This window comes from Hyla sarda, chromosome 4 (assembly GCF_029499605.1).
Source record: "Hyla sarda isolate aHylSar1 chromosome 4, aHylSar1.hap1, whole genome shotgun sequence".
NCBI classification, from domain to species: Eukaryota; Metazoa; Chordata; class Amphibia; order Anura; family Hylidae; genus Hyla; species Hyla sarda.
The window spans coordinates 13,163,950-13,308,128 of NC_079192.1; the positions used below are offsets into that span (position 1 = coordinate 13,163,950).

Consider the following 144,179-nt stretch of genomic DNA (forward strand, 5'->3'; position numbering starts at 1 on the left):
CGTCATATTCATCTCAAAGTAATCTCTGAGTTGAGAAGATAGCTTTGACACGTGATCAGCAGAATCAAGAAGCGTTTCACTTAGGCGCAAGGTCATGACTCTTAGGCAGGTTGGGGAACTCAACGGTAGCATCAATAGGTGAGTGGTCTGATAAGGTAATCGTACCTATGTTAGCTGAGTGGAGACAGGATAGTAGGATAGTGTGTATGAAAATGTAATTGTTACGCCGAGCGCTCCGGGTCCCCGCTCCTCCCCGGAGCGCTCGCTACACTTCCCTCACTGCAGCGCCCCGGTCGGTTCCACGGACCCGGGGCGCTGCGTTACCACCTCCGGCCGGGATGCGATTCGCGATGCGGGTAGCGCCCGCTCGCGATGCGCATCCCGGCTCCCGTACCTTACTCGCTCCCCGTCAGTTCTGTCCCGGCGCGCGCGGCCCCGCTCCCTAGGGCGCGCGCGCGCCGGGTCTTTGCGATTTAAAGGGCCACTGCACCGCTGATTGGTGCAGTGGTTCCAATTAGTGTTTACACCTGTGCACTTCCCTATATCACCTCACTTCCCCTTCACTCCCTCGCCGGATCTTGTTGCCCTAGTGCCAGTGAAAGCGTTCCTTGTGTGTTCCTTGCCTGTGATTCCAGACCTTCTGCCGTTGCCCCTGACTACGATCCTTGCTGCCTGCCCCGACCTTCTGCTACGTCCGACCTTGCTTCTGTCTACTCCCTTGTACCGCGCCTATCTTCAGCAGCCAGAGAGGTTGAGCCGTTGCTAGGGGATACGACCTGGTCACTACCGCCGCAGCAAGACCATCCCGCTTTGCGGCGGGCTCTGGTGAAAACCAGTAGTGACTTAGAACCGATCCTCTAGCACGGTCCACGCCAATCCCTCTCTGGCACAGAGGATCCACTACCTGCCAGCCGGCATCGTGACAGTAGATCCGGCCATGGATCCCGCTGAAGTTCCTCTGCCAGTTGTCGCTGACCTCACCACGGTGGTCGCCCAGCAGTCACAACAGATTGCGCAACAAGGCCAACAGCTGTCTCAACTGACTGTTATGCTACAACAGTTACTACCACAGCTCCAGCAATCATCTCCTCCGCCAGCTCCTGTACCTCCTCCGCAGCGAGTGGCCGCTTCTGGAATACGACTATCCTTGCCGGATAAATTTGATGGGGACTCTAAGTTTTGCCGTGGCTTTCTTTCCCAATGTTCATTACACTTGGAGATGATGTCGGACCAGTTCCCCACTGAAAGGTCTAAGGTGGCTTTCGTAGTCAGCCTGCTGTCTGGAAAAGCCCTGGCTTGGGCCACACCGCTCTGGGACCGCAATGACCCCGTCACTGCCTCTGTACACTCCTTCTTCTCGGAAATTCGAAGTGTCTTTGAGGAACCTGCCCGAGCCTCTTCTGCTGAGACTGCCCTGTTGAACCTGGTCCAGGGTAATTCTTCCGTTGGCGAGTATGCCGTACAGTTCCGTACCCTTGCTTCAGAATTATCCTGGAATAATGAGGCACTCTGCGCGACCTTTAAAAAAGGCCTATCCAGCAACATTAAAGATGTTCTGGCCGCACGAGAAATCCCTGCTAACCTACATGAACTCATCCATCTTGCCACTCGCATTGACATGCGTTTTTCCGAACGGCGTCAGGAGCTCCGCCAGGATATGGACTCTGTTCGCACGAGGCGTTTCTTCTCCCCGGCTCCTCTCTCCTCTGGTCCCCTGCAATCTGTTCCTGTGCCTCCCGCCGTGGAGGCTATGCAGGTCGACCGGTCTCGCCTGACACCCCAAGAGAGGACACGACGCCGCATGGAGAATCTCTGCCTGTACTGTGCTAGTACCGAACACTTCCTGAAGGATTGTCCTATCCGTCCTCCCCGCCTGGAAAGACGTCCGCTGACTCCGCACAAAGGTGAGACAGTCCTTGATGTCTACTCTGCTTCTCCACGTCTTACTGTGCCTGTGCGGATGTCTGCCTCTGCCTTCTCCTTCTCTGCTGTGGCCTTCTTGGACTCTGGATCTGCAGGAAATTTCATCTTAGCCTCTCTCGTCAACAGGTTCAACATCCCGGTGACCAGTCTCGCCAGACCCCTCTACATCAATTGTGTAAACAATGAAAGATTGGACTGTACTATACGTTTCCGCACGGAGCCCCTTCTAATGTGCATCGGATCTCATCACGAGAGGATTGAACTGTTGGTCCTCCCCAATTGCACTTCTGAAATCCTTCTTGGACTTCCCTGGCTTCAACTCCATTCCCCAATCCTGGATTGGTCCACTGGGGAGATCAAGAGTTGGGGGCCCTCTTGTTCCAAGGACTGCTTAAAACCGGTTCCCAGTAAACCTTGCCGTGTCCCCGTGCTTCCTCATGTAACCGGTCTCCCTAAGGCCTATATGGACTTTGCGGACGTTTTTTGCAAAAAACAAGCTGAGACTCTACCTCCTCACAGGCCTTATGATTGTCCCATTGACCTCCTCCCGGGCACTACTCCACCCCGGGGCAGAATCTATCCTCTGTCCGTCCCAGAGACTCTTGCCATGTCTGAATACGTCCAAGAAAATTTAAAAAAGGGCTTTATCCGTAAATCCTCCTCTCCTGCCGGAGCCGGATTTTTCTTTGTGTCCAAAAAAGATGGCTCTCTACGTCCTTGCATTGACTACCGCGGTCTTAATAAAATCACGGTTAAGAACCGCTACCCCCTACCCCTCATCTCTGAACTCTTTGATCGTCTCCAAGGTGCCCATATTTTTACCAAACTGGACTTAAGAGGTGCTTATAATCTCATCCGCATCAGAGAGGGGGATGAATGGAAAACGGCATTTAACACCAGAGATGGACACTTTGAGTATCTGGTCATGCCCTTTGGTCTATGCAACGCCCCTGCCGTCTTCCAAGACTTTGTTAATGAAATTTTTCGTGATCTACTATACTCCTGTGTTGTTGTATATCTGGACGATATCCTGATTTTTTCTGCCAATCTTGAAGAACACCGCCAGCATGTCCGTATGGTTCTTCAGAGACTTCGTGATAATCAACTCTATGCCAAAATAGAGAAATGTCTGTTTGAATGCCAATCTCTTCCTTTTCTAGGATACTTGGTCTCTGGCCAGGGACTACAAATGGACCCAGATAAACTCTCTGCCGTCTTAGATTGGCCACGCCCCTCCGGACTCCGTGCCATCCAACGTTTTTTGGGGTTCGCCAATTATTACAGGCAATTTATTCCACATTTTTCTACCATTGTGGCTCCTATTGTGGCTTTAACAAAAAAAAATGCCGATCCCAAGTCTTGGCCTCCTCAAGCGGAAGACGCCTTTAAACGACTCAAGTCTGCCTTTTCTTCGGCTCCCGTGCTCTCCAGACCTGACCCATCTAAACCCTTCCTATTGGAGGTTGATGCCTCCTCAGTGGGAGCTGGAGCTGTCCTTCTACAAAAAAACTCTTCCGGGCATGCTGTTACTTGTGGTTTTTTTTCCAGGACCTTCTCTCCGGCGGAGAGGAACTACTCCATCGGGGATCGAGAGCTTCTAGCCATTAAATTAGCACTTGAGGAATGGAGGCATCTGCTGGAGGGATCAAGATTTCCAGTTATTATTTACACCGATCACAAGAACCTCTCCTACCTCCAGTCTGCCCAACGGCTGAATCCTCGTCAGGCCAGGTGGTCTCTGTTCTTTGCCCGATTTAATTTTGAAATTCACTTTCGGCCTGCTGATAAAAACATTAGGGCCGATGCTCTCTCTCGTTCCTCAGATGCCTCTGAAATTGAACTCTCTCCTCAACACATCATTCCTCCTGACTGCCTGATTTCCACTTCTCCAGCCTCCATCAGGCAAACTCCTCCAGGAAAGACCTTTGTTTCTCCACGCCAACGCCTTGGGATCCTCAAATGGGGTCACTCCTCCCATCTCGCAGGTCATGCGGGCATCAAGAAATCTGTGCAACTCATCTCTCGCTTCTATTGGTGGCCGACTCTAGAGACTGATGTGGTGGACTTTGTGCGAGCCTGCACTATCTGTGCCCGGGATAAGACTCCTCGCCAGAAGCCCGCTGGTTTTCTTCATCCTCTACCTGTCCCCGAACAACCTTGGTCTCTGATTGGTATGGATTTTATTACTGACTTACCCCCATCCCATGGCAACACTGTTATTTGGGTGGTCGTTGATCGATTCTCCAAAATGGCACATTTCATTCCTCTTCCTGGTCTTCCTTCAGCGCCTCAGTTGGCTAAACAATTTTTTGTACACATTTTTCGTCTTCACGGGTTGCCTACACAGATCGTCTCGGATAGAGGCGTCCAATTTGTGTCTAAATTCTGGAGGGCTCTCTGTAAACAACTCAAGATTAAATTAAATTTTTCTTCTGCATACCATCCTCAATCCAATGGACAAGTAGAGAGAATTAACCAGATCTTGGGTGACTATTTACGACATTTTGTTTCCTCCCGCCAGGATGACTGGGCAGATCTTCTACCTTGGGCCGAATTCTCGTATAATTTCAGAATCTCTGAATCTTCCTCCAAATCTCCGTTTTTCGTGGTGTACGGCCGTCACCCTCTTCCCCCCCTCCCTACCCCCTTGCCCTCTGGTCTGCCCGCTGTGGATGAAATTTCTCGTGATCTTTCCACCATATGGAAAGAGACCCAAAATTCTCTCTTACAGGCTTCTTCTCGCATGAAGAGATTCGCAGATAAGAAAAGAAGAGCTCCTCCCATTTTTTCCCCTGGAGACAAGGTATGGCTCTCCGCTAAATATGTCCGTTTCCGTGTCCCGAGCTATAAGTTGGGACCACGCTATCTTGGTCCTTTTAAAGTTTTGTGTCAAATTAATCCTGTCTCTTACAAACTTCTTCTTCCTCCTTCTCTTCGTATCCCTAATGCCTTTCACGTCTCTCTTCTTAAACCTCTCATCCTCAACCGTTTTTCTCCTAAATCTGTTCCTCCCACTCCTGTTTCCGGCTCCTCGGACATCTTCTCTGTCAAAGAGATTTTGGCCTCTAAAAAGGTCAGGGGAAGAACTTTTTTTTTAGTGGATTGGGAGGGTTGTGGTCCAGAAGAGAGGTCCTGGGAACCTGAGGACAATATCCTGGACAAAAGTCTGATCCTCAGGTTCTCAGGCCCCAAGAAGAGGGGGAGACCCAAGGGGGGGGGTACTGTTACGCCGAGCGCTCCGGGTCCCCGCTCCTCCCCGGAGCGCTCGCTACACTTCCCTCACTGCAGCGCCCCGGTCGGTTCCACGGACCCGGGGCGCTGCGTTACCACCTCCGGCCGGGATGCGATTCGCGATGCGGGTAGCGCCCGCTCGCGATGCGCATCCCGGCTCCCGTACCTTACTCGCTCCCCGTCAGTTCTGTCCCGGCGCGCGCGGCCCCGCTCCCTAGGGCGCGCGCGCGCCGGGTCTTTGCGATTTAAAGGGCCACTGCACCGCTGATTGGTGCAGTGGTTCCAATTAGTGTTTACACCTGTGCACTTCCCTATATCACCTCACTTCCCCTTCACTCCCTCGCCGGATCTTGTTGCCCTAGTGCCAGTGAAAGCGTTCCTTGTGTGTTCCTTGCCTGTGATTCCAGACCTTCTGCCGTTGCCCCTGACTACGATCCTTGCTGCCTGCCCCGACCTTCTGCTACGTCCGACCTTGCTTCTGTCTACTCCCTTGTACCGCGCCTATCTTCAGCAGCCAGAGAGGTTGAGCCGTTGCTAGGGGATACGACCTGGTCACTACCGCCGCAGCAAGACCATCCCGCTTTGCGGCGGGCTCTGGTGAAAACCAGTAGTGACTTAGAACCGATCCTCTAGCACGGTCCACGCCAATCCCTCTCTGGCACAGAGGATCCACTACCTGCCAGCCGGCATCGTGACAGTAATCCAATCTCTGATGCCATCTATGCGGGGCAGAGAAGAATGCGTAATCACAATGAGGGACATTTATCAATGTTTGCTTATGTATTCTTTTTTTTAGTAATTTTTTCCTTACTTTTTTTTGCTTATGTGCGACGTATTTATCAACTGGTTTCAGCCTGTTGCTAATTTTCTTTCACGTAAGCAATTTTTCCTTTTTTACTTTGGTAGTAGCTTTTTCTGCTCCATGTTTGAGCTGGAGTAAATTTAGTCAATTTTTAACGCTGTTGCGACTTTTTTTTGCGCAGTTGCGACTGTCGCAGTTGATAAATACCTGACTACCCGTAGTCCATTTTAAAATTATTACTACATAGTAAATTTTAGGAAAACTTGCTTTTCTCGCTTTCCAGTCAAAATGTCGCACGAAAAATCGTGTAGTCGCAGTTGCGACAATTTTGCGACAATTATAGTAAAGAAAACCTGACTAAACCCGTTGATAAATGTCCATAAATATGAGGGATGTAACAGTCTCCAGGGGTCTAACAGGTCCAGTTCCTGCAGTTTATGCCTCAAGCGGCTTAGTGCTGCAAATGAATGTATAGAGCTGTGTGTCTGGAGGAGTCCCTGAGAGGAACTAAGGTTAGATTTAAATCGCCTCCTATAACAATAGGTTCTCCAAAGTATTTAAGAGCCAGAAAATTTGGCCTTTGTTCGGGGCGTAGAAGTTAGCATAGGTGTAGGCAGTATTGCCAAGTTTACCATTGAGGAAGAGAGCCCTACCATCACTGGAATCATACTTGCCTGAGAGGACAAATGGTACGTCCTTGTGTATGGCGATCGACACTCCACAGGAAGCAGAAGATGGACTCGAGCTATGGAACCAAAGGGAGAAAACATTAGTAGGCAGTTTAGGGATTCTACCTTCTTTAAAATGTGTTTCCTGCAAAAAGAGTATGGACACTTGATCTTTCCTAAGCAATGAAACGATATGTCGTCTCTTATCAGGGGAGTTAAACCCACTTTACATTGTAAGAGCATCGTTTCAAGGAAGCCATCGGGTATTATGTGGGAGATAGGAAACCTATGGAGGAATGCACGTGAGGGCATAAGCAACTGCAACATAAGGAGGTGGGTGGGGTGAGTGTAATGGTGTAGGTGAGGCCCGGCCAGGTCCAAGGTAAGATATAGAAACCCCAATAGGTAGAAGGGGTATAAACAACAAGTTGAATTAGGAGGTGGTCCTAATCAACCAAGACCGTGTGGAGTGTCTGAAGTACATACATAAAGGGAAGGGGAGAAGGGAAGGGGGGATTGGAAGGATGGTATCAGAAGGATGGAGAAAAGCAGGTGGGAGGGGGGGCAGGGGGGGTGAGAACAAGAAATAAGAGGAGGTTGAAAGCTAAAAAAGAGAGGAAGGCAAGGACAGAGAGGGAGGGGGGCGGCAATTGGGACGTGTGAGTATGTGAGAGACCTGGGACATAATCTCAGAGGAGTGGCTCAGCAATGTACTGGGAAAGATAACCAATGCCTATTTCTTAAAAAGGTACTTCTCTGAATAGGCCAATTAACCAGACAACAGGTAGGTACATTACAGTAATATGATGGGACATACATTGTAGACATATTATGGCAACATGGTGCCAAGACTCACAACCTAAAGAGAAGAGAACGTTGAGAGGTAGAATGTGGTGTAGGGAGGGATATAGTATGGTGTGTAGCAGGCCAACATGGTGCTGTAATTGTTAGTGTAGTAGCCAGTAGTAAGAGGAATATCACAATGTCCAGATATTGTAGTGAAGTTCGTTCTTCATGAGCCTAAGATCTAAGTCTAATGTGTGGGTCTAACTCAATCCACATCCATAGAGAACAAACTAACAGGCTAGGCAGTGAATAATGGAACATATCAGGGTGTCCCCACAGTGTGGCTCGAAAACCCAGAAAAAAAATCTATAACATATGTTGTACTATGTGTGTAGACTAAATAGTAACTCCCCTTAGAGGTGGGCCATTGGGCACATCTGAGGGTTTAAAGGGGTACTCCGGTGCTAAGACATCTTATCCCTGACCGCGGGGGTCCCGCCACTGGGGATCCCCGTGATCTTCCACGCCGCACCCCATTAGAATCAGCCCCCGGAGCGTGCTGATTACTATCGATCACAGGGACGGAGCATATTGATGTCACGGCTCCGCCCCCATGTGATGTCACACTCCGCCCCTCAATGCAAGCCTATGGAGGGGGCGTGACAGCTGTAGGCTTGCATTGAGGGGGCGGAGCCGTGATGTCCCACGGGGCGGAGCCGTGATGTCACTATGCTCCGTCCCTGCTATCGCTAGTAATCAGACCCGGAGCGAGCACGCTCCGGGGGCTGATTCTAATGGGGTGCGGCGTGGAAGATCACAGGGGGTCCCCAGCAACGGGACCCCCGCAGTCAGGCATCTTATCCCCTATCCTTTGGATAGGGGATAAGATGTCTTAGCGCCGGAGTACCCCTTTAACTAACTAAGCCATAATTGAGAGCAATAACATCATATCAAATAGTAAGATAATACATCACAGTAGTGTGGCAGTGCCGAAAGGTTCCACACATAGACATGGTAGGTCAGCAACAGTCAGTTCTCCAGATCTCCGCCATGGAAATGAGAACCGTCATGGACTTTCAGCAATCATTCGAAGTTCACCTAAGGGAACAAACAAATGGAGAACATATGCAAAGCGACACATTGATCATCTGTGTCCTAGACAGAATCCATATCTGTGCGCTTGAGAGTCTTCTTATGGGATTTCTTTTTCCTCTGAGGTTTTGGGGCGCCCGCTTCTTCCCATGGAGTGGGTGGGGTGATACTAGGGAGATCAGTCAGATCTGTAACTGCAGACCAGTCCGGAATGTCCATGTCGCTTTGCCCAAGAGCTTCTAGAGCAGGAGTCAGGTCCTGTCCAACTCTGATGGTAAATCTCTTGCCTTCAACTTGGAAGGAGATGCCGAAGGGGAAAAACCATCTGTAGAGGATGTTTTTGGAACATAGATAAGTTGTTAAAGGGCGTAACTTGTTCCGTTTTGACAGTGTGAACCGAGCAAGGTCTTGAAAAATTGCCAGGGGGGCATCGTCACTCCTGAGGAAGCCGCCATAGCAGGCGGCAGAACGCGTGGAGCAAGCTGTCCCCTAATCCCACGGTGGAAACTGTCCTATGTCTGTGCACCTTTATATTCCTCCCATGGGCCCAAGTCCTTGAGTATATTTTTTCATCTTTTCTGCTTAGTATTGCTGTTACATTCTTGTACTGGTTAAATTTCATTTGACACCGGTATAGTCACCATTGGAGAGAAATAAATTACTCGCATTACTTCAATTTAAGTAAACAAAAATAACATTTATTATTAGGCTAATAGACAAATATGGCAGATAGAACAAACTAGTAAATCTTATGTAAATAACAGTTCTTGCTTAAGTATTACAATAATAACATTAGGAAGTGCAGACATGTTCTCAGAACCATCTCACCAACAGGTTTGTGTGGGCTGGATCCATCATTGAAAGTTCATCTAAGATGGCTTCCTCCTTCATCAGACTGGATTGGCTCCGCCTCCTTCCTCTTAGCTTGGCTTGGCTTACTTCAATGGTCTTGCTTCATGATGCCCTCCTCGTCCTCCATGAATGAGTGAGGTCTCCTTAATGATGCTTTCTTAACCCGTTAAGGACTCAGGGTTTTTCCGTTTTTGCACTTTCGTTTTTTCCTCCTTACCTTTTAAAAATCATAACCCTTTCAATTTTCCACCTAAAAATCCATATTATGGCTTATTTTTTGCGTCGCCAATTCTACTTTGCTGTGACATTAGTCATTTTACCCAAAAATGCACGGCGAAATGGAAAAATAAATCATTGTGCGACAAAATCGAAGAAAAAAACGCCATTTTGTAACTTTTGGGGGCTCCCGTTTCTACGCAGTGCATATTTCGGTAAAAATTACACTTTATCATTATTCTGTAGGTCCATACGGTTAAAATGATTCCCTACTTATATAGGTTTGATTTTGTCGGACTTCTGGAAAAAATCATAACTACATGCAGGAAAATGTATACGTTTAAAAATGTCATCTTCTGACCCCTATAACTTTTTTATTTGTCCACTTACAGGGCGGTATGAGGGCTCATTTTTTGCGCCGTGATCTGAAGTTTTTATCGGTATGATTTTTGTTTTGATCAGACTTTTTGATCACTTTTTATTCATTTTTTAATAGTATAAAAAGTGACCAAAATACGCTTTTTTGGAATTTTTTTGCGCGTACGCCATTGAACGTGCGGTTTAATTAATGATATATTTTTATAGTTCGGACATTTACGCACGCGGCGATACCACATATGTTTATTATTTTATTTTTTTTACACTGTTTTATTTTTTTTATGGGAAAAGGGGGGTGATTCAAACTTTTATTAGGGAAGGGGTTAAATGACCTTTATTAACACTTTTTTTTAACTTTTTTTTTGCAGTGTTATAGGTCCTATAGGGACCTATAACACTGCACACACTGATCTCTTATACTGATCATTATTATCCCATAGGGACCTATAACACTGCACACACTGATCTCTTATACTGATCATTGTTATCCCATAGGGACCTATAATACTGCACACACTGATCTCTTATACTGATCATTGTTATCCCATAGGGACCTATAACACTGCACACACTGATCTCTTATACTGATCATTGTTATCCCATAGGGACCTATAACACTGCACACACTGATCTCTTATACTGATCATTATTATCCCATAGGGACCTATAACACTGCACACACTGATCTCTTATACTGATCATTATTATCCCATAGGGACCTATAACACTGCACACACTGATCTCTTATACTGATCATTATTATCCCATAGGGACCTATAACACTGCACACACTGATCTTCTATGCTGATCACTGGCGTGTATTAACACGCCTGTGATCAGTGTTATCGGCGCTTGACTGCTCCTGCCTGGATCTCAGGCACGGAGCAGTCATTCGTCGATCGGACACCGAGGAGGCAGGCAAGGGCCCTCCCGGTGTCCGGTCAGCTGTTCGGGATGCCGCGATTTCACCGCGGCGGTCCCGAACAGCCCTGTCTGGTCACTTTCACTTTCGCTTTAGAAGCGGCGGTCAGCTTTGACCGCCGCTTCTAAAGGGTTAATACCGCACATCGCCGTGATCGGCGATGTGTGGTATTAGCCATGGGTGCCGGCCGTTGATGTGCGCCGGGACCGACGCGATATGATGCGGGATCGCGGCGCGATCCCGCTTCATATCGAGGGAGCCGGCACAGGACGTAAATATACGTCCTGCGTCGTTAAGGGGTTAATGATGCTCCCTTAATGATGCTCTCCTCGTCCTCCATGAATGAGGCTTCCTTTATACCATACTTATGGGTGTGTTCTTTACATATGTGGGCGTGGTTATACTACGTCTTTTATCCATAAATATACTTGTCTCTATATATCTCCTCCTAGTGGGTTGGATTGAGTATATCTTTCACTAATGGGTGTATACCTTATGTCATGCGTAACTTACATACTGATTGGACATTACTACCCTTCACATATATGGTAGGCCTGTAGTTTCAACCGTGAAGGGGAGATGCAGTAATGAAGAATAGCCACTAGGTGGCAGTAGATGACAGCCAAAAGGGAGGCTGGTTCCTTATGTCCAGTGTAGAGAAAAGAACCATTAACTCTTGCAAGTGAAGTTAGGCAATGCCAGTCAGGGGTAAGGCAATCTGTTCTGTTATGGATGTAGGTTCTATAGGTTCGGAAAGACAGAGAGTCCCCTGATGGACACACAAGTTCAGAACCTGTAAGTAGCGTAGTCTCAATGAGAGCTGGGGACTGCGTGTGGTTGAAAAATATGGTGTCCTTACACCGCCTCAGACAGGGCTGTTTCGAGATGTGCCTGCTGGGGGCCTGGTGACTGTGTGGCCCCTCTGTTTATCGAGCTCCTTCCTCCTTACACCACCGGGCTCCGGAGAGCGGCGCATTGCAGGGCTAGTGCACAGGCAGCTTCTACTAGGGAGCTCCCGAGGATAGCGTAACCACTACGCGCCACTGAGAACAATGAAGATGGCGCTCCCCGCTCTGATCTGGGGGAGGAGACGCCACTTGGAAAACCAGCGCACAGTCTCCTGTGCTAGAACCCCAAGTGTGAGGGGGGGGGGGGGGGAGAGTCCCTGGTGGCCTGTAGGTGACAGGGGCAAAACCCACAGACCGCCAACAGTTCAGGGGACAGCGGGGCAGCGTACAGAGCGCTCGGGGGTAATCAAAGGCATGTACGCACCTGTAAGCCGTCTATGCACCCTGCCTGGTCCTCGGTGAATGGCCGTCTTGGTCACTTTACGTTCCGGGCTCTCCACAGCCGCCCGCCGTCAGTAGCAGGAGGATTAGGGTTGAGCCTGCAGTGTTGTTGCCTGCAGGTAGATAGCGCTGCGGGAGAGCTGACGAGCCTATAGGGCAGGAAGATGGCGCCCCTCCATCAGGCTCCGCACATGAAGCGCACAGCCCCCCGCTCCAGCGAGTCTCCTCAGGGAGTACCAGGTCGGGAGAGGACTTAAAATGATCTGGGCAGTCTCTCCTTTCAGGTTCCCGGTATTTCAAGTGTCCCACGTATGAATTAACCCCTCAAAAATCGCCTGGGGTGTGAGTCCTATGCAGAGCCGAGTTGAGGCATGTCTTCTCGCTCTGATGGCTAGCTTTGCTCCTTCTGCACAGGTTTTGATAAATCTCCCCCATACGGTAACAGCAGCAGCGAACCCCATTAATTTCTATGGCCAAATGCAGTCACCTATTCACTCTGTTCGGGAACTTTGCACAATTGTAGAAGTACAGCAGCCCATGCTGGACCCATCACCCGACCTGCACTCTGGACCCATCACCCGACCTGCACTCTGGACCCATCACCCGACCTGCACTCTGGGCCCATCACCCGACCTGCACTCTGGACCCATCACCCGACCTGCACTCTGGACCCATCACCTGACCTGCACTCTGGACCAATTACCCGACCTGCACTCTGGACCCATCACCCGACCTGCACTCTGGACCCATCACCCGATCTGTACTCTGGACCCAACACATGACCTGCACTCTGGACCTATCACCAGACCTGCACTCGGGACCCATCGCCCGGCCTGCACTCTGGACCCATTTCCCGACCTGCACTCTGGACCCATCACCAGACCTGCACTCTGGACCCATCGCCAGACCTGCACTCTGGACCCATCACCCGACCTGCACTCTGGACCCATCACCCGACCTGCAATCTGGACCCATCACCAGACCTGCACTCTGGACCCATCACCCAACCTGCACTCTGGACCCATCACCCGACCTGCAATCTGGACCCATCACCAGACCTGCACTCTGGACCCATCACCCAACCTGCACTCTGGACCCATCGCCAGACCTGCACTCTGGACCCATCACCTGACCTGCACTCTGGACCCATCACCCGACCTGCACTCTGGACCCATCACCCGACCTACACTCTGTACCCATCACCCGACCAGCACTCTGGACCCATCACCCGACCTGCACTCTGGACCCATCACCCGACCTGCACTCTGGACCCATCACCCGACCTGCACTCTGGACCCATCACCTGACCTGCACTCTGTACCCATCACCCGACCAGCACTCTGGACCCATCACCAGACCTGCACTCTGGAACCATCCCCCGACCTGCACTCTGGACCCATCACCCGACCTGCACTCTGGACCCATCACCCGACCTGCACTCTGTACCCATCACCCGACCTGCAATCTGGACCCATCACCCGACCTGCAATCTGGACCCATCACCAGACCTGCACTCTGTACCCATCACCCGACCTGCAATCTGGACCCATCACCCGACCTGCACTCTGTACCCATCACCCGACCTGCACTCTGGACCCATCACCCGACCTGCAATCTGGACCCATCACCAGACCTGCACTCTGAACCCATCACCAGACCTGCACTCTGGACCCATCACCCGACCTGCACTCTGGACCCATCACCCGACCTGCACTCTGGACCCATCACCCGACCTGCACTCTGTACCCATCACCCGACCAGCACTCTGGACCCATCACCCGACCTGCACTCTGAACCCATCACCAGACCTGCACTCTGGACCCATCACCCGACCTGCACTCTGGACCCATCACCCGACCTGCACTCTGGACCCATCACCCGACCTGCACTCTGTACCCATCACCCGACCAGCACTCTGGACCCATCACCCGACCTGCACTCTGGAACCATCCCCCGACCTGCACTCTGTACCCATTACCCGACCTGAACTCTGGACCCATCACCCGACCTGCACTCTGGACCCATCACCCGACCTGCACTCTGGACCCATCACCCGACTTGCACTCTGGACCCATTGCCTGACCTACACTCTGGACTCATTGCCCGACCTGCACCCTGGATAGGGGATAAGATGTCTAGAGGCAGAGTACCCCTTTAGGGTACGTTCACACATACGCAGATTTGATGTGCAGGATTTTATGCACAGGATTTTCTACTGCAGATTTCAATGTAAACTATAAGTAAGCCCTGGAATGGAGAGCATCAGAAGTTGTCAAACCAATCTAATTTGCTTTTATGAAGATGTGAGTAGAAGCCTTGACAGAGGAATGGCTGTGTATATAGAGGGGGCTGTGTATACAGAGGAATGGCTGTGGATATAGAGGGGGGCTCTGTATACAGAGGAATGGCTGTGTATATAGTGTTTCTGGATTTTGCCAAAGCATTTGATACTGTCCCTCATAGACGTCTGATAGGTAAGTTAAGGTCTTTGGGCTTGGAAACTTTAGTTTGTAACTGGATTGAACACTGGCTCATGGATCGTACCCAGAGAGTGGTGGTCAATGATTCGTACTCTGATTGGTCCCCGGTTATTAGTGGTGTACCCCAAGGTTCAGTACTGGGCCCGCTGTTGTATAATTTATTTATCAATGATATAGAGGATGGTAATAACAGCTCTGTTTCTATCTTTGCAGATGACACCAAGCTTTGTAGCACGGTACAGTCTATAGAGGATGTGTATAGGTTACAAGATGACTTGGATAGACTAAGTGTCTGGGCATCCACTTGGCAAATGAGGTTCAATGTGGATAAATGTAAAGTTATGCATCTGGGTACTAATAACCTGCATGCGTCGTATGTCTTAGGGGGGATTAAACTGGCAGAGTCACTGGTAGAGAAGGATCTGGGTGTACTTGTAGATCACAGACTACAGAATAACAAGCAATGTCAGGCTGCTGCTTCCAAAGCCGGCAAGATATTGTCATGTATAAAAAGAGGCATGGACTCAAGGGACAGGGACATATTACTCCCCCTTTATAAAGCATTGGTACGGCCTCACCTGGAATATGCTGTTCAGTTTTGGTCGCCTGTCCATAAAAGGGACACTGCAGAGTTGGAAAGGGTGCAGAGACGCGCGACTAAACTAATATGGGGCATGGAACATCTTAGCTATGAGGAGCGATTAAAGGAGTTACAATTGTTTAGTCTTGAGAAGAGACGTTTAAGGGGGATATGATAAACGTATATAAGTAAATAAATGGCCCATACAAAAAATATGGAGAAAAACTGTTCCAGGTTAAACCCCCCCCAAAGGACGAGGGGGCACTCCCTCCGTCTGGAGAAGAAAAGGTTTAGTCTAAAGGGGCGACACGCCTTCTTTACCGTGAGGACTGTGAATTTATGGAACGGTCTACCTCAGGAACTGGTCCCAGCAGGAACAATTAACAGCTTTAAAACAGGGTTAGATACATTCCTGGAACAAAATAACATTAATGCTTATGCAGAATTATAAAACTACATCCCTTCCCCTTATCCCCTTACACCCTTCACTTCAATTCCCTGGTTGGACTTGATGGACGTATGTCTTTTTTCAACCATACTAACTATGTAACTATGACAGGGGTACGCTGTGCTGGACACAGAGGGGTTAAGTCTGGGCAGTGGGAAACTAAGGGGGGGCTGAGGGAGGAGTTTTGAAGGGTATATAGGTTGGGGCTAAAAGGGGGTGGGCCAGACCGCACATGGAGAAGAAAGAAGAAATTGAAGACGTTGCTGTGCTCCTACCTAATGGATCCTCTAGAAGACATGCTGAGGCAGGCGCGGGAGGCTGCTCTCTTTAGGGGCCCTGGGTGGCTTGCAGAGCGGTTCCCTGGCTTGACGGTCCCTGGAGGAATGCCGGTGTCTGGGCCTCGCATGAGCGGTCGCCGCTCCAGGGCATCAGACCGCCTCAGCCCTGAACTCCCCCCACGCTCTCACCGCCACTACATTAGCCCCAGTAGGGACCCTCCAGCCTCTCCTGCCAGACGCTTCGGTCATTCAGGTGGGGGTGGCTCTGGGGGCGCAGAGGCGGCGTGATGCAGTGGAGCCGCGGGCCCCTCCGGGGAGGCACCGGCCCGTGGTTGTCCGGAGGAGCCTTTTAGTACGGCCCGCTCCAGCGCTACTACCCGGGATGCGGGGCGGGCTCGGCGGTGATCCAGCTCCTGTGTGCTTCCGACTCCGGCTGTGTCTGCTGGAGGCTTTGCGGAAATAGCGTCATCGAGTGGCTCCTGGGCCTCCACTTCCCGTTAGCTGGGGGTCCGAAGCTTGAGAGGGACAACGAGCCTGATGATGATGGTGCTGCCTTCCCTTGCTCTGGATTTCAGTGACGAGGATGAAGACTAGTCGATGGCTGGGGGCCCGGGGTCCCTGGGTCATGGATTGGATTGGCGCTGGTGTTGCGAGGCAGGGTTTGTCCTTCCTTGTCGCCCGCCCTTCTTCAGCTGTTCCTGCGACTGCTGCTGCGGATATGGCCCCCAGTGGCCCTCGTCCATCTGGTGCTTCCTCAGGATCGGATGTCCGGAATCCTGGCTCCGCGGCAGAGACGGCCGCTGGTGCCAGCTGGGTCGGGTGAGTGCACCACCATCTCCTTTCCTTTTGGGGGGGATCCGGGTAGTGGGTTAGCAGGTTTGCAGTCGTTGATGTGTGGGCTTCAGGCCATTTTGCGGGCAGGGGGGCTTGGGTCCGGGAACTCCCCGGTTCCTGTATGGGGTTCCTTGGGGGCAGTCGGGCCCTCTTCAGTCGTTGGGGGGTCGGCACTGTTGACTGTGGTGGCTGGTGTGGGTCAGAGTGTAGTCGAGGCTTCTCAGGTGGGTCCCAGTGCTGTGGTGGCTCCCCGGGTGTTCGCTCCCCAGGTGGCAGCTCCGCAGGTGTCTGCTCCTCAAATGTCAGCTCCCCTGGTGTCTGCTCCTCAGGTGAGTGTGGCATTTGGGTGACGCGGTGCGTGGTGAGGTCTATGTTTGTTTTGAGGGCCCCCTGGGTGTGCATCTGATGGCAGAGGTGCGGGAAAAAATCTGAAAGGGAAAGTATGTGGAAATATTTTTGCTTCTGCAAAATCGCTTTAAGCTTGAGGACAGCAAGAAGAAGGAGGAAGAGGGTAGGCAGTATCGGTTGATCCCAAGGACCTTCTCTAATTGGTTGCAGGCATTTGCAATCCTGGCGTATGTTATTGGGGAGAATGCGCCGGAACATTGTTCTGGCCTCTTCTGTTACATGGACACAGTGGAGGAGGCGTATCAGGTGTACGGGTGTAATGCTTTGCTCCACTACGACGAGCAGTTTCGCCAGTGGATGGCGGTGCACCCTTCCCTTCGTTGGGAACATAAGGATATTGGCCTGTGGATGAGGCTCATGGCGGCTCCTAGGGGTGTCAACAGCCCCTTCGTGAGGGGGCCTGCGGATTCAGGTCTGGTGCGGGGTGGTCGGCAGCAACTGGGAAGGGTCACTGCTGGCAATTTAATGATGGGACATGCAAGTTTGGAGCGGAGTGCCGCTTCCGCCATGAGTGCTCGGGGTGTGGGGGGCGAACGGTTTGTCACGTTGTTTTAAGAGAGGGAGGGGGTCTGGTGGAGCTGCTGACCAGAAGAGGGGTGATGCCGGTGATGGTGGCAAGGATGGCCCCATTCCTCGCTCGCTACCCAAATAGGGAGGTGGCTACTCTGTTGTGGGAGGTTTTTTCAGTGGGTTTCCATATTCCTAATGTTGCTGCGGGATTGATAGGTGGGGTGGTGCGGAACCTGGTGTCTGCTATGGCTAGGCCGGAGCTTGTTCTTGACAACCTTTTGAAGGAGGTGGCTTTTGGCCATTTGGCGGGTCCCTTTACGGCTCCTCCTTTGCCTGATTTACGCATTTCACCTCTGGTTCCTAAGAAGGAGCCTAATAAGTATTGCCTCATTCATCACCTCTCGCATCCGGCAGGGGCGTCGTTGAAAGAAGGGATTGATCCAGAGGTTTGTGCGGTGTCCTAAACCTCGTTTGATTCGGCCTTGGTTTGGGTACGGCGGTATGGTCGTGGGGCGCTATTAGCAAAGACGAACATTGAGGCCGCCTTCCGTCTGTTGCCGGTTCACCCTGAGAGTTTTTTTTGTTGGGGTGTTGTTGTGAGGGTCAGTTTTTTGTCGATCTATGTTTGCTGATGGGCTGCTCTATTTCCTGCGCTTATTTTGAACGTTTTAGTACATTCTTGGAATGGGTTGTTCGTCAGGAGTCGCAAGTTGCTTCTGTTTTGCACCACTTGGACGACTTTCTATTCGTGGGTTCCGCGGGCTCTAGGGTTTGTGCTGTTTTGTTGAAGGTGATGGAGTGGGTTTCAGTGTGGTTTGGGGTTCCGATGCTACCTAAAAAGACTTAAGGGCCGGCCACATCGGTCAAGTTTTTTTTTGTATCATGATCAATACCGTGGCAATGGAGCACCGTCTGCCAGAGGACAAGCTGGAGGAGTTGAGGCAGTTGGTGGCTTTGCCCTGTGGGGTGCAGAAGCTGTGGTTACGGGAGATCCAGTCTTTATTGGGTTGTCTCAATTTATTGGGGCGGGTTTTTTGCCGTCGCCTGGTGGCGCGTGTGCAATGGCCGCATCATTTTGTGCACTTGTCAGCTGACTTGCGTGCAGATCTTGGTGTGTGGCATCGTTTTCTGGGCCAGTACAACAGCTGATCTTTGGTTTTGGCCTGTTTCTAGCTGGGATCTGGAGCTGTTTATGGACGCGGTGGGGGCGGTTGGATTTGGGGCATTTTTGCAGGGACAATGGTGCTCGGGGGCCTGGCCGGAGTGGTGGAGGGAAGGGGGTCTGGTGCGTAACTTGGCCTTGTTGGAATTGTTCCCCATTGTTGATTCCGTGGTGGTCTGGGGTGATTTTCTTAGCAATAGGCATATTTGTTTTCATTGCGACTACATGGGGTGGTACAGGCTATCAATTCCCAAACGGTAAATTCTCCTCCTGTGGTGCGGTTGCTTCGGCAGCTGGTTTTTCGGGGGTTGGAATCGTATGCCCAATTTGTGGCTTTGCATGTCCCTGGTGTTGAAAACTCTATTGCTGACGCCCTTTCTTGGTTTCAGTGGGACAGTTTCCGGGAGCGGGCACCAGAGGCAAATGAGCAAGGGATCCCGTGTCTGGAGTGCCTCTGGAATCTGGTATAGCTGTTGCTTTGGGTTTAGTCCAGCAGTCATTGTGTGCATCTAAGTGGGAGGCTTATCGGAGTTTCTGGTTGGATTGGGAATGGTTGTTGGGGCGTTTGACAATGATACAGAGTGTGGCTGATTGGGTGACCGCGGTCCACTTTTATGTTGGTCAAGCTTTTGGGGAAGGTGTGTCTCCATCTGGTATCAGCCGCCGGCTGGCGGCGTTAGCCTCTTGTTTCCAATATAAAGGTTTGCTGGATGCTACGAAGGATTTTTTGGTTAAACAGGTAGTTCGGGATTTCCAGAGGGGTGTGGTTAGTAGGGGTACTAGGAAGCAGGTGTCCTTCTCTTTGCTGCTTCGTTTATTTTATTTGTTGGATGGGGTTTGTTACTCTAGTTTTGAAGTTTCTTTGTTGAGGCTGGCTTTTTCCCTTGCTTTCTTAGGGGTGTTTTGTATTTCGGAACTGGCGGGCGGTTGCAGGGTTGTTGTTTAAGGATGTTAGGTTGGTGGAAGGTTAGAATGTTTGCTTAGGAGATCTAAGACATATCAATTGGGCTGGGGAGTGGTGGTCAAATTAGCTGAGTTATCTGATTCTGTTGCATGCCCTGTGGCGTGTTTGAGTTTGAGGGCGTTTTTGGAGGTAAGCCCGGTGGGAGGTGGGCCATTGTTGATGCATGTTGATGGAGGTTTCTTGTCTGGATTTCAATTTACTCTGGTTTTAGGAAATGTTTGGGGTTAGTGGGTTGTGAGCCTGTGGAATTTAGTTCATATTCTTTCCAGATAGGGGCGGCTATGAAGACTGCTAGGTGGGGCCTGGGCTCAGGTGTGATAAAACGTATTGGGAGGTGGGAGTCTGAACGTTTCCGTACTTATATCAGGCCTCATTGTTCATTGTTGTGAAGTGTTTCTGTGTTGTTGGTTCTTTGTATTTCCCTATGTTTTCTTTTTCAGGTGCTGCTTCCTGCCTTATCTGGATTGTTGGCCATTCGTATGTTACGAGAGGGGGATGCCGAGCGGGTGTTCGGCCCAATGGCTGTCAGTTGGGTTTCTCTAGGTCCAAGGCACATGTGCGCTGGTTGGGAAAAGGGGGTTTGCTGTGGGCTGGGCTGTTGCCCATGATCCCTTTTTATGTCAGGATGGATCGGGCCCCTGATGTGTTGCACACCGCGGAAACGATCTGGGCGTGCTCCGTTCCCGGAACATTATGCTGGACATTAAGCTGGATCTCTTACGGTTGTAGTTGTTACGCCGAGCGCTCCGGGTCCCCGCTCCTCCCCGGAGCGCTCACAGCTTTCTCCCATTCGCAGCGCCCCGGTCAGACCTGCTGATCGGGTGCGCTGCGATAATGTTCCCAGCCGGGATGCGATTCGCAATGCAGGACGCGCCCGCTCGCGATGCGCATCCCGACCTGCTTACCAGACCCGTTCCTGTCTGTGCTGTCCTGGCGCGTGTGCCGGGTCTTTGCGATTTAAAGGGCCGCTGCGCCACTAATTGGCGCATGTGTTTTAATCAGTACCTTCACCTGTGCACTTCCCTATTTATACCTCACTTCCCCTGCACTCCCTTGCCGGATCTTGTTGCCATTGTGCCAGTGAAAGCGTTTCCTTGTGTGTTCCTAGCCTGTGTTACAGACCTCCTGCCGTTGCCCCTGACTACGATCCTTGCTGCCTGCCCTGACCTTCTGCTACGTCCGACCTTGCTTTTGTCTACTCCCTTGTACCGCGCTTATCTCAGCAGTCAGAGAGGTTGAGCCGTTGCCGGTGGATACGACCTGGTTGCTACCGCCGCTGCAAGACCATCCCGCTTTGCGGCGGGCTCTGGTGAAAACCAGTAGCAACTTAGAACCGGTCCACCGACACGGTCCACGCCAATCCCTCTCTGGCACAGAGGATCCACCTCCAGCCAGCCGAATTGTGACAGTAGTCTTCATTTCCGGGCATTATTCTAGTTTGGTCGGACATAGTGGCCAGAAGCAAGTGGCGGGATGCTAGGTCAGTCTCCCGTTTGAATAGGGCCAGGGCTAAAATCAATAAAGCTGTCAGCAAATTTGTGTCCCGGAGTGGAGGGGTTGGTGGTGTGCCACCAGGAGTTGGAAGCTGGGTCTTATAAGTTTTTGGCCTGGGAGGTTTGAACTTGAACCTGATAGGCATGGATCTACGGACTCTGGGCCTCAGGGAGGTGGCTGAACTTCCTGTGATGTTGTGGCGGAATGTGAGGTGTCCCACTCGCCGTTGTGGCGGTAGGGGGGGGGCGGAATTTGGAGGCATGCTAGAAAAAATTGGTAGTGTGGGCTGGAGATGGTATCCAGCTTGGTGGAGATTTTCCCTGGGACATGGGGCCCCGAGGAGAGGTGTGGCTCTCCGAAATTGGTGCCTCTGTGTCTGGTGCCTCACGGCTAGAGGATCATACAGAGATCTAATTATTGGAACGGATTTTGATGCCTCCATTTTCTTCTCCTACTTGAGATTTCAAATGTTTACATTATAAGTTGTATGATGTTCAAACGTGGTTTATATTTAATATGTTAACTGGTTATTTTGTTATACGGAATAAACATGGGTCTGCTGTGGCCTTTAAACTCCAATAAGTTTGTGGTGTATTATTTGGATAAAGGTAATAAGTTAGTTGGGTTTATTAGGCCAAAGCAACTAGACTATCCCCCCTAGTCATGACTGAGCACAGCTTCTAATCTGCAGTTACAAATCCTGTGCATCAAATCTGCACAGGATCCTTTACCCATAAGCTGTGAAAAAAAAATGATTATTATGAAAAAAATGGATGAAATGAATGGGGCCTCTGCCCTCCGTTACTGTGTATGTGAGCAGCATGTTTTTGGTGGATGCAGACTCACAATTGTTCTCACAATGCAGTTGGATTATGTTTCCTGTTTGCCTACAATGTAGATGAGCTCCAGTATCATCAATGATTAGACTGGTCTGACTAATCATCTCAGCAGGGACACCTGTCTAATCATTGACAATACTGAAGCTCATCTAGATTGTATGCACAAAGTATCCCCAAATATCTGTGTCCCATACACAAGTGTCATTATCCTGTACCCAAGCCATTGTTATGTCCGCTTCCTGTATATATCACTGTTGAAGACATGACAAGTGCTAAAGGTTTCTCCGTTGCGGACGCCTTCGTCACCTTTATAGCTGATCTATGACTAGTGCTGCCTGTGTTCCCGTGTAAACTGATAGGAGAGGAGAAGGTTCATCTCTTATCAGTCTCTAGAGGATTGTGAAACAGCGACCTTACTGCAGCAGAACCAGGACACTCCGGCCACCGCAGCATGGACAGTCCACCCCTCCGGAGATAACATGGCGTGTGCAGCCCTCGTGGGCATGAGCTGCCCCAAGGTCCTTCGTCTGCTCGTCCCATTGTCCATGATTTTCCTCTTTCTATACCTGAGCTCCCTGAAGCTACGTAAGTAGGCAAACTTCCATAAGGCTGGGTTCACACCACGTTTTGCAATACGGTTCCCGTATCAGTTTTTTTGTTGTAAAAAAACGTATCTCTAAACCTGACAGAACTGTATACAACCTTGTACAACCGTATACACCTCTGTACGGTTTTAAACCGTATTCGGTTTGAAAACGGATGTCCATCTGCATACGGTTTAATACGTTTTTTTGGGAAAAAACGGATACGGTTTTATGTTTGTCCTTAATTAAATAAAGTTCTTGTTCTATTTGTGGGAATAACTTTCGGCGTGCATGTGCAAACTGCAAGACCGTATTGTGCAAACCGGATGGAACCGTACGCACATGCGGTTCAGTATGGTTCCCATAGACCACCATTTTAAAAAAAAACATATACGGGTTGTATCCAGTTTTTCACCCGGACATAAAACCGTAGTAGACTACGGTTTTGTGTACGGGAAAAAAATGGATATAACCGTAAATGATGCAAAACATACCCAACTGGATGCTACGGTTGGCATACGGTTTTCTATGAAATGTCTATACATACGGTTTGCAATACGGTTCCATACGGTTTTTCACTGAAACCGGATACGGGAACCGTATTGCAAAAACAAGATGTGAATGCAGCCTAAGGCCGGGTTCACACCACGCTTTTGCAATACAGTTCCCGTAACGGTATTGAAAACCGTATGAAAAACGATGCATCCGGTTGCATCCGTTTTGCATCTTGTACGGTTTTGTCCGTTTTTTTTTTCCCGGTCCGGGTGAAAAACCATATTAAACCGTATACGTTTTTTTTTTAACATGGGAGTCAATGGGAACCGTATAGAACCGTATGTGCGTACGGTTCCATCCGGTTTGCACCATATGGTTTTTGACTTTGCACAGTTTTTTTTTCTTGGAATTTCAATCAAACAAGTGAAACTTTATTGGAGTGAAAAGTATAAACTGTATACACTTTTTTTCTTAAAAAAACGGATGCGACCGGACATCATTTTTCAAACCGTATATGGGTTAAAATTTGTACACACGTTTTGATACAGTTTTGTCCGGTTTTGAGGAATCCATTTTTCATCAAAAACCTGATACGGGAACTGTATTGCAAAAATGAGGTGTGAACCCAGCCTAAGATATATGGTGGTCATGGCTTGGGTAGAGCCACAGTGTAGGGTAACAGTGTCTTTGACCATTAGATAGCGGCCATTTTCACAGCTATAGAAACCAAGGAACCTCCGAACGTAAGTGGAATACTTCGGGCGCTGAGAGACCACGGATACCAGGTAAATGTAAACGACAAGTTTATTCCCAACATGCAACGCGCGCGTTGCATGTTGGGAATAAACTTGTCGTTTACATTTGCCTAGTACCCGTGGTCTCTCCGCGCCCGGAGTATTTCACTTTCGTTCGGAGGTTCCTTGGTTTCTATCTTGGTCTACATCATGGAAAGGCGGTGTATCCATGCTCTGTTCCTAAGTGCTGGGACTTGTACAACTTTATCCGGTAAGCGCCCATTCATATGAAGCGATTAACATGGCAAACGCAGTAGTACACTATGGAGCGCTGTATCTCTTTGTTTTAGTATTTTTTTAGGGGTTCTTCATGTAAGGTCGTGTGTGTTGGATCCATCAGTGAACCCAACCTGAAAGGCCAGCCAGGGTCCCTCTTAATAAAATGTCTGGTGAGCCATGGGGTGTCAAGGTGAGTTGTATGGGACAGATGTTGTAGCCCAGGGGCAGATGGTATTTAACCCCCTAAATGTTCGTGACGCCAGGTCGTGGTTTTCCTAAGTAACCACCCGAAGGTAGCTCCGCTAGTTAGGCAGGGCAAATAAGAGTCCAAGGCCAGGTCAGGGTTAACGGTAGCTTTACTGAGGTAGACAGATGGAAATAGTCTTTACAGCGAGGCCAGGATCCCAGAGAGGTGACCAGTAACACAGCGGACCGCTCAGCTTGCTGGGACTTGCAGTGACTTTGACAGACTTTAGGACAGCCACGCTGACTATAATAGACTTGACTTGACTGAAGGTAGTGACAGCAGACAGAGACGACTTGACTTACTGACTTTTGGCTGTAGATTAGGCTTGAGGCCTCCAGATGTGCTGGACACTGGCTCTGAGATGTCTGGACTGAACTTGACCTCAGCAGAGAATGTGGTAGAAGAGAAAGATTGTAATACCTCCCCCTCTAATAAAGGGGGGAGGAGCAAGGAGCCCATAGGTCAAGCTGCAGGTCACCTGGTTAGCTGGTGCTCTCTACGTAACAAAACATATCAAGTGAACATGTGACCACATTATCATGTGACTAACTCAAAGGTCCTCAAAGGTCCTTTATACATAATACATATAACATTGTGGGGGAGACACTGCAGGAGGGCCACTAGGGCACAAAGGGACTCAACCTGACAGGGCCCAGGTACTGTACGGGACTATATCCCGTAGTGGGACATCACAAATGTTTCTTTGTGGGGTCATTTTATTCTTGACCACTTTCTCAAACACTCCCAAGTCTCGTGAGGTGAAGCTAAACAGTTCAGGCAGGATGGCCAATCACAACTGTGAGGTAAAAGGCTCTTTTAGGGATAATCTCTTGGCACTGTCTACAATGATCTCTTGGCATTGTCCATTGGTATTGTCCATGATAAGCTCTAGGCATTGTAGGTGGGTGCTCTACCATAGAAACCATGATCCTTGACGCTCCAGTCATAGCTGATGTTCCTTCAGGAGATTGGTTGAGTGTTGTTGCTACTGGACATTTAGGGCCAGATATACCTGTGCAGGTTATGGGATAATCGGCCTGGACATAAACATCAATAATATTTCATAAGTTGGCGTCCTATGGGGTCTTTACTGTGACCCCTTCTATATACATATGCTGACCCACCAATGTCCATCATTACATGGGAGGGTCCTTGATATTGGTGTTTTCTGAAATGCCATGAAGAAGTTGTTTTATGACCAGTGCCTCGTGCTTAGTAGACAAACAATTAGAAAGCTAAGGGCCCACATCCTATGTCCGGTCCCCTATGCAAGACTTCATACAAATAGTAGCAATAGGAATGGCCGAACTAGCAAAGGTGTACATACTTTCCGGTTACTTGTATATATACACAGAGAGTGGATATTCGTAATGTATACCTATGTAATATTGGATATGGAGGATACAGCTTAAATCTTTTTACCCATCATTTACAGCAGATCCTTCCCTCCATGAGTGCGTGAAAGACGGAAAACCCTGCGCCCAGGAGGAGAACGAGGTCATCCCAAAACATGATATTAAAGTAAGTGAGTAACCCCATACAGATACTACACAACTGTATAACTGTATATATAAGAGTATATCATATATATGTACAGCTGCTATAAGTCATATATCTCCTGTATATAGTGATATGGACCATGCTGGTATAACCTGGTATATACTGTATATAATATATATGTACAGCTGGTATAAGTTATATATCTCCTGTATATAGTGATATGGACCATGCTGGTATAACCTGGGTATATACTGTATATAATATATATGTACAGCTGGTATAAGTTATATATCTCCTGTATATATAGTGATATGGACCATGCTGATATAACCTGGTATATACTGTATATAATATATATGTACAGCTGGTATAAGTTATATATCTCCTGTATATAGTGATATGGACCATGCTGGTATAACCTGGTATATACTGTATATAATTATATATGTACAGATGGTATAAGTTATATATCTCCTGTATATAGTGATATGGACCATGCTGGTATAACCTGGGTATATACTGTATATAATATATATGTACAGCTGGTATAAGTTATATATCTCCTGTATGTAGTGATATGGACCATGCTGGTATAACCTGGTATATACTGTATATAATATATATGTACAGCTGCTATAAGTCATATATCTCCTGTATATAGTGATATGGACCATGCTGGTATAACCTGGTATATACTGTATATAATATATATGTACAGCTGGTATAAGTTATATATCTCCTGTATATAGTGATATGGACCATGCTGGTATAACCTGGGTATATACTATATATAATATATATGTACAGCTGGTATAAGTTATATATCTCCTGTATATAGTGATATGGACCATGCTGGTATAACCTGGGTATATACTGTATATCATATATATGTACAGCTGGTATAAGTCATATATCTCCTGTATATAGTGATATGGACCATGCTGGTATAACCTGGTATATACTGTATATAATTATATATGTACAGCTGGTATAAGTTATATATCTCCTGTATATAGTGATATGGACCATGCTGGTATAACCTGGTATATGCTGTATATAATATATATATGTACAGCTGGTATAAGTTATATATCTCCTGTATATAGTGATATGGACCATGCTGGTATAACCTGGGTATATACTGTATATAATTATATATGTACAGCTGGTATAAGTTATATATATCTCCTGTATATAGTGATATGGACCATGCTGGTATAACCTGGGTATATACTGTATATAATTATATATGTACAGCTGGTATAAGTTCTGTATCTCCTGTATATAGTGATATGGACCATGCTGATATAACCTGGTATATACTGTATATAATTATATATGTACAGCTGGTATAAGTTGTGTATCGCCTGTATATAGTGATATGGACCATGCTGGTATAACCTGGTATATACTGTATATAATTATATATGTACAGCTGGTATAAGTTATATATACTGTATATAGTGATATGGACCATGCTGGTGTAACCTGGCTATATACTATATATGTACAGCTGGTATAAGTCATATATCTCCTGTATATAGTGATGTGGACCATGCTGGTATAACCTGGTATATACTGTATATAATTATATATGTACAGCTGGTATAAGTTATCTATCTCCTGTATATAGTGATATGGACCATGCTGGTATAACCTGGTATATACTGTATATAATTATATATGTACAGCTGGTATAAGTTATATATACTGTATATAGTGATATGGACCATGCTGGTGTAACCTGGGTATATACTGTATATAATTATATATGTACAGCTGGTATAAGTTATATATCTCCTGTATATAGTGATATGGACCATGCTGGTATAACCTGGGTATATACTGTATATAATATATTTGTACAGCTGGTATAAGTTATATATCTCCTGTATATAGTGATATGGACCATGCTGGTATAACATGGTATATACTGTATATAATTATATATGTACAGCTGGTATAAGTTATATATCTCCTGTATATAGTGATATGGATCATGCTGGCATAACCTGGTATATACTGTATATATATATATATATATATATATATATATATATATATATATATATATATAAATGTGTGAACAGCTGGTATAAGTTATTTCCTGGTCGTCCTTAAGGCGGCACGAATGGGTTAAGCCCTTCTGCTTACCCGGAAGGAAGAAACAAAACTAGCAGTAAAACAGTGAGACAAGTTAATTAGTCAATTACCCATAACGAGCACACCTGCCCGGAATCCATAAACCTATCCCAAGAACCACAGACACTTGTATTTATTTTTTTCTTCTCACCTGGAAGAAGACGTGAGGCAAGTGGCTCATACCCGGGGCTTCTGGGTTCCTGAGCTCAGGGGCGGCCGTATACCGGGTGCTATCCCCAGTCCCTCAGCCTGCACCCCAGACATTCCCTGGCCCGGCAGTTCAGGACTTCTTCCTAAGGCCGCCATATGTCCTCGCGCGGCGATAGTGACGAATGGATGCCGGGGATGTCAGCGCTCCGCAGCGCCGGAAGTCGCCGGGAGGACTGCGCAGGCGCATGACGCACTTCCGGAAGTTCCGGCTTTCGCGTCGGGGACCTGTAAGTGAAGGACCCACGAACGGTAAGTGCCGGAAAGGCATTTGTTTCCTTGTTTGTGGGTTTGGATGCCGGGGGAAGGACTTTTAGGCTGCTCCCTTCCGCTCCTTACTCTTTGTATAGATAGAAGGGGACTCTAATATGGCAGCCTGGTGTTACGCCGAGCGCTCCGGGTCCCCGCTCCTCCCCGGAGCGCTCGCTACATCCTCGCTACTGCAGCGCCCCGGTCAGATCCACTGACCGGGTGCGCTGCGATACCGCCTCCAGCCGGGATGCGATTCGCGATGCGGGTGGCGCCCGCTCGCGATGCGCACCCCGGCTCCCGTACCTGACTCGCTCTCCGTCGGTCCTGTCCCGGCGCGCGGCCCCGCTCCCTAGGGCGCGCGCGCGCCGGGTCTCTGCGATTTAAAGGGCCACTGCGCCACTGATTGGCGCAGTGGTTCTAATTAGTGTGTTCACCTGTGCACTCCCTATGTATACCTCACTTCCCCTGCACTCCCTTGCCGGATCTTGTTGCCATCGTGCCAGTGAAAGCGTTTCCTTGTGTGTTCCTAGCCTGTGTTCCAGACCTCCTGCCGTTGCCCCTGACTACGATCCTTGCTGCCTGCCCCGACCTTCTGCTACGTCCGACCTTGCTTTTGTCTACTCCCTTGTACCGCGCCTATCTTCAGCAGTCAGAGAGGTTGAGCCGTTGCTAGTGGATACGACCTGGTTACTACCGCCGCAGCAAGACCATCCCGCTTTGCGGCGGGCTCTGGTGAATACCAGTAGTGACTTAGAACCGGTCCACTAGCACGGTCCACGCCAATCCCTCTCTGGCACAGAGGATCCACCTCCTGAGAGCCGGCATCGTGACAGTAGATCCGGCCATGGATCCCGCTGAAGTTCCTCTGCCAGTTGTCGCCGACCTCACCACGGTGGTCGCCCAGCAGTCGCAACAGATAGCGCAACAAGGCCACCAGCTGTCTCAACTGACCGTGATGCTACAGCAGCTACTACCACAGCTTCAGCAATCATCTCCTCCGCCAGCTCCTGCACCTCCTCCGCAGCGAGTGGTCGCTTCCAGCCTACGACTATCCTTGCCGGATAAATTTGATGGGGACTCTAAGTTTTGCCGTGGCTTTCTTTCACAATGTTCCCTGCACTTGGAGATGATGTCGGACCAGTTTCCTACTGAAAGGTCTAAGGTGGCTTTCGTAGTCAGCCTTCTGTCTGGGAAAGCTCTGTCATGGGCCACACCGCTCTGGGACCGCAATGACCCCGTCACTGCCTCTGTACACTCCTTCTTCTCGGAAATTCGAAGTGTCTTTGAGGAACCTGCCCGAGCCTCTTCTGCTGAGACTGTCCTGCTGAACCTGGTCCAGGGTAATTCTTCCGTTGGCGAGTACGCCATACAATTCCGTACTCTTGCTTCCGAACTATCCTGGAATAATGAGGCCCTCTGCGCGACCTTTAAAAAAGGCCTATCCAGCAACATTAAAGATGTTCTGGCCGCACGAGAAATTCCTGCTAACCTGCATGATCTCATTCATCTAGCCACTCGCATTGACATGCGTTTTTCCGAAAGGCGTCAGGAGCTCCGCCAGGATATGGACTTTGTTCACACTAGGCGTTTTTTCTCCCCGGCTCCTCTCTCCTCTGGTCCTCTGCAATCCGTTCCTGTGCCTCCCGCCGTGGAGGCTATGCAAGTTGACCGGTCTCGCTTGACACCTCAAGAGAGGACACGACGCCGCATGGAGAATCTTTGCCTGTACTGTGCCGGTACCGAACACTTCCTGAAGGATTGTCCTATCCGTCCTCCCCGCCTGGAAAGACGTACGCAGACTCCGCACAAAGGTGAGACAGTCCTTGATGTCAACTCTGCTTCTCCACGTCTTACTGTGCCTGTGCGGATATCTGCCTCTACCTTCTCCTTCTCTACTATGGCCTTCTTGGATTCCGGATCTGCAGGAAATTTTGTTTTGGCCTCTCTCATCAACAGGTTCAACATCCCGGTGACCAGTCTCGCCAGACCCCTCTACATCAATTGTGTTAACAATGAAAGATTGGACTGTACCATACGTTACCGCACGGAGCCCCTTCTAATGTGCATCGGACCTCATCACGAAAAAATTGAGTTTTTGGTCCTCCCCAATTGCACTTCCGAAATTCTCCTTGGACTACCATGGCTTCAACGCCATTCCCCAACCCTTGATTGGTCCACAGGGGAGATCAAGAGCTGGGGTACCTCTTGTTTCAAAGACTGCCTTAAACTGGTCCCCAGTACTCCCTGTCGTGACCCTGTGGTTCCCCCTGTAACCGGTCTGCTGACGTATTTTGCAAAAAACAAGCTGAGACTTTACCTCCTCACAGGCCTTATGACTGTCCTATTGACCTCCTCCCGGGCACTACTCCACCCCGGGGCAGAATTTATCCCCTGTCCGCCCCAGAGACTCTTGCTATGTCCGAATACATCCAGGAAAATTTAAAAAAGGGGTTTATCCGCAAATCCTCCTCTCCTGCCGGAGCTGGATTTTTCTTTGTGTCCAAGAAAGATGGCTCCCTACGTCCTTGCATTGACTACCGCGGACTTAATAAAATCACGGTAAAGAACCGCTACCCCCTACCTCTTATCTCTGAACTCTTTGATCGCCTCCAAGGTGCCCACATCTTTACCAAACTGGACTTAAGAGGTGCTTATAATCTCATCCGCATCAGGGAGGGGGACGAATGGAAAACTGCATTTAACACTAGAGATGGACACTTTGAGTATCTGGTCATGCCCTTTGGCCTGTGCAACGCCCCTGCCGTCTTCCAAGACTTTGTTAATGAAATTTTTCGTGATCTCTTATATTCCTGTGTTGTTGTGTATCTGGACGATATTCTGATTTTTTCTGCCAACTTAGAAGAACACCGCCAGCATGTCCGCATGGTTCTTCAGAGACTTCGAGACAATCAACTTTATGCCAAAATGGAGAAATGTCTGTTTGAATGTCAATCTCTTCCTTTCCTAGGATACTTGGTCTCTGGCCAGGGACTACAAATGGATCCAGATAAACTCTCTGCCGTTTTAGATTGGCCACGCCCCTCCGGACTCCGTGCTATCCAACGTTTTTTGGGGTTCGCCAATTATTACAGACAATTTATTCCACATTTTTCCACCATTGTGGCTCCTATCGTGGCTTTAACCAAGAAGAATGCCAATCCTAAGTCCTGGCCTCCTCAAGCGGAAGACGCTTTTAAACGGCTCAAGTCTGCCTTTTCTTCTGCTCCCGTGCTCTCCAGACCTGACCCATCTAAACCCTTCCTATTGGAGGTTGATGCCTCCTCAGTGGGAGCTGGAGCGGTTCTTCTACAAAAAAACTCTTCCGGGCATGCTGTTACTTGTGGTTTTTTTTCTAGGACCTTCTCTCCGGCGGAGAGGAACTACTCCATCAGGGTTCGAGAGCTACTGGCCATTAAATTAGCACTTGAGGAATGGAGGCATCTGCTGGAGGGATCAAAATTTCCAGTTATCATTTACACCGATCACAAGAATCTCTCCTATCTCCAGTCTGCCCAACGGCTGAATCCTCGCCAGGCCAGGTGGTCTCTGTTCTTTGCCCGTTTTAATTTTGAAATTCACTTTCGTCCTGCCGACAAGAACATTAGGGCCGATGCTCTCTCTCGTTCCTCGGATGCCTCAGAAGTAGAGCTCTCTCCGCAACACATCATTCCTCCTGACTGCCTGATCTCCACTTCTCCAGCCTCCATCAGGCAAACTCCTCCAGGGAAGACCTTCGTTTCTCCACGTCAACGCCTCGGAATCCTCAAATGGGGTCACTCCTCCCACCTCGCAGGCCATGCGGGCATCAAAAAATCCTTGCAACTCATCTCTCGTTTCTATTGGTGGCCGACTCTGGAGACGGATGTTGTTGATTTTGTGCGGGCCTGCACTGTCTGTGCCCGGGATAAGACTCCTCGCCAGAAGCCTGCTGGTCTACTTCATCCTCTACCTGTCCCCGAACAGCCTTGGTCTCTGATTGGTATGGACTTTATTACAGACTTACCCCCATCCCGTGGCAACACTGTTGTTTGGGTGGTCGTTGATCGATTTTCCAAGATGGCACATTTTATTCCTCTTCCTGGTCTTCCTTCAGCGCCTCAGTTGGCAAAACAATTTTTTGTACACATTTTTCGTCTTCACGGGTTGCCCACGCAGATCGTCTCGGATAGAGGCGTCCAATTCGTGTCAAAATTTTGGAGGGCTCTCTGTAAACAACTCAAGATTAAATTAAACTTCTCTTCTGCTTATCATCCTCAATCCAATGGGCAAGTAGAAAGAATTAACCAGGTCCTGGGTGACTATTTACGACATTTTGTTTCCTCCCGCCAGGATGACTGGGCAGATCTTCTACCATGGGCCGAATTCTCGTACAACTTCAGAGTCTCTGAATCCTCTTCCAAATCCCCATTTTTCATGGTGTACGGCCGTCACTCTCTTCCCCCCCTCCCTACTCCCTTGCCCTCTGGTTTGCCCGCTGTGGATGAAATAACTCGTGATCTTTCCACCATATGGAAAGAGACCCAAAATTCTCTCTTACAGGCTTCATCTTGCATGAAAAAGTTTGCCGATAAGAAAAGAAGAGCTCCCCCCACTTTTTCTCCCGGAGACAAGGTATGGCTCTCCGCTAAATATGTCCGCTTCCGTGTCCCCAGCTACAAATTGGGACCACGCTATCTTGGTCCTTTCAAAATTTTGTGCCAGATTAATCCTGTCTCTTACAAACTTCTTCTTCCTCCTTCTCTTCGTATTCCTAATGCCTTTCATGTCTCTCTTCTTAAACCACTCATCATCAACCGTTTCTCTCCCAAACTTGTTTCTCCCACTCCTGTTTCCGGCTCTTCGGACATCTTCTCCGTAAAGGAGATACTGGCCTCCAAGAAGGTCAGAGGGAAAACCTTTTTTTTGGTCGATTGGGAGGGCTGTGGCCCTGAAGAGAGATCCTGGGAACCTGAGGACAATATCCTAGACAAAAGCCTGGTCCTCAGGTTCTCAGGCTCCAAGAAGAGGGGGAGACCCAAGGGGGGGGGGTACTGTTACGCCGAGCGCTCCGGGTCCCCGCTCCTCCCCGGAGCGCTCGCTACATCCTCGCTACTGCAGCGCCCCGGTCAGATCCACTGACCGGGTGCGCTGCGATACCGCCTCCAGCCGGGATGCGATTCGCGATGCGGGTGGCGCCCGCTCGCGATGCGCACCCCGGCTCCCGTACCTGACTCGCTCTCCGTCGGTCCTGTCCCGGTGCGCGCGGCCCCGCTCCCTGCGATTTAAAGGGCCACTGCGCCACTGATTGGCGCAGTGGTTCTAATTAGTGTGTTCACCTGTGCACTCCCTATGTATACCTCACTTCCCCTGCACTCCCTCGCCGGATCTTGTTGCCATCGTGCCAGTGAAAGCGTTTCCTTGTGTGTTCCTAGCCTGTGTTCCAGACCTCCTGCCGTTGCCCCTGACTACGATCCTTGCTGCCTGCCCCGACCTTCTGCTACGTCCGACCTTGCTTTTGTCTACTCCCTTGTACCGCGCCTATCTTCAGCAGTCAGAGAGGTTGAGCCGTTGCTAGTGGATACGACCTGGTTACTACCGCCGCAGCAAGACCATCCCGCTTTGCGGCGGGCTCTGGTGAATACCAGTAGTGACTTAGAACCGGTCCACTAGCACGGTCCACGCCAATCCCTCTCTGGCACAGAGGATCCACCTCCTGCCAGCCGGCATCGTGACACCTGGGCTGATGACTGGGAGTCCCAGTGCCTTGCCCCACTTCCGCTGTGTCACTTCCGGTTCCGATCTCCAGGTATTTCTGACCGGCGGGATCTGCAAATGGCTGCACTCAGCCTAGGCAGCAGATCCCTTGGCCGGTCAGAGGTAGGAAAGATGTTGGTTCCTTTTTTCTCCATGACATTAAGTGCATGTATTTCATAAGTGGGGGCTCTTCTGTTTTCTCTTGTTTTCCCAGATGGCTCCTTCTGGAAAGGCAAAGAGAAAATCTAGATACAACGTGTGCAATAAGTGTGATCAGCCCCTACCAGAATCCTATGCTCGGGATACTTGTGAATCCTGTCTGAATCCATCTGATAACATGCAGACCAGTTCTTTCCTATCATGGTTCAAGGAGGAAATGTGTAACACCTTTAAAGAGATTAAAGAGTCCTTGGTGCCCAAGAAAAGGAAGAGAGTTGATAGGGACGTTTCCCCAGCTGCATCCGATTCCTCATCTGGGGAATGCAGTACCTCCTCATCCAGTCCGGAGATAGTGTTTGACGATTTGGATGACGACCTGTACTTGTTGCCCAAGGATAAATTTCCCAAGTTATTGTCTGCAGTAAAGGACACTATAGAGTCTTCTAAAGATGTCTCTGCTAAACCTAAAAAGGATCAGTTGTATTACTTTCCACAGATTCCAGATATGAGACTTCCTTCTCACCCCATTCTGAATGACTGGTTCAAGAAAGATTGGGCCAACCCTGATAGGAAATCTGATGCAGGGGCCCGTTTTAAAACCACTTATCGGTTGGACCCCAAGAATTCCGGAGAATGGGAAAATCCACCTAAACTTGATTTGGCGGCTGCCAGAATGGTCAAGAAGTCTCTATTCCCTTCTGACGAATCCTCCAGATTGTCCGACCCATTGGAGCGCAAGGCAGATAGCTTAGCTAAAAAGAATTACCTAGCTGCAGCTTCTACCTCCAAGATTGCAGCATCCTCTGTTCCTGTAGCTAGGGCTCTAAGGATCTGGCTGAGTCAATTATCTCAGCATATAGAGGAGGGGGTGTGCAGAGACTGTCTATTAAAAGGGGTCGATATGATGAAGGCCGCTGCAGAATATTTGTGTGATGCTCCTGTGGATGTACTGAAATTTTCATCCAGGTCCCTGGCTTTATCTAATGCGACCAGGAGGGCGCTTTGGATAAAGCAATGGTCGGGTGACATGTCATCTAAGTTCAGCTTTGTTAACATGCCTTTCCACCCTTCATCGATGTTTGGTCCTCATCTAAAGGATATACTGAAGTCTTACAATGAGGAGAAAGACGCGGCCTTCCCATTAGAGAGAAAGAAGTCCAGCAGGCCATTCTATGGGAGGTCCAGATACTCCCCAAAGAGGAGCTATTCCTTTCGGACCAGAAAGTCCAACTATAAGAAAAGGCAAGATTCAGCAGCAACCAAGAAAAAAGCTTTTAACAAGCCTAAAGAATTATGACGCCATCGGCTCTTCTCCTCCGGTGGGTGGCAAGCTGAGGTTTTTTTCGCAGGTCTGGCAAAAGACGTCGTCGGACTCCTGGGTGACAGACATCATCACAAGAGGGTATTCTCTAGAGCTGAGTTCGTTCCCACCACAGAAGTTCATGCTCAACAAGCCCTCCAACCCAGTGGTTCTAGAGTTGGTGGAAGAGTTTATAAGAAAGCACGCTCTAGAAAGAGTTCCAGATCACGAAAGATTCCAAGGTCTCTACTCCCCGATATTTCCAGTGTCCAAAGCCTCAGGGGGATGGAGGCTTGTAATAGACTTATCCTATTTAAATCAGTTTTTTGTGAAGCGCAAGTTCCGGATGGAGTCAATCCGGTCTGCCATAATAAACGTAGAAGAAGGAGACTTCCTAGCGTCAATCGACCTTCAAGACGCATACCTGCACATTCCCATTCTCAGAGCACACAGGAAATATCTACGGATTGCTCTCCTGTTCAATCACCAGATACTCCATCTCCAGTTCACATGCCTACCATTCGGCATTACCTCGGCACCTCGCGTTTTTACCAAGGTGGTGGTGGTCCTGACTGCAGCTCTGCGGCTCCAAGGGATATGCGTGACGCCCTATCTGGACGACTGGCTAGTCAGAGCCCCCTCACAGGCCGTGTTGAAACAACATCTTCACAAGACCCTACAGATGTTGGATGCCCACAGATTCATAGTGAACGTAAAGAAGTCTTCTCTGAACCCTTCTACAGTCATGTCTTATCTCGGATTTACAATAGACACTCTTCGAATGAAGTTGTTCCTTTCAGATCAGAGGGCCACCAATCTGCAAGAAGCGGTACAAAATCTCCTTCAAGTAGATCAGTGCTCAGTAAGGAAAGCGATGAGGGTGCTAGGAATGATGACATCATCTCTGGAAGCCGTTCCGTGGTCCAGGGCTCATTTCAGGATGTTGCAGACTTGCATTTTGAGCCAGTGGGACAAAAGCAGAGACTCCCTGGAGAGGACTATCAGGATTCCTCTTGGGGTGAAGAAAGATCTCCTTTGGTGGGTGCACCCACAACGTTTCCTACAGGGCAGAGCTCTCAAGAGTCCGATTCAGACGGTCCTCACCTCGGATGCCTCAGGCTCAGCCTGGGGTGCCCATGTAGGGGACCATTGGGTGCAAGAAGCTTGGTCACAGAAGGAGCAACGAATGTCCTCGAACTTGAAAGAGCTCACAGCGATCAGGAAAGCGCTCATTCACTTCAAACCCAGGATTCTCCACAGAGCTGTTCAAGTGCAGTCAGATAACCTAGAGGCAGTGTTCTACCTGAACAAGCAGGGGGGAACACGAAGCCCCTCCATGCAGAAAGAGTGTGCCCGCATCATGCTCTGGGCAGAAGAGAATCTCTTTTCCCTTTCGGCCATCCACATCAGGGGAGTGGACAAAGTGAGAGCAGATTGGCTCAGCAGAAACTCGATTTGCCCAGGAGAGTGGGAGTTCAACCCTTTGGTCTTCAAGAAGATCACGTCCATGTGGGGTCTGCCAGAGTTGGATGTTATGGCCAACTCTCAGAACAAGAAGCTTCCCCAGTTCTGCTCCCTGTCCAGAGTGGGGAATACGTTAGCGATAGACGCTTTGTCAATGAGCTGGGAGAAGTTTTTCGTCTATGTCTTACCCCCGATTCCATTGATCTCGAGAGTGCTGCAGAAAATTCGGGACGAGAAGGTGAGAGCAGTTGCGATCCTGCCATTTTGGCCCAGGAGGGCATGGTTCCCGCTAGCACTGAATCTGGCGAAGAATCAGGTTTGGAAGATACCCATCCAGAAGGACTTACTTCTCCAATCAGAGATGCTTCATACAGACATCAAGAGACTCCAGCTTGCGGCATGGAACATGAACTCAGAACCTTAACGGATCAAGGCCTGTCTCAGGAGGTCATTGCTACCCTTCTAGCTTCTAGAAAGCTGGCTACCCTCAAAGTCTACAGTAGAGTGTGGTCCCTTTACTCGGCTTGGTGCACCAGAAAGTCATCCTCCCCAGAGAAAGTGGCATCTCTGTTGCAGTTCTTACAAGAAGGCTTCCAAAAGGGTCTGAAGCCGAATACACTCAAGGTGCAGTTGACCGCCATTAACTCCTACCTTAATGGAATCTTTGCAGGAACACCTCTCATCAGCAGATTTTTTAGAGCCATTAACAAGCTGCGCCCATCCTTCCATAACCCGTTACCAGCTTGGGACCTGCCTTTAGTTCTAAGGAGACTGACATCACCACCTTTTCAACCTCTGGAGAATTCCTCTTTGAAGTTCCTGACTTTCAAGTGTATCTTCCTAGTGGCAATTACATCTGCCAGAAGAATCAGTGAGCTTCAAGCTCTGTCTTCCAAAGAACCCTATCTCAGGTTACTATCGGATGCAGTTGTGTTAAGAACTATGCCGGGTTTCCTTCCCAAAGTCTCCACGGCTGCTAATATTAATAAGGAAATCATACTGCCTGTGTTTGAAGAGGAGTCAGAAGACGAGTTGCATCTCTTGGATGTGAAAAGGACCATCTCCATGTACCTACAAAGAACCTCAGAGTTCAGACAGTCCGAAGCCTTGTTCCTTCAGTTTCAAGGGCCCAACAAGGGGAAAAGAGCGAGCAAATCATCGCTAGCAAGATGGATAAGAGACACCATCAAGCATTGTTATTTTTTGGAAGATAAAGAGTCCCCTCTTCTCTTAAGAGCTCACTCCACAAGATCTACAGCTGCGTCCTGGGCTGAGAAGTATCATGTTCCAATGGACCAGATCTGTAAAGCGGCTACGTGGGCTTCACCGAACACGTTCATAAGACACTACAGGATCGATGTAGCATCGTCTGAGGGATCAGCCTTTGGCTCGAGAGTGCTTCAAGGTGCCGTAAACCATTGATGTCCCTCCCGTTCGTTCTTGCACTGCTTTGCATGTCCCATTCGTGCCGCCTTAAGGACGACCAGGAAGTAGAAAATTTATTCTTACCTGAAATTTTCTTTTCCTGTAGTCCGTAGGCGGCACAAGTATACCCTCCCATTAAATAAGAAAATTGCTGCATAAGATACAAGTGTCTGTGGTTCTTGGGATAGGTTTATGGATTCCGGGCAGGTGTGCTCGTTATGGGTAATTGACTAATTAACTTGTCTCACTGTTTTATTGCTAGTTTTGTTTCTTCCTTCCGGGTAAGCAGAAGGGCTTAACCCATTCGTGCCGCCTACGGACTACAGGAAAAGAAAATTTCAGGTAAGAATACATTTTCTACATATCTCCTGTATATAGTGATATGGACCATGCTGGTATAACCTGGTATATACTGTATACAATTATATATGTACAGCTGGTATAAGTTATATATCTCCTGTATATATAGTGATATGGACCATGCTGGTATAACCTGGGTATATACTGTATATAATATATATATGTACAGCTGGTATAAGTTATATAAATCCTGTATATAGAGATATGGACCATGCTGGTATAACCTGGGTATATACTGTATATAGTTATATATGCACAGCTGGTATAAGTTATATATCTCTTTTATATACAGTATAAGTTATATATCTCCTGTATATAGTGATATGGATCCTTATATGATTGTATGTTCTCTTGCAGCAGACAGAGGGTCCTGACCCTCTTAGGGGCGATGCCTCGTACCTCCAGGTGGTTGAGAGTTCTCTAAAAAACTGCAAAGGGAAGATTTTTCAGATAGGAAAAATGCTGCAGTCCTTTCACTCCTGTGTGACCACAGACCAAGAGGTCTTACTGGAACACTACCTAGAAGCATGGCGGGAGCTGATAAAGTGAGTATACAGCGCCCTCTTGCTTTTTGAGACATAAAAGAGAAGGACAATTGTCCATCCTTCCCATATGAGGTCTAATGTGCCGTCTAGGGTGGCCACCTTGCCGGTATTTTGGCCACCCTTCCGGTATTTTTATATTAAAACTATCGACAATGCAATGGCCGGTATTTATCCAACCAATCCCCTAACTCCCGTAATGTTGCGCCATATGCTATACCAATTGTTCCCAACCAGGGGTGCCTCCAGCTGTTTCTAAACTACAACTCCTAGCATGCCCGGACAGCCGTTGGCTGTCCGGGCATGCTGGGAGTTGTAGTTTTGCAACAGCTGGAGGCACCCTGGTTGGAAAACCCTGACCAATACTATATACCAGTGTTTCTCAACCTTTTTCGTGACTCTACCTCCAAAGGGTGAAAGTTTGAGAGGAACTTACGCGTGAGGGGTACCCGTGGACAAAATAAGTCATAAAATGACTTATTTTTTGGTGTGTGCTTACCTTTATACTAATGCAATACTTAATCCCCTTGTGCCATTGTTCTCCCCTTCCTCTGATCCCCTTTTGCCATTATCCACTCCCTCCCCCCTCCCCCTCCATTTTAAAGGGGTATTCTAGGGGGGGGGGGGGGGGAATGTGTTTTTTTTTTTTCTTATATCAACTGGCTCCAGAAAGTTAAACAGATTTGTAAATTACTTCTATTAAAAAATATTAATACTTCCAATAATTATCAGCTGCTGAAGTTGAGTTGTTCTTTTCTGTCTGGCAGTTGTGCTCTCTGCTGACGTGTCTGTCTGTCTCAGGAACTGCACAGAGTAGAAGAGGTTTGCTACGGGGATTTGCTTCTACTCTGCGCAGTTCCCGAGACACGTGTCATCAGAGAGCACTTAGACAGAAAAGAACAACTCAACTTCAGCAGCTCATAACTACTGAAAGGATTAAGATTTTTTAATAGAAGTAATTTACAAATCTGTTTAACTTTCTGGAGCCAGTTGATATATAAAAACAAGTTTATTTATCTGGATCTTTAATGCCAATTTCACCCCCCCCCCCCCCCCCCCTCCTTCTTAATCCCCTTGTGCCATTGTTATCCGATATGGCAAAAGGTGATCAGAGGAGGGGGGGGGGGGAAATAATGGCACAAGTGGATTAAGATGGAGGGGGGGGGGGGAATAATGGCACAAGGGGGATGGAGGGGGTCTGGGGTAATCATCCCCCCCCCCCCCCATCTTAATGCCCTTGTGCCATTATTCCCCCCTCTCTCTGATCCCCTTTTTCCATTATCAGATTATGGCAAAAGGGGATCAGTGGGAGGGGGGAATAATGGCACAGGGTGATTAAGATGGGGGGGGGGGATAATGACACAGGGGGATTAAGATGGAGGGGGGGATAATGACACAGGGGGATTAAGATGGAGGGGGGGGGTGATGATTACCCCAGACCCCCTCCATCCCCCTTGTGCCATTATCCCCCCCCCCCTCCATCTTAATCCACTTGTGCCATTATTTATCATTACCTCATTACCCCCCCATCCATCTTAATCCCCTTTTACCAATATTCCCCCCTCCCTCTGATCCCCTTTTGCCATTATCCCTCCCCCCCCCATCTTAATGCCCTTGTGCCATTATTCCCCCTTCCCTTTGATCCCCTTTTGCCATTACCCCCCCCCCCCCCACTCCATCATAATGCCCTTGTACCATTATTTCTCCCCCCCCCCCCACATCCCCCCAGGCTAATGTATACATACATTAAATACATACAATAACACCCCCCCCCCCCCCCCCTATAGTTAGTTTTTATTTTTTAACATTACCCGGCCTGTTCGGGTAAGCAGTGCGTCCCGTTCCCGGAGTCCCTTTTGGTGGGCCGCACTAATGAGTGACGTCCTCCTGCGCTGTGCTGCACCTCCTCCCAACATCAGGGGACGTCAAACGTCTGCCTGGCAACCACGCAGCTCCCGTAAAGTACCCGCGGCCATTCCCCACTCTGCGCTGACAAATACTGGTCAATGCATGGCCGGTATTTGTCAGCGCATCAGCGTACCCTCACACAACCGGTGGCGTACCACTGGTTGAGAACCCCTTCTATATACTACTATGTAGTCATGCTGAGCCACAGGCTGTAGCAGGGCATGCTGGGAGTTGTAGTTAGTAACTAACGGCAACTGCTGAATTTAATTTAAAAAAAAGCGATCAAAAAGTCACATCAAAACAGCATGGTCCTGTTAAAGAGGTACTCCGGTGAAAACCTTTTTTCTTTTAAATCAACTGGTGGCAGAAAGTTAAACATATTTGTAAATTACTTCTATTAAAAAATCTTAATCCTTCCTGTACTTATTAGCTGCTGAATACTACAGAGGAAATTCTTTTCTTTTTGGAATGCTCTCTGATGACATCATGACCACAGTTCTCTCTGCTGACGTTATTATAATAATAATAACTGTTATGATTCGGCTAGCTGGATGTGGATCCACTGTGTCAGCGAGGGATTGGCGTGGACCGTGTCGGTGGACCGATTCTAGGGTTGCTACTGGTTTTCACCAGAGCCCGCCGCAAAGCGGGATGGTCTTGCTGCGGCGGTAGCAACCAGGTCGTATCCACTAGCAACGGCTCAACCTCGCTGACTGCTGAGAAGACGTGGGACAGAAGGACTAGGCAGAGGCAAGGTCAGACGTAGCAGAAGGTCAGGGCAGGCGGCAAGGTTCATAGTCAATAGCAGAAGATCTGGAACACAGGCTTTGGGCAACACTAACGCTTTCTCTGGCACAAGGCAACAAGAGGCGGCAAGGAAGTGCAGGGGAAGTGAGGTAATATACACAGGGAGCAGGTGGAAGCTAATTAGACTGATTGGGCCAGGCACCAATCACTGGTGCACTGGCCCTTTAAATCTTAGAGCGCTGGCGCGCGCACGCCCTGGTGAGCGGAGCCGCGCGCGCCAGAACATGACAGCCGGGGACCGGGACGGGTAAGTGGCTTGGGATGCGATTCGCAAGCGGTCCCGCCCTGCGAATCGCATCCCCATCGCGAACATCAGTTCAGCGCTCCCGGTCAGCGGGTCTGACCGGGGCGCTGCAGAAGGGAGAATGCCGCGAGCGCTCCGGGGAGGAGCAGGGACCCGGAGCGCTCGGCGTAACAATAACACTTTATTTATTGTTGTCCTTAGTGGGATTTGAACCGTAGTCCCTAGCACTGCAAGGCAGCAGTGCTAACCACTGAGCCACCATGCTGCCCTTAGCATACATCTGCTATGCACGGTTGCTAAAATGGACAGAGATATCAGCAGAGGGCACTGTGCTCGTGATTTCATCAGTGTTCCAAAAAGAAAGGAATTTCCTCTGTAGCTTTCAGTAGCTAATAAGTACTGGAAGGATTAAGATTTTTTAATAGAAGTAATTTACAAATATGTTTAACTTTCTGCCACCAGTTGATTTAAAAGAAAAAAGGTTTTCACTGGAGTACCCCTTTAAAAACTACAGATCAGGGCGCCAAAAGTGAGCCCTCATACAGGCCGTATAAGGAGTAATAAAAAAGTTATGGGGTCAGGATAGGACAAAATTTTCCCCGCATATGTCACAAATATATAATTAATTATGCAAATTAGCATGGCTGGTATTTTTTATTTTTTTTGCAAGAAAGGTGGCGACCCTATTCCCATATGAGGTCTAATGTGCCATCTCTTTCTCTGTCATTCAGGTTCATGGATTCTATGGGGACCGTCTTCACCTTCATATCCCACGAAACCGTAACCAAAATCAACATCCTACAAAACTACCTAAACGGGAAGAACGGGAGAAGCTACCGGACTGTCAGGTCCATGATAAAGTTCGAGCTGGAGAATGGTGTGGTGAACTTCAAAGAACTTCCTTCCAACAAGGTTCCTTCCGGGTGTCGGACGTTGTTACGTATGCACCGAGCCCTGAAGTGGCTGGAGGTTTTCCTCTACAATGTTGGCACCAATCCTGGTCAGGACAAGACCTCTGAACTGTGTGCGGAGGCCTACCACAAGACCCTGGCTCACCATCACAGCTGGTTTATTCGACAAGTAGCCGAGGTGGCCTTCCTGGCTCTGCCTCCTCTGGAGGAGATGTACAAGGTGGTGTGTGTGAGGGACCATGATGAAGCTAGAGTCGTCCTTCTGACCACCGTGGACTCAATTGTGAAGGTCTATAACCTAACTCAAGAACTGTATACGCAAAACCATATGCTGGATCTACCATGAGAATTAAGATACGGTCAATAGTCTGAGTGAAGGGAATGATGGAACACGTTCAGGCCATGGACATGGCATATGTCGTTGTGAAGAGGTGTTATAGGGGTACTCCGCCCCTAGATATCTTCTCCCCTATCCAAAGGACTCCCTGGGGACTATCGCAATCTTGCTGCTTCACTCAGAGTTCATTTAGAGAGTCGGGTGCAGTGCCGGAACGTCGTAGGCTCGTGACATCACGGCCGGTCCCCACTCGTGATGTCACGACCACGCCTCCTCAATGCAAGTCTATGGGAGGGGGCGTGACCGTTCAAGCGGGGCGTGGCCGTGATGTCACAAGCCTCCGTCCCCCATCGTCAGTCATCTGAAGTTCGCTTCGTGCACCGGATGTCCCTTTGGATAGGTGATAAGATGTCTAGGGCCGGAGTCTGAGTTAAGGGAATGATGGAGCACGTTCAGGCCATTGACATGGCGCTATGACGTTGTGAAGAGGTGTTAAAGGGGTACTCAGCCCGTAGAAATCTATCCCCTATCCAAAGGACTCCCTGGGGACCCTCTCGATCTCCCTGCTGCATCGGCGTTCATTTAGAGAGTCGGGTGCAGCTCCGGAACGCCGTAGGCTCGTGACGTCACCCGCCGTGCCCCGCTTGTGATGTCACGGCCTCGCCCTATCAATGCAAGTCTATGGGAGGGGGCGTGACTGCCATCACGCCCCCTCCCATAGACTTGTATTGAGGAGGCGTGACCATGACGCCACAAGCCTCCGCCCCGCATTGACAGTCATCTGAAGTTCACACCGTGCACTGGATGTCTGGGGTGCCGCACCAAGATCGAGGGGGTCCCCACTTGATCAGACATCTTATCCCCTATGCTTTGGAGCAGAGTACCCCTTTAAAGAACTTCAAGACATGATAAGGCCATCCAACATGAAGCTGCTTATCATACAGTGTATAGTAAGAAGGTGGATGGTTCCCCTTATGGACATTTTCGGCATATTGACTACTGATCAATGATGGGGGTTCTGTAGGCAAGGTGTGTGCACACTCTTTTCATGATATTGAATACACCTTCACATCTGCGCTTTTAGCGTTGGACCAGAGGACCAGACCCCCCTGTCTTCAGGACTGGTGGTGCCTAACCACAGAGACCTCATTCCTTTCATATCCACTGAATGTCTATAGAGGGAGACTCCATGTACATCATAGTTCCAATGGGGGTTGTTTACTTGACTCTTGAGATCTCTTATACTTGAGTTCATTAGATGTTGATGGTGCCCGTCCTTACATCCATATGACAGACACTTCCTTTATAGTGAGATGTGGTGCTCAATAAATGTTATGAATGGAGTGGCCCTCAGGAGCATGGTGTAGGGTCATGACTCGAAAGAACTACACATTTTCCTGTGGAGCATACAGCAGATGATAAGTACTGGAAGGGTTAAGATTTTTATTTAGTAGTAATTTACAAATCTGTATAACGCTCTGGCACCAGTTGATTTCAAAATATTTTTTTCTCCCAAGTATCCCTTTAAGAATATCTCCGCACTTTGCTTCATTCACCTTTCACTCAACTATGACCAGTCTCCCTGTCCCCCAGACATGATGCTGCCCCCACCATGATCACTGTAGGGATGGTATTGGGCAGGTGATGGGCAGTGCCTGGTTTCCCCCAGACATGATGCTGCCCCCACCATGATCACTGTAGGGATGGTATTGGGCAGGTGATGGGCAGTGCCTGGTTTCCTCCAGACATGATGCTGCCCCCACCATGATCACTGTAGGGATGGTATTGGGCAGGTGATGGGCAGTGCCTGGTTTCCTCCAGACATGATGCTGTCCCCACCATGATCACTGTAGGGATGGTATTGGGCAGGTGATGGGCAGTGCCAGGTTTCCTCCAGACATGATGCTGCCCCCACCATGATCACTGTAGGGATGGTATTGGGAAGATGATGGGCAGTGCCTGGTTTCCTCCAGACATGATGCTGCCCCCACCATGATCACTGTAGGGATGGTATTGGGCAGATGATGGGCAGTGCCTGGTTTCCCTCAGACATGATGCTGTCCCCACCATGATCACTGTAGGGATGGTATTGGGCAGGTGATGGGCAGTGCCTGGTTTCCTCCAGACATGATGCTGCCCCCACCATGATCACTGTAGGGATGGTATTGGGCAGGTGATGGGCAGTGCCTGGTTTCCTCCAGACATGATGCTGCCCCCACCATGATCACTGTAGGGATGGTATTGGGCAGGTGATGGGCAGTGCCTGGTTTCCCCCAGACATGATGCTGCCCCCACCATGATCACTGTAGGGATGGTATTGGTCAGGTGATGGGCAGTGCCTGATTACCTCCAGACATGATGCTGCCCCCACCATGATCACTGTAGGGATGGTATTGGGCAGGTGATGGGCAGTGCCTGGTTTCCTCCAGACATGATGCTGTCCCCACCATGATCACTGTAAGGATGGTATTGGGCAGGTGATGGGCAGTGCCAGGTTTCCTCCAGACATGATGCTGCCCCCACCATGATCACTGTAGGGAAGGTATTGGGCAGATGATGGGCAGTGTCTGGTTTCCTCCAGACATGATGCTGCCCCCACCATGATCACTGTAGGGATGGTATTGGGCAGGTGATGGGCAGTGCCTGGTCTCCTCCAGACATGATGCTGCCCCCACCATGATCACTGTAGGGAAGGTATTGGGCAGGTGATGGGCAGTGCCTGGTTTCCCCCAGACATGATGCTGCCCCCACCATGATCACTGTAGGATGTTATTGGGCAGATGATGAGCAGTGCCTGGTTTTCCCCAGACATGATGCTGCCCCGACCATGATCACTGTAGGGATGGTATTGGGCAGGTGATGGGCAGTGCCTGGTTTCCCCCAGACATGATGCTGTCCCCACCATGATCACTGTAGGGATGGTATTGGGCAGGTGATGGGCAGTGCCTGGTTTCCTCCAGACATGATGCTGCCCCCACCATGATCACTGTAGAGATGGTATTGGGCAGGTAATGGGCAGTGCCTGGTTTCCTCCAGACATGATGCTGCCCCCACCATGATGATCACTGTAGGGATGGTATTGGGCAGGTGATAGGCAGTGCCTGGTTTCCTCCAGACATGATGCTGCCCCCACCATGATCACTGTAGGGATGGTATTGGGCAGGTGATGGGCAGTGCCTGGTCTCCTCCAGACATGATGCTGCCCCCACCATGATCACTGTAGGGAAGGTATTGGGCAGGTGATGGGCAGTGCCTGGTTTCCCCCAGACATGATGCTGCCCCCACCATGATCACTGTAGGATGTTATTGGGCAGATGATGAGCAGTGCCTGGTTTTCCCCAGACATGATGCTGCCCCGACCATGATCACTGTAGGGATGGTATTGGGCAGGTGATGGGCAGTGCCTGGTTTCCCCCAGACATGATGCTGTCCCCACCATGATCACTGTAGGGATGGTATTGGGCAGGTGATGGGCAGTGCCTGGTTTCCTCCAGACATGATGCTGCCCCCACCATGATCACTGTAGAGATGGTATTGGGCAGGTAATGGGCAGTGCCTGGTTTCCTCCAGACATGATGCTGCCCCCACCATGATGATCACTGTAGGGATGGTATTGGGCAGGTGATAGGCAGTGCCTGGTTTCCTCCAGACATGATGCTGCCCCCACCATGATCACTGTAGGCATGGTATTGGGCAGGTGATGGGCAGTACCTGGTTTTCCCCAGACATGATGCTGTCCCCACCATGATCACTGTAGGGATGGTATTGGGCAGGTGATGGGTAGTGCCTGGTTTCCCGCAGACATTATGCTGCCCCCACCATGATCACTGTAGGGTTGGTATTGGGCAGGTGATGGGCAGTACCTGGTTTCCTCCAGACATGATGCTGCCCCCACCATGATCACTGTAGGGATGGTATTGGGCAGGTGATGGGCAGTGCCTGGTTTCCTCCAGACATGATGCTGCCCCCACCATGATCACTGTAGGGATGGTATTGGGCAGGTGATGGGCAGTGCCTGGTTTCCTCCAGACATGATGCTGCCCCCACCATGATCACTGTAGGGATGGTATTGGGCAGGTGATGGGCAGTGCCTGGTTTCCCCCAGACATGATGCTGCCCCCACCATGATCACTGTAGGGATGGTATTGGGCAGGTGATGGGCAGTGCCTGATGACCTCCAGACATGATGCTGCCCCCACCATGATCACTGTAGGGATGGTATTGGGCAGGTGATGGGCAGTGCCTGGTTTCCTCCAGACATGATGCTGCCCCCACCATGATCACTGTAGGGATGGTATTGGGCAGGTGATGGGCAGTGCCTGGTTTCCCCCAGACATGATGCTGCCCCCACCATGATCACTGTAGGGATGGTATTGGGCAGGTGATGGGCAGTGCCTGATTACCTCCAGACATGATGCTGCCCCCACCATGATCACTGTAGGGATGGTATTGGGCAGGTGATGGGCAGTGCCTGGTTTCCTCCAGACATGATGCTGTCCCCACCATGATCACTGTAAGGATGGTATTGGGCAGGTGATGGGCAGTGCCAGGTTTCCTCCAGACATGATGCTGCCCCCACCACGATCACTGTAGGGATGGTATTGGGCAGATGATGGGCAGTGCCTGGTTTCCTCCAGACATGATGCTGCCCCCACCATGATCACTGTAGGGATGGTATTGGGCAGGTGATGGGCAGTGCCTGGTTTCCTCCAGACATGATGCTGCCCCCACCATGATCACTGTAGGGATGGTATTGAGCAGGTGATGGGCAGTACCTGGTTTTCCCCAGACATGATGCTGCCCCCACCATGATCACTGTAGGGATGGTATTGGGCAGGTGATGGGCAGTGCCTGGTTTCCTCCAGATATGATGCTGCCCCCACCATGATCACTGTAGGGATGGTATTGGGCAGGTGATGGGCAGTACCTGGTTTCCTCCAGAAATGATGTTGCCCCCACCATGATCACTGTAGGGATGGTATTGGGCAGGTGATGGGCAGTGCCTGGTTTCCTCCAGACAGGATGCTGCCCCCACAATGATCACTGTAGGGATGGTATTGGGCAGGTGATGGGCAGTGCCTGGTTTCCTCTATACATGATGCTGCCCCCACCATGATCACTGTAGGGATGGTATTGGGCAGGTGATGGGCAGTGCCGGGTTTCCTTCACACATAATGCTGCCCCCACCATGCCTCCACACAATGCTGCCTCTGAGCTCTACAGGCAGTTTTCTCCACCTCATGGCTAGGTTTTAGCTGTTACACATTGTCAGCTGTGATACCTTATACATACAGGGCTGTGTCTTGTCCAATCAGATGAATTTACCCCAGGTGACTCCAATCAAGGTGGAGAAACATCTCAGAGATGATCCGGAAAAATGGGAGGGGCCAGAGAAAAATATCATGTGTCATAACAAGGGGTCTGAAAACTTATGTCCATGAGAAATTTTTGGTTTTTCTTTTTAATTACTTTGCAAATATTTCTAAAATTTTGTGAGCTCTTTGTCATTACGGGGTATTGGGTGCCTCAGCACTGGCTATAGATGAGATATAGTAACCTGGGCTGGCCTTTGGCTGTCCGGGCATGCTGGGAGTTGTAGTTTTTTAACACTTAAAGGTTAACAGTTTGGAGAGCATTGCTCTATGTAATGGCTCCAACAGCAGCACAGAGCATCTAAAGGGGTACTCCGGTGGAAAACATTTGTTTTTCAAAACTGGTGCCAAAAAGTTAAACAGATTTGTAAATGACTTCTATTAAAAAATCATAATCCTTCCAGTACTTATCAGCTGCTGAATACTACAGAGGAAATTCTTTTATTTTTGGATTTCTTTTCTGTCTGACCACAGTGCTCTCTGCTGACACCTCTGTCCATGTTAGGAACTGTCCAGAGCAGCATATGTTTGCTATGGGGATTTTCTCCTGCTCTGGACAGTTCCTGACATGGACAGAGGTGTCAGCAGAGAACACTGTGGTCAGACAGAAAAGAAATCCAAAAATAAAAGAATTTCTCTGTAGTATTCAGCAGCTGACAAGTACTGGAAGGATTAAGATTTTTTATCAGAAGTCATTTACAAATCTGTTTAACTTTCTGGCACCAGTTGATTTAAAAAAAAAAAAAAGTTTTCCACCAGAGTACCCCTTTAACCTGTTGGGGACGAAGGGCGTATGCATACGCCCTTGCGCCCTGGTACTTAAGGACGAAGGGCGTATCCATACGCCCGTGGGAATTTCGGTCCCCGCCGCGCGCCGGCCGGGGTGACTGCGATCGGCGCAAATCGCAAGTGAATTCACACTTGCGATTTGCGCCGATTCCGGGTCATTACGGGTCTATGGTGACCCGGTGACCCGGAATAGAAGGGGGATCGCGGGTGTCTAAGACACCCACGATCCCCCTAAAGCGATAGGAGTGAGGTGGCAGAGTTGCCACCCCTCCTATCTCTGCTATTGGTGGTCTAGACGCGACCACCAATAGCAGATCTGGGGCGGGGGGGGGGGAGGTTTACTTTCGTTTTCCCCACCATGCCCTCCCACAATAGGCGGGGCAGAACGGGGAAAATGAAGAGGAGCGGCGCCGGAGTCCACTTACCCCTCCGGAGGCAGCGGAGCGACGGGTATCGGCGGTCGGCGACGGAGATCGGCGGCGGCGTGCGGCAGAAGAGGACGGCTCCCGGATGCGACGGAAGCCGGTGAGTAGTTGCATAGCAACATCTAGAGGGCTACAGTCTGAGACCACTATAGTGGTCTCTAGACTGTAGCCCTCCAGATGTTGCAAAACTACAACTCCCAGCATGCCCAGACAGCTGTTTGCTGTGTGGGCATGCTGGAATTTGTAGTTTTGCAACAGCTGGAGGTCTGCAGTTTAGAGACCACTGAATAGTGATCTCTATACTGCCCTCTAGATCTTGCAAAACTACAACTCCTAGCATGCCCACACAGCTGTTTGCTGTCTGGGCATGCTGGGAGTTGTAGTTTTGCAACATCTGGAGGTCCACAGTTTGTTTGGAGATCACTGTTCAGTGGTCTCTAAATTGTAGCACTCCAGATGTTGCAAAACTACAAATTCCAGCATGCCCACACAGAAAACAGCTGTCTCGGCATGCTGGGAGTTGTAGTTGCGTACCTCCAGCTGTTGCATAACTACATCTCCCAGCATGCCCTTCTGTGATCAGTCATGCTGGGAATTGTAGTTTTGGCACACTGGTTGGAAAATACTGAGTTAGGTAACAGAACCTAACTGAAGGTTTTCCAACCAGTGTGCCTCCAGCTGTTGGAAAACTACAACTCCCAGCATGTACTGACAGACAGTGCATGCTGGGAGTTGTAGTTTTGAAACAGATGGAGGTTTGCCCCCCCCCCCCCCCCATGTGAACGTACAGGGTACATTCACACGGGCGGGTTTACAGCAAGTTTCCTGCTTCAAGTATGAGCTGCGGCAAATTTTTCGCCGCAGCGCAAATTCCTAGCGGGAAACTCACCGTAACCCGCCAGTGTGAATGTACACTAAAAACACTACACTAACACATAATAAAGGGTAAAACACTACATATACACCCCCTTACACTGCCCCCCCCCCCCCCAATAAAAATGAAAAACGTATTGTACAGCAGTGTTTCCAAAACGGAGCCTCCAGCTGTTGCAAAACAACAACTCCCTGCATTTCTGGACAGCCACTGACTGTCCAGGCATGCTGGGAGTTTAGCAACAGCTGGAGGCACCCTGTTTGGGAATCACTGGCGTAGAATACCCCTATGTCCACCCCTATGCAATCCCTAATTTAATCCTCAAATGCGCATGGGGCTCTCTCACTTTGGAGCCCTGTCGTATTTCAAGGAAACACTTTAGGGACACATATGGGGTATCTCCGTACTCGGGAGAAATTGCACTACATATTTTGGGGGCTTTTTCTCCTTTTACCCCTTATGAAAAGGAAAAGTTGGGGTCTACACCAGCCTGTTAGTGTAAAAAAAAAAAAAATTACACTAATATGCTGGTGTTGCCCTTTACTTTTTATTTTCACAAGAGGTAAAAGGAAAAAAAGACCCCCAAAATTTGTAACGTAATTTCTGCTGAGTACGGAAATACCCCATATGTGGGCGTAAAATGCTCTGCGGACGCACAACAAGGCTCAGGAGTGAGAGCACACTATGTACATTTGAGGCCTAAATTGGTGATTTGCACAGGGGTGGCTGATTTTACAGCGGTTCTGACATAAACCCCAAAAAATAAATACCCACATGTGACCCCGTTTTGGAAACTACACCCCTCAAGGAATGTAATAAGGGGTATAGTGAGCATTTACGCCCCACAGGGGTCTGACAGATTTTTGGAACAGTGGTCCGTAAAAATGAAAAATTAAATTTTTCTTTTGCACAGCCCACTGTTCCAAAGATCTGTCAAACGCCAGTGGGGTGTAAATACTCACTGCACCCCTTATTACATTCCGTGAGGGGTGTAGTTTCCAAAATGGGGTCACATGTGGGGGGGTCCACTGTTCTGGCACCACGGGGGGCTTTGTAAATGCACATGGCCCCCGACTTCCATTCCAAACAAATTATCTCTCTAAAAGCTCAATGGCGCTCCTCCTCATCTGAGCGTTGTAGTTCGCTCGCAGTGCACTTGACGTCCACACATGGGGTATTTCCATACTCAGAAGAAATGTGGTTACAAATTTTGGGGGGCATTTTCTCCTATTACCCTTTGTAAAAAAAAGTAAAATTTGGGGAAAAACCAGCATTTTAGTGGAAAAATATTTTTTTTCATTTACACATCGGACTTTAACAAAAAGTTGTCAAACACCTGTGGGGTGTTAAGGCTCACTGTACCCCTTGTTACGTGCCTTGAGGGGTGTCGTTTCCATAATAGTGTGCGATGTGGGTTTTTTTGCTGTCCTGGCACCATAGGGGCTTCCTAAATGGGACATGCCCCCCAAAAACCATTTCAAAAAAATTCACTCTCCAAAATCCCATTGTCGCTCCTTCCCTTCTGAGCCCTCTAGTGCACCCGCCGAACACTTGACATAGACATATGAGGTATGTGCTTACTCCAGAGAAATTGGGTTACAAATTTTGAGAGGATTTTTTTCCTTTTAACCCTTGTAAAAATTCAAAAACTGGGTCTACAAGAACATGCCAGTGTAAAAAATGAAGATTTTGAATTTTCTCCTTCACTTTGCTGCTATTCCTGTGAAACACCTAAAGGGTTAACACACTTACTGAATGTCATTTTGAATACTTTGGGGGGTGCAGTTTTTATAATGGGGTATTTCTAACCAGAAGACCCTTCAAATCCACTTCAAACCTGAACTGGTCCCTGAAAAATTCCGATTTTGAAAATTTTGCGAAAAATTGGAAAATTGCTGCTGAACTTTGAAGCCCTCTGGTGTCTTCCAAAAGTAAAAACTCATCAATTTTATGATGCAAATATAAAGTAGACGTATTGTATATGTGAATCAATATATAATTAATTTGGAATATCCATATTCCTTATAAGCAGAGAGCTTCAAAGTTAGAAAAATGCAAAATTTTCAAATTTTTCATGACATTTTTGAATTTTTCACCAAGAAAGGATGCAAGTATCGCCGAAAATTTACCACTTACATAAAGTAGAATATGTCACGAAAAAACAATCTCGGAATCAAATTTATAAGTAAAAGCATTCCAGAGTTATTAATGCTTAAAGTGACAGTGGTCAGATTTGCAAAAAATGCTCCCGTCCTTAGGGTCATAATGGGCTCCGTCCCCAAGGGGTTAAGCACCACTAACTTTCCTATGTATAGGCCATTTGATTTCTTCCATATTCTGGAGTAAGTTTAGCGCCACCTTCTGTCCATAAGAAGCTACTGAAAAAAAATCGCTGCTGCCCCCAAATGGTTGCAGAGGTCATGTGTCTGAATTTCTCTGGTTGATGTAGTCCTGCTGACACAGCTGCGGTTTTGTTACAATGTATCAGCGCAGGTAAAAAACGTATCATGCTGTGGGTTAACGTTGGAGACTTATGGAAACCTGTGCAAAGGAAAAGCAGTTGCCCATAGCAACCAATCAGATTGTTTCTTTCATTTTTAAAAGGGCCTTTTAAAAATGAAAGCAGCATTCTGATTGGTTGCTATGGGCAACAGGTCAACTTTTCCTCAGCACATGTTTTGATAAATCTCCCTCTATATGTGGGAGACTTATCAAAACCTGTCCAGAGGAAAAGTTTCCCATAGCAACCAATCAGATCGCTTCTTTCATTATTGAAAAGGCCTCTGCAAAATGAAAGTAGTGATCTGATTGGTTGCTATGGGCAACTGGGCAACTTTTCCTCTGGACAGGTTTTGATAAATCTCCCCTTATATGTGTGGTAATGGGGTGTGATGAGGGCAGATGTTGTTACCCTATGGGCAGATGGCATTAACCCCTTGTATTCGTGACGCCAGGGCGTGGTTTAGCCTATAACCACCTGAAGGTATACTGCTGTATCCTGGGCTGGGCACGTGGGCAATAAAGACTCCGACGCCAAGTTACAGATAACAGTAGCTTTACTGAGGGTAGATAGATGGTAAAGTCTATACAGTTCAGCCAAGGCCCACGGAGGTGACCAGTGACCCAGAGACCTTAAAGGAAAACTGTCCGCTTTCTCCTCCCCCGCACTAGCCAGCGGTACTGGCTGGTAGTGCGGGGGACGCTGATCAATTTGATGCCTACCGTGCCCGGATTTGCCTCGCCGTTCGAGGCAGGCGGCATTGACTTCAGAGTGCCAGTTAGCACGGCCGGTGCCAGTTAGCACCTCATTAGCATATACCAAAAATAGAAGATTAGGGCCCAACGGCGTGGCGGATCTGGACACGGTAAGGATTAAACCGATCAGCGTCCCCCGCACTACCAGACAGTACAGCTGGTTAGTGTGGGGGGAGAAATTGACAGTTTTCCTTTAAGGGCTTGCTGGGACTTGTAGTAGGACTGGACAATTGAATGCAGACCACGCTGACTTGACAGATGACAGGGACTGACTTGACTCATAAAGCTGTGACTTTATCTTACATGACTTGATGCAGGACTGGACTTTGAGGTCTCCAACACTCTGGACACACACACTAGACAAGACTGCACTGGACCTCAGTAGAAGAGAGAGAAGCTCCACCCAGGGATTATATGGGGGAGACCAGCAGGGAGCCCATAGGTCACCCCTGGGATCACCTGGTCACTGGTACCTCCTGGGTAACAATCACATGACATATCTCTTAAAGATACAACACATTGTATAAAACAACACACTGCAGAACATATCTACAGGGGGGAACAAGGGCCCTGGGGACACTGAAGGGGGCTGCCTGACAGGACAGTAAGAGTACGGGGCTACATCTCCCGTACTGGGCCACCACATATATTTATATATATTTTTTCTACATGAGCAGGCAGTGTACCCCTCCCTGGGTACATCATTTACCCCCCCCCCCCCCCCCCGCCTCATGGCAGCCATATTGAATGCAGCCACCCCCCCCCCCCTCCCCAACTCTCTATACATTGCATATTGTGAATGCCCTGGAGATCACCTGACACATCAGAACCGCAGCGTTCAGCACCGGGCCGCAGTCACATCATGTTCCGTGCTCGCCCTGTTTACTCTCTATTTATAACCAGGGCTTACCCAGGCAGCATTATCTGAGGCTGCGGCCGCCAGGACGTCCCAGGAAGCACTGAGTGTGTGAAACCGGATCATCTGGAGAAGTTCAGGCAGCTGACAATCAGCTGAGATAACATTAGGCTGGTTCTGGTTCTACTAAGACACCCAAAACCAATAATGTTGTCTGCCATACATGTATTTATGGGCTTCCCAGGGCTTGCACCCCCAAATTGGGTTAGGTGTCAACAACAAACCCCTCATCATCAACCCAGGGTCCTTGGTCCAAAGAGACTTCTCACGTGTGCAAACCATTCAAACTGGACTTTTCACTCGGAGTGGTACAGTCGCCATGGTGGTTGAAATTTGAAATTGAGCCACGGCAGCTTAGTGATTACATACCCTCTGGTTGACATTGTTTCTTAAGGGGGTACTCCACTGCTAGACATCTCACCCCCTATCCAAAGGATCGGGGATAAGATGTCTGATCGCGGGGGTCCTGCTGCTGGGGTCCCCATGATCTCCTACATCACGTCACTCCCCCTCCATTCATGTCTATGAGAGGGGGCGTGTCAGCAGACACGCCCCCTCCCATAGACATGAATGGAGGGGGTGTGATGTGATGTCAAAAGGGGGCGTGGACAGGACGTTCTAAACAAAATGTTCAGAACGCTTTAGTACCGGAGTACCCCTTTAAACGTTATAGACAATACAGGGCCAACAGGCCCTACCCCATAACCACTGGGACAGCTCTCAATAATGGCCACAAAATGCCCAGGTACACCAAAACCCTGCCCTCTCACTGGTCTTCCCCTTTTTCCCATTTATCAGACACTGACATTGGGATCACCGATGATACCGACATAGGGGGAGATTTATCAAAACCTGTGCAGAGGAAAACTTGCCCAGTTGCCCATAGCAACCAATCAGATCGCTTCTTTCATTTCTCACAGGCCTTCATAAAAATGAAAGAAGCAAGCTGATTGGTTGCTATGGGCAACTGGGCAAGTTTTCCTCTGCACAGGTTTTGATAAATCTCCCCCATAGTTTCCTCACCAACTTCCAGGGCAGATCTGGGCCCCACTTTACCATCCCTTCCACCGTCTACCAGGACCAGCACACTACAGACTTGGCTTTCCAGGCCACTTTACTTTAGTGGGGTCTGTATTGGACTTTTTCTTTTGCCATACTCTGGGAGCCTACAGGAAATTCTCCATTGTGGTCATCAGGTTTCCTTGGAGTAACCACATTATGGGGTCACTGCTAGTTGCTAACCAAGCACCTTCTGATGGGTGTGCACTGTTTGACTCCCGAGACCCGTTATGTGACGTCTGTTTTCACTTGATCACTACCCCACCCCCATTCTTCTAATCTTATCTGAGGTTCCCCTCTGTGCCCCTCTAGCTGTCATTCCTGTTCATCATTGGTCCCGTAACCACTGGGACACACAACATTGAGCGGGGTGCTTCAAAATGTGATCATTTGTAGAGGGTAGGCTCGGTTCTATGACTCTCACATGTATCCATTGGCATCTCACTGGGAACAGGATGCCAACATATTTAATGGAGCAGAACAGCAGACGCCATTCATTTCAATGGGCTGAACACAGTTGGCCGTATATACTATTTTAACCAGACTCAATTTGGCCAGTGTCTAGCCTCAGTGACAACCTGCCACTTCCTCAGTTTGCATAACCTTACAGCTTGTCCTTCTTGATGATACAATGTCAATGTTGAGGAGTGTATATAGACACCACGGCAGTGACTATTACTAGGGATTGACTGGCCCTCCTATCCAAACCTTGTGGGAAAGGAAAAGAAACTCATATCCAGATTTCATTTCACGTCCTTAAAGTAGGAAGACAATGTAATAGAGCAGCAGGAAACGCTAGCAGAATGCTTAGATGTATAGGGAGAGGTATAAGCAGTAGAAAGAGAGAAGTGCTCATGGATGTATAGGGAGAGGTATTAGCAGTAGAAAAGAGAGAAGTGCTCATGGGTGTATAGGGAGAGGTATTAGCAGTAGAAAAGAGAGAAGTGCTCATGGGTGTATCGGGAGAGGTATTAGCAGTAGAAAAGAGAGAAGTGCTCATGGATGTATAGGGAGAGGTATTAGCAGTAGAAAAGAGAGAAGTGCTCATGGGTGTATAGGGATAGGTATTAGCAGTAGAAAAGAGAGAAGTGCTCATGGATGTATAGGGAGAGGTATTAGCAGTAGAAAAGAGAGAAGTGCTCATGGGTGTATAGGGAGAGGTATAAGCAGTAGAAAGAGAAGTGCTCATGGGTGTATAAGGAGAGGTATTAGCAGTACAAAAGAGAGAAGTGCTCATGGATGTATAGGGAGAGGTATTAGCAGTAGAAAGAGAGACGTGCTCATGGGTGTATAGAGAGAGGTATTAGCAGTAGAAAAGAGAGAAGTGCTCATGGGTGTATAGGGAGAGGTATTAGCAGTAGAAAAGAGAGAAGTGCTCATGGATGTATAGGGAGAGGTATTAACAGTAGAAAGAGAGACGTGCTCATGGGTGTATAGGGAGAGGTATAAGCAGTAGAAAGAAGTGATCATGCCGCTGTACAGAACACTGGTGAGACCTCACTTGGAGTATTGTGCGCAGTACTGGAGGCCGTATCTCAGAGAAGATACTAAACTAGTACATGGATTGCAGAATAAAACTTACCAGGAAAGGTTAAAGGACCTTAACATGTTTAGAAGAAAGAAGAGACAGAGGGGATATGATAGAGACTTTTATATACATAAAGGGAACCAACACGGTAAAGGAGGAGAGGAGATTTAACCCCTTAAGGACCCATGACGTTCCAGTACATCATGAGTCCTTTCCCTTTCTATAACGCGGGGCCAATACGGGGCCCCGCGTCATAACGGGTCGGGCCCAGCCGTTGTCTAACAACGGCCAGGACACGTGGCTAAAAGCGCGTGGCAGTGATTGCGGTGCCGCGCACTATTAACCCTTTAGACACGGCGTTCAAAGTTGAATGCTGCGTTTAAGGTGAAAGTGAAACCATGCCGGTTAGTTCAGGGAGCTGTTCGGGAATGAGATATGAGTATTCATATCTCATCCTTATATCCTGACCCCATGTTCTGTCCTCATATCCCATCCTCATATCCAGACCTCCTGTCCCATCCTCATATCACCACCACACATTTTATCCTCATATCCCATCTTCATGTCCTGTCCTGATATCCCGACTTTATATCCCAACCTCATATCTCATCCTCATATCCCCACCACATATTCCATTCTAATCTCCTGACCTCATTTTCCATTCTCATATCCCCACCTTATATCTCATCCTCATATCATGACCTAATTTCTCATCCTCATATCCCCTCCTCATATCCTGATCTCATATCTTATTCTCCTATCCCAACATCATATCTTATCCTCACATGACATCCTCATATCCCGTCCTCATATCCCGACCTCATATCTCCTCCTCATATCCTGTCCTCATATCCCGACCTCATATCTCCTCCTCATATCCAGTCCTTATATCCCAACCTCATATCTCATCCTCATATCCTGTCCTCATATCTCCTCCTCATATCCCATCCTTATATCCCGACCTAATATCTCATCCTCATATCTCGACATCATATCCCATCCTCATATCCTGTCCTCATATCCTGTCCTCATATCCCGTCCTCATATCCCGTCCTCATATCCTGTCCTCATATCCTGTCCTCATATCCTGTCCTCATATCTCCTCCTCATATCCCGTCCTTATATCCCGACCTCATATCTCATCCTCATATCCCGACATCATATCCCATCCTCATATCCTGTCCTCATATCTCATCCTCATAACTCATCCTCATATCTCATCCTCATATCTCATCCTCATATCTCATCCTCATATCCGACCTCATATCTCATCCTCCTATCCCGACCTCATATCTCATCCTCATATCCCGATCTCATATCTCATCCTCATATCCCGACCTCATATCTCATCCTCATAGCCTGTCCTCATATCTCATCCCCATATCCCCTTCTCATATCCTGACATCATATCTCATCCTCATATCCTGACCTCATATCTCATCCTCATATCCCCTTCTCATATCCTGACCTCATATCTCACCCTCATATTCTGTCCTCATATGTCATCCTCAGATCCCAATGTGGTGAGCCACGGGGTGTATGGTGCAGGTGTAGGGAAGGATGGAATTAACCCCAGGGGCAAGATGGTATTAACCCATAAATGTTCGTGATGCCAGGGCGTGGTTTTTGGGGATCGATAACCACCTGAACGATCTCACTGCTATCCCGAGGTTAGGCAGGTCAATAATAGTCCAAGACCAGGTTAGGGTTAACGGTAGCTTTACTGAGGTCATCATTTGCGCTCATGGAGGGCCTGCTCCGGGCCCGTGCCCGCAGGGGGCCCCCGTCACACTCGGGACATCCCTGTGTCCCGAAAAATCTTTTCAGGACACAAGGATGTCCCGGCGGTTACCTCTCTGCGGCAGCCCCTGCATTAACTTCAAAAACGCAGGGGCCGCCGGGAGTTTGTGCACGCAGGGACGTCACTGACGTCCCGTGCATGCGCCCATAGAAGAAATGCAGAGCGGAGTGGAGCAGCGAGGAGATGGACGCGCACGCATATAAGTTACCAGCGGCACGTCATCTTCAGTGTTCCGACCTCCGCTCCCGGGACCTACTGCGGTGGAGTGGTGGTCGGAACACTGAAGTGGGGCAGTAAACAGGCATACAGCCTCCAGCCATACACTGTATATGGCTGAAGGCTGTATGTCTGTGGGGGAACTGTACTGCACCTAATGTGGGGAACTATACTGCCAACCTAATGTGGGGGAACTATACTGCACCTAATGTGAGGAACTGTACTGCACCTAATGTGGGGAACTATACTGCACCTAATGTGGGGAACTATACTGCACCTAATGTGGGGAACTATACTGCCAACCTAATGTGGGGAACTATACTGCAAACCTAATGTGGGGAAACTATACTGCACCTAATGTGGAGAACTATACTGCCAACCTAATGTGGGGGAACTATACTTCACCTAATGTGGGGGAACTGTATTGCCCCTAATGTGGGGGAACTATACTGCACCTAATGTGGGGAAACTATACTGCCAACCTAATGTGCGGGAACTGTACTGCACCTAATGTGGGGAACTATACTGCACCTAATGTGAGGGAACTATACTGCCAACCTAATGTGCGGGAACTGTACTGCACCTAATGTGGGAGCTATACTGCACCTAATGTGGAGAACTATACTGCACCTAATGTGGGGGAACTGTACTGCACCTAATGTGGAGAACTATACTGCACCTAATGTGGGGGAACTATACTGCACCTAATGTGGGGGAACTATACTGCACCTAATGTGGGGGAACTGTACTGCACCTAATGTGGGGGAACTGTACTGCATCGAATGTGGGGGAACTGTACTGCACCTCATGTGGGGGAACTGTACTGCACCTCATGTGGAGGAACTTTACTGCATCTAATGTGGGGAACTATACTGCACCTAATGTGGGGGAACTGTACTGCACCTAATGTGGGGGAACTGTACTGCATCGAATGTGGGGGAACTGTACTGCACCTCATGTGGGGGAACTGTACTGCACCTCATGTGGAGGAACTTTACTGCATCTAATGTGGGGGAACTGTACTGCACCTAATGTGGGGAACTATACTGCACCTAATGTGAGGGAACTATACTGCACCTAATGTGGGGAGCTATACTGCACCTAATGTGGAGAACTATACTGCACCTAATGTGGGGAAACTGTACTGCACCTAATGTGGGGGAATTGTACTGCACCTAATGTGGGGGAACTGTACTGCACCTAATGTGGGGAACTATACTGCACCTAATGTGAGGGAACTATACTGCACCTAATGTGGAGAACTATACTGCACCTAATGTGGGGGAACTATACTGCACCTAATGTGGGGGAAACATACTGCACTTAATGTGGAGAACTATACTGCACCTAATGTGGGGGAACTATACTGCACCTAATGTGGGGGAAACATACTGCACCTAATGTGGGGGAACTGTACTGCACCTAATGTGGAGAACTATACTGCACCTAATGTGGGGGAACTATATTGCACCTAACGTGGGGAACTATACTGCACCTAATGTGGGGGAACTGTACTGCACCTAATGTGGGGGAACTATACTGCACCTAATGTGGGGAACTATACTGCCAACCTAATGTGGGGGAACTATACTTCATCTAATCTGGGGAGCTATACTGCACCTACTGTGGGGAACTATACTGCACCTAATGTGGGGAGCTATACTGCACCTAATGTGGGGGAACTATACTGCACCTAATGTGGGGGAACTGTACTGCACCTAATGTGGGGAACTATACTGCACCTAATGTGAGGGAACTATACTGCACCTAATGTGGAGAACTATACTGCACCTAATATGGGGGAACTATACTGCACCTAATGTGGGGGAAACATACTGCACCTAATGTGGGGGAACTATACTGCACCTAATGTGGGGAGAACTATACTGCACCTAATGTGGGGAACTATACTCCACCTAATGTGGGGAGAACTATATTGCACCTAATGTGGGGAGAACTATACTGCACCTAATGTGGGGAGCTCTACTGCACCTAATGTGGGGAGAACTATACTGCACCTAATGTGGGGAACTATACTGCACCTAATGTGGGGAACTATACTGCACCTAATGTGGGGAGAACTATATTGCACCTAATGTGGGGGAACTATATTGCACCTAATGTGGGGGAACTATACTCCACCTAATGTGGGGAGAACTATATTGCACCTAATGTGGGGAGCTCTACTGCAACTAATGTGGGGAGAACTATACTGCACCTAATGTGGGGAACTATACTGCACCTAATGTGGGGAACTATACTGCACCTAATGTGGGGAGAACTATATTGCACCTAATGTGGGGGAACTATATTGCACCTAATGTGGGGGAACTATACTCCACCTAATGTGGGGAGAACTATATTGCACCTAATGTGGGGAGCTCTACTGCAACTAATGTGGGGAGAACTATACTGCACCTACTGTGGGGAACTATACTGCACCTAATGTGGGGGAACTATACGGCACCTAATGTGGGGGAACTATACTCCACCTAATGTGGGGAGAACTATACTGCACCTAATGTGGGGAGCTATACTGCACCTACTGTGGGGAACTATACTGCACCTAATGTGGGGGAACTATATTGCACCTAATGTGGGGAGCTCTACTGCAACTAATGTGGGAGAACTATACTGCACCTAATGTGGGGGAACTATACTGCACCTAATGTGGGGAGCTATACTGCACCTAATGTGGGGAGAACTATACTGCACCTACTGTGGGGAACTATACTGCACCTAATGTGGGGGGGAACTATACGGCACCTAATGTGGGGGAACTATATTGCACCTAATGTGGGGAGCTATACTGCACCTAATGTGGGGAGAACTATACTGCACCTACTGTGGGGAACTATACTGCACCTAATGTGGGGGAACTATACGGCACCTAATGTGGGGGAACTATACTGCACCTAATGTGGGGAACTATACTGCACCTAATGTGGGGAGAACTATACTGCACCTAATGTGGGAGGACTGTCGGGGGGGGGCAACATAATGAAGTGCTCTGTCTTCCAAGCAGCCTTAATCTGGCCCTACTCATATCTCATCCTCATACAGTATCTCGTCCTCCTATCGTGTCCTTATATCCCAACCACACATATATATATATATATATATATATATATATATATATATTTCAGGCGCACATACATGCCTCAGTACACGTCCCCCATTACGGCCGGCAGTATTACTATATACAGGCATCACCGCAGCTTCTATCATTTCTATTATATGGCTGAATCCTTATATATACGTTTTGGCAGACGCTACGGTATAGACCAGTGTTCCCCAACCAGGGTGCCTCCAGCTGTTGCAAAACTACAACTCCTAGCATGCCCGGACAGCCAACGGCTGTCCGGGCATGCTAGGAGTTGTAGTTTTGCAACAGCTGGAGACACCCTGGTTGGGAAACACTGGTATAGACATTATAGCAGCACTATTATATGTATGTTGGTACTAGGATTATTATTATTACTATATATATATATATATATATATATATAATTTTTTAAATTATTTTTATTTTATTTTTATTTTTTATAAAGATTTTAAAAGATCTTTCTGTCCGTATTGCTGCAGGAGGTTCGGAGTCCAAATCAATGTATAATCCTAAGGCTGCTGTAGGAACTACATTTCCCATCATCCCATGGGCTGGGGAGGAAGCAGCGGATCAGCTGCTGCTGTCTGTAGTGCTGTCTTTTTATAGGACTGGAGGGGGATGGGGGCGTGAAAGGAGGCCAGCGACATATTATTCCTCGCTCCCGGCCTGGGGCTAATTCATCCATACAGGAGGGGTTGGGGGGATCCGGGGATTAGTGTCATCTCTGCCGCCGCTTCGTTCAGGTGATGAGAACCATACAAGAGCCTTCCGGATGCTGCCATAATCGCCGGCCCGCTGGAAGCTCGCGACACCCCGACATCTGCAATATTGTAATTATTCCACGATCCGGCCTGGGATTCCCAGCCGAGAAAAAACACGGAAAAAGAATCCGCCCTGCACAGGACGCTACAATAATCCCGGAGACGAATCCATATTCACGAGCAGCTGCTGGCACCTCCGATCCCCACCATACGTCTCAATGACAGGCTGCGAAGAAACCGTAACACCTCCTCCGCCCGCACCCGAGACCGTTCGCCCGCGCCGACAGCGTGCCGCCATGTCACTAGGAAACACCTTAGTTAATTTGGGAAAAAAATATATAATTTTATTTTATTAATTTTAATTTTAATTTTTTTATTTTATTTTTTTATTTTATTTTTATTAATTTATTTTTGATTATTTTTTTTTATATATATAAATTTGAATAAAAAAAACAAATCCATTAATTTTTTTCTTTACTGGAAAAATGTAAGACTTTTTCTCAACTATTTATTTATTCGAATTCGTCCAAGGAAGACAAAAGATACGGTGACGGGAAATCCTGGAGATTTGTTTAAAAAAAAAACTTCTTATTCAGACTTTTTTTTTCCTTATCATTTAAGTCATTTATTTTTATTCTTCATTTTATTCTTCCTTTTAATATGAAGTGATCATTCTGAATCGGAGAACGACTTCTTACCAATTTTCATAGGATTTATTTATTTATTTATTTATTGTTTCTTCTGTTATGGAAATACAAAAACAGTCCTCCGAAGGAAAAAATTGTGAAAATTTTTGAATTTCTTTTTTTATTTATTTATTTATTAACTTTTTCATAACGCAAAGATTTTTTTTTTTTAATTATTATTTAACAAAAAAAAATTTTGGATTGATAATCGGGGACGTCGCCGGTGGAAATTTTTGAATTTTTTTTTTTACTTATAATATAAAGATTTTTTTTTTTTTTTTTGATTGAGAATCGTGGACGTCGCCGGTGGAGATGGAGCGACAAAGAGCTGAGATGCTCATAAAGATCGCCAGGGTGCGACTCCAGTGCGGGAGGATGGGGGACGCTCTGAACTACCTGTATCAAGCCCAAAGCCTCTACCCTACCCGCACGGCTGCGGGCCTCATACAGGCCATACGCGATGGTTACTTCGAAGCCGAAGGAGCCCAATGTGGCCCAACGTTTGGTCTTTATGAGCAACGGGACTTCTGGGCCCAACAGAACCACCATGCGGGTTGTGGGAACTGTGGGAGACCAGCATGGCAGGAGGCAGAGGAAGATGATGAGGAAGACGATGAGGAGGATGAGGAAGAAGAAGAAGAGGAGGAGGAGGAAGGGGTGATACAAGGCTTTGACGACCAGGAGGATTATTACCGGGTCCTTGGGGTCCGGAGAGACGCTGACACCGAGGTCATACGGAAGGCTTATCGGAAACTGGCGCTGAGATACCACCCGGACAAGAATGGCTCCCCGGGAGCTACAGAGGCCTTCAAGGTGAGCGGGGATGGGAGCCAGTAGGGTCGCCACCTTTCTTGCCGAAAAATACCGGCCATGCTAATTTGCATAATTAATTATATATGCGTGACATCACAGCATACACATCTGCGGGGGAAATTTTCTCCTATTCTGACCCCTATTACTATTTTATTTCTCCGTATTCGTCCTGTATGAGGGTCATTTTTTTGCGCCCCGATCTGTAGTTTTTAACAGAACCATTTTTGTTTTAATGGGACTTTTTGATCGCTTTTTTTTTTAAATTAAATTCCAGAGTTGCAGTTAGTTACTAACTACAACTCCCAGCATGCCCTGATACGGCCTGAGGCTCAACAGCTGCCCCAAATGAAAACTACAACTCCCACCATGTTGGACTATATAGTAGTATATAGTATAAGTCAGTGTTTCCCAATCAGGGGTGCCTCCAGCTGTTGCAAAACTACAATACCCAGCATGTTGGACTATATAGTAGTATGTAGTATAGGTCAGTGTTTCCCAACAAGGGGTGCCTCCAGCTGTTGCAAAACTACAACTCCTAGCATGTTGGACTATATTGTTGTATATAGTATAGGTCAGGGTTTCCCAACCAGGGGTGCCTCCAGCTGTTGGAAAACTACAACTCCCAGCATGTTGGACTATATTGTTGTATATAGTATAGGTCAGGGTTTCCCAACCAGGGGTGCCTCCAGCTGTTGCAATACTACAGCATGTTGGCCTATATAGTATAGTATAGGTCAGTGTTTTCCAACCAGGGGTGCCTCCAACTGTTGTAAAACTACAACTCCTAGCATGTTGGACTATATAGTAGTATATAGTATAGGTCAGTGTTTTCCAAACAGGGGTGCCTCCAGCTGTTTCAAAACTAGAATTCCCAGCATGCTGGACTATATAGTAGTATGTAGTATAGATCAGTGTTTCCCAACCAGGGGTGCCTCCAGCTGTTGCAAAACTACAACTCCTAGCATGTGGGACTATATAGTAGTATAGAGTATAGGTTAGTGTTTTCCAACCAGGGGGGCCTCCAGCTGTTGCAAAACTACAACTCCCAGCGTGTTGGACTATACAATAGTATATAGTATAGGTCAGTGTTTTCCAACCAGGGGTGCCTCCAGCTGTTGCATAACTACAAATCCCAGCATGTTGGACTATATAGTAGTATATAGTATAGGTCAGTGTTTTCCAACCAGGGGTGCCTCCAGCTGTTGCAAAACTACAACTCCCAGCGTGTTGGACTATATAGTAGTATATAGTATAGGTCAGTGTTTTCCAACCAGGGGTGCCTCCAGCTGTTGCAAAACTACAACTCCCAACATGTTAGACTATTAATTAGTATTAAGTATCGGTCAGCGTTTCCCAACCAGGGGTGCCTCCAGCTGTTGCAAAACTACAACTTCCAGCATGTTGGACTATATAGTAGTATATAGTATAGGTCAGTGTTTTCCAACCAGTGATGCCTCCAGCTGTTTCAAAACTACAACTCCCAGCATGTTGGACTATATAGTAGTATATAGTATAGGTCAGTGTTTTCCAACCAGGGGTGCCTCCAGCTGTTGCAAAACTACAACTCCCAGCATGTTAGACTATTAATTAGTATTAAGTATCGGTCAGTGTTTCCCAACCAGGGGTGCCTCCAGCTGTTGCAAAACTACAACTCCCAGCGTGTCAGACTATTTATTAGTATTAAGTATAGGTCAGTGATTCCCAACCAGGGGTGCCTCCAGCTGTTGCAAAATTACAATTCCCAGCATGCCCGGACAGCCAACGGCTGTCCGGGCATGCTGAGAGTTGTAGTTTTGCAACAGCTGGAGGCGCTCTGGTTGGGAAACACTGGTATAGTATATGGTATAACATTCCAGGAGTTAGAGGATTAGTTGGATAAATAACGACCATTGTATTGCCAGTATTTTTAATATAATTTTTATATTAAAAATACTGGCAGGGTGACCAAAATGGTAAAATAACGACCATATGGCAACCCTAGAGTGAATGTGAAGGGTGGTGGGTGCTCTATATATATATATATATATATATATATAGTTTGAATTTCCAAATTAGGTATCTAGGAAAGCATGGTGCCAACCAATATAGATTCCCATAGAGGTCCCATAAGGGTCATCATCCATCTGTCTTAGACTATGAAGGGTGGTGGGTGCTATATATATATATATATATATATATATATATATAGTATAGGGTATATATATACAGTTTGAATTTCTAGATTAGGTACCAGTATCTAGGAAAGCATGGTGCCAGCCAATATAGATTCCCATAGAGGTCCCATAAGGGTCGTCATCCATCTGTCCTAGACGATGAAGGGTGGTGGGTGCTATATATATATATGTATATATATAGTATAGAGTATATATATATATATATATATATATATATATATATATACACAGTTTGAATTTCTAGATTAGGTACCAGTATCTAGGAAAGCATGGTGCCAGCCAATATAGATTCCCATAGAGGTCCCATAAGGGTCGTCATCCATCTGTCCTAGACTATGAAGGGTGGTGGGTGCTATATATATATATATATATGTATATATATAGTATAGGGTATATATATATATATATATATATATATATATATATACAGTTTGAATTTCTAGATTAGGTACCAGTATCTAGGAAAGCATGGTGCCAGCCAATATAGATTCCCATAGAGGTCCCATAAGGGTCGTCATCCATCTGTCCTAGACTCCTCAAGGTTAACTCTTCTCTGTATGGACATCTTTATAGCTGAAGCACTAAGCAGATTTATTGTTCGGGAATGCGAAGAAAACGAAAATCAGCTTGTGAAGAGAGCAGTGATGGCAGCCCTATTGGTTGTCATCCAGGACTAACACATCACTGGGCTCTAGAGTTGCCCCCTAGCCTATTTTACCAGTACAGACGGTATTTTGGTGTTTTATATTAAAAACATCGGCAATGCAGTGGTCGGTATTTATCCAACTAATCCTCCTGGAATGTTATACCATATACTATACCAGTGTTTCCCAACCAAAGTGCTTCCAGCTGTTGCAAAGCCACAACTCCCAGCATGCCCGGACAGCCAAATGCTGGGAGTTGTAGTTTTGCAACAGCTGGAGGCACCCTGGTTGGAAAACACTGGCCTATACTATATAATACTATATAGTCCAACATGCTGGGAGTTGTAGTTTTGCAACAGCTGGAGGCACCCTGGTTGGAAAACACTGGCCTATACTATATAATACTATATAGTCCAACATGCTGGGAGTTGTAGTTTTGCAACAGCTGGAGGCAACCCTGGTTGGCAAACACTGACCTATACTATATACTACTATATAGTCCAACATGCTGGGAGTTGTAGTTTTAATTTGGGGCAACTGCTGAGCCACAGTTTGTATCAGGGCATGCTGGGAGTTGAAGTTTTGCAACAGCTGGAGGCACATCTGGTTGAGAAACACTGACCTATACTATATACTACTATATAGTTCAACATGCTGGGAGTTGTAGTTTTGCAACAGCTGGAGGCCCCCCTGGTTGGGAAACACTGACCTATACTATATACTACTATATAGTCCCACATGGGAGTTGTAGTTTTTGTTTGGGGCAGCTGCTGAGCCACAGTTTGTATCAGGGCATGCTGGGAGTTGTAGTTAGTAACTAACTGCAACTCTGGAAATGGTTCTGTTAAAAACTACAGATCGGGGGGCAAAAAATGATCCATCATACAGTCCGAATAAGGAGAAATAAAATAGTTATAGGGGTCAGAATAGGACAAAATTTCCCCCGCACATGTGTATCCTGTGATGTCACGCATATATAATTAATTATGCAAATTCGCATGGCCGGTATTTCTTTGCAAGAAAGGTGGCGACCCTACTGGGCTCATGGTGGGTGATCATATGTTGGGACACAAGGTGGGAAGGAGGTCTGACTACAACCTTCTGGGGGGGGGGCACTACCTTCACTGATGGGTAACAAGCGGGTCAGACTCGTGAATATGGCTTCACACCGAGACCCTTTATTCTGTAATATCTCTGGAGGGAAGAGAAGAGCTTAATACCAACATCTCTAGTGGTCCACAGTAGTTAAGGGGTTAATTTTAATATCCCTGGAGGTCTACGAAGTGGAGTGGTCAATGTCAATATCCAGGGTGGTCTGGGGGGGGGGGGTAGAGACAGGGTTAATGTCGCCTTTCCTGGAAGACTGGGGCAGTAAAAGGATCAATAATCTCGCTGCTCTTAGTCTAGGACAGTAAAGGGGCTAACATTTATCGTTGTTGGCCTAGGGCAGTGGGATGGTTAATGTAAGCATCACTTATGGGACACAGCAATGAAAGGGTTCCTATAGGCATCCCTGGTGGCCTAGAGCAGTGAAGGGGTTAATGCATTCAAGTTGGTTAATGGTAGGATCCCTGGTGGCCTAATGCAGTCAAGGGGTTAATGCATGCAAGTTGGTTAATGGTAAGATCCCTGGTGGCCTAATACAGTCAAGGGGTTAATGCATGCAAGTTGGTTAATGGTAGGATCCCTGGTGGCCTAGTGCAGTCAAGGGTTTAATGCATTCAAGTTGGTTAATGGTAGGATCCCTGGTGGCCTAGTGCAGTCAAGGGGTTAATGCATGCAAGTTGGTTAATGGTAAGATCCCTGGTGGCCTAATACAGTCAAGGGGTTAATGCATGCAAGTTGGTTAATGGTAGGATCCCTGGTGGCCTAATACAGTCAAGGGGTTAATGCATGCAAGTTGGTTAATGGTAGGATCCCTGGTGGCCTAATGCAGTCAAGGGGTTAATGCATGCAAGTTGGTTAATGGTAGGATCCCTGGTGGCCTAGTGCAGTCAAGGGGTTAATGCATGCAAGTAGGTTAATGGTAGGATCCCTGGTGGCCTAGTGCAGTCAAGAGGTTAACTGAAGTATTCCTGGTGGCCTAGTTAGGGTTAATGCATGCACGTTGGTTAATGGAAGTATTCCCGGTGGCCTAGTGTAGTCTAGGGTTAATGCATGCACGTTGGTTAATGGTAGGATCCCTGGTGGCCTAGTGTAGTCTAGGGTTAATGCATGCATGTTGGTTAATGGTAGGATCCCTGGTGGCCTAGTGTAGTCTAGGGTTAATGCATGCACGTTGGTTAATGGTAGGATCCCTGGTGGCCTAGTGTAGTCTAGGGTTAATGCATACACGTTGGTTAATGGTAGGATCCCTGGTGGCCTAGTGTAGTCTAGGGTTAATGCATGCACGTTGGTTAATGGTAGGATCCCTGGTGGCCTAGTGTAGTCTAGGGTTAATGCATGCACGTTGGTTAATGGTAGGATCCCTGGTGGCCTAGTGTAGTCTAGGGTTAATGCATACACGTTGGTTAATGGTAGGATCCCTGGTGGCCTAGTGTAGTCTAGGGTTAATGCATGCACGTTGGTTAATGGTAGGATCCCTGGTGGCCTAGTGTAGTCTAGGGTTAATGCATACACGTTGGTTAATGGTAGGATCCCTGGTGGCCTAGTGTAGTCTAGGGTTAATGCATGCACGTTGGTTAATGGTAGGATCCCTGGTGGCCTAGTGTAGTCTAGGGTTAATGCATGCACGTTGGTTAATGGTAGGATCCCTGGTGGCCTAGTGTAGTCTAGGGTTAATGCATGCACGTTGGTTAATGGTAGGATCCCTGGTGGCCTAGTGTAGTCTAGGGTTAATGCATACACGTTGGTTAATGGTAGGATCCCTGGTGGCCTAGTGTAGTCTAGGGTTAATGCATGCACGTTGGTTAATGGTAGGATCCCTGGTGGCCTAGTGTAGTCTAGGGTTAATGCATGCACGTTGGTTAATGGTGGGATCATTCACCCCCTCCCGAACCATAATAATTAGCCTCGTACAGTTTGCGCTGCCCTCCTCCTCTCTGCACACAGGAGCGATCACCCAGCTCAGGTTTATCCAGCATCCTGACAGCAGGAGGGGAGGGGGGTTGTTACAGTGTGTCACCCTAGTAGGAAGGTGGGGCGTGTCACAATGGAGCCCTGAGTCCTACACAAAACCCGGGGACTGGAGAGGAGCAAAGATATTCGGAGATATTGTGACTGGTATCAGTCCCCGGGCAGAGGTGCCAGACACCAAGAAGGTCAACACCGACCGGCAAATAGTGTATACAGCAGTGATGTCCATCCCATAAGTGTATACAGCAGTGCTGTCCATCCCATAAGTATATACAGCAGTGATGTCCATCCCATAAGTGTATACAGCAGTGATGTCCATCCCATAAGTGTATACAGCAGTGATGTCCATCCCATAAGTGTATACAGCAGTGATGTCCATCCCATAAGTGTATACAGCGGTGATGTCCATCCCATAAGTGTATACAGCGGTGATGTCCATCCCATAAGTGTATACAGCAGTGATGTCCATCCCATAAGTGTATACAGCAGTGATGTCCATCCCATAAGTGTATACAGCAGTGATGTCCATCCCATAAGTATATACAGCAGTGATGTCCATCCCATAAGTGTATACAGCAGTGATGTCCATCCCATAAGTGTATACAGCAGTGATGTCCATCCCATAAGTATATACAGCAGTGATGTCCATCCCATAAGTGTATACAGCAGTGATGTCCATCCCATAAGTGTATACAGCAGTGATGTCCATCCCATAAGTATATACAGCAGTGATGTCCATCCCATAAGTGTATACAGCAGTGATGTCCATCCCATAAGTATATACAGCAGTGATGTCCATCCCATAAGTGTATACAGCAGTGATGTCCATCCCATAAGTTTATACAGCAGTGATGTCCATCCCATAAGTATATACAGCAGTGATGTCCATCCCATAAGTATATACAGCAGTGATGTCCATCCCATAAGTTTATACAGCAGTGATGTCCATCCCATAAGTATATACAGCAGTGATGTCCATCCCATAAGTGTATACAGCGGTGATGTCCATCCCATAAGTGTATACAGCAGTGATGTCCATCCCATAAGTGTATACAGCAGTGATGTCCATCCCATAAGTGTATACAGCAGTGATGTCCATCCCATAAGTGTATACAGTAGTGATGTCCATCCCATAAGTGTATACAGTAGTGATGTCCATCCCATAAGTGTATACAGCGGTGATGTCCATCCCATAAGTGTATACAGTAGTGATGTCCATCCCATAAGTGTATACAGCGGTGATGTCCATCCCATAAGTGTATACAGCGGTGATGTCCATCCCATAAGTGTATACAGTAGTGATGTCCATCCCATAAGTGTATACAGTAGTGATGTCCATCCCATAAGTATATACAGTAGTGATGTCCATCCCATAAGTGTATACAGCAGTGATGTCCATCCCATAAGTGTATACAGCAGTGATGTCCATCTCATAAGTGTATACAGCAGTGATGTCCATCCCATAAGTGTATACAGTGGTAATGTCCATCCTATAAGTGTATACAGCAGTGATGTCCATCCCATAGGTGTATACAGTAGTGATGTCCATCCCATAAGTATATACAGTAGTGATGTCCATCCAATAAGTATATACAGCAGTGATGTCCATCCCATAAGTGTATACAGCAGTGACGTCCATCCCATAAGTGTATACAGTGGTAATGTCCATCCTATAAGTGTATACAGCAGTGATGTCCATCCCATAGGTGTATACAGTAGTGATGTCCATCCCATAAGTATATACAGTAGTGATGTCCATCCAGTAAGTATATACAGTGGTGATGTCCATCCCATAAGTGTATACAGTGGTGATGTCCATCCCATAAGTGTATACAGCGGTGATGTCCATCCCATAAGTGTATACAGTAGTGATGTCCATCCCATAAGTATATACAGCAGTGATGTCCATCCCATAAGTATATACAGCAGTGATGTCCATCCCATAAGTGTATACAGTAGTGATGTCCATCCCATAAGTATATACAGTAGTGATGTCCATCCCATAAGTGTATACAGTAGTGATGTCCATCCCATAGGTGTATACAGTAGTGATGTCCATCCCATAAGTGTATACAGCGGTGATGTCCATCCCATAGGTGTATACAGTAGTGATGTCCATCCCATAAGTGTATACAGTAGTGATGTCCATCCCATAAGTATATACAGTAGTGATGCCCATCCCATAAGTGTTGTAGGGGTTTCCCTCTTGGATCGTCCTTTGCCGTAGCCAAAGGACACGTTTTTTCACTATAAACCGGCAAACAGCAAGTCCTTTCTGCAATTCTGGCTCCTCGCCAGGTTTATTAAACAGGTTGCAGGATAAACAAAAATAAACAAAAACACAAAAAATAACACCTAGGCCATCTAGCCACTTCACTACACGTGTAGCATGTCCTGACTATTAACTGGGGGGCTTTTCTCTGCCAGTTTACACACAATAAATCCTGCAGCCTTATAAGATACAGTTCCCATTTGAACATAAAGTCCCATTCATACAGCCGCCTGCTGTATGTTACCTGAGCCGCTACTCTCTCTCCGGGAGTCCACGCTTGTGTCCTCTGCCGCCCTCGCTGTGCCCCACATGATGTCTCCCCCTCTAACAGACACTTCTTTCTAAGGGAGAGCCCAGAATATTCTGTTTTTCTGCTTTATTAAACAGACTTCCCCTCTCTGCTGCCTCATTGGTTAGGCCCCAGGTGGAGGTTTCTCCAGGATCAGGTAGGGAAATACACCCTTTCCTTGCCTCCCTGTCACATATCATCCCCCCCATCCCCCCCTCTGCTCAGACCACCGGGGATGAGCACTTGCCTTCATAAGTGTTACGCCTAGCGCTCCGGGTCCCCGCTCCTCCCCGGAGCGTTCACGGCGTCTTTCTCCCTGCAGCTCCCCGGTCAGTCCCGCTGACCGGGAGCGCTGCACTGTCATGGCCGTCGGGGATGCGATTCGCACAGCGGGACGCGCCCGCTCGCGAATCGCATCCCAGGTCACTTACCCGTCCCGGTCCCCTGCTGTCATGTGCTGGCGCTCGCGGCTCCGCTCTTTAGGGCGCGCGCGCGCCAGCTCTCTGAGACTTAAAGGGCCAGTGCACCAATGATTGGTGCCTGGCCCAATTAGCTTAATTGGCTTCCATCTGCTCCCTGGCTATATCTGATCTCCTCCCTTGCACTCCTTTGCCGGATCTTGTTGCCTTGTGCCAGTGAAAGCGTTTAGTGTGTCCAAAGCCTGTGTACCTGAACTTCTGCTATCCATCCTGACTATGAACCTTGCCGCCTGCCCCCGACCTTCTGCTACGTCTGACCTTGCCTCTGCCTTGTCCTTCTGTCCCACGCCTTCTCAGCAGTCAGTGAGGTTGAGCCGTTGCTAGTGGATACGACCTGGTTGCTACTGCCGCAGCAAGACCATCCCGCTTTGCGGCGGGCTCTGGCGAAAACCAGTAGCCTCTTAGAACCGGTCCACTAGCACGGTCCACGCCCATCCCTCGCTGACACAGCGGATCCACAACCCGTAAGCCGAATCGTGACAGTAGATCCGGCCATGGATCCCGCTGAGGTGCCGCTGCCAAGTCTCGCTGATCTTCCCACGGTGGTCGCTCAGCAATCGCAGCAGATTGCCCAACAAGGACAGCAGCTGTCGCAGTTGACCGCCATGTTACAGCAACTTCTGCCTCTGCTACAGCAGCAACCATCTCCTCCGCCAGCTCCTGCACCTCCTCCGCAGCGAGTGGCCGCTCCTAACCTCCGCTTGTCCCTGCCGGACAAATTTGATGGGGACTCTAAACTCTGCCGTGGATTTTTGTCTCAGTGTTCCCTGCATATGGAGATGTTGTCGGACTTGTTTCCTTCAGAACGGTCTAAGGTGGCGTTCGTAGTAAGCCTTCTTTCAGGAAAGGCCTTGTCTTGGGCCACACCGCTCTGGGACCGCAATGATCCTGCCACAGCCACAGTCCAGGCCTTCTTCGCTGAACTCCGGAGTGTCTTCGAGGAGCCAGCCCGAGCTTCTTCTGCCGAGACTGCCCTGCTGAACCTGGTCCAGGGTAATTCTTCAGTGGGCGAGTACGCCATCCAATTTCGTACTCTTGCTTCCGAGTTATCATGGAATAACGAGGCTCTCTGCGTGACCTTTAAAAAAGGCCTATCCAGTCGCATCAAGGATGTGCTGGCCGCACGAGAGATTCCTGCCAACCTCCAAGAACTCATCCATTTGGCTACCCGCATTGACATGCGTTTTTCTGAGCGACACCAAGAGCTCCGCCAGGAAAAAGACTTAGATCTCTGGGCACCTCTCCCACAGCATCCTTTGCAGTCTACGCCTGGGCCTCCCGCCGAGGAGGCCATGCAAGTGGATCGGTCTCGCCTGACCCAGGAAGAAAGGAATCGCCGTAGAGAAGAAAATCTCTGTCTGTACTGTGTCAGTACCGAGCATTTCTTGGTGGATTGCCCTATCCGTCCTCCACGCCTGGGAAACGCACGCACGCACCCAGCTCACGTGGGTGTGGCGTCTCTTGGCTCTAAGTCTGCTTCTCCACGTCTCACGGTGCCCGTGCGGATCTCTTCTTCAGCCAACTCCTCCCTCTCAGCCGTGGCCTGCTTGGACTCTGGTGCCTCTGGAAATTTTATATTGGAGTCCTTTGTGAATAAATTCAGCATCCCGGTGACCCGTCTCGTCAAGCCGCTCTACATTTCCGCGGTCAACGGAGCCAGATTGGACTGCACCGTGCGTTACCGCACAGAACCCCTCCTCATGTCTATTGGACCCCACCTCGAGAGGATTGAGCTCTTCGTTCTCCCCGGCTGTACCTCTGAGGTCCTCCTCGGTCTGCCATGGCTCCGGCTTCATTCGCCCACCCTTGATTGGACCACCGGGGAGATCAAGTACTGGGACTCTGCCTGCCACAGGAAGTGCCTCTCCCCCCCTCCCAGTCCCGTCAGGCAAGCCTCTGTGCCTCCTCATGGCTCCCGTCCTTGTGTCTCCCTGCCCCGTGCCAAGCTTCACCCTCTGCCCTCCCTCCCCATTCCTACTCCTGCTGTACTGCCTGCCATTGAGGAAACCATCCATTCTTTCCCGGTGTCCTCATCCCAGGGGAGGCAGTCACCGGACAAAAAAAAGGGGAGACCTAAGGGGGGGGGGGGTACTGTTACGCCTAGCGCTCCGGGTCCCCGCTCCTCCCCGGAGCGCTCACGGCGTCTTTCTCCCTGCAGCTCCCCGGTCAGTCCCGCTGACCGGGAGCGCTGCACTGTCATGGCCGTCGGGGATGCGATTCGCACAGCGGGACGCGCCCGCTCGCGAATCGCATCCCAGGTCACTTACCCGTCCCGGTCCCCTGCTGTCATGTGCTGGCGCGCGCGGCTCCGCTCTCTAGGGCGCGCGCGCGCCAGCTCTCTGAGACTTAAAGGGCCAGTGTACCAATGATTGGTGCCTGGCCCAATTAGCTTAATTGGCTTCCATCTGCTCCCTGGATATATCTGATCTCCTCCCTTGCACTCCCTTGCCGGATCTTGTTGCCTTGTGCCAGTGAAAGCGTTTAGTGTGTCCAAAGCCTGTGTACCTGAACTTCTGCTATCCATCCTGACTACGAACCTTGCCGCCTGCCCCCGACCTTCTGCTACGTCTGACCTTGCCTTTGCCTTGTCCTTCTGTCCCACGCCTTCTCAGCAGTCAGTGAGGTTGAGCCGTTGCTAGTGGATACGACCTGGTTGCTACTGCCGCAGCAAGACCATCCCGCTTTGCGGCGGGCTCTGGCGAAAACCAGTAGCCTCTTAGAACCGGTCCACTAGCACGGTCCACGCCAATCCCTCGCTGACACAGCCGATCCACAACCCGTAAGCCGAATCGTGACAATAAGACACACATGACCATGCATCTGTCGTCCTCTTCGGTCGACCCAGCTGAAGTTTGGTCACTTTCTTCAGTCCAGTAGAATCGTTGCCTTAGTGGCACTTTCCTTTGTGCCCTGGAATACAAAGGGCACTACTCCCTTGTCTTGGGAACTCTTCACTCACAACTTTACCTCTAATAACCGCTGACTGGTCGACAATCTTGACACTGTGAAGACGACAAGAGGTTACCTGGAGTTTGCTGAGGAAGTAATCTGGGTTCCTCGAAACTTGGTGGGAAAAGTCATTGGGAAGAAAGGAAGACACACTAAAGGGGTACTCCGGCCCTAAGACATCTTATCTGTCAGTCACCTTATGTCCATCAGTATCCAGATTCCATGTGTGACTGGATGGGTTTAGTAATCGGCACAAATATACAACGAGAAAGGAGGATCCTGGGGTGACGGCTGTGTGATAAAGATATGTGTACATGTCGTGTATGGTGATAACCAAGACGCTGTGAAGAAGGCAAGATGTTACCTGGAGTTTGCTGAGGAGGTAATCTGGGTTCCCCGAAACTTGGAGGGAAAAGTCATTGGGAAGACACTCCCTTTCTTCCCAATTACTTTTCCCACCAGGTTTCGGGGAACCCAGATTACCTCCTCAGCAAGCTCCAGGTAACATCTTGCCTTCTTCACAGCGTCTTGGTTATCACCATACATTAAAGGGGTACTCCGCCCCTAAGACATCTTATCCCCTATCCAAAGGATAGGGGACAGGATGTCTGATTGCAGGGGTCCCGCCGCTGGGGACCCCCGCAATCTAGCATGCAGCACCCATCTGTGAGCATTGCAGGAATCGCTGGAGGCTCCAAGTCTTCTGCCTCCCGATCACGGGGACATAGTATCGGGGGCAGAGTTGTGATGTCACGCCCCGCCCCCTCAATGCAAGTCTATGGGAGGGGGCGTGACGGACGTCACGCCCCCTCCCATAGACTTGCATTGAGGGAGCGGGGCGTGATGTCACACGGGGGAGGGACATCATGATACACCGTCCCCGTGGTCGGGAGGCAGAATACTTGGAGCTTCCAGCCATTCCTGCAGTGCTCACAGGTGGGTGCTGCATGCTAGATTGCGGGATCCCCCACAATCAGACATCTTATCCCCTACCCTTTGGATAGGGGATAAGATGTCTTAGGGCCGGAGTACCCCTTTAATGTGTCTTCCTTTCTTCCCAATGACTTACAAGTTTCGGGGAACCCAGACTACTTCCTCAGCAAACTCCAGGTAACCTCTTTCCTTCTTCACAGCATCTTGGTTTTCACCATACACAAGACATGTACATGTATCTTTATCAAGAACAACAGCCATCACCCCGGGATCCTCCTTTCTCGTTGTATATTTGTGCCGATTACTAAACCCATCCAGTCTTCTCGTTCTGGCTTCTTTGATTCTCAATATTACAGACAATTTTGTCCGAAGACTTCGGAAATGTATTTTACTCAACGTGTCCACCCTCTTAATGGTAACTTCATTGTCAGACAAGATGGCCAACTGGGCATTCTCCGAGTCATAATCCATCAAACAGGCCCCCACTGCCTTTGTAAAGTCTTTAGGAGTATAGGAGTAGATTCCTTTGCGCACATCTGCCGTAAGTGTTCAGGAACTTTCAGCTTTACTGTGGTGACGCCAAAGTTGTGGTGTGACCACGGGGTGTGAAGGGAGTAGGTGGATGGGGAAGATGGTTTAGCCCAGCGGCAAGGTGTTATTAACCCCAAATGTTCGTGATGCCAGAGTGGTTTTTCCAGTAACTACCTGAACTGTAGCACCGCTATCCCAATGTTAGGCAGGGCAATAATAGTCTAAGACCAGGTAAGGGTTAATGGTAGCTTTACTGAGGTCAGACAGTTGTTATAGTCTCTACAGCTCGGCGAGAATCCCAGAGAGTCGACCAGTAACACAAAAAGGGCCTTGCAGCTTGATGGGACCCACAGTACTTTTGGGTCAGACTTCAATACAGCCACTCTGACTATAATTGACTTGACTTTGGTAGAGACAGCAGACATAGATGAGATGACTTACTGACAATGTGGCTGGTGTGCAGGCTTTATGGCCTCCAGGTACTGGACACAGGATCTGTCATGTCTGTGCTTTGCTGTTCCTCAGCAGAAAAAGAGAGATTGTAGTGGCCGCCCCCTCTTATAAAAGGGGTTGAGCCAGAACCCCATAGGTCAAGCTGCAGGTCAGGTGGTCAACTGGTGCTCTCTGGGTAACATAACACATCATGTGAACATAACAAGTGATACCTCCAAAGGTCCTTATAAGGTCCTTTATACGTTCTATACCTATACATAACATTATGCACTACATTTACAACACTATACATTACATTAGACTGACTACTATTGGGGAGACACTGCATGAGAGCCCCTAGGACAATGATTGACTCAACCTGACAGGGCCTAAGTACTGTACATGGGTATATCCTGTACTGGGACATTACATTACTTTATAGAGAGGATTCCTCGCAACTTGTGTTCCAAAAACTTCCTTGGAGCCTCTCACGTTCTCCCTGTTGCTCGGGGCAACGCCCTGGACCCTGGCTGCCAACAAGATGGTCCTTCCAGGCCTCGGCTTTCTCTCACCAATGGCTGGGCCGTAGTGTGAGCTTTGCTGGGCCCGACTTTTCTTTTCCTGATCACGGACTCTGCATCCAGACCCCCGAGCTTCTTGTGAGCTGCGCCTCAGCTGTCCTGTTTCTTCAGTCCATTGTTCAGATTCTGCCACTTTTAGAGTAAGCATCTCCGTTTCCATCAGTTTTTCTTCAACATGAACTGTTGCTTTTGCCTCAGTTTCCATCTGAGACATTTTCAACTTCTCTTTAGCCAGTTGCTGGCAAACCTCACTGTCATCCTTCACCCGTTCAAGGCGCACTTGCACCTGACTGGACGTGTTGGCGCAGTTTTTCCACGTGCTCCCTCCCTAAGCGAGTTTCTTTATCTCTTCCTCTCGTTGTAGGATAGTGACAGAGGATGTGTCCAGCTTCTGCTACAGACTCTCAGAGCACATAGAAAAAAAATGACCTGGGGGCTTCCCTGCAAGGCCTCCCCCTGTTGTTCCATAATGTTGTGTATATCACTATAATGCCTAGACAGTCTCCTACTGTAATGTATAGATAGAGCAGAGGACCTGTGGGAGATCTCAAGGACCTGCGAAATTGTCACATGCTATGTTATGCAGTCACATGATTTGTTGTCACATGTTCTTCCAGAGAGCACCAGCTTAACCTATGACCCGCAGCTTGACCATTGAGCCCCTGACTATATAAAGGGGCAGTCATTACAATTCTCTCTCTTATGATTTACCATCTGCTACTGAGCACAGCAACTACCAGAGATCTCAGTGCACGTGATCAGCATCTGGAAGACCCCTAAAGCTACAGTCATTCCAGTAAGTCTCAAGTCTATGTCTGCTGTCACTGAAAGTAGTCAATTCCTGCATATAGTCAAGTCAAGTCCAATCTCAAGTCAAGTTAATTACAAGTATATTGGTCCAGTAAGCTGCGATGTCCTTCTGGGTCCTGGCCACCTCTCTGGGAAATCTGGCCTTAGCTCTGAAGATAATTCCATCTGTCTTATACTCAGTAAAGCCTCTGTTTGACCATAACTGGTTGTGGACTCTCATTTCACTACTAGCAACTGGGATAGCGGAGAAGCCGGGCGTGTTGTGTTCCGGGACCCTAAAACCACACTGGCGTCACGAACACTAGGAGTTAACAACACCTTGCCCCAGGGTTAATACCATCTGATCCCACCACTCACACCGCTACACCCGTGGTCCCGCCAAACACCCATGGGTCACCACAATAGATTGGAGGTGCTCTTATCCAAAAAGACTTGTAACAGGACATGTGACAAAACCAATATGCAGAGATGCGGAAATGGACAACGCACTCACCAGAAAATCAGCAACAGTATTCAGGCTTTATTGGGTTTGCAGCATGACAAACACACAGGGAGCTCGTGATGGAACAGGCAGGGGGCGTGAAGAGGGCAGCAACTAGTTTCACGCACAGAGGCGCTTCTTCTGGCCCGTGCGGGCCAGAAGAAGCATCTCTGTGCGTGAAACTAGTTGCTGCCCCCTGCCTGTTCCATCACAAGCTCCCTGTGTGTTTGTCATGCTGCAAACCCAATAAAGCCTGAATACTGTTGCTGATTTTCTGGTGAGTGCGTTGTCCGTTTCCGCATCTCTGCATATTGGTTTTGTCACAGACTCTCTGGCCCTCACTTACTATTCTAAACCCGACTTGTTTTGTCGGGTTTTTTAGTCGCATCTTTGTCTGCGACATGTCGCAGACATCATGCGCCAGTCTGCGACACGATGCAAAATTTTTTCCCGACTGACCTGATGTGGATTCTCCCAAACCCGAAAAAGGGGCGTAACCCGACATTTCTGAGCTTTCCCACGTATTTATAAAGGTTTCCAACCCGAATTTGTTCAATTGTTGTGGATTGAGGAGTTGGAAACCAAGCCAACCAAGCCAAAAAGACGCACATGCGACAAACAGGATGCAACATAATAATAAATACCAGGGGAAAAAAGCAATCGGGTAAGAAAGCAAGATAGACTTACAACCTGATTTTCTAAGTAAAGAGGGCCTCTGTCTTCGCTCGGAGTTCTTCGAACAATTGAGCAATCCGCACTTCAAGCCTCCCAACTGCAGATTTCTCTTTGTCCAGTTCTACTATAGCTTCTCTGCTTTCTTTTAGGACCTTCATGTCCCCTTCCAGCTTTAACCCCTTAACGACGCAGGACGTAAATGTACATCCTGGTGAGGTGGTACTTAATGCACCAGGACGTACATTTACGTCCTGAGCATAACCGCGAGCATCGGAGCGATGCCCGGATCATGCGCGGCAGGTCCCGGTTGCTGATCGCAGCCAGGGACCCGTCCGTAATGGTGGACACCCGCGATCCCGTGGATGTCCGCCATTAACCCCTCAGATGGCGTGATCAATACAGATCGCGGCATCTGCAGCATCGCGGTCATTAAAATGGATTATCGCATCACGCGCAGCACTGCCGCGGCGATCCGATCATCCTGCGCGGCAGACGGAGGTCCCCTCACCTGCTTCCACTGCCTTCCCGGCATCTTCTGCTCTGATCTGCCTTCCCGCCGACCAGAGCAGAAGATCATCAATATCACTGATCAGTGCTGTGTCCTATACATATCACTGAACAGGAATAGCAATCGAATGATTGCTATAAATAGTCCCCTATGGGGACTATTAAAGTGTAAAAATAATAGTAAAAAAAGTTAAAAAATAAAGTTAAAAAAATTTGAAAAACCCCTCCCCCAATAAAAACGTAAATTGTCCAATTTTCCCTATTTCACCCCCAAAAAGTGTTACAAAAATATTTTATGTACATATTTGGTATCGCCGTGTGCGTAAATATATGAACTATTACAATAAAATGTGAACGTAAAAAAAAAAGTCCAAAATAGCTGCTTTTTTATAACATTTTATTCCAAATAAAATTAATAAAATTTTATATAAGCAAATATGGTATCAATAAAAAGTACAGATCACGGCGCAAAAAATGAGCCCTCATACCACCGCTTATACGGAAAAATGAAGAGTTATAGGTCTTCAAATTAGGGGGATTTTAAACATACTAATTTGGTTGAAAAGTTTGCGATTTTTTTTTAAGCGCAGCAGTAATAGAAAAGTATCTAGCCATGGGTATCATTTTAATCGTATTGACCCAAAGAATAAGGAACACATGTCATTTTTACCGTAAATTGTACGGCGTGAAAACGAAACTTTCCAAAATTAAGGCCTTAAGGCCCAAATGGGCTGAGTCCATAAGGGGTTAAAGGGGTACTCTGATGGAAATTTATTTTTATTTTTTTATTTTTTTTATGAACTGGTGCCAGAAAGTTAAACAGATTTGTAAATTACTTCTATTAAAAAATCTTAATCCTTCCAGGACTTATTAGCTGCTGAATACTACAGCGGAAATTATTTTCTTCTTGGAACACAGGGCTCTCTGCTGACATCATGACCACAGTGCTCTTTGCTGACATCACCAGCACAGTGCTCTCTGATGACATCTCTGTCTATTTTAGGAACTGTCCAGAGCAGCATATGTTTGCAATGGGGATTTTCTCCTACTCCCGACAGTTCCTAAAATAGACAGAAACTTCAGCAGAGAGCTCTGTGCTCGTGATGTCAGCAGAGAGCACTGTGGTAATGATGTCAGCAGAGAGCACGGTATTCAGCAGCTAATAAGTACTGGAAGGATTAATATTTTTTAATAGAAGTAATTTACAAATTACAACTTTCTTTCACCAGTTGATTTAAAAAAATAAAATAAAATAAAGTATTCCACCGGAGTACCCCTTTAAATTTTTCTGCTGCTCACTCTTGAGCTTAAAGGGGTTATCCCTTCTTCTATTAAAAAAATCTTAATCCTTTCAGTACTTATGAGCTTCTGAAGTTGAGTTGTTCTTTTCTGTCTAAGTGCTCTCTGATGACACGAGTCTCGGGAACCGCCCAGTTTAGACGAATATCTCCATAGCAAACCTCTTCTAAACTGGGCAGTTCCCGAGACGCGTGTCATCAGAGAGCGCTTAGACAGAAATGAACAACTCAACTTCAGAAGCTCATAAGTACTGAAAGGATTATGATTTTTTTTTTTTATAGAAGTAATTTACAAATCTGTTTAACTTTCTGGAGCCAGTTGATATATAAAAAAAAAAAAAAAAAGTTTTTTTTTTCCTGGATCACCCCTTTAACAGAGTCCACCTTTTCTCTTTCCAGCAGTACTCTCCAGTATTTGACAGTACCCTCCAGGGACAGCAGTTGTCCTCTCCTCTGCTCATTGTCTTCACTCAGCTGCTCCATCTTGGACATTTTCTGCTCATAGGGGGAGATTGATCAAAACCTGTGCAGAGGAAGAGTGGTGCAGTTGCCCGTAGCAACCAATCAGATCGCTTCTTTCATTTTCCACAGGCCTCTAAAGAGGCCTGTGGAAAATGAAAGAAGCGATCTGATTGGTTGCTATGGGCAACTGCACCACTCTTCCTCTGCACAGGTTTTGATCAATCTCCCCCATTGACTTTTAGCTGAGCCTCTTATTCGGAGAGCTGCATTCTCAGTGAATCCAAGGCAGCTGCGTGAGACTTGATGTGCGTCTTGTTCTGCGCCTCCAGGCTCTGCACCTTATGGGCCATTACCATTTTCTTCTTCTCGACCTCTTCTATGGCTACCAACCTAGCCTGGTGATCACTTAGTAGAGCCTGATATGCCTCACGCAAAACATTCACTTCTTCCTCCTTGAATGAGATCTGCTTGACCAGACTTTCCAAGACGTAGCGACCTACCTCTCCTTTCCCAACCTCCGCTCGTAGCCCCCCCACCATTCATAAAAAAAAACCTTTCAGAAATAACTACACCGACACTAGTAACCTTTGATGGACATGGGGGTCGGCCGCAGCTTTATTTATTAATGTAGTTTAAACCTTGAACTGTTCAACCTCCCATGAGGTAGCCAACCATGGGAAGGACACAGCCAACCGCCGGCAGCAGCCTTCCACCTCCGATTCTCCATAGATTCCTCTCCTGTACCGCCAGCTGTGACATAAAAACAAAAACACAAAACAAACAAACCATCCACCAAAAACAGCCCAAAGAGGGAAGAAATTTAAAACAAAATATCTCCATGAATAAATACCGTTGGGACGCCTCATCATTTTTGTATGGTTTATTTTATTATTATTATTTTTTATTTTTTTTTAAATAAACCTTCATTTATGTCGTTTTTATTTTATTAATTTTTTATATATACAGGGGGTTACAAAAGACAAGACAACAAAAGGGGAAAAAATACAGAATAAAAACAAAAGGGGTGGGAGGCCGGGGAGCTGTCTCCGCTGGCAGCTTCCTAGGTAAGTAGAAAGAGGACCTGGGAGGGGGCATCCACAACTTATAACGGAGAGGGGCCGACCTGCCCCTTATGTGACCACCTATGCTCACTTACAAGAGTAGAGGGGGGGGGGGGGCTCGCTGTAACCCCTTCCTGACCGCCTGCTCCCCATACCCACAGTCAGTGGCCTCTATCCCTAATCGGCCCGGTGCCTCCCATTCACTCTCCTTGCTGGCCACAAGATCCTGGGAGTGGGACAGTTCATCCTGCAGAGCCACAAACTCACTTTTGTAGAGCTCCATAACTTTCTGTAGCTGAAGTTTCATTTCTTGCTCTTTCTTCAAGACAACTCAATCCGGCTCTTCTCCTTTAGGGGTTGTTCACCCCTTTTCCATGGTCTTGGCCCATTGGGCTTCAGGATAGTTCCTGGACAGTCTCTCAGTGTCTCTCTGCTCACTCAAAGACTTCTCTTTCATGTCAACACTATCTCTCTGTTGCCCAGCAGAGACATCTAGGGGTCTGCAGAGACATCGGGGTCTGAAACAACATCTGGTCCAGTGGTTCGACCTTCCTGGTCACAATCCATTTCTGGTCTAGACGTCACATCTCCTTCGCTCATGACTCTGTCAGTGACAGTAAGCGCAGCGTCCGGCCCCACATGTACTCTCTTCAGTACTTCTGCATTACCCACAGCCATCACTGTAGCTTCTTTTTCAGTCAACATCACCTCTTCCAGATGACCATGCAATTTAACCCTCCCCCCCCCCCCCCCCTTGAGCTCCTCTTTAACTGGCGGATGGAGCCCATATTCTGGCACCTGCTCCGTTTCTGGTTTTACTGATGACTCTTTCAGTCAGAGGCACACTTGTCACTTGATCCTCTTGGACTTGACTCGTGGTCTGTTTTTCAGCTCCCCCAGCAGTCTGGCAGACCCCTATCTGACATATGACTGCAGACACCCCCGTCCTCAGCCTCTGCCGAGTAACTCTCCACTAGTGTGTGGTGTAAGTCAGGTATTGTGGGCCTATCAGGTGTACCCGCTCTAGTCAAAATGGAAAATACGTCCCCAGTACTACATCAAACTCCAAGGAGGGCTCTATTGCCACCTTGTGACTCACGGTACCATAGGGAGTATAAAAACAGACATTAAAAGGGGAATTCCGGGCAAAAACATTTTATTTTATAAGATGTCAGATCACCGAGGGCCCGCTGCTGAGACCCCTGCGATCTCCCTGCAGCACCCGCATTCTATGCGGGTGCTGAATCTCCAGTTTCGGAAACCTCCAGGTTTCTGGGACTGGTGACGTGATGTAATACCACGCCCCCTCCATTCATATATATGGGAGGGGGCATGACATCATGCCACGCCCCCTCCATTCATGTATATGGGTGGGGGCATGATGTCACACCATGCCCCCTCCAGTCATGTCTATGGGACGGGGCATGATGTCACACCATGCCCCCTCCATTCAAGTCTATGGGAGGGGGCATGACATCACACCATGCTCCCTTTATTCATGTCTTTGGGAGGGGGTGTGATGTCATGCCACGCCCCTTCCATTCATGTCTATGGGAGGGGGCGTGACGTCACACCATGCCCCCTCCATTCATGTCTTTGGGAGGGGGCGTGACATCATGCCATGCCCCCCTCCATTCATGTCTATAGGAGGGGCCTGATGTCATGCCATGCCCCCTCCATTCATGTCTTTGGGAGGGGGCGTGATGTCATGCCATGCCCCCCTCCATTCATGTTAATGGGAGGGGGCGTGACATCATGCCACACACCCCTCCATTCATGTCTTTGGGAGGGGGCGTGATGTCATGCCATGCCCCCTCCATTCATGTCTACTGGAGGGGGCATGACGGCCGTCACGCCCTCTCCCATAGACATGAATGGAGGGGGCTTGGCGTGACGTCAAGTCCCCAGTCCCGGAAACCAATACAATGCGGGTGCTGCAGGGAGATCGCGGGCGGTCCCCCCGCGATCAGACATCTTATACCCTATCCTTTGGATAGGGGATAAAAAGTTTTTGCCCGGAATACCCCTTTAACAGTTTTATAACCCCAAATATCTGCCTGATAGAAGCCATGACAGGGTCCGGCTTTCTGCTACTGGTCTTTACCAGACTTAATAGGACCCTGGGCTCTAGCAAAGCCATCATCTTTTTACCACCTACTATCAGCTCACGGTTTTCTTTCGTCCCATCTGAGTTGGCAGCAGTTCACATTACTTCAGTAAACATAGACATGAATTTTTCACACAAAACCGTATCACATTGCACATGATCAGAATTTACAGGACCGTTCATAGCACTAGGACCTAATTCATGCAAAGTGCCTTTTGTCAAATTTTCTCCCAGTCCTGCATGCAACATATATGTTCACCAGACTTTTTTAGTCCAACCTGCAGAGTGTGAACAGTCCCATCAGTCTTCATGAGGGGTCCCGCAACCTCACATGATTTCACAATTAGACATTGGTTGGAGTCGCCTTGGACAGAGTTCACACAGTCACCACCCGCCATTACCTCAGGAACCTTTGTGTGCGATTTCTCTGGCAAACTCTCCCCATTCCACAACTGCCAAAAATATAAGAAGTCTCTGCCCAGTATAATCTCAAGCTCGGCACAAACACAGTCCCATAACAGGTTTTAAAGTCAATCAGAAGAGTCTTACCAGGCTCTGGTCGGGTCTTTAAAAAGGGTATTATGTCCGGCATGATACAGCCTTGTGACAGTCCAAATCCACGAACAGTGGGATTCCACCCACCAGTAACTCATGGTCCTCACTAGAGATGAGCGAATTTACAGTAATTCGATTCGTCATGAACTTCTCGGCACGGTGGTCGCTACAGCAAAGTCCTCACCTCTATACAAACCCCCTATATGTATTACACTGCCCCCTATAGTAGTCCCTTCTGTGCCCTGTAGAGTATTAGGCCCCAACATTGTTCTTATACATTACTATGCCCCCATACATCACAGTGCCCCCATACATTATAATGCCCCCATACAGTGCCCCATACATAATATTGCCCCACTACATTGCCCCCATATATTTTAATGCCCCCTTACATTGCATCCATACATTATAATGTCCCCTCACATAATAATGCCCCCACACATGGCCTCCATATACAATAATGACCCCTCACTTTGCCCCCATACCTAATAAAGCCTCTCCCCTTTCCACACAGCTCCATGGAAAAAACATCACTCACCTCTGCCTCGTTCCCTCGCAGCTTGGCTTCTCTTTAGGCCTCCTGTGTGAACAGCCTCTGCAGAGTCACTGCCGCACAGGAAGCCCGAGCTGGAGTGACAGGACAGAGCCGCAGCCGCACAGGAAGCCCGAGCTGGAGTGACAGGACAGAGCCACAGCCGCACAGGAAGCCCGAGCTGGAGTGACAGGACAGAGCCGCAGCCGCACAGGAAGCCCGAGCTGGAGTGACAGGATAGAGCCGCAGCAGCACAGGAAGCCCGAGCTGGAGTGACAGGACAGAGCCGCTGCCGCACAGGAAGCCCGAGCTGGAGTGACAGGACAGAGCCGCTGCCGCACAGGAAGCCCGAGCTGGAGTGACAGGACAGAGCCGCTGCCGCACAGGAAGCCCGAGCTGGAGTGACAGGACAGATCCGCTGGCTCCTTCCTGTCATGTCAGCTGCCGCAGCCAAGAGCGTGTCCAACACTGTGTGCGTCTTAAAGGCGCACTCAGTGTTGAATGCTATGGCTTGGAAATTCGGGTATCAGCCCGTGGCAGCCAGCATGTGGCAGCCCTAGGGCCCCGGATCCCCCTGGGTGCCCTGACCCCTTACTGGTGTACCGACTGTACCCTTCTGATGGCGGTCCTGCTGTCCATATCGGTTGCTCCTAGCAACAGCCTTGCGACGTCGACTAATCTTTGCAAATAAAAGATAAAAATCTTGCACGGCTCACCGCTGCTTTGACACACTGGTCAGACACTCCTGCTGTACCGACAGCCACTTGTCAGCAGGATTGTTGCCTCTAGCAACAACTTCAACGTGATGCTGGCATTCCTCCAACAATTGTAGGGGTTTCACTCTACGATCGTCCTTTGCCATAGCCAAAAGACACATTTTTTCACAATAAACCGGCAAACAGCAAGTCCTTTCTGCAATTCTGGCTCCTCTCCAGGTTTATTAAACAGGTTACAGAATAAACAAAAATAAAGAAAACACAAAATAACACCTAGGCCGTCTAGCCACTTCACTACACATGACACCAAAAAGAGAACCATACCACACATTAAACAGAAAAGTAATAGAATGTACAAAATCAACTTTATTAATACAATTTAGTAATAAAAGATAGATATTAAAATTAAAACAAAAAATGAATAGGCACTAGTGGACATACAAAGATATAGGACAATGGTAGGACACAAATACATCAAAATATGCAAGTATAGGGAGTAAATGCCACAGTAGCTGGTAGGATACAAGGGTAATACCTGCCAAAAGTATACAATAAAGGGTGCCAAACCATACCTACACCTGAACCCCAACGATCGTTTCGCTGTTATGCCGCTTCTTCAGGGGGCGTGCTGAACCCCCTGAAGAAGCGGCATAACAGCGAAACGATCGTTGGGGTTCAGGTGTAGGTATGGTTTGGCACCCTTTATTGTATACTTTTGGCAGGTATTACCCTTGTATCCTACCAGCTACTGTGGCATTTACTCCCTATACTTGCATATTTTGATGTATTTGTGTCCTACCATTGTCCTATATCTTTGTATGTCCACTAGTGCCTATTCATTTTTTGTTTTAATTTTAATATCTATCTTTTATTACTAAATTGTATTAATAAAGTTGATTTTGTACATTCTATTACTTTTCTGTTTAATGTGTGGTATGGTTCTCTTTTTGGTGTCGTAATTACAAATACATACCTTTACCTACTATATATGTAGGGTTATATATACCTTTGGTGACACTTCACTACACATGTAGCATGTCCTGACTATTAACTGGGGGCTTTTCTGTGCCAGTTTAAACACAAAGGGGGAGATTTATCAAACCTGTGCTGAGGAAAAGTTGCTGAGTTGCCCATAGCAACCAATCAGATCGCTTCTGTCATCGTTAACAAGGCCTCTATAACATGAAAGAAGCAATCTGATTGGTTGCTATGGGCAACTGGGCAACTTCCCAGCTGCCCATAGCTGTACAAATGGGACTTTATGTTCAAATTTGAACTGTATCTTATAAGGCTGCAGGACTTATTGGAGGAGTATTTGTCCTCATTGTCTTCTGTGCTTGTTCTCAGGTTATTGGCAAAGCCTTCGCAGTCCTCAGTGACACGGCTAAGAGAAAATCTTATGACGACTCCCAGGGCAGAGCTCAAGCTGTGTCCGACCCGGACCTGACCACAGATGAGATCTTCGATCTATTCTTCCGGGGTCACTTTTCTGCCCGAGCTGCTCATGTCTTCGATGGTCGTCCAAGAGAGCCACCGAGATCAACCAGAAGAGATGAAACCAACCTGAGACGGCAGAGGTGGCCAACAGAGGACGACACGCAAGACAGACCAAGATGGCAGCAGAGAGAAGGGATGAGACAAAACAACGACCAAGAAAGGAAAAGGAGAGAGGATGAAGTGAGGAAACAATGGCAGGAACAGAAACAGGAGAGCGCCCAACCAAAGTGGCAAAAAGAAGGCAAACGAGAGCCAGGAAGACCCAAGACCCAACAGGAGAGGAAACAAGATGCTGGACAGACAAGTCCAAAGTGGTGGGAGAAGAGGGCTCAAGAACCCAAGAAGTCAAGATGGCGTGAAGAAATGGATAAACATAACATAAAACGGCCTAGAAGGCAGGATGAAGAAGAAGAAGGTGGTCCTCATAAATCGGCCTATTCTGCCTTCATCCAGGTCCTGCCAGTCCTGATCCTGGTGGTGGTATCAGTGGTGGCACAGATGACGGCTACCGCTCCGTCCTACAGTCTCCACTCCAAACCTTCCTACGGTCTAACGATTCCCAGGGAAACCAGCAGCCGCGGGGTCCCGTACTTCGTCGGCCATAACTTCCAGAACCGTTATCGAGGGCATGCGCTGGTGGAGCTGGAGAGGGCGGTGGAGAAGGAATATGCCGAACAGGTCCAAGCCGGATGTTGGAAAGAAAAACAGCAGAGGTCCGACTTGGCCAATCTTGCCCGTCTGTACGGAGACCAGAGATTAAGGGAGAAGGCGGACACCTTCAAGATGGAGAACTGTAGGAAGTTGTCAGACCTCATAGGTATAAGGAGAGGAGGCTGAGACAATAGGGACAACTGGTGCGGTCCTCACGGGACTTTTATAAGGGAGTGGGAAGGAGGGCCCACCAAGATCATATTGTGCCATTTAAAGGGGTACTCCACTAGAAAACATTTATATATATATATATATATATATATATATATATATATATATATATATACAAATCAACTGGTGCCAGAAAGTTAAACAGATTTGTAATTTACTTCTATTTAAAAATCTTAATCCTTCCAGTACTTATCAGCTGCTGTATGTTCCAGAGGAAGTTCTTTTCTTTTTAAAATTCCTTCCTGTCTGACCACATTGCTCTCTGCTGACACCTCTGTCCATTTTAGGAACTGTCCAGAGTAGGAGAAAATCTCCATAGTAAATCTATCCCGCTCCGGACAGTTCCTTAAATGGACAGAGGTGTCAGCAGAGAGCACTGTGGTCAGACAGAAAGGAAATTCAAAAAGAAAAGAACTTCCTGTAGAGCATACAGCAGCTGATAAGTACTGGAAGGGTTAAGATTTTTTAATAGAAGTACTTTAAAAATCTGTTTAAGATTCTGGAGCCAGTTGATATGGGAAAAAAAATGGAATACCCCTTTAATACTACCGCTACTAGGAATCTTACACATACTGGAGCTAGGGTTGCCACCTGGCCGGTATTTTACCGGAACAGCCGGTGTTTTGGCCACCCTGAAGGTATTTTTATATAAAAAATTCCGGCAATGCAATGGCCAATATATATCCAATCAATCCTCCAACTCCCAGAATGTTGGACTATATAGTAGTATATAGTACATGTCAAGGTTTCCCAACCAGGGGTGCCTCCAGCTGTTGCAAAACTACAACTCCCAGCATGTTGGACTATATAGTAGTATATAGTACATGTCAAGGTTTCCCAACCAGGGGTGCCTCCAGCTGTTGCAAAACTACAACTCCCAGCATGTTGGACTATATAGTAGTATATAGTACATGTCAAGGTTTCCCAACCAGGGGTGCCTCCAGCTGTTGCAAAACTACAACTCCCAGCATGTTGGACTATATAGTAGTATATAGTATATGTCAAGGTTTCCCAACCAGGGTGCCTCCAGCTGTTGCAAAACTACAACTCACAGCATGTTGGACTATATAGCAGTATATAGTATAGGTCAGTGTTTTCCAACCAGGGGGGCCTCCAGCTGTTGCAAAACTACAACTCCCAGCATGTTGGACTATATAGTAGTATATAGTATATGTCAAGGTTTCCCAACCAGGGTGACTCCAGCTGTTGCAAAACTACAACTCCCAGCATGTTGGACTATATAGCAGTATATAGTATAGGTCAGTGTTTTCCAACCAGGGGGGCCTCCAGCTGTTGCAAAACTACAACTCCCAGCATGTTGGACTATATAGTAGTATATAGTATAGTTCAGTATTTCCCAACTACATAGCCTCCAGCTGTTGCAAAACTATAACTCCCAGCATGCTGGGAGTTGTAGTTTTGCAACAGCTGGAGGCACATCTGGTTGGAAATCACTGACCTCTACTATATACTACTACATAGTCCAACATGCTGGGAGTTGTAGTTTTGCAACAGCTGGAGGCACATCTGGTTGGAAAACTGACCTATACTATATACTACTATATAGTCCAACATGCTGGGAGTTGTAGTTTTGCAACAGCTGGAGGCACCCTTGGTTGGAAAACACTGACCTATACTATATACTACTATATAGTCAAACATGCTGGGAGTTGTAGATTTGCAACAGCTGGAGGCACCCCTGGTTGGAAAACACTGACCTATACTATATACTGCTATATAGTCCAACATGCTGGGAGTTGTAGTTTTGCAACAGCTGAAGTCACCCCTGGTAGGAAAACACTGACCTATACTTTATACTACTATATAGTACAACATGCTGGGAGTTGTAGTTTTGCAACAGCTGGAGGCACCGCTGGTTGGGAAACACTGACCTATACTATATACTACTATATATTCCAACTGGGAGTTGTAGTTTTTGTTTAGGACAGCTGCTGAGCCACAGGCTGTATCAGAGCATGCTGGGAGTTGTAGTTAGTAACTAACTGCAACTCCCAAATTTGGTAGAAAAAAAAAAAAAAAAGGAAAGCGATAAAAAAACTCCCATCACAAACAAATAAAATAGTCCTGTTAAAAACTACAGATCAGGGCGCAAAAAATGATTCCTCATACAGGCCGTATAAGGAGGAAATTTTTTTTTTATAGGAGTCAGAATGGGACAAAATTTCTCCAGCATATGTGTATCCAGTGATGTCACGCATATATAATTAATTATGCAAATTAGCATGGCCGGTATTTTTTTGCAAGAAAGGTGGCAACCCTAACTGAAGCCTGGAACCTTTCGGCCTGGGCTACACTGTGACTTCAATGTGGTGGCGACATTGGGTCTTGTGTCGATCGAACCCCAAGAGAGGGAAATCCTAAATGTTCTGCCACCACAAAAAACCAACAAATCACACTGAACTTCCTTCGTACTACCCAAGATTGAAAACATCCCAGGAATCACAGCATGGCCTGGGCCCTTCGTTCGTCGTAGGCCGAACCTTCTCAGACATTTCTAGAGACATTTTTAGAGACTTACTATGTACACGTTCCTTATACTGTGAAAATAGACAAAGAACGTGCCAAAACTGAGCCACAGAACATCCCTTAATCCAGAAGAACGTCATCGATAGTGCGCTTCCAATTACTCTTCACCTCACCCAAAAGGTGCCCCCTGTGAGGATGGGCAGATGGCTGTGGTTTATAAGTTGGCTTTGAGGAATGAAAGCTGCGAGCCTATTATTGTTACAAACAATTTCTTGAAGGACGTCTCCAGGAAGGACTGTAGCGCCCCCTTAAGTTGTCAGTGTGACGCTTTGATCACTAGGTACTTGCATTTTTTTTCATTTTACACTGCCTGTAAGTTAATAAAATCCATACTTGTGGTGTCGGGTGCAGGTAATTTGTGTAATTAACCTTTTCGTGATGCCAGGGCGTGGTTGACCAAACACCACCTGAGGTAGACCAGCTTCTCCTGTGCCAGGCACGAGGCAAATAATCACTCCGATGCAAGGTTACGGATAACTGGTTTTACTGGGGTTGGAAAGATGGTACAATCCGTTACAGCTCAGATTAGAATGAAGGAGATGCAGGATGAACTTAGGGAAGCTTATCGGCTTGCTGGGACTTATAGTAGATTGTGCTGTATATGACTGACTTGACTTGTATGCAGCCCACGCTAGACTTTAGTGACTTGGACTTGACTTGAACTAATCCCCGGACTGTAGTGCTTACGGCAAGGCTTTGACTTTCACCTGGGTACTGCGATTAACTGGTAGTTGATGTGTGGTTGCTGGACTAGGCCTCAGGCCTCTTTCAAAATCACCTCACAGACAGACTTCATACTGCACCAAGCTGTACCACAGCAAGAGAGAGAGAGAGAGCTGAACCCTCACTATATATGGGAGCAATTTAGAGAGATCCCATTGGCCGGATAAGTCACCTGGTTCACCTTTGCATACTCCCCTAACAACAAGGTTCTTAACGACAGGATTTTTACAGTAACAAGTGCATAGAAAATACTAATACATTAACCCTTATATAACATTGCATTATATAGTGCATTATAGAGAGGAGAGTGGGCCCAACACGGACATTAAAGGAGTACTCCGGCGCGCACTTTTTTCCTTTTATCCCGTCCGGGCTGCAAAATAAAAGAAAACACACTTTCTCTTACCTGCCAACGAGCCCCCGGAGCTCCAGTACACTCCGGTAGAGGTGTTCGGTCCCCGGGCTGTATTCTTCTTACTTCCTGTTAGCCCGGCACGTCACACGGAGCTTCAGCCTATCACCGGCCGCAGCGATGTCCCGCCTCAGCCAGTGATAGGCTGAAGCTCCGTGTGACGTGCCGGGCTAACAGGAAGTAAGAAGAATACAGCCCGGGGACCGAACAACTGTACCGGAGTGTACCGGAGCTCCGGGGGCTCGTTGGCAGGTAAGAGAAAGTGTGTTTACTTTTATTTTGCAGCCCGGACGGGATAAAAGGAAAAAAGTGCGCGCCGGAGTACTCCTTTAAAGCAGCATCTTCCACACAGGATAGGCAGGAGTACAGAAGAACACGTGATTCTTTACTGGGTCACCACACACTTTTATCTCACCCTCCAGCATTACCTTAGTAGGTGGTTCTGGCTTCATCTGACGTCATCTGTCATATAACTACTACTGAGATCACATGACAATTCAGTGGGAGTGGTCTGATATACCATGGTGCTGGTGGTCATCGCTGTTGTAGTTGACAATGGAGAGGGGCAGCCCCTGGGTGAGGGTAAAGATCTGACATGATGAAGGTCACCTAATGGATATAGTTCCTCCTCCTACTCCCTGTTAGGGCATGTCCACCTCTGGGAATCACCCTTAAAGGGGTACTCCGGCCCTAAGACATCTTAAACCCATACAAAGGATAGGGGATAAGGTGTCTGACCGCGGGGGTCCTGCCGCTGAGGACCCCCGCGATCTTGCATTCGGCACCCACCTCTTTGAGCTGCACGCCGCGCTGCCAGCTCACAAACTGACGGGTGCCGACCACGGGACCAGAGTATCGGGACATCACGACTCCGCCCCCGTGTGAAGTCATCCTTTGCCCCCGCTATGCAAGTCTATGGGAGGGGGCGTGACGGCCGTCACGCCCCCTCCCATAGACTTGCATGGCGGGGGTGGGTGCTGAATGCAAGATTGCGGGGGTCCCCAGCGGCGGGACCCTGCTGTCAGACATCTTATCCCCTATCCTTTGGATAGGGGATAAGATATCTTCGGGCTAGAGCACCCCTTTAAAAAAGTAGGAAAAAATTAGAGGGTTGGTCCTCTTGACAACAACCCAAAAGTGTTCCAGCCATCGCTCCTCAGACCCCCAGTCTACATCTATGGTATCAGGCTTTCCTAGAGTCTATACTGCAGATACTCCTGACATCTTCAGAAAACACCTAATGGGGGGGTGACTGTAAAGCAAAACTTTGGGGGCTGTTGAGGGTCCTATCCTGCAACAAAAGCTGAATTTACATTTAGGGGGGATTCACACAAACACAAATACAAACCCCTTTTTGCATCCTCATAATGGCCGCAAGTCTCAGCCCCACCGCGGACCTAGTGGCTCATCAGACCTTTGGTCAGGCTGGGATGTGTAGCCATAATATGGACATAAAAATGCGTTCTTCTGTAACTAGTGTTGACCCAGCCTTAGTGTTCTGAATTGGTTATTTTAGGTCAGTTGTATCCAAACTGTGACCAACCCTTATCTCAAGACTAAGCAAGCCCCGCCATCAGTAGTATTGGTGGTGTAGAAGGGTTCACTCTCACTGAGGTGTGACTAACCTCCCTATGAACTTTTCTCCATTGGTGACAATGCCAATCATGATGGTCGTGATGGTTGTCACCCAGCTGTGGGTGGGGATTTGGTCAGTCTCCAACCACTTATATTACTGGGATGACCTATGGCTCAGATCGGTGGAGACCCTTCTCCATGATAAAGGATATTAAGGAAATAGATCTAGTAGTATGGCGACACAATGGGTGAAAGGAAGGTGAAATTAATTTTTTGTGACGCCAGGGCACCGTTAACCTACACGGTCCGAGGTTGAGATAGCTTCTCCTGGGCCCAGCGCGGGCACAATGAATACACCGAGGCAAGGTTACGGATAGCTATTTTAATGGTTGCAGAAATTAGTAAATATGTGACAATACAGACTTTGGTGCAGAGGGAAGTGCAGAGTGATCTAGGATAGCCTGTCGCCTTGCTGGGATTTGTAGTTGCTGAAGCTTGAGATTAAATGGCAGCCCAAGCTGACTTGAAGACTTTAGTCTGACTGACTGAAGAGAATGTTTTCCCCCGAAATGTTATGCTCACCGCTAGGCTTTGACTTTGACCTCAGCGAGGGGGGGTCCTGAGATTGGTGGGGCTGAAGATTTTGGATTTCTTCTCCTTAGGCCTTCTCCGACTTCTTCACATACTGACTGTACTTCAATCCACACTGATCTCTGCAGTCAGACTTAGGATGAATTTTTTTTACAACAAGAAGGACCTATGGATGGAGGGTAAAATTACAATTTCTATTTACAATTGATCACTAAGGGGGAGATTTATCTAAACCTGTCCAGAGGCAAAGTTGCCCAGTTGCCCATAGCAACCAATCAGCTCGCTTCTTTCATTTTTAACAAGACCTATGCAAAATGAAAGAAGCAATTTGATTGGTTACTATGGGCAACTGGACAACTTTTCCTTTGCACAGGTTTTGATACCCTAAATTTACCATCCATTAATGCTTACAAACACAAAATATAACTTTTATTTTGCTAAAAAGAAGTTAAAAACCACAGCAGGTAGGTCACAAATCCGATATCTTAATATTATTTCAGTGAATGTGCATGCCTCTTGACCATATAGCTTTTGGTATTGCTGCAGCTGCAGTCTGCAATAACTAGATAGGATATCACTTGGACCCTGCTGCCCCGACGTTTCGCCACAAACAAGTGGCTTTATCAAAGACTATGGGGCAAATGGTGTGTGTTTGAGCCGTGCTAGGGTTTATATAACCTCCTATGTATGATGTCATCCACAGGAAATGACCTCAGTCATATTGTTTATACTCCTATTGGTAAAATGATAGATGGACAGATACATTGCCCAATCAGTAATCAGCTTCCAACACCACGTATAATTCCCACAATGCCTGATCATGATGTCAGTATGTCGGACACATGTCAGACCAATAAGATACATACCTGCCCACAGAATTGATTCAGATTGGTTATCCACCATACCTACGTAGATGCGCAACAACACCTGCGCCGGGAGATAGTCGCCACTGCGAACGCGATCTCCTCTGATTTGCGCACTCCTAGGATACACTTCCGTTCACCCCTTCATTCTGCGCACGCGCACTCATTGTTTGCATTGGTAATCATTGGTCCGTTACCCCACTGACGTGGCAGTGTCCTATTGGTCCTCGCACTGTCATGCGCAGTGTCATAGATGCGCAATATATCCTGCGCTAACTGATAGAAGTTCTTGCAATAATATAACTATATGAACAGCCCCTGAATGGGACTTATATTAATAGGTGGTTGCATAAAATAGGCTAGAACTTACAGGTAAGTATTAAAGGGGTACTCCACTGCTCAGCATTTGAAATAAACTGTTCCGAACGCTGGAGCCGGTGCCGGGAGCTCGTGACATCATAGCCCTGTCCCCTCATGACTGTCACGCCTCCTCCCATAAACTTGCATTGAGGGGGCAGGGCGTGACATCATGAGGGGGCGGGGCTATGACATCACAAGCTCCCGGTGCCGGCTCCAACTGTATGCATCCAACTGGGAAGGGTGAGCTGACTCCACTTTTTTTCTATTCTTCACAAGTTTTTCCTGAATATTACGTCCTCTACGGTAGGTAATAGATGGAATTACAGTAATTTCTTCCTTAAATCAGTGTCAGATGTCAATAATGTATAGGCCAAAATCTTCTCAGGATACTGATAAGGATGACCATTATGATTTTGATTACTGATCAATATATATATATATATATATATATATATATATATATATATATATATTAAAAATATATATATATGCTAACATGCTGCAGAAAAACATATTTGCTATTTACTTGTAACTAAGATGACCTTGGGATGAGGCCAAAAGATGCAACATAAGAAGAGGTTGGAAATTGGGAGATAAAATATTTGAAGAAATATAGACTGTGCAGAAGGACAGATATATCCGGAATTTTCTGGTAGAATAGGGGGATGGCAACATAAGTGAACTATGGCCAAGAAAGAAATGAATGATTAATATGCTAATATATACAGACGCAATACTCAAATAACCAATCAAAATATAACATGATGATTTTGATGTGATAAATAACCAACCCTTTTAGTCAAATGTAAAAACCAATGTACTTCCGTATAATAAACAGAACTCCTTGGGATAGCTCCTTAGCCAGTATGGTGAGAAGGAGATAATATACCAACTTCTTGTCTGGTGTTTATTTCTTGTGTCGACACTCAGCAGTATACAGCGGCTGTCACGCACATTTTAAGGCCTAAACAGCAGCCAACTTTGACAATACCAAGTGTCTTCTGATTATTTTGGTCAAACGTCCCGATGCACCTGCTTGTTCTATCTTCAGTACTTTTAGGTTTCTCTTGCAAAAAATTTCAAAAAACTTCGCCCTGGTGTAAGCCTTGTGTAAAACCTTTTTTGGGGTAACCCCCGTGAAATAAAACAACGGTACAAGAGATCACATTCCTCCTGGAATTTACTGGTATCTGAACTATTTCTTCTGGCTCTAATATACTTTAGGCTGTGTTCACTCTACACTTTTCCCCCCTCAAAAAAAAAAAAAAAACGGACTTAAAAAAAAAAAAAAACGGACATTAACGGATGCAAACGGATGTTATCCGTTTGGATCAGTTTGGATCCGTAATTATTCAGTTAATAAACCCCCTTCAAATTTTTTTTTTTGTTCTGAGCATGCTCAGAAGTAAAAACGGATCGAAAAAAACGGATCAAAAAAACGGATGCAAACGGATGACCTTAAAGGCTCATCTGTTTTCCATAGACTTCAATGTTAAATTTACCGTATCCCTTTTTTCTTCCATTTTTTTTTTTGACAGAAGAAAAAATAATGCATGTGCCGTTTTTTTCTGCCGTCAAAAAAATGGAAATGAGCGCAGGCAGGTACAAACGGATGTAAACGGATTGTAAAAAAAAAAATCACATTGACATGAATGGGATTTAAAAAAAAGTTTTTAATACGTTTAAAGCTTGCAAGAATGGAACCGAAACGGGGATGAAAAAAACACGGACAGACGGCCGTGTGAACGCACCCTAACTTGGGGTTATCCCAAAATAATGTTACATAATGCTTACGCCAGGGCACTGAAGATAGAACAAGCAGGTTTGACCAAAATAATCAGAAGATACTTGGTATTGTCAAAGTTAGCTGCTGTTTAGGCCTTAAAGGGGTATTCCAGGCAAAAACTTTTTTTTATATATCAACTGGCTCCGGAAAGTTAAACAGATTTGTAAATTACTTCTATTAAAAAATCTTAATCCTTCCAATAGTTATTAGCTTCTGAAGTTTTCTGTCTAACTGCTCAATGATGATGTCACGTCCCGGGAGCTGTGCATGATGGGAAAATATCCCCATAGGAGCTGGACAGCTCCCGGGACGTGAGTCATCAGAGAGCAGTTAGACAGAAAACAGCAACTCAACTTCAGAAGCTAATAACTATTGGAAGGATTAAGATTTTTTAATAGAAGTAATTTACAAATCTGTTTAACTTTCCGGAGCCAGTTGATATATATATATATATATATATAAAAAAAAGCTTTTGCCTGGAATACCCCTTTAAAATGTGCGTGACAGCCGCTGTATACTGCTGAGTGTCAACACAAGAAATAAACACCAGACAAGAAGTTGGTATATTATCTCCTTCTCAGCATACTGGCTAAGGAGCTGTCCCAAGGAGTTCTGTTTATTTTACAGAAGTACATTGGTTTTTACATTTGACAAAAAGGGAAGGTTATTTATCACGTCAAAATCATCATGTTATACTTTGATTGGTTATTTGAGTATTGCGTCTGTATACATTAGCATATTAAGCATTCATTTCTTTCTTGGCCATAGTTCACTTATGTTGCCATCCCCCTATTTTACCAGAACATTCCGGATATCAACTGGCTCCAGAAAGTTAAACAGATTTGTAAATTACTTCTATTAAAAAAAATCTTAACCCTTCCAGTACTTATCAGCTGCTGCATAATACAGAGGAAGTTATTTTCTAATTTCTTTCCAGCCTGACCACAGTGCTCTCTGCTGACACCTCTGTCCGTGTCAGGAACTGTCCAGAGCAGGAGAGGTTTGCTATGGGGATTTGCTCCTACTGCGCACTGCGGTCAGACAGAAAAGAATTACACAACTTCATGTGGAACATACGGCAGCTGATAAGTACTGGAAGGATTAAGATTTTTAAATAGAAGTCATTTACAAATCTGTTCAACTTTCTGGCACCAGTTGATTTTAAAAAAAAAAATAATAATTTCCAGTGGAGCGCCCCATTAAAGCTGCTTTCTTCCAGAAACAGCACCACCCCTATCTGCAGGTTGTGTCTGGTACTGCAGCACAGACTGATTTCCTTCACTGTAGCTGAGCTGCAATACTAGGCGCAGCTAGGGTTGCTACCTGGATGCTATTTTACTGGCACAACCGGTATTACATATACCGGCAATGCAATGGCCGGTATATATCCAACCAATCCTCCAACTTCCAGAATGTTGCATCATATACCAGTGTCTCCCAACCAGAGCGCCTCCAGCTTTTGCAGAACTACAACTCCCAGCATGCCCGGACAGCCGTTGGCTGTCCGGGCATGCTGGGAGTTATAGTTTTGCAACAGCTGGAGGCACCCTGGTTGAAAAACACTGACCTATACTATACTGCTCAAAAAATATAAAGTGAACACTTAAACAACACAATGTAACTCCAAGTCAATGACACTTGTGTGAGATCCCACTGTCCACTCAGGGAGAACACTGATTGACAATCAATTTCACATGGAACAGACAACAGGTGGAAATTATAGGCAATTAGCAAGACACCCCCCAATAAAGGAGTGGTTCTGCAGGTGGTGACCACAGACCACTACTCAGTTCCTATGCTTCCTGGCTGATGTTTTGGTCACTTTTGAATGCTGGCGGTGCTTTCACTCTAGTGGTAGCATGAGACGGAGTCTACAACCCACACAAGTGGCTCAGGTAGTGCAGCTCATCCAGGATGGCACATCAATGCGAGCGGTGGCAAGAAGGTTTGCTGTGTCTGTCGGCATAGTGTCCAGAGCATGGAGGCGCTACAGGGAGACAGGCCAGTACATCAGGAGACGTGGAGGAGGCCGTAGGAGGGCAACAACCCAGCAGCAGGACCGCTACCTCCGCCTTAGAGCAAGGAGGAGGAGCAGGAGGAACACTGCCAGAGCCCTGCAAAATCACCTCCAGCAGGCCACAAATGTGCATGTGTCCACTCAAACAGTCAGAAACAGACTCCATGCGGGTGGTATGAGGGCCCGACATCCACAGGTGGGGGTTGTGCTTACAGCCCAAGACCGAGCAGGACATGTGGCATTTGCCAGAGAACACCAAGATTGGCAAATTCACCACTGGTGCCCTGTGCTCTTCACAGATGAAAGCAGGTTCACACTGAGCACATGTGACAGACATGACAGAGTCTGGAGACGCTGTGGAGAACGTTCTGCTGCCTGTAACATCCTCCAGCATGACGGGTTTGGCGGTGGGTCAGTAATGGTGTGGGGTGGCATTTCTTTGGGGTGCCGCACAGCCTCCATGTGCTTGCCAGAGGTAGCCTGACTGCCATTAGGTACCGAGATGAGGTCCTCAGACCCCTTGTGAGACCATATGCTGGTGCGGTTGGCCCTTGGTTCCTCCTAATACAAGACAATGCTAGACCTCATGCTGCTTCGTGGATAGGGAATACGTTTTTCAGGACTGGACTACTCCTTTAATGACCGTTTCACAGCAGGCTGTAAAGTGAGAGGATTTGTAGTCAGTTGTGATGACATCTAGTGGTGGATGTGAATATTACATTATATTATTCTACCACATTCACATTATGTTGCCGTCTTGTACTTTAAAGGAGGACTGGACGGATTATTAAGTATAATATGAATAATTATCCTATCACCATCTCGTCATATTATTATCATTCTGTATTTTATTATCTCTATTGTTAACACTGCCGCCATGTCAGTTCTCCCACTCATTTGCGCTACTTCCGTGTCATGTGACAATCACGTGATTCCTCTATCGCCCGTTACACAGCCTCGGCCATCTTTGAACACCCATGACTCAGATTCTTGCCAGTCATCCCTCACTGTTCCTATTGGACGATATGTTGTGACGTCACAGCACAGCGCCGGAAGTTCCGGGGCGTGTGTGTCAGGCTCCTCCCCCATCTCCCGGCAGATCACAGAGTCATGGCGGCGGTGAAGATGCTGATTCCCGGAGCAGTGACAGGCGGGGAGCCCGCGGAGCTGGACTGGATGAGCCGGGAAGTCACCACCGGGGTGAGGCCGGGTTAGGGACCGCATGAGGCGGGGGAGCCTAATAGAGCGCAGCCCTGGGGTTCTGCTGGGACTTGTAGTTCTAGCACAGCCCGTTGTTATAGATCTGCTCTCGGGAAAGATGAGTGATGACCCTTTGAGGCCTCCATAGCCCTGATCACTCAGCTTTCCCAGACTCCTGGTACTTCTGCCATATAGAGATGGGTGAACACTATGTTGGATCATTATGCAGATTTCTCATTCAGGATCCTTGGAAAGCTGAGTAAGATCCCCATGAAATGTGTAATATTGGTCATCACTCAGCTTTCCCAGACTCCTGATAGCTAGTTCTGCCTCATAGTGTCAGGTAGTTCTGCCATATAGAGATGGGATGACACTATGAGGCAGAACTAGCTATCAGGAGTCTGGGAAAGCTGAGTGATAACCAATTATACACATTCCATGGGGATCTTACTCAGCTTTCCAAGGATCCTGAATGAGAAATTTGCATAATGACCCAACATAGTGTCATCCCATCTCTATATGAAAGGAAAATGTTGGATCATTATGCAGATTTCTCATTCAGGATCCTTGGAAAGCTGAGTAAGATCTCCATGGAATGTGTAATATTGGTCATAACTCAGCTTTCCCATGCACCTGAATGATAAATCTTCATAATTATCTGACATCTGTATATAACACTACTGTAAGGCAAAACTACCATTCAGTATCCCAGTAAAGCCAGGTGATGATCCCAGGACCTCTAGTGGTAAACACCTAGCTTTTCCTCACTCCTGATCGGTAGTTCTTCCTTATTCTGTCATATAGATATGGGGGCACATTATGTTGGCTAATTATGTGAATTTGCCATTCAGGTACATGAGAGCTGAATGATCAGCTATATGGCTGACATTTCATATGCCTATATAGATGTTGCTCAGCTTTCCCAAGCTCCTGAATGGCAAATCTGCATAATCTCAAATCAAATGTCCCCCATCTTTGTCTGTACACTAAGGCAGAACTACCATTTAGCAGTCAGGAAAGCTCATTGGCCACCACTATGGAAGCCACAGGGGGGGGGGGGTCATCACTCAGCTTTCCCGGGATCCTGAATGACAGATCTACCTAATCATCCCCATCTCTATATACCAGTACAGTAACATTGGATGATTAGACACATTTGGCATTCAGGGTCCCAGTGATGACTTTTTCTGTGGGTCAGTGGTCTCAAACTGCGGCCCTCCAGCTGTTGCAAAACTTCAACTCCCAGCATGCCCGGACAGCCAACGGCTGTCCGGGCATGCTGGGAAGTTGTAGTTTTGCAACAGCTGGAGGCACCCCTGGTTGGGAAACTCTGACCTATACTACATACTACTATATAGTCCAACATGCTGGGAGTTGTAGTTTTGCAACAGCTGGAGGGCCACAGTTTGAGACCACTGGTGTGGGCTGTATAGGGTTAATCACTCCTGTACTGGTGTATTGAGATGGGCACGATTAATGTGCTATTCAGAGTCCTGGGAAAGCTGATTGATTGAACCCCTCCCTGTCTGCTATACTGGCGATTACTCAGCTTTCCTAGACTCTGAGCGATACCCCTACCTTCTATTTGTTCCTCTGTATTAATATGCGGTTGTATTTTATACATACCTTGAAGGAAAGAAAGGCAACCTACCTGTCATTACCACAGGACTACTGGCTGGGAAGCCAACTGTCTACTGTATGGAACAGTTTGTGTGCTGATCTGCTGCTGAAGATAGGAAAGTGGGAGGATCCAGGAAGGGGCATTTATTATAAAACATCATTCCCCTAGTAGAATCCCAAAGTCAAGTTTAAAGGGGTACTCCGCCCCTAGACATCTTATCCCCGGGGTCCCGCTGCGGCACCGCACTTTCATTACGGACGGATACAGAGCCATACAGTGGACGGAGCAGCGTAATGTCATGGCTCCGCCCCTCATGACATCACGGCCCACCCACTTAAGGCAACTCTATAGCACTCCCATAGACTTGTATTGAGGGGGCTGGCCGTGACATCGCGAGGGGCGGAGTCATGACGTAAGGGTACTCCAACCCCTGTATCGCCCGTCATTACGCACAGAGCGAACTCGCTCTGTGCAGTAATGATAGCGCGGTGCCGCAGCGGCAATCCCGGGGGTCCCCAGCAGCGGGACCCCGGCGATCTGACATCTTATCCCCTATCCTTTTGGATAGGGGATAAGATGTCTAGGTGCGGAGTACCCCTTTAAGCTAACAATCGAGTTTACAAGTTTTTATAGCCTTAGCTGAATGGCAGCAGTTTTTCCAATGGTTTACAGCTTCAGTCTTGTATAAGTGAAGGGAATGGAGGGTCAATAGTTCAAGTGTCTCTAGTCCTGCAAAAAACATATTTCATTAACCCCTTATCAGTGAGAGGCGAGGTTACCCATGGGTTCCCTGTAACATCCGGACACGACACTATGGAAAGTATAAGTATTGCCGCTCCTAATTGTGCGTTGCGTGCCATATAGTGCAGCACACGAAAAGCTTCTTCACGGTCACTTAACGTGTTGGTTTTGCGGTTACGTGAGGCGCTGCATCCATTGGTCTTTATTCTTACAGTAGAGAATTCATTACTTAGAACTTTTTGTGAATTGCGACATTTAAACTTTATTTTATTTTTTATTCCAATCTAAATTTAGTCGGAGTCGGAGTTGGTGCATTATTTGCCGACTCCACGTACCCAAAATTTTGTCCGACACCTCGACTCCACAGCCCTGATTTCCACACACCAGTACAATAAGGCAGAACTTCCATTCATGAGTCAGGAAAAGCTCTATGGAAGCCACATCACTCAGCTTTCCCAATATCCTGAATGTGAGATTTAATCATCCAATGTTCCTGTACTGCCCTATAGAGAGGGGAACATTATGTCGGATAATTATGCAAATCTGCTATTCCGGAGGCTGGGAAAGCTGGGTAAGATTCGAATGGTATGTGTAATATCGGAGATATTGGTCATCACTCAGCTTTTCCAGCCCCCTGAATGGTAAATCTGTTTAATCATCTGATATAATGTCCCACTGTCTTAATATCACAGTACAATAAAGCAGACCTATCATTCAGGATCCCAGGAAAGCTGACTAATTAGCGCCTTTTCCAGTGATATACATTTACAGACCTAAGCATTCACTCAGCTTTCCCAGACTCTGGTCGCTCTGCCTTTATATCGCTCATCTCTATACACTAGTACAATAAGGCAAAACTACTATTTCAGGATTCAGGAAAAGCTGAGTAGTCCCCACTAGGGAGGGCACAAATGATGATCACTCAGCTTTCTTGGGATCCTGAATAGCAGATAAATCTATTCATCCTAGTTTCTATATACCGTTGCAGTAACATTAGTTGATTAGCCTCATCTGGTATTCAGGATCACAGGAAGCTGGGTCATGAACACCTATCGCCTTTATAGTGGTGACAACCCAGCTTTTCCTCTCTGACTGGTACTTCTGTCTTATTGTGTTCTGACATTATATCAGATGACTATGCAGATTTTTCTTTCAGGAGTCTGGAAAAAGCTGAGTGATCACCAACATAAAGATCTTACTTTACTTTCCCAGGATCCTGAATGACAAATCTGCCATATGACAATTTAAATATCAAACTTATTTTCCACCACCTTTTGGACAGTAAAATAAGGCAGAAGTACCAATCTGTAGTGAGGAAAAGCTGAATTATTGACCCAATAAAATGTCCACGGGAGTCATCACTTTTCGCAGATCCTGAATGTCAGCTGTCTAATCATCCATTTTTACTGTACTGTTGGGAGATGAAGATAGAAGAACATCATTATGTCAGGTGATTATGCAGATTTCTCATTCAGGAGCCTGGGAAAGCTGAGTAAGATCCCTTTAGAGATGTGTAATGTCAACCGTATTTGTCATCACTCAGCTTTTCCCAGGCTCCTGAATGGCAAATCTGCATAATAATCCGACATAATGTTCTCCCATCTTTATGTATAAGTACAAGAAGGCAGGACTACCAATCAGGAAAAGCTGAATGATCAGCTAAATGGCGTCCACATGGGTCGTCACCCAGCTTTCCTGGGATCCGGAATCTATGTCATCACCATCTCTATCTGCTAGTACAGAAAGAGCAAAGGATTAGATTCCTATGGCATTCAGGATTCCAGGAAAGCCGTGTGATGACCCTCTGTGTCCTCCATATAGCTGATCACTCTGCTTTCCATGGCCCCTGAATGTATTTTTCCATATAAAGATAAGATAATATTATGTTGACTATGCAGACCTGCCATTCTAGAGATCTTCCTCAGCTTTCCCAGGGTCCTCAACGGCAGGTCTGTCTGGTTAGGATGTGAATTGGGGTTGGCTCATGTCACTGTATAACTAGTCAGACCGTTCAGGATGATGAGTGAGCTGGGTGACAGCTAAATGACTGGACGTTCTGTCCAGTCATTCAGCTGTCACCCAGCTCACTCATCATCCTGAACGGTCTGCCTACTTATACAGCCATTGAGGTGGTAATGTGAGGGAAGTGTCAGACTCACTGCTGCCACCTGCTGGGGTAACGTGTTACTGCAGCTCTGGAGGATTTGATGCAGTACGTGTGGTCATGTGACGTCTCCCCTCTCTGCAGACGACCATCATGGCGGTGGAGTTCGATGGCGGTGTGGTTCTCGGTGCCGATTCCAGGACAACCACCGGGTAAGTGTATGGGATAGGTGTGTGCGGTGTGACTGTGAGGGGGGGGGGGGGGGGGGAGTATACACCCACAGTATGGACAGCGCCTCTCCTCTCCACAGGGCGTACATCGCTAACAGAGTCACCGACAAGCTGACCCCCGTACATGACCGCATCTACTGCTGCCGCTCTGGCAGTGCCGCGGACACTCAGGCCATCGCTGACGCCGTCTCCTACCAGCTGGGCTTCCACAGGTAAGAGGACGGGTCCTGGACTGTCCGCCAGTAAAGGGGTACTCCGCTGCTCAAACTGTTCCCAACGCTGGAGACGGGAGATGGTGACGTCATAGCCCCGCCCCCTCAATGCAAGTCTATGGGAGGGGGCGTGACTGAAGTCACGCCCCCTCCCATAGACTTGCATTGAGGGGGCAGGGTGTGATGTTGATCAACTGTTGCCAGATTTGTAAATTACTTCTATTTAAAAATCTTAATTCTTCCAGTACTTATCAGCTGCTATATGCTCCACAGGAAGTTCTTTTCTTTTTTGAATTTCCTTTCCAGTCTGACCACAGTGCTCTCTGCTGACACCTCTGTCCGTGTCAGGAACTGTCCAGAGTAGGAGAGGTTTTCTATGGGGATTTGCTCCTTGCTCTGGACAGTTAATGAGACAGACAGAGGTGTCAGCAGAGAGCACTGTGGTCAGACTGAAAAGAACTTCCTCTGTAGCATACAGCAGCTGATAAGTACTGCAAGGGTTTAGATTTTTATATAGAAGAAATGTACAAATCTGTTTAATGTTCTGGCACCAGTTGATGTAAAAAAATAAAATAAACAGCGGAGTACCCCTTTATTTCCTCTATCTGGGTGAGCTGTAGTGGTGTTCCCCTTTATTTCCTCCATCTGGGTGAGCTGTAGTGGTGTTCCCCTTTAATTCCTCCATCTGGGTGAGCTGTAGTGGAGTTCCCCTTTAATTCCTCCATCTGGGGGAGCTGTAGTGGAGTTCCCCTTTAATTCCTCCATCTGGGGGAGCTGTAGTGGAGTTCCCCTTTAATTCCTCCATCTGGGGGAGCTGTAGTGGAGTTCCCCTTTAATTCCTCCATCTGGGGGAGCTGTAGTGGAGTTCCCCTTTAATTCCTCCATCTGGGGGAGCTGTAGTGGAGTTCCCCTTTAATTCCTCCATCTGGGGGAGCTGTAGTGGAGTTTCCCTTTAATTCCACCATCTGGGGGAGCCGTAGTGGAGTTCCCCTTTAATTCCACCATCTGGGGGTGCTGTAGTGGAGTTCCCCTTTAATTCCTCCATCTGGGGGAGCTGTAGTGGAGTTCCCCTTTAATTCCACCATCTGGGGGAGCTGTAGTGGAGTTTCCCTTTAATTCCTCCATCTGGGGGAGCTGTAGTGGAGTTCCCCTTTAATTCCGCCATCTGGGGGAGCTGTAGTGGAGTTCCCCTTTAATTCCGCCATCTGGGGGAGCTGTAGTGGAGTTCCCCTTTAATTCCACCATCTGGGGGAGCTGTAGTGGAGTTTCCCTTTAATTCCTCCATCTGGGGGAGCTGTAGTGGAGTTCCCCTTTAATTCCGCCATCTGGGGGAGCTGTAGTGGAGTTCCCCTTTAATTCCTCCATCTGGGGGAGCTGTAGTGGAGTTCCCCTTTAATTCCACCATCTGGGGGAGCTGTAGTGGAGTTCCCCTTTAATTCCTCCATCTGGGGGAGCTGTAGTGGAGTACCCCTTTAATTCCTCCATCTGAGGGAGCTGTAGTGGAGTTCCCCTTTAATTCCTCCATCTGGGGGAGCTGTAGTGGAGTTCCCCTTTAATTCCACCATCTGGGGGAGCTGTAGTGGAGTACCCCTTTAATTCCACCATCTGGGGGAGCTGTAGTGGAGTTCCCCTTTAATTCCACCATCTGGGGCAGCTGTAGTGGAGTTCCCCTTTAATTCCACCATCTGGGGGAGCTGTAGTGGAGTTCCCCTTTAATTCCTCCATCTGGGGGAGCTGTAGTGGAGTTCCCCTTTAATTCCACCATCTGGGGGAGCTGTAGTGGAGTTCCCCTTTAATTCCTCCATCTGGGGGAGCTGTAGTGGAGTACCCCTTTAATTCCTCCATCTGAGGGAGCTGTAGTGGAGTTCCCCTTTAATTCCTCCATCTGGGGGAGCTGTAGTGGAGTTCCCCTTTAATTCCACCATCTGGGGGAGCTGTAGTGGAGTTCCCCTTTAATTCCACCATCTGGGGCAGCTGTAGTGGAGTTCCCCTTTAATTCCTCCATCTGGGGGAGCTGTAGTGGAGTACCCCTTTAACTCTTGTCTGTCCCCCTGCAGCATTGAGCTGGGCACCCTGCCCCTCGTCCACACAGCGGCCAGTCTCTTCAAGGAGATGTGCTACAAGTATCGGGAGGAGCTGATGGCCGGCATCATTGTAGCCGGATGGGACCAGAGGAAAGGGGGGCAGGTAAGGAGACCCCCCCCCCCCCCCCCCCACTACCATCATGTGTTATCCAGGCCCCTCCCCCACTACCACCATGTGTTATCCAGGCCCCTCCCCCCATGTCAGTCCAGACCTCTCACCCACTACCATCATGTTATCCCGGACCCCTCCCCCATGTCAGTCCAGACCCCTCCTCTACTACCATCACGTGTTATCCCGGACCCCTCCCCCACTACCATCATGTGTTATCCTGGACCCCTCCCCCATGTCAGTCCAGACTCCTCCGCTACATCATGTGTTATCCAGACCCCTCCCCCACGTCAATCCAGACTCCTCCTCCGCTACATCATGTCTTATCCCGGACCCCTCCCCCACTACCATCATGTGTTATCCCGGACCCCTCCCCCACGTCAGTCCAGACCCCTCCTCTACTACCATCATGTGACATACCGGACCCCTCCCCCACGTCAGTCCAGACCCCTCCTCCACTACCATCATGTGTTATCCAGGCCCCTCCCCCACGTCAGTCCAGACCCCTCCTCCGCTACCATCATGTGTTATCCCGGACCCCTCCCCCACTACCATCATGTCTTATCCCAGACCCCTCCCCCACGTCAGTCCAGTCTCCTCCTCCGCTACCATCATGTGTTATCCCGGACCCCTCCCCCATGTCAGTCCAGACCCCTCCTCTACTCTCATCATGTGTTATCCAGGCCCCTCCCACACATCAGTCCAGACCCATCCTCTACTACCATCATGTGTTATCCCGGACCCCTCCCCCATGTCAGTCCAGACTCCTCCTCTACTACCATCATGTGTTATCCCGGACCCTCCCCCACGTCAGTCCAGACCCCTCCTCTACTACATCACGTGTTATCCCGGACCCCTCCCCCACATCAGTCCAGACCCCTCCCCCACTACCATCATGTGACATACCGGACCCCTCCCCCACTACCATCATGTCTTATCCCGGACCCTCCCCCACTACCATCATGTGTTATCCCGGACCCCTCCCCCACGTCAATCCAGACTCCTCCTCCGCTACCATCATGTGTTATCCCGGACCCCTTCCCCATGTCAGTCAGACTCCTCCGCTACCATCATGTGTTATCCAGGACCCCTCCCCACTACCATCATGTGACATACGGACCCCTCCCCCACGTCAGTCCAGACCCCTCCTCTACTACCATCATGTATTATCCCGGACCCCTCCCCCACGTCAGTCCAGACCCCTCCTCCGCTACCATCATGTGTTATCCAGGCCCCTCCCCACGTCAGTCCAGACCCCTTCTCCGCTACCATCATGTGTTATCCAGGCCCCTCCCCCACGTCAGTCCAGACCCCTCCTCTACTACCATCATGTATTATCCCGGACCCCTCCCCCACGTCAGTCCAGACCCCTCCTCCGCTACCATCATGTGTTATCCAGGCCCCTCCCCACGTCAGTCCAGACCCCTTCTCGCTACCATCATGTGTTATCCCAGACCCCTCCCCACTACCATCATGTGTTATCCCGGACCCCTCCCCCATGTCAGTCCAGACTCCTCCTCTACTACCATCATGTGTTATCCCGGACCCCTCCCCCATGTCAGTCCAGACCCCTCCTCTACTACCATCATGTGTTATCCAGGACCCCTCCCCCACTACCATCATGTCTTATCCGGACCCCTCCCCACTACCATCATGTGTTATCCCGGACCCCTCCCCCATGTCAGTCCAGACTCCTTCTCCGCTACATCATGTGTTATCCAGACCCCTCCCCCACGTCAATCCAGACTCCTCCTCTACTACCATCATGTGACATACCGGACCCCTCCCCCATGTCAGTCCAGACTCCTCCTCCGCTACATCATGTGTTATCCCGGACCCCTCCCCCACGTCAGTCCAGACTCCTCCTCCGCTACCATCATGTGTTATCCAGGACCCCTCCCCCACGTCAGTCCAGACCACCTCCTCCCCTGCATGTGACCTCCCCCCGGACCTTCTCCCCTCCCCCCGGACCTTCTCCCCTCCCCCGGACCTTCTCCCCTCCCCCCGGACCTTCTCCCCTCCCCCGCATGTGACCCCACCAGACCTCCTCCCCTCCCCCGCATGTGACCTCCTCCTCTCCCCCGCATGTGACCCCCTGGACCTCCTCCCCCTCACCTGTGACCTCCTCCTCCTCTCCCCCTCACCTGTGACCTCCTCCTCCTCCTCTCCCCCTCACCTGTGACCTCCTCCTCCTCTCCCCCTCACCTGTGACCTCCTCCTCCTCCTCCTCTCCCCCTCACCTGTGACCTCCTCCTCCTCTCCCCCTCACCTGTGACCTCCTCCTCCTCTCCCCCTCACCTGTGACCTCCTCCTCCTCTCCCCCTCACCTGTGACCTCCTCCTCCTCTCCCCCTCACCTGTGACCTCCTCCTCCTCCTCTCCCCCTCACCTGTGACCTCCTCCTCCTCTCTCCCTCACCTGTGACCTCCTCCTCCTCTCCCCCTCACCTGTGACCTCCTCCTCCTCCTCTCCCCCTCACCTGTGACCTCCTCCTCCTCCTCTCCCCCTCACCTGTGACCTCCTCCTCCTCCTCTCCCCCTCACCTGTGACCTCCTCCTCCTCCTCTCCCCCTCACCTGTGACCTCCTCCTCCTCCTCTCCCCCTCACCTGTGACCTCCTCCTCCTCCTCTCCCCCTCACCTGTGACCTCCTCCTCCTCCTCCTCTCCCCCTCACCTGTGACCTCCTCCTCCTCCTCCTCTCCCCCTCACCTGTGACCTCCTCCTCCTCCTCCTCTCCCCCTCACCTGTGACCTCCTCCTCCTCCTCCTCCTCTCCCCCTCACCTGTGACCTCCTCCTCCTCCTCCTCCTCTCCCCGTCACCTGTGACCTCCTCCTCCTCCTCCTCCTCCTCTCCCCCTCACCTGTGACCTCCTCCTCCTCCTCCTCTCCCCCTCACCTGTGACCTCCTCCTCCTCCTCCTCTCCCCCTCACCTGTGACCTCCTCCTCCTCCTCCTCTCCCCCTCACCTGTGACCTCCTCCTCCTCCTCCTCTCCCCCTCACCTGTGACCTCCTCCTCCTCCTCCTCTCCCCCTCACCTGTGACCTCCTCCTCCTCCTCCTCTCCCCCTCACCTGTGACCTCCTCCTCCTCCTCCTCTCCCCCTCACCTGTGACCTCCTCCTCCTCTCCCCCTCACCTGTGACCTCCTCCTCCTCTCCCCCTCACCTGTGACCTCCTCCTCCTCCTCCTCTCCCCCTCACCTGTGACCTCCTCCTCCTCTCCCCCTCACCTGTGACCTCCTCCTCCTCTCCCCCTCACCTGTGGCCTCCTCCTCCTCTCCCCCTCACCTGTGGCCGCCTCCTCCTCTCCCCCTCACCTGTGGCCTCCTCCTCCTCTCCCCCTCACCTGTGGCCTCCTCCTCCTCCCCCCCCCCCCACCTGTGGCCTCCTCCTCCTCCCCCCCCCCCCACCTGTGGCCTCCTCCTCCTCCTCCCCCCCCCACCTGTGGCCTCCTCCTCCTCCTCCCCCCCCCACCTGTGGCCTCCTCCTCCTCCTCCCCCCCCCACCTGTGGCCGCCTCCTCCTCCCCCCCCCCCACCTGTGGCCGCCTCCTCCTCCCCCCCCCCCCACCTGTGGCCGCCTCCTCCTCCCCCCCCCCCCACCTGTGGCCGCCTCCTCCTCCCCCCCCCCCCACCTGTGGCCGCCTCCTCCTCCCCTCACCTGTGGCCGCCTCCTCCCCCCACCCCCCTCACATCACATGTGACCTCCTCCTCCCCCACATGTGACCTCCTCCTCCCCCACATGTGACCTCCTCCTCCCCCACATGTGACCTCCACCCCACCCCCCTCACATGTGACCACCCTGCCCTCCCCCCATCTCTCTACCATGTGATCCTATTGCAGGTGTACACGGTGCCCATGGGGGGGATGATGGTGCACCAGCCGTTCTCCATCGGTGGCTCCGGCAGCTCCTACATCTACGGTTTCGTGGATTCTACGTACAAAACGGGGATGACAAAGGAGGAGTGTCTGAAATTCACCGCAAACGGTGAGATCATGTGATCAGAGGACGGCCCCGCCCCCTGCAGGGTGACATGGCTCCTCCCCTTATTCTCCGGTGTGACCTCTTCTTCTCCTTGCAGCTCTGGCTCTGGCGATGGAGCGGGATGGGTCCAGCGGGGGCGTCATTCGTCTGGCCGCCATCACAGAATCGGGTGTGGAGCGTCAGGTGATCCTGGGGAACGAGTTGCCGCGGTTCCCTGTGTCGTGATGTCGCCCGCTATCCCCTGTGTCACCTTTTATGTTTTTGTTACTATTGTAATGATGACCTGAATAAACCTGATGATATACTAGTGTACAACCGCCTTATACTGCACCGTGTGTACAATATCGCAGCATTAATGTGCAGCACTCAAAGGGTGTGTACCGTGTGGTGGTATGTTATACAGTAGGGCGGTGTGATGTCTGTACTGTGTGGTGGTATGTTATACAGTAGGGTGGTGTGATGTCTGTGTGGTGGTATGTTATACAGTAGGGCGGTGTGATGTCTGTGTACTGTGTGGTGGTATGTTATACAGTAGGGCGGTGTGATGTCTGTACTGTGTGGTGGTATGTTATACAGTAGGACGGTGTGATGTCTGTACTGTGTGGTGGTATGTTATACAGTAGGACGGTGTGATGTCTGTACTGTGTGGTGGTATGTTATACAGTAGGGCGGTGTGATGTCTGTACTGTGTGGTGGTATGTTATACAGTAGGGCGGTGTGATGTCTGTGTGGTGGTATGTTATACAGTAGGGCGGTGTGATGTCTGTACTGTGCGGTGGTATGTTATACAGTAGGGCGGTGTGATGTCTGTGTACTGTGTGGTGGTATGTTATACAGTAGGGCGTTGTGATGTCTGTACTGTGTGGTGGTATGTTATACAGTAGGGCGGTGTGATGTCTGTACTGTGTGGTGGTATGTTATACAGTAGGGCGGTGTGATGTCTGTGTGGTGGTATGTTATACAGTAGGGTGGTGTGATGTCTGTACTGTGTGGTGGTATGTTATACAGTAGGGCGGTGTGATGTCTGTGTGGTGGTATGTTATACAGTAGGGCGGTGTGATGTCTGTGTGGTGGTATGTTATACAGTAGGGCGGTGTGATGTCTGTACTGTGTGGTGGTATGTTATACAGTAGGGCGGTGTGATGTCTGTACTGTGTGGTGGTATGTTATACAGTAGGGCGGTGTGATGTGTGTACTGTGTGGTGGTATGTTATACAGTAGTGCGGTGTGATGTCTGTACTGTGTGGTGGTATGTTATACAGTAGGGCGGTGTGATGTCTGTGTGGTGGTATGTTATACAGTAGGGCGGTGTGATGTCTGTGTGGTGGTATGTTATACAGTAGGGCGGTGTGATGTCTGTACTGTGTGGTGGTATGTTATACAGTAGGGCGGTGTGATGTCTGTACTGTGCGGTGGTATGTTATACAGTAGGGCGGTGTGATGTCTGTACTGTGTGGTGGTATGTTATACAGTAGGGCGGTGTGATGTCTGTACTGTGCGGTGGTATGTTATACAGTAGGGCGGTGTGATGTCTGTACTGTGTGGTGGTATGTTATACAGTAGGGCGGTGTGATGTCTGTACTGTGTGGTGGTATGTTATACAGTAGGGCGGTGTGATGTCTGTACTGTGTGGTGGTATGTTATACAGTAGGGCGGTGTGATGTCTGTGTGGTAGTATGTTATACAGTAGGGCGGTGTGATGTCTGTACTGTGTGGTGGTATGTTATACAGTAGGGCGGTGTGATGTCTGTACTGTGTGGTGGTATGTTATACAGTAGGGCGGTGTGATGTCTGTGTGGTGGTATGTTATACAGTAGGGCGGTGTGATGTCTGTGTGGTGGTATGTTATACAGTAGGGCGGTGTGATGTCTGTACTGTGTGGTGGTATGTTATACAGTAGGGCGGTGTGATGTCTGTACTGTGTGGTGGTATGTTATACAGTAGGGCGGTGTGATGTGTGTGTACTGTGTGGTGGTATGTTATACAGTAGGGCGGTGTGATGTCTGTGTGGTGGTATGTTATACAGTAGGGCGGTGTGATGTCTGTATGGTGGTATGTTATACAGTAGGGCGGTGTGATGTCTCTGTGGTGGTATGTTATACAGTAGTGCGGTGTGATGTCTGTGTACTGTGTGGTGGTATGTTATACAGTAGGGCGGTGTGATGTCTGTGTGGTGGTATGTTATACAGTAGGGTGGTGTGATGTCTGTACTGTGTGGTGGTATGTTATACAGTAGGGCGGTGTGATGTCTGTACTGTGTGGTGGTATGTTATACAGTAGGGCAGTGTGATGTCTGTGTACTGTGTGGTGATATGTTATACAGTAGGGCAGTGTGATGTCTGTACTGTGTGGTGGTATGTTATACAGTAGGGCGGTGTGATGTCTGTACTGTGTGGTGGTATGTTATACAGTAGGGCGGTGTGATGTCTGTGTGGTGGTATGTTATACAGTAGTGCGGTGTGATGTCTGTACTGTGTGGTGGTATGTTATACAGTAGGGCGGTGTGATGTCTGTACTGTGTGGTGGTATGTTATACAGTAGGGCGGTGTGATGTCTGTACTGTGTGGTGGTATGTTATACAGTAGGGCGGTGTGATGTCTGTACTGTGTGGTGGTATGTTATACAGTAGGGCGGTGTGATGTCTGTGTGGTGGTATGTTATACAGTAGGGCGGTGTGATGTCTGTGTGGTGGTATGTTATACAGTAGGGCAGTGTGATGTCTGTGTGGTGGTATGTTATACAGTAGGGCGGTGTGATGTCTGTACTGTGTGGTGGTATGTTATACAGTAGGGCGGTGTGATGTCATACAGTAGGACGGTGTGATGTCTGTACTGTGTGGTGGTATGTTATACAGTAGGGCGGTGTGATGTCTGTACTGTGTGGTGGTATGTTATACAGTAGGGCGGTGTGATGTCTGTACTGTGTGGTGGTATGTTATACAGTAGGGCGGTGTGATGTCTCTGTGGTGGTATGTTATACAGTAGGGCGGTGTGATGTCTGTACTGTGTGGTGGTATGTTATACAGTAGGGCGGTGTGATGTCTGTGTACTGTGTGGTGGTATGTTATACAGTAGGGCGGTGTGATGTCTGTACTGTGTGGTGGTATGTTATACAGTAGGGCAGTGTGATGTCTGTACTGTGTGGTGGTATGTTATACAGTAGGGCGGTGTGATGTCTGTACTGTGTGGTGGTATGTTATACAGTAGGGCGGTGTGATGTCTACTGTGTGGTGGTATGTTATACAGTAGGGGCAGTGTGATGTCTGTGTGGTGGTATGTTATACAGTAGGGCGGTGTGATGTCTGTACTGTGTGGTGGTATGTTATACAGTAGGGCGGTGTGATGTCTGTACTGTGTGGTGGTATGTTATACAGTAGGGCGGTGTGATGTCTGTACTGTGTGGTGGTATGTTATACAGTAGGGAGGTGTGATGTCTGTGTGGTGGTATGTTATACAGTAGGGCGGTGTGATGTCTGTGCGGTGGTATGTTATACAGTAGGGCGGTGTGATGTCTGTACTGTATGGTGGTATGTTATACAGTAGGGCGGTGTGATGTCTGTGTGGTGGTATGTTATACAGTAGGGTGGTGTGATGTCTGTGTGGTGGTATGTTATACAGTAGGGCGGTGTGATGTCTGTGTACTGTGTGGTGGTATGTTTTATACAGTAGGGCGGTGTGATGTCTGTGTGGTGGTATGTTATACAGTAGTGCGGTGTGATGTCTGTGTGGTGGTATGTTATACAGTAGGGCGGTGTGATGTCTGTACTGTGTGGTGGTATGTTATACAGTAGGGCGGTGTGATGTCTGTACTGTGTGGTGGTATGTTATACAGTAGGGCGGTGTGATGTCTGTGTGGTGGTATGTTATACAGTAGGGCGGTGTGATGTCTGTACTGTGTGGTGGTATGTTATACAGTAGGGAGGTGTGATGTCTGTACTGTGTGGTGATATGTTATACAGTAGGGCGGTGTGATGTCTGTGTGGTGGTATGTTATACAGTAGGGCGGTGTGATGTCTGTACTGTGTGGTGGTATGTTATACAGTAGGGCGGTGTGATGTCTGTGTGGTGGTATGTTATACAGTAGTGCGGTGTGATGTCTCTGTGGTGGTATGTTATACAGTAGGGCGGTGTGATGTCTGTACTGTGTGGTGGTATGTTATACAGTAGGGAGGTGTGATGTCTGTGTGGTGGTATGTTATACAGTAGGGCGGTGTGATGTCTCTGTGGTGGTATGTTATACAGTAGGGCGGTGTGATGTCTCTGTGGTGGTATGTTATACAGTAGGGCGGTGTGATGTCTGTACTGTGTGGTGTTATGTTATACAGTAGGGCGGTGTGATGTCTGTGTGGTGGTATGTTATACAGTAGGGCGGTGTGATGTCTACTGTGTGGTGGTATGTTATACAGTAGTGCGGTGTGATGTCTGTACTGTGTGGTGGTATGTTATACAGTAGGGCAGTGTGATGTCTGTGTGGTGGTATGTTATACAGTAGTGCGGTGTGATGTCTGTGTGGTGGTATGTTATACAGTAGTGCGGTGTGATGTCTGTGTGGTGGTATGTTATACAGTAGTGCGGTGTGATGTCTGTGTGGTGGTATGTTATACAGTAGGGCGGTGTGATGTCTGTGTGGTGGTATGTTATACAGTAGGGCGGTGTGATGTCTGTACTGTGTGGTGATATGTTATACAGTAGGGCGGTGTGATGTCTGTACTGTGTGGTGGTATGTTATACAGTAGGGCGGTGTGATGTCTGTGTACTGTGTGGTGGTATGTTATACAGTAGGGCGGTGTGATGTCTGTGTGGTGGTATGTTATACAGTAGGGCGGTGTGATGTCTGTACTGTGTGGTGATATGTTATACAGTAGGGCGGTGTGATGTCTGTACTGTGTGGTGGTATGTTATACAGTAGGGCGGTGTGATGTCTACTGTGTGGTGGTATGTTATACAGTAGTGCGGTGTGATGTCTGTGTGGTGGTATGTTATACAGTAGTGCGGTGTGATGTCTGTGTGGTGGTATGTTATACAGTAGGGCGGTGTGATGTCTGTGTGGTGGTATGTTATACAGTAGGGCGGTGTGATGTCTGTACTGTGTGGTGGTATGTTATACAGTAGGGCGGTGTGATGTCTGTACTGTGTGGTGGTATGTTATACAGTAGGGCGGTGTGATGTCTGTGTACTGTGTGGTGGTATGTTATACAGTAGGGCGGTGTGATGTCTGTGTGGTGGTATGTTATACAGTAGGGCGGTGTGATGTCTGTACTGTGTGGTGATATGTTATACAGTAGGGCGGTGTGATGTCTGTACTGTGTGGTGGTATGTTATACAGTAGGGCGGTGTGATGTCTGTACTGTGTGGTGGTATGTTATACAGTAGGGCGGTGTGATGTCTACTGTGTGGTGGTATGTTATACAGTAGGGCGGTGTGATGTCTGTGTGGTGGTATGTTATACAGTAGTGCGGTGTGATGTCTGTACTGTGTGGTAGTATGTTATACAGTAGGGCGGTGTGATGTCTGTGTGGTGGTATGTTATACAGTAGGGTGGTGTGATGTCTGTACTGTATGGTGGTATGTTATACAGTAGGGCGGTGTGATGTCTGTGTGGTGGTATGTTATACAGTAGTGCGGTGTGATGTCTGTACTGTGTGGTGATATGTTATACAGTAGGGCGGTGTGATGTCTGTGTGGTGGTATGTTATACAGTAGGGCGGTGTGATGTCTGTGTGGTGGTATGTTATACAGTAGGGTGGTGTGATGTCTGTACTGTGTGGTGGTATGTTATACAGTAGGGCGGTGTGATGTCTGTACTGTGTGGTGGTATGTTATACAGTAGGGCGGTGTGATGTCTGTGTGGTGGTATGTTATACAGTAGGGCGGTGTGATGTCTGTACTGTGTGGTGGTATGTTATACAGTAGGGCGGTGTGATGTCTGTGTACTGTGTGGTGGTATGTTATACAGTAGGGAGGTGTGATGTCTGTACTGTGTGGTGGTATGTTATACAGTAGGGCGGTGTGATGTCTGTACTGTGGTGGTATGTTATACAGTAGGGCGGTGTGATGTCTCTGTGGTGGTATGTTATACAGTAGGGTGGTGTGATGTCTGTGTGGTGGTATGTTATACAGTAGGGCGGTGTGATGTCTGTGTACTGTGTGGTGGTATGTTATACAGTAGGGCGGTGTGATGTCTCTGTGGTGGTATGTTATACAGTAGGGCGGTGTGATGTCTCTACTGTGTGGTGGTATGTTATACAGTAGGGCGGTGTGATGTCTGTGTGGTGGTATGTTATACAGTAGGGCGGTGTGATGTCTGTGTGGTGGTATGTTATACAGTAGGGCGGTGTGATGTCTGTACTGTGTGGTGGTATGTTATACAGTAGGGTGGTGTGATGTCTGTACTGTATGGTGGTATGTTATACAGTAGGGCGGTGTGATGTCTGTGTGGTGGTATGTTATACAGTAGTGCGGTGTGATGTCTGTACTGTGTGGTGATATGTTATACAGTAGGGCGGTGTGATGTCTGTGTGGTGGTATGTTATACAGTAGGGCGGTGTGATGTCCTGTGTACTGTGTGGTGATATGTTATACAGTAGGGCGGTGTGATGTCTGTGTGGTGGTATGTTATACAGTAGGGCGGTGTGATGTCTGTGTGGTGGTATGTTATACAGTAGGGCGGTGTGATGTCTGTGTGGTGGTATGTTATACAGTAGGGCGGTGTGATGTCTGTACTGTGTGGTGGTATGTTATACAGTAGGGCGGTGTGATGTCTGTACTGTGTGGTGGTATGTTATACAGTAGGGCGGTGTGATGTCTGTGTGGTGGTATGTTATACAGTAGGGCGGTGTGATGTCTGTGTGGTGGTATGTTATACAGTAGGGCGGTGTGATGTCTGTGTGGTGGTATGTTATACAGTAGGGCGGTGTGATGTCTGTGTGGTGGTATGTATGGCATCATTAACAATAACAAGCAGTGTATAATGACTGTTCAGTATGGTAGTAATTTTATTTCTACATATGTTCTGTAGTGTTATGTCTGTATACTGTATAGTAGCTCCGGTTGTGTACCGTATGGCGGTGCTGTGTTTGTATACTGTATAGTAGCTCCGGTTGTGTACCGTATGGCAGTGCTGTGTTTGTATACTGTATATTAGCTCCGGTTGTGTACCGTATGGCAGTGCTGTGTTTGTATACTGTATATTAGCTATGGTTGTGTACCGTATGGCAGTGCTGTGTTTGTATACTGTATAGTAGCTCCAGTTGTGTACCGTATGGCAGTGCTGTGTTTGTATACTGTATATTAGCTATGGTTGTGTACCGTATGGCAGTGCTGTGTTTGTATACTGTATAGTAGCTCCGGTTGTGTACCGTATGGCGGTGCTGTGTTTGTATACTGTATAGTAGCTCCGGTTGTGTACCGTATGGCAGTGCTGTGTTTGTATACTGTATAGTAGCTCCGGTTGTGTACCGTATGGCAGTGCTGTGTTTGTATACTGTATATTAGCTCCGGTTGTGTACCGTATGGCAGTGCTGTGTTTGTATACTGTATATTAGCTATGGTTGTGTACCGTATGGCAGTGCTGTGTTTGTATACTGTATAGTAGCTCCGGTTGTGTACCGTATGGCAGTGCTGTGTTTGTATACTGTATAGTAGCTCCGGTTGTGTACCGTATGGCAGTGCTGTGTTTGTATACTGTATATTAGCTATGGTTGTGTACCGTATGGCAGTGCTGTGTTTGTATACTGTATAGTAGCTCCGGTTGTGTACCGTATGGCAGTGCTGTGTTTGTATACTGTATATTAGCTCCGGTTGTGTACCGTATGGCAGTGCTGTGTTTGTATACTGTATAGTAGCTCCGGTTGTGTACCGTATGGCAGTGCTGTGTTTGTATACTGTATAGTAGCTCCGGTTGTGTACCGTATGGCAGTGCTGTGTTTGTATACTGTATAGTAGCTCCGGTTGTGTACCGTATGGCAGTGCTGTGTTTGTATACTGTATAGTAGCTCCGGTTGTGTACCGTATGGCAGTGCTGTGTTTGTATACTGTATATTAGCTCCGGTTGTGTACCGTATGGCAGTGCTGTGTTTGTATACTGTATAGTAGCTCCGGTTGTGTACCGTATGGCAGTGCTGTGTTTGTATACTGTATATTAGCTCCGGTTGTGTACCGTATGGCAGTGCTGTGTTTGTATACTGTATATTAGCTATGGTTGTGTACTGTATGGCAGTGCTGTGTTTGTATACTGTATAGTAGCTCCGGTTGTGTACCGTATGGCAGTGCTGTGTTTGTATACTGTATAGTAGCTCCGGTTGTGTACCGTATGGCAGTGCTGTGTTTGTATACTGTATAGTAGCTCCGGTTGTGTACCGTATGGCAGTGCTGTGTTTGTGTACTGTATAGTAGCTCCGGTTGTGTACCGTATGGCAGTGCTGTGTTTGTATACTGTATATTAGCTCCGGTTGTGTACCGTATGGCAGTGCTGTGTTTGTATACTGTATATTAGCTCCGGTTGTGTACCGTATGGCAGTGCTGTGTTTGTATACTGTATAGTAGCTCCGGTTGTGTACCGTATGGCAGTGCTGTGTTTGTATACTGTATATTAGCTATGGTTGTGTACCGTATGGCAGTGCTTTGTTTGTATACTGTATAGTAGCTCCGGTTGTGTACCGTATGGCAGTGCTGTGTTTGTATACTGTATAGTAGCTCCGGTTGTTTACCGTATGGCAGTGCTGTGTTTGTATACTGTATAGTAGCTCCGGTTGTGTACCGTATGGCAGTGCTGTGTTTGTATACTGTATATTAGCTCCGGTTGTGTACCGTATGGCGGTGCTGTGTTTGTATACTGTATATTAGCTATGGTTGTGTACCGTATGGCATTGCTGTGTTTGTATACTGTATAGTAGCTCCGGTTGTTTACCGTATGGCAGTGCTGTGTTTGTATACTGTATAGTAGCTCCGGTTGTGTACTGTATGGCAGTGCTGTGTTTGTATACTGTATAGTAGCTCCGGTTGTGTACCGTATGGCAGTGCTGTGTTTGTATACTGTATATTAGCTATGGTTGTGTACCGTATGGCAGTGCTGTGTTTGTATACTGTATATTAGCTCCGGTTGTGTACCGTATGGCAGTGCTGTGTTTGTATACTGTATAGTAGCTCCGGTTGTGTACCGTATGGCAGTGCTGTGTTTGTATATTGTATATTAGCTCCGGTTGTGTACCGTATGGCAGTGCTGTGTTTGTATACTGTATAGTAGCTCCTGTTGTGTACCGTATGGCAGTGCTGTGTTTGTATACTGTATAGTAGCTCCGGTTGTGTACCGTATGGCAGTGCTGTGTTTGTATACTGTATAGTAGCTCCGGTTGTGTACCGTATGGCAGTGCTGTTTGTATACTGTATAGTAGCTCCGGTTGTGTACCGTATGGCAGTGCTGTGTTTGTATACTGTATAGTAGCTCCGGTTGTGTACCGTATGGCAGTGCTGTGTTTGTATACTGTATATTAGCTATGGTTGTGTACCGTATGGCAGTGCTGTGTTTGTATACTGTATATTAGCTCCGGTTGTGTACCGTATGGCATTTCTGTGTTTGTATACTGTATAGTAGCTCCGGTTGTGTACCGTATGGCAGTGCTGTGTTTGTATACTGTATAGTAGCTCCGGTTGTGTACCGTATGGCAGTGCTGTGTTTGTATACTGTATAGTAGCTCCGGTTGTGTACCGTATGGCAGTGCTGTGTTTGTATACTGTATAGTAGCTCCGGTTGTGTACCGTATGGCAGTGCTGTGTTTGTATACTGTATATTAGCTATGGTTGTGTACCGTATGGCAGTGCTGTGTTTGTATACTGTATAGTAGCTCCGGTTGTGTACCGTATGGCAGTGCTGTGTTTGTATACTGTATAGTAGCTCCGGTTGTGTACCGTATGGCGGTGCTGTGTTTGTATACTGTATATTAGCTCCGGTTGTGTACCGTATGGCGGTGCTGTGTTTGTATACTGTATATTAGCTCCGGTTGTGTACCGTATGGCAGTGCTGTGTTTGTATACTGTATATTAGCTATGGTTGTGTACCGTATGGCAGTGCTTTGTTTGTATACTGTATAGTAGCTCCGGTTGTGTACCGTATGGCAGTGCTGTGTTTGTATACTGTATAGTAGCTCCGGTTGTGTACCGTATGGCAGTGCTGTGTTTGTATACTGTATAGTAGCTCCGGTTGTGTACCGTATGGCAGTGCTGTGTTTGTATACTGTATAGTAGCTCCGGTTGTGTACCGTATGGCAGTGCTGTGTTTGTATACTGTATAGTAGCTCCGGTTGTGTACCGTATGGCAGTGCTGTGTTTGTATACTGTATATTAGCTATGGTTGTGTACTGTATGGCAGTGCTGTGTTTGTATACTGTATAGTAGCTCCGGTTGTGTACCGTATGGCAGTGCTGTGTTTGTATACTGTATATTAGCTCCGGTTGTGTACCGTATGGCAGTGCTGTTTGTATACTGTATATTAGCTATGGTTGTGTACCGTATGGCAGTGCTGTGTTTGTATACTGTATATTAGCTCCGGTTGTGTACCGTATGGCAGTGCTGTGTTTGTATACTGTATAGTAGCTCCGGTTGTGTACCGTATGGCAGTGCTGTGTTTGTATACTGTATATTAGCTATGGTTGTGTACTGTATGGCAGTGCTGTGTTTGTATACTGTATAGTAGCTCCGGTTGTGTACCGTATGGCAGTGCTGTGTTTGTATACTGTATATTAGCTCCGGTTGTGTACCGTATGGCAGTGCTGTGTTTGTATACTGTATATTAGCTCCGGTTGTGTACCGTATGGCAGTGCTGTGTTTGTATATTGTATATTAGCTCCGGTTGTGTACCGTATGGCAGTGCTGTGTTTGTATACTGTATATTAGCTCCGGTTGTGTACCGTATGGCAGTGCTGTGTTTGTATACTGTATAGTAGCTCCGGTTGTGTACTGTATGGCAGTGCTGTGTTTGTATACTGTATATTAGCTCCGGTTGTGTACCGTATGGCGGTATACCTGTATAGTAGCTCCTGTTGTGTACCGTATGGCAGTGCTGTGTTTGTATACTGTATAGTAGCTCCGGTTGTGTACTGTATGGCAGTGCTGTGTTTGTATACTGTATAGTAGCTCCGGTTGTGTACCGTATGGCAGTGCTGTGTTTGTATACTGTATATTAGCTCCTGGTTGTGTACCGTATGGCAGTGCTGTGTTTGTATACTGTATATTAGCTCCGGTTGTGTACCGTATGGCAGTGCTGTGTTTGTATACTGTATAGTAGCTCCGGTTGTGTACCGTATGGCAGTGCTGTGTTTGTATACTGTATATTAGCTCCTGGTTGTGTACCGTATGGCAGTGCTGTGTTTGTATACTGTATAGTAGCTCCGGTTGTGTACCGTATGGCAGTGCTGTGTTTGTATACTGTATATTAGCTCCGGTTGTGTACCGTATGGCAGTGCTGTGTTTGTATACTGTATAGTAGCTCCGGTTGTGTACCGTATGGCAGTGCTGTGTTTGTATACTGTATAGTAGCTCCGGTTGTGTACCGTATGGCAGTGCTGTGTTTGTATACTGTATAGTAGCTCCGGTTGTGTACCGTATGGCAGTGCTGTGTTGTATACTGTATAGTAGCTCCGGTTGTGTACCGTATGGCAGTGCTGTGTTTGTATACTGTATAGTAGCTCCGGTTGTGTACCGTATGGCAGTGCTGTGTTTGTATACTGTATATTAGCTCCGGTTGTGTACCGTATGGCAGTGCTGTGTTTGTATACTGTATAGTAGCTCCGGTTGTGTACCGTATGGCAGTGCTGTGTTTGTATACTGTATATTAGCTACTGGTTGTGTACCGTATGGCAGTGCTGTGTTTGTATACTGTATATTAGCTCCGGTTGTGTACCGTATGGCAGTGCTGTGTTTGTATACTGTATAGTAGCTCCGGTTGTGTACCGTATGGCAGTGCTGTGTTTGTATACTGTATAGTAGCTCCGGTTGTGTACCGTATGGCAGTGCTGTGTTTGTATACTGTATATTAGCTCCGGTTGTGTACCGTATGGCAGTGCTGTGTTTGTATACTGTATAGTAGCTCCGGTTGTGTACCTGTATGGCAGTGCTGTGTTTGTATACTTATAGCTCCGGTTGTGTACCGTATGGCAGTGCTGTGTTTGTATACTGTATATTAGCTCCGGTTGTGTACCGTATGGCAGTGCTGTGTTTGTATACTGTATAGTAGCTCCGGTTGTGTACCGTATGGCAGTGCTGTGTTTGTATACTGTATATTAGCTCCGGTTGTGTACCGTATGGCAGTGCTGTGTTTGTATACTGTATATTAGCTCCGGTTGTGTACCGTATGGCAGTGCTGTGTTTGTATACTGTATAGTAGCTCCGGTTGTGTACCGTATGGCAGTGCTGTGTTTGTATACTGTATAGTAGCTCCGGTTGTGTACCGTATGGCAGTGCTGTGTTTGTATACTGTATATTAGCTCCGGTTGTGTACCGTATGGCAGTGCTGTGTTTGTATACTGTATATTAGCTCCGGTTGTGTACCGTATGGCAGTGCTGTGTTTGTATACTGTATATTAGCTCCGGTTGTGTACCGTATGGCAGTGCTGTGTTTGTATACTGTATAGTAGCTCCGGTTGTGTACCGTATGGCAGTGCTGTGTTTGTATACTGTATAGTAGCTCCGGTTGTGTACCGTATGGCAGTGCTGTTTGTATACTGTATATTAGCTATGGTTGTGTACCGTATGGCAGTGCTGTGTTTGTATACTGTATAGTAGCTCCGGTTGTGTACCGTATGGCAGTGCTGTGTTTGTATACTGTATATTAGCTCCGGTTGTGTACCGTATGGCAGTGCTGTGTTTGTATACTGTATAGTAGCTCCGGTTGTGTACCGTATGGCAGTGCTGTTTGTATACTGTATAGTAGCTCCGGTTGTGTACCGTATGGCGGTGCTGTGTTTGTATACTGTATATTAGCTCCGGTTGTGTACCGTATGGCAGTGCTGTGTTTGTATACTGTATAGTAGCTCCGGTTGTGTACTGTATGGCAGTGCTGTGTTTGTATACTGTATATTAGCTATGGTTGTGTACCGTATGGCAGTGCTGTGTTTGTATACTGTATATTAGCTCCGGTTGTGTACCGTATGGCAGTGCTGTGTTTGTATACTGTATAGTAGCTCCGGTTGTGTACCGTATGGCAGTGCTGTGTTTGTATACTGTATATTAGCTCCGGTTGTGTACCGTATGGCAGTGCTGTGTTTGTATACTGTATAGTAGCTCCGGTTGTGTACCGTATGGCAGTGCTGTGTTTGTATACTGTATAGTAGCTCCGGTTGTGTACCGTATGGCAGTGCTGTTTGTATACTGTATATTAGCTATGGTTGTGTACCGTATGGCAGTGCTGTGTTTGTATACTGTATAGTAGCTCCGGTTGTGTACTGTATGGCAGTGCTGTGTTTGTATACTGTATATTAGCTATGGTTGTGTACCGTATGGCAGTGCTGTGTTTGTATACTGTATATTAGCTCCGGTTGTGTACCGTATGGCAGTGCTGTGTTTGTATACTGTATAGTAGCTCCGGTTGTGTACCGTATGGCAGTGCTGTTTGTATACTGTATAGTAGCTCCGGTTGTGTACCGTATGGCGGTGCTGTGTTTGTATACTGTATATTAGCTCCGGTTGTGTACCGTATGGCAGTGCTGTGTTTGTATACTGTATAGTAGCTCCGGTTGTGTACCGTATGGCGGTGCTGTGTTTGTATACTGTATATTAGCTCCGTTGTGTACCGTATGGCAGTGCTGTGTTTGTATACTGTATAGTAGCTCTGGTTGTGTACTGTATGGCAGTGCTGTGTTTGTATACTGTATATTAGCTATGGTTGTGTACCGTATGGCAGTGCTGTGTTTGTATACTGTATATTAGCTCCGGTTGTGTACCGTATGGCAGTGCTGTGTTTGTATACTGTATAGTAGCTCCGGTTGTGTACCGTATGGCAGTGCTGTGTTTGTATACTGTATATTAGCTCCGGTTGTGTACCGTATGGCAGTGCTGTGTTTGTATACTGTATATTAGCTCCGGTTGTGTACCGTATGGCAGTGCTGTGTTTGTATACTGTATAGTAGCTCCGGTTGTGTACCGTATGGCAGTGCTGTGTTTGTATACTGTATAGTAGCTCCGGTTGTGTACCGTATGGCAGTGCTGTGTTTGTATACTGTATATTAGCTCCGGTTGTGTACCGTATGGCAGTGCTGTGTTTGTATACTGTATAGTAGCTCCGGTTGTGTACTGTATGGCAGTGCTGTGTTTGTATACTGTATAGTAGCTCCGGTTGTGTACCGTATGGCAGTGCTGTGTTTGTATACTGTATAGTAGCTCCGGTTGTGTACCGTATGGCAGTGCTGTGTTTGTATACTGTATATTAGCTCCGGTTGTGTACCGTATGGCAGTGCTGTGTTTGTATACTGTATATTAGCTCCGGTTGTGTACCGTATGGCAGTGCTGTGTTTGTATACTGTATATTAGCTCCGGTTGTGTACCGTATGGCAGTGCTGTGTTTGTATACTGTATAGTAGCTCCGGTTGTGTACCGTATGGCAGTGCTGTGTTTGTATACTGTATAGTAGCTCCGGTTGTGTACCGTATGGCAGTGCTGTTTGTATACTGTATATTAGCTATGGTTGTGTACCGTATGGCAGTGCTGTGTTTGTATACTGTATAGTAGCTCCGGTTGTGTACTGTATGGCAGTGCTGTGTTTGTATACTGTATATTAGCTATGGTTGTGTACCGTATGGCAGTGCTGTGTTTGTATACTGTATAGTAGCTCCGGTTGTGTACCGTATGGCAGTGCTGTGTTTGTATACTGTATAGTAGCTCCGGTTTTGTACCGTATGGCAGTGCTGTGTTTGTATACTGTATATTAGCTCCGGTTGTGTACCGTATGGCAGTGCTGTGTTTGTATACTGTATATTCGCTCCGGTTGTGTACCGTATGGCAGTGCTGTGTTTGTATACTGTATAGTAGCTCCGGTTGTGTACCGTATGGCAGTGCTGTGTTTGTATACTGTATAGTAGCTCCGGTTGTGTACCGTATGGCAGTGTTGTGTTTGTATACTGTATAGTAGCTCCGGTTGTGTACCGTATGGCAGTGCTGTGTTTGTATACTGTATATTAGCTCCGGTTGTGTACCGTATGGCAGTGCTGTGTTTGTATACTGTATAGTAGCTCCGGTTGTGTACCGTATGGCAGTGCTGTGTTTGTATACTGTATATTAGCTCCGGTTGTGTACCGTATGGCAGTGCTGTGTTTGTATACTGTATAGTAGCTCCGGTTGTGTACCGTATGGCGGTGCTGTGTTTGTGTACTGTATAGTAGCTCCGGTTGTGTACCGTATGGCAGTGCTGTGTTTGTATACTGTATAGTAGCTCCTGTTGTGTACCGTATGGCAGTGCTGTGTTTGTATACTGTATATTAGCTCCGGTTGTGTACCGTATGGCAGTGCTGTGTTTGTATACTGTATATTCGCTCCGGTTGTGTACCGTATGGCAGTGCTGTGTTTGTATACTGTATAGTAGCTCCGGTTGTGTACCGTATGGCAGTGCTGTGTTTGTATACTGTATAGTAGCTCCGGTTGTGTACCGTATGGCAGTGTTGTGTTTGTATACTGTATAGTAGCTCCGGTTGTGTACCGTATGGCAGTGCTGTGTTTGTATACTGTATATTAGCTCCGGTTGTGTACCGTATGGCAGTGCTGTGTTTGTATACTGTATATTCGCTCCGGTTGTGTACCGTATGGCAGTGCTGTGTTTGTATACTGTATAGTAGCTCCGGTTGTGTACCGTATGGCAGTGCTGTTTGTATACTGTATATTAGCTATGGTTGTGTACCGTATGGCAGTGCTGTGTTTGTATACTGTATAGTAGCTCCGGTTGTGTACCGTATGGCAGTGCTGTGTTTGTATACTGTATAGTAGCTCCGGTTGTGTACCGTATGGCAGTGTTGTGTTTGTATACTGTATAGTAGCTCCGGTTGTGTACCGTATGGCAGTGCTGTGTTTGTATACTGTATATTAGCTCCGGTTGTGTACCGTATGGCAGTGCTGTGTTTGTATACTGTATAGTAGCTCCGGTTGTGTACTGTATGGCAGTGCTGTGTTTGTGTACTGTATAGTAGCTCCTGTTGTGTACCGTATGGCAGTGCTGTGTTTGTATACTGTATAGTAGCTCCGGTTGTGTACCGTATGGCAGTGCTGTGTTTGTATACTGTATAGTAGCTCCGGTTGTGTACTGTATGGCAGTGCTGTGTTTGTGTACTGTATAGTAGCTCCGGTTGTGTACCGTATGGCAGTGCTGTGTTTGTATACTGTATATTAGCTCCGGTTGTGTACCGTATGGCGGTGCTGTGTTTGTATACTGTATATTAGCTCCGGTTGTGTACCGTATGGCGGTGCTGTGTTTGTATACTGTATAGTAGCTCCGTTGTGTACCGTATGGCAGTGCTGTGTTTGTATACTGTATAGTAGCTCCGGTTGTGTACCGTATGGCAGTGCTGTGTTTGTATACTGTATATTAGCTCCGGTTGTGTACCGTATGGCAGTGCTGTGTTTGTATACTGTATAGTAGCTCCGGTTGTGTACCGTATGGCGGTGCTGTGTTTGTATACTGTATAGTAGCTCTGGTTGTGTACCGTATGGCAGTGCTGTGTTTGTATACTGTATAGTAGCTCCGGTTGTGTACCGTATGGCAGTGCTGTGTTTGTATACTGTATAGTAGCTCCGGTTGTGTACCGTATGGCAGTGCTGTGTTTGTATATTGTATATTAGCTCCGGTTGTGTACCGTATGGCAGTGCTGTGTTTGTATACTGTATATTAGCTCCGGTTGTGTACCGTATGGCAGTGCTGTGTTTGTGTACTGTATAGTAGCTCCGGTTGTGTACCGTATGGCAGTGCTGTGTTTGTATACTGTATATTAGCTATGGTTGTGTACCGTATGGCAGTGCTGTGTTTGTATACTGTATAGTAGCTCCGGTTGTGTACCGTATGGCAGTGCTGTGTTTGTATACTGTATATTAGCTCCGGTTGTGTACCGTATGGCAGTGCTGTGTTTGTATACTGTATAGTAGCTCCGGTTGTGTACCGTATGGCAGTGCTGTGTTTGTATACTGTATAGTAGCTCCGGTTGTGTACCGTATGGCAGTGCTGTGTTTGTATACTGTATAGTAGCTCCGGTTGTGTACCGTATGGCGGTGCTGTGTTTATATACTGTATATTAGCTCCGGTTCGGCTATCTTTGATGATAGGGCAGTATATTTATTGGTAGTTTTGCAGTGTTGGTGTAGACTGGTATAACAGCGTTTAGTTCCGTACTGTATTGCAGAGTTTTTATTGCAGTGTATGGCGTCATTATTTATACACTGCCCGCAGTCCGTGGTATCCATCCATGTATGTGTCCGTATACTGTAGACATGTGCCCCCCCCCTCTCTATATACTGTATATGGACTGGGAGACCAGCAGAAGTGTGAGTGCAGCTCTGGCTGTGACTGGAGCACCACCCCCGGATTATTACAGCTCAGCACCACGTGGCGACATATTCACTCCCCTCCTCCTCTATCATCACAGAATTCTCTTAAAGGGGTACTCCAGGTGCCAGAATGGTAAACAGATTCGTAAATTACTTCTGTTACAAATTCTTAATCCTTCCAGTACTTATCAGCTGCTGTATACTCCAGAGGAAGTTCTTTTCTTTTTGAATTTCCTTTCTGTCTGACCACAGTGCTCTCTGCTGACACCTCTGTCCATTTTAGGAACTGTCCAGAGTAGGAGCAAATCTCCATAGCAAATCCTGTCCTGCTTCAGACAGTTCCTGATACGGGCATCAGGTGTCAGCAGAGAGCACTGTGGTCAGACAAAAAAAAATCAAAAGGAAAAGCATTTCCTCTGCAGCATACAGCTGCTAATAAGTGCTGGAAGGATTAAGATTTATTAATAGAAGTAATTTACAAATCTGTTTAACTTTCTGGCACCAGTTGATTTAAAAAAATAATAATAATAATAAAAATAAAAAAATAATAATAAAAAAAAATTATTAGCAGCTGTATGCTACAGCGGAAATTCTTTTCTTTTTGAAATTCTTTTTTTGTCTTGTCCACAGATTTGTAAATTACTTTTATTTAAAAATCTTAATCCTTCCAGTACTTATCAGCTGCTGTATACTCCAGAAAAAGTTCTTTTCTTTTTGAATTTCCTTCCTTTCCAGTCTGACCACAGTGCTCTCTGCTGACACCTCTGTCCATTTTAGGAACTGTCCAGAGTAGAAGCAAATCCCCCATAGCAAACCTCTCCTGCCCTGGACAGTTCCTGACATGGACAGAGGTGTCGGCAGAGAGCACTGTGGTCAGACAGACAGAAAGGAAGGAAATTCAAAAAGAAAAGAACTTCCTCTGGAGCATACAGCAGCTGATAAGTACTGGAAGGATTAACATTTTTTAATAGAAGTCATTTACACATCTGTTTAACTTTCTGGCACCAGTTCATCTAAAAAAAAAAAAAATTTAAATTAAAAAAAAAGTTTTCCACCGGAGTACCCCTTTAAGAGAATATTGTGACGTTCCAGGAGGAGGTGGGGTGAATATGTCGCCACGTGGCGCGGAGCTGTAATAATCCGGAGTACCTCTTTAATACCCCTTTTTTGATTAGAGTGGAAGCTCTGCCGGCCGAGGTTGTACCAGCTATAGCAGCGGTCTTCAAACTGTGGCCCTCCAGATGTTTCAAAACTACAACTCCCAGCATGCCCGGACAGCCAACGGCTGTCCGGGCATGCTGGGAATTGTAGTTTTGTAACATCTGGAGGGCCACAGTTTGAAGACCACTGAGCTATAGGGATAACTTTACTGCCCTAAATCCCGAGGCTGAAGTCGGACTCTATACAGCTGAGGGTTTGTCATGCCGTGTCAGTGCAGCGTCCACTAACGTCTCCTCGTCGTGTCACGCGGACGGCTCTTTCCTGCACCGATACACTGTAACGAACAAGCGGAGACCACAATACAAAAGAGCGGAGGAGGAATTTTTTTTTTTTTAAACGTTTTTTAGATTTTTATTTTTTTTTATTTTTATTTTTTTATATAAAGACGCTGGAATCCTTAAATGTGATCGTACAAAAATATCTATGGGTCATGCTGGGACTTGTAGTCATGGCAGGAGAAATTCTGGTAATTTAAAGTCTATACCAGTGTTGCCCAATCAGGGTGCCTCCAGCTGTTGCCAAACTACAACTCCCAGCATGCCCGGACATTGTAGTTTTGCAACAGCTGGAGGCACCCTGATTGGGATGAAGGGACACAGGCCTTAAGGGGGTACTCCAGTGGAAAACTTTTTTTTTTTTTTTTTAATCAACTGGTGCCAGAAAGTTAAACAGATTTGTAAATTACTTCTATTAAAAAATCTTTATCCTTCCAGTACTTATTAGCTGCTGAATGCTACAGAGGAAATTCTTTTCTTTTTGGAACACAGAGCTCTCTGTTGACATCATGACCACAGTGCTCTCTGCTGACACCTCTGTCCATTTTAGCAACCGTGCATAGCAGATGTATGCTAAGGGCAGCATGGTGGCTCAGGGGTTAGTACTGCTGCCTTGCAGTGCTGGGGACTTGGGTTCAAATCCCACTAAGGACAACAATAAATAAAGTGTTATTATTATAATAACGTCAGCAGAGAGCACTGTGCTCGTGATGTCATCAGAGAGCATTCCAAAAAGAAAAGAATTTCCTCTGTAGTATTCAGCAGCTAATAAGTACAGGAAGGAATAAGATTTTTTTGTAGAAGTAATTTACAAATATGTTTAACTTTCTGCCACCAGTTGATTTAAAAGAAAAAAGGTTTTCACCGGAGTACCCCTTTAAGAACTGTCCAGAGTAGGAGAAAATCCCCATGGAAAACATATGCTAATCAGGACAGTTCCTAAAAATAAACAGAGATGTCAGCAGAGAGCACTGTGCTCATGATGTCAGCAGAGAGCTCTGTGTTCCAAAAAGAAAAGAATTTCCTCTGTAGTATTCGGCAGCTAATAAGTACTGGAAGGATTAAGATTTTTTTTTTTTAAATAGAAGTAATTTACAAATCTGTTTAACTTTCTGGCACCAGTTGATTTAAAAAAAAAAAAGTTTCCCATCGGAGTACCCCTTTAAGGATACTACAGTGCAGTACTAACTGCAGCCTCTAGGTGTCACCACTAACCTGCAATCTGTTGTTACCGTACATCATTTGTAGTTCCCCCAATTTTACATGTTTTTAATTTAAAAAAATAATATATATATTCTCTCAAATAACAGAAAAAAAAAACTCTCTGGGGCTGTTACTAATACGAAAAAATAAAAATACAAAGAGATCGTGGTCTCCTACTAAAACCGATGGGAACGAGGCGGCTGATAACAGAGAGAATGTTGTGTCAGATGCGGGATCTGTAATGTGCCCCTTGTGGTCCGTCTTCAGTTCAGTGCTGCCCCCTGCTGGTGGTGCCTTAGTATTGCACCCACCGTGTGGTGGTGTAGACGCTTTCATGTCCGTTGCCGTGTAGCGCGGGAGGAACACCCCCAAATCCAGAGCGTGGAGGGCGATGAGAGGCGCCTCCGCTCCACATCAGAAGGTGGAGTCATTGACGTACATGTTGGATTCCATCTGGTGGCGGAAGGACACGCGGGCTTTACCGCTGAAGTAGGCGCCGCTCTGGTGCCCGTCTGTATCGCTGCCCCCCGGAGTTGGTGGAGTGGAGTCTGGGCTTCTCTTCCTGAGGAGGGGGGGTGGTGACGGCTGCTGCTGCGGGGGTCTCTGGGGGAGACAAAGGAGAGACATGAGTACTGAGTATACAGTGAGGGGATGAGGTCAGGGCAAACATACAATGTCCCCCCCCCCCTGTATATACAGTGCGCCGGACCCCCATATAGACTGACCTCATCCCCCTAATGTATATATAGTGTGCCGGACCCCCATATATACTGACCTCATCCCCCTAATGTATATACAGTGCGCCGGACCCCCATATAGACTGACCTCATCCCCCTAATGTATATACAGTGCGCCGGACCCCCATATAGACTGACCTCATCCCTCTAATGTATATACAGTGCGCCGGACCCCCATATAGACTGACCTCATCCCCCCTAATGTATATACCATGTGCCGGACCCCCATATAGACTGACCTCATCCCTCTAATGTATATACAGTGCGCCGGACCCCCATATAGACTGACCTCATCCCCCCTAATGTATATACAGTGCGCCGGACCCCCATATAGACTGACCTCATCCCCCCTAATGTATATACAGTGCGCCGGACCCCCATATAAACTGACCTCATCCCTCTAATGTATATACAGTGCGCCGGACCCCCATATAGACTGATCTCATCCCCCCCTAATGTATATACAGTGTGCCGGACCCCCATATAGACTGATCTCATCCCCCCAATGTATATACAGTGTGCCGGACCCCCATATAGACTGACCTCATCCCTCTAATGTATATACAGTGCGCCGGACCCCCATATAGACTGATCTCATCCCCCCCTAATGTATATACAGTGTGCCGGACCCCCATATAGACTGATCTCATCCCCCTAATGTATATACAGTGTGCCGGACCCCCATATAGACTGACCTCATCCCCCCTAATGTATATATACAGTGCGCCGGACCCCCATATAGACTGATCTCATCCCCCTAATGTATATACAGTGTGCCGGACCCCCATATAGACTGACCTCATCCCCCCTAATGTATATACAGTGCGCCGGACCCCCATATAAACTGACCTCATCCCCCCTAATGTATATATACAGTGTGCCGGACCCCATATAGACTGATCTCATCCCCCCCAATGTATATACAGTGTGCCGGACCCCCCATATAGACTGACCTCATCCCCCCAATGTATATACAGTGTGCCGGACCCCCATATATACTGACCTCATCCCCCCTAATGTATATACCATGTGCCGGACCCCCATATAGACTGACCTCATCCCCCCTAATGTATATACCATGTGCCGGACCCCCATATAGACTGACCTCATCCCTCTAATGTATATACAGTGTGCCGGACCCCCATATATACTGACCTCATCCCCCCCTAATGTATATACAGTGCGCCGGACCCCCATATATACTGACCTCATCCCCCCCTAATGTATATACAGTGCGCCGGACCCCCATATAGACTGACCTCATCCCCCCCAATGTATATACAGTGTGCCGAACCCCCATATAGACTGACCTCATCCCCCCTAATGTATATACAGTGCGCCGGACCCCCATATATACTGACCTCATCCCCCTAATGTATATACAGTGCGCCGGACCCCCATATAGACTGACCTCATCCACCTAATGTATATACAGTGTGCCGGACCCCCATATATACTGACCTCATCCACCTAATGTATATACAGTGCGCCGGACCCCCATATATACTGACCTCATCCACCTAATGTATATACAGTGCGCCGGACCCCCATATATACTGACCTCATCCCCCTAATGTATATACAGTGCGCCGGACCCCCATATAGACTGACCTCATCCCCCAATGTATATGCAACCTTCCTCTGTATACACTGACCCCCCCCTCTATATACTGCACCCCTCCTCTATATACATTGCCCCCCCCTTCTATATACTGCACCCCTCCTCTATATACATTGACCCCCCCCTCTATATACTGCACCCCTCCTCTATATACATTGACCCCCCTCTATATACATTGACCCCCCTCTATATACTGCACCCCTCCTCTATATACATTGACCCCCCTCTATATACTGCACCCCTCCTCTATATACATTGACCCCCCTCTATATACTGCACCCCTCCTCTATATACATTGACCCCCTCTATATACTGCACCCCCCCTCTATATACATTGACCCCCCTCTATATACTGCACCCCCTCCTCTATATACATTGACCCCCCTCTATATACTGCACTCCTCCTCTATATACATTGACCCCCCTCTATATACTGTACCCCTCCTCTATATACATTGACCCCCCCTCTATATACTGCACCCCTCCTCTATATACATTGACCCCCCCCTCTATATACTGCACCCCTCCTCTATATACATTGACCCCCCTCTATATACTGCACTCCTCCTCTATATACATTGACCCCATCTATATACTGCACCCCTCCTCTATATACATTGACCCCCCTCTATATACTGCACCCCTCTATATACATTGACCCCCCCTCTATATACTGCACCCCCCTATATACATTGACCCCCCCTCTATATACTGCACCCCTCCTCTATATGCATTGACCCCCCCTTCTATATACTGCACCCCTCCTCTATATACATTGACCCCCCCTTCTATATACTGCACCCCTCCTCTATATACATTGACCCCCCCATCTATATACTGCACCCATCCTCTATATACATTGACCCCCCCTCTATATACTGCACCCCCTCCTCTATATACATTGACCCCCCTCTATATACTGCACCCCCCCTCTATATACATTGACCCCCCTCTATATACTGCACCCCCCTCTATATACATTGACCCCATCTATATACTGCACCCCTCTATATACATTGACCCCCCTCTATATACTGCACCCCCTCCTCTATATACATTGACCCCCCTCTATATACTGCACCCCTCCTCTATATACATTGACCCCCCTCTATATACTGCACCCCCCTCTATATACATTGACCCCATCTATATACTGCACCCCTCCTCTATATACATTGACCCCCCTCTATATACTGCACCCCTCCTCTATATACATTGACCCCCCTCTATATACTGCACCCCCCCCTCTATATACATTGACCCCCCTCTATATACTGCACCCCTCCTCTATATACATTGACCCCCTCTATATACTGCACCCCTCTATATACATTGACCCCCCTCTATATACTGCACCCCTCCTCTATATACATTGACCCCATCTATATACTGCACCCCTCTATATACATTGACCCCCCCCTCTATATACTGCACCCCTCCTCTATATACATTGACCCCCCTCTATATACTGCACCCCCCTCTATATACATTGACCCCATCTATATACTGCACCCCTCCTCTATATACATTGACCCCCCCTCTATATACTGCACCCCTCCTCTATATACATTGACCCCCCTCTATATACTGCACCCCCCCTCTATATACATTGACCCCCCTCTATATACTGCACCCCTCCTCTATATACATTGACCCCTTTTATATACTGCACCCCTCTATATACATTGACCCCCTCTATATACTGCACCCCTCTATATACATTGACCCCCCTCTATATACTGCACCCCTCCTCTATATACATTGACCCCCCCTTCTATATACTGCACCCCTCCTCTAAATACATTGACCCCCTCCCCCCCCCTCTATAAGAACAGGGTCTTTCTCACCTTCTTGACTGGTTTTGCTTCTCTTCCGCTCTTTCCTCCTCCCGTACCAAGGGAAACACTGCAGAGCCTTCACCCCCATCCTGAGCAAGAGAAAAGAGAAGTCATATATACCGTATACAGTGCACCATACAGCCCCGAGCACCCTACCGGGAGGGGCTCTGTATATTCTGATCCAGACATATCTCTCATACCAAACATTCCTCATGTAACGCTATACAGCCGCCCACTATACATGTAACATACCGTATACAGCCGCCCACTATACATGTAACATACCGTATACAGCCGCCCACTATACATGTAACATACCGTATACAGCCGCCCACTATACATGTAACATACCGTATACAGCCGCCCACTATACATGTAACATACCGTATACAGCCGCCCACTATACTTGTAACACACCGTATACAGCCGCCCACTATACATGTAACATACCGTATACAGCCGCCCACTATACATGTAACATACCGTATACAGCCGCCCACTATACATGTAACATACCGTATACAGCCGCCCACTATACATGTAACATACCGTATACAGCCGCCCACTATACATGTAACATACCGTATACAGCCGCCCACTATACATGTAATATACCGTATACAGCCGCCCACTATACATGTTACATACCGTATACAGCCGCCCACTATACATGTAACATACCGTATACAGCCGCCCACTATACATGTAACATACCGTATACAGCCGCCCACTATACATGTAACATACCGTATACAGCCGCCCACTATACATGTAACATACCGTATACAGCCGCCCACTATACATGTAACATACCGTATACAGCCGCCCACTATACATGTAACATACCGTATACAGCCGCCCACTATACATGTAACATACCGTATACAGCCGCCCACTATACATGTAACATACCGTATACAGCCGCCCACTATACATGTAACATACCGTATACAGCCGCCCACTATACATGTAACATACCGTATACAGCCGCCCACTATACATGTAACATACCGTATACAGCCGCCCACTATACATGTAACATACCGTATACAGCCGCCCACTATACATGTAACATACCGTATACAGCCGCCCACTATACATGTAACATACCGTATACAGCCGCCCACTATACATGTAACATACCGTATACAGCCGCCCACTATACATGTAACACACCGTATACAGCCGCCCACTATACATGTAACACACCGTATACAGCCGCCCACTATACATGTAACATACCGTATACAGCCGCCCACTATACATGTAACATACCGTATACAGCCGCCCACTATACATGTAACATACCGTATACAGCCGCCCACTTTACATGTAACACACCGTATACAGCCGCCCACTATACATGTAACACACCGTATACAGCCGCCCACTATACATGTAACACACCGTATACAGCCGCCCACTATACATGTAACACACCGTATACAGCCGCCCACTATACATGTAACACACCGTATACAGCCGCCCACTATACATGTAACACACCGTATACAGCCGCCCACTATACATGTAACATACCGTATACAGCCGCCCACTATACATGTAACATACCGTATACAGCCGCCCACTATACATGTAACACACCGTATACAGCCGCCCACTATACATGTAACACACCGTATACAGCCGCCCACTATACATGTAACACACCGTATACAGCCGCCCACTATACATGTAACACACCGTATACAGCCGCCCACTATACATGTAACACACCGTATACAGCCGCCCACTATACATGTAACACACCGTATACAGCCGCCCACTATACATGTAACATACCGTATACAGCCGCCCACTATACATGTAACATACCGTATACAGCCGCCCACTATACATGTAACATACCGTATACAGCCGCCCACTATACATGTAACATACCGTATACAGCCGCCCACTATACATGTAACATACCGTATACAGCCGCCCACTATACATGTAACATACCGTATACAGCCGCCCACTATACATGTAACACACCGTATACAGCCGCCCACTATACATGTAACACACCGTATACAGCCGCCCACTATACATGTAACACACCGTATACAGCCGCCCACTATACATGTAACACACCGTATACAGCCGCCCACTATACATGTAACACACCGTATACAGCCGCCCACTATACATGTAACACACCGTATACAGCCGCCCACTATACATGTAACACACCGTATACAGCCGCCCACTATACATGTAACATACCGAATACAGCCGCCCACTATACATGTAACACACCGTATACAGCCGCCCACTATACTTGTAACACACCGTATACAGCCGCCCACTATACATGTAACATACCGTATACAGGCGCCCACTATACATGTAGTATACCGTATACAGGCGCCCACTATACATGTAGTATACCGTATACAGCCGCCCACTATACATGTAACATACCGTATACAGCCGCCCACTTTACATGTAACACACCGTATACAGCCGCCCACTATACATGTAATATACCGTATACAGCCGCCCACTATACATGTAATATACCGTATACAGCCGCCCACTATACATGTAACATACCGTATACAGCCGCCCACTATACATGTAACATACCTTATACAGCCGCCCACTCTACATGTAACACACCGTATACAGCCGCCCACTTTACATGTAACACACCGTATACAGCCGCCCACTATACTTGTAACACACCGTATACAGCCGCCCACTATACATGTAATTTAGAAAGATACAGTAGCTCACAGACAGTATCACACATGGTAATTAGATACCGCAGACAGTATCACATGGTTATTATATACAGCAGACGGTATTATATATAATAGGCTGATATGGCAGACAGTCATGATGGGATTAAACACTATGGTGTGATGTTTGCTCAGGGAGGCACAAAGCACTGCACCCCCCCCCCCCCCCCCCTCTCCGTCTTGTAACATTATAGTGGTGGCCTCTTGCAGGTCAGGGGTCATAGTTCATAGGGCACTGACACAGCAGGACATGGTAACCCTGCAGATGACTTAAGAAGGAAGTGAAGGCAGGATGGGGAGACTATTATAAACTACTGGCTCAATGGGACATTTCAGAGTGACAGGTTTACTTTATAAACAGTATATGGCCATATTATTTCCGTATACGGTAACGTTGTGAGCTCAGACATCCAGATCTCCACTGATTAAGGTCCCTGTCCCTGTAAATAATATACTGTAATACATGACATCATCCTTGTTGAAGGCCCGTTCCGTACATTAATGATGCATGGCGCTACCTGTGAATCGTCCCTCACCCGGCCATCATCTCATCCACTCATCCTCCGGTATACGGTACCTGCTTTTTTGTAAGGCGGGGGGACAACCAAATGGTGGTCATTACAGCTCCCACAGAGGTTGAAGACCCCTCCCCTCAACCATGTGGGGTTACCTACAAGCCAAAATGGGTCCTGAAATATCACTTCTTGATTACAACTAGCAACATCAGATTCCAACTAGGAACAATGGGCTTTTTACCATAGCAACAAGAGGATTTGTAGTTAGAACAATGGCATCAATCATATAAACAGGGCATCAATAATAAAAACTAAAGCATGGTTGTCATGGTAAAAACCATTGTCCCTTTAAGGAATCTTCTTAGTTGTTAGGGTGAAAACAATTGTTCCTAGTGCTAATCATCTTTTCACCATAGCAACCAAAAGAATTCCCAAAAGAAACAATGGTTTTTACCATGGCAACCATGATTCTAACTAGTAACCATTGTATCTAGAGGGCATCATCGTGTTTGCTATGATCAACACCATTCTTCCAAGACCAAATCTTTGTTGCTATGGTGAAAACCATTGTTTCTAGTGATAACAATGGAATTAACTATAGCAAGGAACAATGGTTTTTACCATAGCAACCAAAAAGCTGTACACTTGGCACAATGGTGTTGGCCATAGTAACCAAGATTCCATCTAGACACAATGGTTTCTACTGAGAATTTTAGTTTTTATGGTGAAAACCATTGTGTCTAGAGGGAATCATCTTTGTTTCTATGATCAACACCATTGTGCCAAGTGTACAGCTTTTTGGTTGCTATGGTAAAAACCATTGTTCCTAATGGGAGACCTCATGCTTGCCATAGTAACCACCATTGATATTACTAGTTTCTATGGTGAAAACCATTGTTCCTATTGGAAATCAAGATGATTTCTACTAAGCACAATAGTTTTCACCATTTATTCTAGTGGGAATCTACATGATCCTTACTAGAAACAATATTTTTACCATAGCAACCAGGATGATTCCTTTTTGAAACAATGGATTTGACTATAGCAACAAAAATGATTCCCACTAGGAACAATGGCTTTTACCATAGCAACCAAGAATTTCCTCTAACAACAGTGGGGATGATGACAACCAAAAGACTGAAGCTAAAAGACTGGTGGTGCACATAGGTACCCAGAACACCCAGCGAAAGTAAAAAGATTCTAGATGAGATCCAGAGCGTTGGTCATAAGAAACTCTCACTCAACCCACGAAAATACAAAGAAGAACATCACATGAACAGTTATGGTTGCCAAGTGCAGCATCGAAGATCAGTGGGATTAACCATGACAACTAAGAAGATTCCTTCTAGGAACAATGGTGTTAGTCATTACATAAGAGGCTGGAAACCGTCCAGCTAAATCCATCAAGTATTATGTCTTTAATGCTTTCTAATATCTGTTAATCCAGAGGAACGCAAAAAACACTTAACATGGCATTGAGCCAGTCCACCATAGAAAGTGGAATACATCACGACAATAATCTACATGAAGAGTGACTGGTGCTGCAGGTCAGCCTCAAGGATGAAACTAACAATGTGATGTTACCTATAGAAACCAAGAAGATACGAGCAATGATAGTACTTAGAGATACCAAGAAGATAGAACACTGATGGTACTCAGAGAAGCCAAGAAGATACAAACACTGATGGTGCTCAGAAAAACCAAAAATATATGAACACTGATGGAACTCAGAGAAACCAAGACACAAACACTGATGGTGCTCAGAGAAGCCAAGACGATACGGACACTGATGGTGCTCAGAGAAACCAAGACACAAACACTGATGGTACTCCGAGAAGCCAAGACAATACGAACACTGATGGTGCTCAGAGAAGCCAAGAAGATACGAACACTGATGGTACTCAGAGAAACCAAGACACAAACACTGATGGTGCTCAGAGAAGCCAAGACGATACGAACACTGATGGTGCTCAGAGAAGCCAAGAAGATACAAACACTGATGGTGCTCAGAAAAACCAAAAA

The 144,179-nt window shown here is 47.7% G+C and overlaps 3 protein-coding genes across 3 annotated transcripts; all 3 read left to right on the plus strand.

Moving 5' to 3' along the window:
- The first annotated feature begins 22,457 nt into the window (after positions 1–22,457).
- On the plus strand, positions 22,458–44,079 carry LOC130366736 (ceramide-1-phosphate transfer protein-like). Its single transcript, XM_056569061.1, has 4 exons — positions 22,458–22,741; positions 25,931–26,016; positions 39,395–39,582; positions 43,270–44,079. The coding sequence occupies exons 1-4, from the start codon at positions 22,636–22,638 to the stop codon at positions 43,793–43,795; spliced, it is 906 nt and encodes a 301-aa protein (XP_056425036.1). The 5' UTR covers positions 22,458–22,635; the 3' UTR covers positions 43,796–44,079.
- A 19,664-nt stretch (positions 44,080–63,743) lies between these two features.
- On the plus strand, positions 63,744–91,410 carry LOC130366737 (dnaJ homolog subfamily C member 18-like). Its single transcript, XM_056569062.1, has 2 exons — positions 63,744–65,387; positions 90,298–91,410. Exons 1-2 carry the CDS (start codon positions 64,887–64,889, stop codon positions 91,282–91,284), a joined length of 1,488 nt encoding a protein of 495 aa, XP_056425037.1. The 5' UTR covers positions 63,744–64,886; the 3' UTR covers positions 91,285–91,410.
- Positions 91,411–103,164: 11,754 nt separating this feature from the next.
- PSMB6 (proteasome 20S subunit beta 6) lies at positions 103,165–114,816 on the plus strand. Its single transcript, XM_056570027.1, has 6 exons — positions 103,165–103,403; positions 108,014–108,081; positions 108,180–108,311; positions 110,369–110,498; positions 114,343–114,487; positions 114,582–114,816. Exons 1-6 carry the CDS (start codon positions 103,314–103,316, stop codon positions 114,707–114,709), a joined length of 693 nt encoding a protein of 230 aa, XP_056426002.1. The 5' UTR covers positions 103,165–103,313; the 3' UTR covers positions 114,710–114,816.
- The last annotated feature ends 29,363 nt before the right edge of the window (positions 114,817–144,179 follow it).

Excerpts from the sequence above, each read along its gene's own strand:
- LOC130366736 (XM_056569061.1), top strand. The coding sequence starts at position 22,636 with ATGGCGTGTGCAGCCCTCGTGGGCATGAGCTGCCCCAAGGTCCTTCGT. Across the intron at positions 26,017-39,394 it reads TCCCAAAACATGATATTAAA|CAGACAGAGGGTCCTGACCC; the intron begins GTAAGTGAGTAA and ends GTTCTCTTGCAG. Across the intron at positions 39,583-43,269 it reads GCATGGCGGGAGCTGATAAA|GTTCATGGATTCTATGGGGA; the intron begins GTGAGTATACAG and ends TCTGTCATTCAG.
- LOC130366737 (XM_056569062.1), top strand. The coding sequence starts at position 64,887 with ATGGAGCGACAAAGAGCTGAGATGCTCATAAAGATCGCCAGGGTGCGA. Across the intron at positions 65,388-90,297 it reads GAGCTACAGAGGCCTTCAAG|GTTATTGGCAAAGCCTTCGC; the intron begins GTGAGCGGGGAT and ends GCTTGTTCTCAG.
- PSMB6 (XM_056570027.1), top strand. The coding sequence starts at position 103,314 with ATGGCGGCGGTGAAGATGCTGATTCCCGGAGCAGTGACAGGCGGGGAG. Across the intron at positions 108,082-108,179 it reads GATTCCAGGACAACCACCGG|GGCGTACATCGCTAACAGAG; the intron begins GTAAGTGTATGG and ends TCCTCTCCACAG. Across the intron at positions 114,488-114,581 it reads TCTGAAATTCACCGCAAACG|CTCTGGCTCTGGCGATGGAG; the intron begins GTGAGATCATGT and ends TTCTCCTTGCAG.